We start from the raw sequence: 144,179 nt of genomic DNA, 5'->3' as shown, positions 1-144,179 counted from the left end.
GGTCTCGAACTCACAGAGATCGGCCTACCTCTGCCTCCCAAGTGCTGGGATTAAAGGCATGCGCCACGACTGCCCGGCTATGATTTCTGTCTTTAAGAGTACACTAAGAAGGAGGCTGGAGAGATGGCTCAGTGGTTAAGAGCACTGACTGCTCTTCCAGAGGTCCTGAGTTCAATTCCCAGCAACCACATGATGGCTCATAACCATCTGTAATGAGATCTGGTGCCCCCTTCTGGCCTGTAGTCATACATGCTGTATACATAATAAATAAATAAATTAAAAAAAAAAAAAAGAGTACACTAAGAAGACTCTGTGTGTGTGTGTGTGTGTGTGTGTGTGTGTGTGTGTGTGTGTTTCTGTATATGAATCATATATAGAGAGGGGAAAATATAATCAATGTTTGGTGGGAAGGAAACTATGGGAGGGTATATAAGTGATTAAAAAGGGGAACTTAAGAGACAGCGCACTGGGCAGTGGTGGCGCACACCTTTAATCCCCTTATATTCCTGGAAATATTTTCAGCCTACACCTTCCACGACCAACTTCAACAAGCATTTTCCTTTTCTGTGTTTGAAGGATGGAATTGGTGGAGTAGGTTCACATACAACATAAGCTTTAAACGTCTTTATGAGTTCATTTTCTAGCATCTCCTTTTCTGGCTATCTAATTTTATTTTTCAAAAAATTTTACATTTTTTTGTTTTGTTTTGTTTTTGTGTGTGTGTGGTTTTTTTTGTGTTTTTGTTTTTGTTTTATTCTGTTCTTCTCTGCCTTTTCTACAAGATTCTTAGGTTACTTTGTGTCGCTGAGATTTGAATGTGATCTTTACCTTAGCAATAGGGTCATTATTTTTCTAGTTTTGCTTACTTTCTGTTTTCTCCTTTCCCCCTGCTCTATGTTCCAAAGTCACAACAGAATAAAAATCCCCTCATCGACTGTAGCAGGTAATTAATGTTGTGCATAGCACCTCTTTTCTGTGTTCAGCTCAACATCCCTTTTGATATTTATAACCGTTGTATCTCTCTCTCTCTCTCACACACATACACACACACCACACACACCACACACACACACACACACATACACATACACACACACACACACAATTTGGTGGTCCCGGACCTACTTTAACCAATAGAAGGCAGAGGAAGTGACAGAGGTGGTTCCAGGCTTAATCCTCACGCAGACCCATTAGCGTCCTGGGGAAAGCCGCTGCCCTGTAGCATGTCTACCCCATGACTGCCATGCTGTGAACAGTTGTCTTCCACCTGGCCTCTCCACAAGCCCAACCCAGCCACATGCAGAGGCCGTGTGGGGAAGAACGAAATCCTTGGCCAACGGCCCCAGCTGATCTTCCAGCTGACACTAGCCCCGGCGTGTCCGGATGGGGTAAGGCCATTTTGGAAAGAGAACCCCAAGTCGGAGCCGCGTCATCGAGACTGCTGCCATGTGGAGCGGCGTCAAGCCTGTCTTGCCAAGCCCTGCCCAAATTACAGAGCTGTGAGCAAATCATTTATGTAAGCCGGGGCATTTTGGAGTAATTTGTTAAGTGGCGAGAGGCGTAATTGATGCGTCCTTTCTGGGAAGACCCACCCCGGTCCCCACTGTCTGTAAAGTATATTAGATAAAATAATTCCCACAAAGAATAAACTATGTTGTTAAGAGCCGGGGTCTCCTTCGTTCTGCTGCTGTTTCTGTAGCCTGAGGTTCGTCTGGTTAAGCTCATCTCTTGAGCGAGTTTGACTGGTTTTGCTGAAAGTGCCTCCATGTCAGTTTCATCCTCTTCCTCGTCCTTGGTTCTCTGACCGGGTGACTTCACCCTGAATCCTGAATCCTGTCCCCCTGTTTTTCTCAGACCGCTCCCAAGCTGGGTGATGTGGCTACTTTCTAGTGACTTCTACTTCATCACTTCCTTCAGCACCCTCACAGCTGCTTCCCCACAGCTGTCCTGGCTGAGTCACTGTCCTTTTGGCCTCCAGAAAAATCTTCCTGGCGTAGTTGCTAAGATTCAGAATGCTGAAACTTGACTTTCCCACCACGCTGCTGTCTCTGCTTTTCCTAAGACACAGCATGCCCATTCCTGTGATTTTTTTCTTGTGAACAACATGAGCTATTAGGAAGCTAATAAAATATTACTTTATTGGTGGAGTCTTGGCTCAGGGTGTTTCTGAGGTAATCATCATCAATTAATTATGCCTCAAGAGTTCTCTGATAGGGATACAGAACCACTAATTCTGTTTTCACATCCCTTTCAGATTCACGACAGCACATCTGTTCTCCTTGAGCTTAATTCATTCCAGAAGGAACGTGCTTCCTCATGTATATTGTCTAGTCATTTCTGAAGGACTTTTAAGTGTAGAGAATATTAAAGGAATTTATTCTCAGCATTTTTCCAACTACTTTCAATATTAGCTGCTCCAGCCATCTGTTGATTCGCTTCAGAAAGACTTCCAAACATAACCTAGGGTCATCATGAGTCATCCTAACAGGTTCACTGGAGCATGTGCTGTGACCCCGGCCTTCCCAGGATTTTCAACGTGCTTTAGAAAAAGCTTCCTGCCATATTAGGGACCGACTATCCTGTCCTACAGAAGACGTAGTCCAAATGCCTCGGAGCCAAGCATGCTATCTGAGGTAACAACAAAAATAGAAGAGTTGACTTAAGGGACAGGCAAGCTGTAAGACTCGCAAAACGCAAATTCCCATGATGCAAGGGCGCTGGTCCCAGGGCAGAATGCCACAGTCTCCCTCCCACCTCAGCCCTCTCCAACTGGAAAAGCACCAGTTGTCACAGGCTCCTTGGATGCGTGCTGAAACGGTTCTGAGGGTTCTCTGAATTACCTATTTATCTACTTTGCTGCCACAGGGGACTGGCTGTCTGTTGTCTTTGCCCACACCCCTTCTTTTAGGAAGAAGCCTTCCTATTCTTAACTCCCATGGCTTCAATTCCCAGGTCCCAACTTAGTCCATAACAGTAACAGTGTATGAACCAGGCGTGGACATGCATGGAACTCTGTTGTTTAGACACAAGATTGGTTCATGTGTGGGCCATCGGTACCAACAGGATCAACACCATCAAGGACTAAGGTGATAGGCCATGACTGTGTAGGATTTCGTCTGCAGAAGTTGCTACGTTCAGACACCACATGGGACACGTATGGAATTCTTCCCCAGCCACACAGTCCATCTTCTTTTTAAAGCTACTCTTTTAAATTTTGTTTTTATCAGATTTAGTCATTTTTTTCTTATGAGTGTTTTGCCTACATACATACATGTAATAAGGACAGATTGGATCCCCTGGAACTGATATTACAGATGGCTGTGAGCTGCCACATGGGTGTTGGTACTTGAACCCAGGTCCTCTGCAAGAACAGAAAATGCTCTTAACCACAGGGCCATCTCTCCAGACCCTCCCCCCCTTTCAAAAAATGTTTTATGGTGCATGTGAGTGCAGTGCCATAGGAGAGCAAAAGAGAGTCGGAGTTATAATCAATTGAGTCTCCTGATTTGGGTGCTAGGATAGGAACTTAAGTTTGCAAGTGTAGTGGGTGCTCTTAACCACTGAGCCATCTCCAGCCCCTGAGACCGTTTCATTTTAGGAGAAAACTAATGCACAGGATGGAGCTACAGAGAAAGCAAGAAGTTCTATTCTTGACTCGGCCCCTGAACTAGAGCTTCTCAGAGAGGCAAGAGATTTGCTCCTTTACTTACATTGTATTTGTATCATCCATGATCCAAGTCATAACTGAATCATAATCTATTCTTTTTTCCTTTTTTTTGAGAAAGAGTCTCATGTATCCCGACATCCCATCCTGGCTTCAGACTGGCCACGGATGACCTTTGACTTCTGATTCTCCTGCCTCTGCCTCCCAAATGCTGGGGTTAGCAGGCATTTAGGGTCGTGTGCATCCCACACCAGCACTCAACTGACTAAGCAACATCCGGCCCTACGGCAGTGGTTCTCAGCCTGTGGGCTGTGACTCCTTTGGGGTTGAATGACCCTTTCACAGGGGTCACATATCAGATATCTACATTACGATTCATAACAGTAGCAAAATCACAGTTATGAAGTAGCAACTAAGCAATTTTATGGTGTGTGTGTGTGGGGGGGGGGTCACCACAGCATGAGGAACTGTATTAAAGGGTCACAGGAATGTTGAGAACCGCTGACCTGAAGGAAGGACCTTGTCTCATAAGATTCTCCATCTAAATGTCCTAAACCAAACAAAACAAAGAACCCCAAAGGAACAAACAAAGACTCACTCCCTGGAGGTTTTAGTTCAGCACATCACTGTAACTTCGCTCTCTGAAGTACTGGGGAGATAGGTCATGGGGAAGTAACCAGAATTAAGGAACTCGGGCCAACGTGCCTCCTTAGGAATGCCTACTGGGAGAGGCACCTTTGACTTCAAGGCATACTGAGGATAACGTGATGGATGAGTCCACTGAGCAGAAGCTATTCTTATGGGTGTGTCGGAGTGGTGGGGAGAGCGAGTCCACGGGCAGATGAAGATTGGCGATTTGGCAGATGATCAGCAATTTTGTGTTTGGTTGTCTCTGATTCTCGGTGTTTTAGTCGTCATGAAGAGAACAGACATTGCCCACTATGTCTTCCCAGGCTTCCGAATGTCCCCACCTTCCTCTTCCCTTCTCACCTTTATGCTTCGGTTTTGTCTTTTCATCTGGATGAGTGATCTTCAGTTGAAATCGCATCTGTTCTCTGTATTCAATCACCTAAAACGTCATTTGAAAGTTTGGCAAATGTGTACACTCACTACGGAAAAACAGGGTGAACTTCGAGTGGAACTGTGCATTATGTTCTGACGCTCCCTTGTTCTCACGAACACCAACAAGTCGGTGCCGAGGCTAACAGCTGGGTGGCAGAGCGCATGTTTTGCATGTGGGAGCCCTGGCTTTGAGTCCCCAGCACTGGAAAACACCCCCCCCTCAAGAAAAAAACCAACAACAATACCCCCTAAAAACCAAACCAACACATTAGCGATCCTAGCTAAAATATGATTCTTTAGATCAATATTTAATATAATCAAATAAAATTAAACACCTGTGCATAAGGAGATACACCAAATATGGGGAGTGATTTTCTTGATTTTTTTTCTTCCATAAGGAATCAGGTAGAGGAAATAGACTTATTTTCCCAGACACGCGGGAGTCAGAGAGGGCATCGGATCCTCTGGAACTAGAGCTGCAGATGGTTGTGAGCTGTCACGCGGGTGCTGGGGATTGAAGTTGGGTCCTGTGCAAGAGCTACAAGTGTTTTTACACTGTTGGGCCATCTCAGTCTCACTGTGTAGCCGACGCGGCGGCCTGAACTTGCTAAGTGGACCAGGCTGGACCTGAGCTCACAGAAGTCTGCTTCCCTGTGGCTCCCGAGTGCTGGCATTAGAGGTGTGCGCCACCGCACAGCACACGCCGCGATTATTATTTTAGGATCCATATACTTTAGAATAAAGACCTCATGTTAAGCCAATTGTTTTTGTTTGTTTGTTTTTGTTTTTGTTTTTTTCCAAGACAGGGTTTCTCCATATAGTTTTGATGCCTGTCCTGGAACTCACTTGGTAGACCAGGCTGGCCTCGAACTCACAGAGATCCGCCTGGCTCTGCCTCCCGAGTGCTGGGATTAAAGGCGTGCGCCGCTATCATCCGGCATATTTTTCAGCCTTATATTCAGGGCCGAACATCGTCTCTGGCACCTTCGGTGCCAATAACAGTAAATCTTGAAGCAATTCGTGGAGCATACAATTCGAACCGACTTTAAGGAGGAGGAAGCGTGTGAGCTCACTTCAGGGTCCTTCGAAGGCGGCCAGTCAGGTCGGTAGTAACGTGGGATGAGCTTCATTAGAACACGCCCCTCCCCCCGTCAGTGACGTTTTCTTTTCCACGATAGGATCATATCAATAAAGCAACACACCCGTCCACCCTGGACAACACCCAAGACGTTTGCCCCGCAGCAGCCAATCACAAGCCAGGACTGAACTCCGTGGTGATCGCGGTGACCTTACCATCATCCAGTTTTCTTACCATCATCCAGTTTTCTGTCGGTGGAAACAAGGGTGTGATCACAGGGAGGAGCTGGTTCCTCAGCACCGAGGATCAAGATAAGCGGACTGCATCCTCTTTGATGTGAAACTGCTGTTCCACCCTGCAGGTAATGATCACACACATCACAAACAACGTACACGCACATCACATGCACACATGCACATCACATGCACACATGCACATCACATGCACACACACTCAGATCATACACGCGCACACACACACATCACACTTACCCACACATCACACACATGCACATCACACGCACCCACACGCACACCACACGCACACTCACATCACATGCACACACTCACATCACATGCACGCACTCACATCACATGCACGCACACATCATACGCATCACACACACATACACACGCACACTCACATCACATGCACACACACATATGCACACACATCACAGGCATGCACATCACACGCACTCATGCTCACATCGTACACACATCACACGCACCCACACTCAGATCACACGCACACACACAGCAGCTCAGTTTCACCAGAACACAAATCTTCTTTTAACACACGATAAAACCGTGAACGCGGAGAGCCGTCTTAGAACACATTCACAGCGATTCACGACCTGCTTCATGTCCAAAGTCTGCTTTGTATGGTTTTACATGGTTACACACTTGTGATTGTATGGAACTTCCCGAGGTCAAAGGTTACAGTGGGAGGGAGAGTTCAGCACACGCCTGCACAGAAACATCCCTCCTCCCGGCACACTGTCACGGCCGCGTGTCCCCAGGACACACAAGCTGCTTTAGATAACTCGGGGTTACCCCAGGAGCAGAGGATAGGTCGGCTTCATACAGGAAAAGGGATTCTCTGGAGATGTGTGTATGTGTGTATGATGTATGTATGTGTGGTGGAGTCCTAGAATTAAAGGCGTGCGCCACTGCCACCGGAGTCTTTGTGTGTGTGTGTGTATGTTTTGTCTGTGTGTGCACTTGCACACCGGAGAGAACGTTGAATCCTGTAGGACTACAGTTATTGCCAGTTGTGAGCCACCATGTAGGTGCTGAGAATCTAACTCAGGACCTCTGGAAGAGCAGCCAGTGCTCTTAACCACTGAGCCATCTCTCCAGCCCTAAAAACTCACATTTTTCATTGGGCTGTTAGGCATTATGTACTACTTTGCATTGTGTTTATTAGAAAAGTGTGTAGTGGGATTTCACAGAAACTGTAGAGTATGCTCTGACTTTTGCTTGCCACTGGGAATGCAGAAATATAATAGTCTATTTAGTGTACAGAGTAGTCATCTTTATTTCTACTTATAAAGTTTTGATTTATTTGAAATGCTGTCAATCAAACTAAAAGTAATCCTTAGTGAAACGTGTATCCTTTTTTTCAGACTTCTGTTAATAAAGTCCTATACATAGAAGAATCACTTTACACATTAAAAGTTTTTCTTATATTATTAAAATTAAATAAATGTCTTTATAGTAAACAGTATCATTATATATAGGTCGTGGCACACGGCTTTAATCCCAGCACTCAGGAGGCAGAGCCAGGCAGATCTCTGTGAGTTCGAGGCCAGCCTGGTCTACAGAGCGAGATCCAGGACAGGCACTAAAACTACACAAGAGAAACCCTGTCTCAAAAAAAAAAAAAAAAAAAAAAGACTTTAAAATGCTCCATCATTTTCTCTTTTTAGTGAAGGCACCCGCATACACTGTTTAATGGTCTTGTGTGTGTGTGTGTGTGTGTGTGTGTGTGTGTGTGTGTGTGTTTTGTATATGGATATTTGTTTGTTTATTCATTTACATAATTCCATCGTTTGTCCCGTATTTCTACAGTTGAAGAGTGATGCTACCCATTTGGAAACCTGCTGTAGTAGTTGCTGTCGCCTTTTAAAAGCCCCCTCGGCGCAGTGAATGCCATTTCCTTATTTGTGTGTTACTTTCTGAAGATATTCCAGGCAGCACCTCCTGAGACAGCTGTGACAATAAGACCCGCCAGGACCACAGCATAGGACCGGGCCAGCGCTCAGCAAAACAAAATTTACTTGGCAGGAGAACGATAATGGAGGCTTTTCACAGCCCTTTGGAGATGCTAATGAGGCCCCAGCCTTCAGTGTTTGCTTTTTACCCGGGAAACCCTCTCGGCTGAGAATACCCCGGCCACAAGTGGAGGAAGAGATTCTGTGCATGAAGCAGACTTGAAAAAGGCAAGCCTGAAATCCAGGTGCTTTCTCTTCACCTGGGAGAAAGTGCATTTGGGGCACTCGGAGCCCAAGGTCGGCTTTCTCGGGTTCATACATCACCGTGGGAGACACAATACATCACCACAGCGGAGAGCTTGCTCAGGGCATCTCGGTGTCAGGGTGGGAGGCATGGCCAGCATCCGGCGCTGTGTTAACGTTTGGGGGTCACAGGTGACTCTCCACTAAGCATCCTTGCCTCCTTGGTTCTGTGCTGCACAGCTGAACGGAGGAGATGTAATTATTCCGTGACGGCTCCATTTAACACGACACCAACTAAGCTTGACCCTAGCACCACGCCTGCCTTCTGGGAGCTGGCACTGAACTTTTAGAGAGCCCATCGGAAGAATCCAGCTCCGTGGGTGTGTTACAACAGGTCACGCTGGTATGTGCATCCACAGGCAGAAAGCACATGGAGGTTTAGAGCTGAGATGCCCTGAGCAAGCTCTCTGCTGTGGTGATGTATTGTGTCCCCCAATATCCTGTGTCCCCCCAATAAAGTTTATCTGAGGATCAGAGGAAAAAGCCAGCCATTATATATAAGTCAGGCAGTGGTAGCACACGCCTTTAATTCTAGCATTCAGGAGGCAGGGATCCACCGGATCTCTGTGAGTTCAAGGCCACGCTGGGAACAGAGCCAGGCATGATGGCACACGCCTTTAATCCCAGCACTAACCATGGAGGTCTGGAGGTCTGTACAGACAGACAGGAAGTGATTTAACTGGGAGGAGAGAGGAAGTGAGATGGCAGAACAGAAAGGCATATAGGCGTGGGTATACAGGAAGTAGGTCTCCTTGGAAGCTCACAACAGTTGAGGTTGGCTGTGGCTTGTCCTGTTCCTCTCAGGGTTTCACCCCTATATCTGGCTCCAGGTTTTTATTTAGTAAGACCGTCTAGCAATTCGTCTACACTCTGCCTTCCATCAGATGCCTCTTTCCCACTGGAATGATTGGATGGCACTTTCATTCTGTGGTTTATCTATTTTCAAATGCTCTAAGTCCCATGAACAGACAGGCTCCTAAAACTCCCATGGTCAGTACTTTATAGTCTAAAACTTTCTGGTTTTTTAATTGCTGCTTCTAAAATCTTAACTGAGAAATTATGTATAAAAAAAAAAGCTCCTTTTTTGATCATTTGTAGATTAGAAACATTTCCTTAAGACCTATACATAATGGGGCTGGAGAGATGGATCCTTGTCCAGAGGATCCAGAGGTTTGAGTCCCAGCACCCCCAGAGCAGCTCATAATGGTCTGTAACTCCAATCCCAGGAAATCGAACACCCTCTTCCGGCTTCTGTATGCACCAGGCACATATGAACTGCAGAGACAGATTTTACAGACAAAACACCCACACCCATAAAACAAATAAATTTAAAAAATTAATACAAGATCACAGGAAATATGAATTATGTCAAGTCTTAGTCAATGTTACCCATTGGTTATAAGCAATTGTCATAAAATTGATCTTTCTTAAATAAAAGAAAGTTAGTTTAATGATAAATTCCGATATAATTTTCACCAATCAGTGTAAAAGCAAATTCTATAAATCATGATATCTATGTTCAGGGAAGATGATTTAGAATTTTCTTAGTTATTGTGCTGGATAATTTTATGTCAACCTGACGGAGGCGAGAACCCTAATTGAGAAAATTACCCCATAAGATCAGGCTGTAGACAAGTCTGTAGAGCGTTTTCTTAGTGATTGATGGGGAGGGCCCAGACCATGGTGGGCAGAGCCATTCTGGGGCTGGTGGTCCTGAGTTCTATAAGAAAGCAGTAAGGCACAGAGAACAAGCCAGTGAGCAGCACCCCTCCAAGGCCTCTGCATCAGCTCCTGCCTCCAGGTTCCTGCCTGTTGGAGTTCCTGTCCTGACTTTCTTTGATGTTGAAGCATGAAGTGGAATCGTAAGCAAAATGAACCCTTTCCTCTCCAAGTTGCTTTTGGTCATGATATTTCATCAAGGCAATAGTAATCCTGGAGATCATGAAGGGGTTGCCAGGAATCTCAGAGTAGTAGCAATTAGAAGTTTAGGGACGAATGGGCAAAGATGTGGTTCTCTTCTTTTTACGATAATCTCTGATATTTTTTTTAAAAAAATAAATATTAGCAGGCCCCATAGGATGCTTATTATTTTAATATTGAATAGCAGATGGTGCTTTTCTTTTTATTATTTTAATTGTTCTGAAATAGTAAGAAAAATAGATGTGGAGTCATCAAGGTGACTCTTTGGGTAAAGGTGCTTGCTGCCAAGCCTGACAACCTGAGTTTGATCTCCTAGACTTCCATGGTAGAAGTAGATAATCAGTTCCTGCAAATTGACCTCTGACCCCCACACATGTGCTGACACACACACACACACACCACACACACACACACACACATACACACACACACACACACACACACACACACACTGTGTTGCTACTCTGTAGTACTCATAATGTAAAAAGAAAAAGGCAACTACAATATATAAATAAATATAGCAAGAACCTGACTTGTTAAAGTTAGTAGTGGGTCTCTATCCTTGCCATATTACTTTCTGTACTCTTTCTGTATACTTAAAACATTTTGCAGTTTTAAAAGCATTAAAAGAACAGTACAGGGAAGTTGGTTACTAGCACAGTCCCACTGAACTTGTGTGTGTTTTGTTTCCCACTGGAAAGGAGAGTTACTCCGATCGGATGAATTCCTTATGCCAAAAGCTTTCTGTGGCATGGGTCTCCCAAGCGGCACGAGAATTGAAGAGGTGTTTTATTGATCATTTCAGGTGGGCTGAGTGATGGGGAGGGGTTTTCTACTTCACAGTGCAGCTGCCCATGCTGGCCTGCACAGTGGCGGTCTATGTGCCCACCCTACATTCTTTTGTTGTATGCGCTGTGCAGCCCACACTAAATACTGGATTATTCGCTGGGATAGCAAGCTTTGTAGAAATGGCATACTGTGCCTATAGTCTGCAAATTATATTTCTTTATTTTTTTTTCGAAACTTCTTTTTCTTTTGGTGTTTTGAGACTAGTCCTAGGCTGACTTCGAACTCAGTACGCAGCCAAGACTGGGCCTAAACTCATGATCCTTTTCCCTCAGCCTCGCAAGTGCTGGGATTCCTGTAGCTTGTCACATGCTTAGCTCTTTTTCTTAATATATAAGGTTTATCTTTTAAAAATGTGTGTCGTATAAGTTCTTTCTCATTTTTCCTAATAAATCTGTGTTCTTTCTGAAAAAAAATTGTTTGTGCTGTTAGCTGGAGCTCTGGTGGACTTGTTTAAATGGCTACGTAGTATTCTCTTTAAATATACCACCATTTATTTATTCCTCTGTTGGTAATATTTGCATTTTTTTTATCAGATATGTTTTTTTTTTGTTTGTTTTTTTTTCAGAGCTGAGGACCGAACCCAGGGCCTTGTGCTTGCTAGGCAAGTGCTCTACCACTGAGCTAAATCCCCAACCCCAGAAATGTTTCTTTGAGAACTTTCCTATGGACTAAAACAAGGAATGGGATGTAGCTTTAGAATTTGTCAGACATTTCCAGATTGCTCTATCATACAAAATTCATTTTACTACAGTTCCTAATTCCTCAGTCTTCATTTCCAGTCGGTGATATCAGAGCTGTAAGTTTTTGTCAATGTGATTGCATATCATCATTGCCAGCCTGTCTTTATTTATTGGTCATTTTCTAAGTTATTTAAGTTCTTTTACTCCTTTTTACTATTTTTTTTGTTTGTTTTTTGAGACTGGGTTTCTCTTTTTTTGAGATAGGGCTTCTCTGTGTAGCCTGGCTGTCCTTAAACTCACTTTGTGTAGACCAGGCTGGCCTCGAACTCACAGAGATCCTCCTGCCTCCTGAGTGCTGGGATTAAAGACATGAGCCACCACTGCCTTGTTTATTAAAACTGTTTAAACCTTCTGGAATTGATTTTTGTGTGTATATATGGTATGAGGTTGTTTTGTTTTTTGCTTTTGTAGATCTGTAACAGCTTTACCCTAACCCAGTTTATTGAATATTATATTGTGTGGTTTTCTTTTTGTTTTGTTTGAGACAGGATCTCGCTATATAGCTTGCTCTGTAACACAGGCTGACTTTGAACTCAAGGCATTCTTCCCATCTTGGCTTCATGAGCCCTGGGATTACAGGTGTATTCCACCACACCTAGTCCTGTTTACCTTTTATTCACCTGCAGTATGGAATTCAGCTTTCTCTAAAGGTCCCTAACCTACCTTGTAAGTGAAGCAACAGGGAGTGCTTTGAAGGGATTTACCCAATGAAAAGATTTTTTAAGTCTCATAAGAAGTAAATAATGGAACAAGTCAGCCAAATTGATGAAGTGGAAGGTGGTGACATTGATTTTTGCTGTGACAGATGTGTGTCAGTGCGGCTCACACATTCCTCTTCATCCTTTTCATCACTTTGAAACTGTAAAATCACAGCAGAAATATCTGCAACGGAGCCGAAATCTTTAGAGACGCTTGTGGAGTAACATTTATGAACTTAGGTTCATCTTCAAGCCCTGCTTTCTCAGTGGTGCAAGGAAAGAATAACATGGTATTTCTTTTATGAAAAGCCTGATGTTTTAGGATAAAGCAGGAACCGATCCACATGGGCCTGGAAGTGAAGTTAAAATCCACGGGAGTGACCACGTTCAGGAGACAGGGATGTGACTAGTTCAGGAATCATGTAAAATCCAGTCACCGAAGTGTAGTCAAGAAGGCTCTCTGACTTCTGACCATGTACTTAGCTAAGAAAAAAAAAAAATTCCAAATACAGAAACCATCTTGGTCCATGCTTTACTCTCCCTGGAAACGGTCCTGTTCATCCTGAAAGTGGTAAAGACGCCCAGCAAACTTCGTACCCAGGCCCCATCACCATTGGATTCCCTGCATCACATGTCCCCAAAGAAGTGACTTAGAGGCCACTGAAGAATAGCAGCAAACTCTTAACTGCATAATGCAACGGAATAAAGCCATATATCCGCACGCCCACTTGCCATTATTTAAATATTCAGTGTATGTTTACTATGTTGCTCTTTTAAAAAAAAATCCACAGCAACCTTGCATTGTATCAATCCTCTGTCTGACAGCTGGTCATATTTTAAAGATTTCAAGGTAATTATTTTCCACGAATGGGTCAAGACTGTTCTGTTTTAGATTACCTTTTCTTTCTCCTCCTCCTCACTTGTTGGTTTGTTTGTTTGTTTGCTTACCCCCCCCCATTCATCGTTTCATCCATATTGATTTTGTCAGAATCTCCTGTAGTGAGGTCGGCCTTGAACTCCCAGCTCTCCAATTGCTGCCACCCCGCCCCCGCTGCCCGCCCAGGGCTAGGATTTGGGCTCCATGCCTGTTTTGTGCGGTTGTGCTGTTTCTGTGTACTCCAGGAAGGAGATGTAGCCATTATCTTGATTCTTCTTGGGTGGTTGATTACTAGCCCCCATCCCCAACCCCCAAATATCCCCCAACAGCTTAAGGCCCATAAACTCAGCATGGCCTCCAGAGGGCGCTTGAGTCTCTGTGAAAACCCCCAAGTGGCCTCACCGGCTGGGATTCCATTTACCTTCCAAGACTTAATTTTTAAAAGTTTCGCGCAGACAGGCAAGTTGGAGGATTCCTGACTGGTGGCCTGTGCTCTGTCTCCTTGAATGTCAACTCCAGGGTCAGGATTCCTATCTCGTCCTTGGCTCAGGAAATGAGCTTGAATTTTCTTCCTATGGTGGGATGCCCCTGTCCCATTGTCCCTCACCGGCAGGGTGATGGTTGGAGGAGCGGATTGTGTCCTTCTGAGCATTTTCCCCCAGGATCTTGTGTATGGAAGTAGTGCTCATCACCTCTGTTGCCCCAGGGAGGGTACAGGACCCCAAGGTGGTCTGGGCTCAGGTACTGTGGCAGGGATGGACCCCAGAACAACCTGAGGTAGATGTAGAAAAGCAAGCCTTGACGCCATCCTTGGGAACTACCATGACTTCAATTTCTAGGCAAGAATAAGGGAAAAGTTCTTTTAAGTGAAACCAAGAAACACAGTTTTGACCTTTGTGTCCTCAACTTTGTGAACTAAGAAACATTCATGTGGAATAGCTGCCATTAATAAGGGTGACCCAAAGGTTAATATAGCCCACAGAATGTTTTTTTCATTGTTCTGTATTGTTTGTTTCCCTTTTGTGACACTCTGTGGCTAAGGGAACCACATCATTCCAGTTATGTGGTCCAGTGGCACATTACTAATGGCATTCTTTCAAACACGGTCTTACATTGATTTGTTTGGCCATACTGGAGACAAACCCTTGTGGGGGGTTATAAAGCGTCAAGGTTATAAACTTCATGGGGCTTTCAGGCAAATGAGGAATTTTTATTAATTCTTTAAATGCAAATGCCCAGTAATGTCTCGTCCACCGTCACACCCCCTGCAGAGCTCCAGGTAGGAAAGCGTGGCAAACCTTCTCAGCTGGGGGCCTAGTGGGGAAAATCTGATGGCTCAGAAGTGCTCTGTTGTCAAATAGTTCAGCTGAATAGCAAAGGCCTTTTAATTCCCAGATCCGTTCCTAAAAGAGCCTGTACCAAATAGAGATGTAAAGCCGGGCAGTCCTGACTTGTCCTCCATGGTAGGACACGATTCATAATGAAACCCCGCAGGAACCCTGGCAGGCACCCAGGACAGCAGGTCAATTGTTAACCATTATTTTTTGACAACGGTAAATTGAGTGTGATTTAAAGTAAAACCTCCTCATTTTAAATCTTTGGCTCACAGCCTTACTTTAGGTATTCCTACACACTCACCTGGCCCCCCCCCCAAGAACTTTCGAGAGAGTACAACTGTCTTCCTTCATATCTGTTTGGATATAAGGAACAAATGTCCAACTCTAGAATGACAAACTGACACATGTCAATCATCTTCATATTCTGATTGGGAACATACTGAGTTGTTTTCAAGAAAGAAAAAAAAAATCCCCTCCATCTGCCTTCTTGTGATCAAGTCAGCATCAGGACAAATTTCACATTTTTTGCTTTGTTTTGTTTTTGAGACAGGGTTTCTCTGGGTAGTTTTGGTGCCTGTTCTGGATCTCACTCTGTAGCCCAGGCTGGCCTCGAACTCACAGAGATCCGCCTGGCTCTGCCTCCCGAGTGCTGGGATCAAAGGCATGCGCTACCACCGCCCGGCCAAATTTCACATTTTATCACATTCCTGTAAACAGCTTTCCCTGGCATGTGTGTTTTCATTCATCACACACATAGAGAGAGCTGCTGGCTCAGCCTATGGCAGTGGTTCTCAGCCTATGGGTCACCATCCCTGGGGTCGACCAGTTGGTCCTTTCACCCGGTCGCACATCAGATATCTTATATATCAGATATTTATGTTACAGTTCATACCAGCAGCAAAATTACAGTTATGAAGCAGCAATGAAATAAATTAATGGTTGGGGGGGGTCACCACAACATGAGGAACTGTATCAAAAGGTCGCAGCCTTAGGAATATTGAAAACCACTGGTCAGTGGCCTGAAGATTCTCCACCACCGTATGTGTGAGCATTGTGTATAAACAGTAAATAGCCGGGTGGTGGTGGTGGTGGCGGCGGCGGCGGCGGCGGCGGCGGCGGTGGCGGCGCAAGCCTTTGATCCCAGCACTCGGGAGGCAGAGCCAGGCGGATCTCTGTGAGTTCGAGGCCAGCCCGGGCTACCAAGTGAGTTCCAGGAAAGGCACAAAGCTACACAAAGAAACCCTGTCTCGAAAAACCAAACAAACAAAAAAAAACCAGTAAATAACAAGCCTCGCATAAACACACCCTTGGTGAGGTTTTGTCTTTGTTTTTTTTTTTTTGAAGCACTATGTAACCCTGGCTGGCCAGGAACTTGCTGAGGTCCTTCAGCTTGTGGCTCCCAAGTGCTGAGACTACAGTATGCGCCATAACACCCGACAACACCCCAGTTTTACCTACTGAAGTTTGCTCAGTGATTTACCTTGGCACCTGGTGTAGTATGTGTAATGCCCCAAATAGGCATTCCACGAGTAAGTCAGCAGAGCAGTGGATGTGATTTTCTTTTCGAAAGTATTATTACCTATTCATTCCTGTATGTGTGTCTGAAGACAACTTCGAGGATAAGAGTTGCTTCTCGCCTTCTACCCCGTCATCTGTCTTGTTACCAGGATGTGTATTCCATCCCACAAGCTTCTGAATGACTTTCCTTCCATCTCCCCCTAGAAGTGCTGGGATTACAGATGTGTGCCACCACATCCGGCTTTCTTTGTGGATTCGGATGAGTGGATTCTGACTTTCAGATCTGTACAGCCAACACTTTATTTACCAAGCCATCTCCCTGGCCACCTTTTCCTTTTCTGAGGACATTTCTAAGAATCCTACATGTATGATAATACCTGTATTTATATATATAGAATGTATAATGAGCAATGTTAAATGTTCCATTTTCTCATGGCATTATTATTTCTCTGTGGTGGGAATCTTGGAACTCCTCTCTTCTGGCTCTTTTTTTTTTTTTTAATTTTATTTTTAAGACATCATTTCTTCCTTCCTTTTCCTCCCTCCAATCTTCTGGTTCTTTATAAGATGTAAATTATAGAATGGGCTGATGTCACACTCTGGTAAGCTCAGCTGCTCAAGAAGTTGAGGCAGGAGGATCACAAGTTTGAGGCCAGCAACTTAGAGAGACCCTATCTCAAAAACAAAAAGAACCATTCAATTTCCAGTTCTGGGGAAAATATTAGTAGATATATTGTTATAAACAATAGTCACCTGCTGTACATTAGAATGTTGTCTCTCTGGGCAGTGGTGGTGCACACCTTTAATCACAGCACTCGGGAGGCAGAGGCAGGTGGATCTCTGAGTTTGAGGCCAGCCTGGTACATAGAGAGAGGGCTACACAGAGAAACCCTGTCTTGGAAAAAAAAAAAAAAAAAAAGAACATTTGTCTCCTTTCTCCTATGTAACTGTATCTAGATTTCTTCAATAAATGCAAGTGTTGGTACAAATATGAAACGCAAATGTGGTAGTTTGAATTTAATTGGCCCCCATAATCTCATAGGGAGTGGCACTACTAGGAGGTGTGGCCTTGTTGGAGGAAGTGCGTCACTGTGGGGGCAGGCTTTGAGGTTTCCTATGTTCAGAATACTGCCCAGTGTCTCAATTGACTTCCTGTTGCCAGAGAGAGAGAGAGAGAGAGAGAGAGAGAGAGAGAGAGAGAGATAGGACTCTCAGCTACTCCTCAGCACCCCATCTGTCTGCACGTTGCCGTGCTCCCCATTATGATGATAATGGACTGAACTTCTGAAACTGTAAGCCACCTCAGTCAAGTGTTTTCTTTATAAGAGTTGCTGTGGTCATGGTGTCTCTCCACAGTAATAAAAACCCTAAGACAATACATTTATTTAAAACATTGTTAAATTCATATTTTTGTCATCATTATTTCTTCCTTTTATGTACTAAGATAAAGATAACCTCCAGTCATGGTGGCGCACACCTTTAATCTCAGCACTGGAGAGGCAGAGGCAGGCAGATCTCTGTGAGTTGGAAGCCAGCCCTATCTACATAGTGAGTTCCAGAACAGCCAGGTTTATGTAGAGAGACCCTGTCCTGCCCCCACCCAAAAAAACTCACAAAAAACAAAAAACAAGAAAAAAAATAACAAAATTTACACTCTACTTGCTACTTTTATTTTATGTTATTTATTTATTTAATGTACATTGAGGTTTTTCCTGCATGTATGTCTGTGTGAGGGTGCCAGATCCCCTGGAACTGGAGTCACAGACAGTTGTGAGCTGCCGTGTGGGTGCTGGGAATTGAACCCGGGTCTTTTGGAAGAGCAGCCAGTGATCTTAACCTCCGAGGAATCTCTCCAGCCCTTACTATTGTTTTTTGATTTTGTTTTGTGAGATGCTCTCATGTAGCCTGGTCTGGCCTTGGACACATCATTATACAAAGAAGATGACCTTGAACTCCTGAACTTTCAATCGCAGGCATGAGCTGCCACGTTCAGTGCAAAACAAAACCAAAACGCTTTTGAGACAGAGTTTAGCTCTATAGCTCTAGCTGGCCCGAACTCACTGTGTGGATCAGGAGTTCTCAAATTTGCAAAGCTCCTCCTGGCCTAAGCCCGGAGTGCTGGATGGCAGGTATATGCTGCTGGACCCAGCAGCTGAAGTCGATTTCTATGAGTTCGAAGCCAGCCTGGTCTATATAGTAGTGAGTGCCAGGACAGCCATACCCAGTGAGATCTTGTCTCGCCCCACCTTCCCCCCCTCCAAAAAGTGCGTCTGGTCAATTTCCTCCTCTCTGCCCGTCCCCCAGTATGATATGTGCTGTCTACCACTCATGACCTCTTTGCTCTTCTCCATGTCATCATGTGTGGTCTAGTGTGCAAGAGACTTGAAGTTGCGTCTCTCAGTCCTGTGTGAGTCTTAGTCAGCTTTAAAGCCCATTCTTCCCCACCCACTCCCTCCCTCCCTCCCTTTCCCCCTCCCTTCCCCCTCCCACTCTCCCTCCCTTCCTCTTTTTCTTTCACGGTATTGAAGATTGAACCTAGAGCCTTGCATTTCCTAGGCAGATGCTCTACAAGACAGTTATACCCCCAGCTCCTTCATTTCTTCCCTTTTTTCTGGTTTTCCTTTTTCTCAGACATTTGTAGCCTATCATAAAAACAAAACAAAGCACACACACTTCGTCCTGTTTCCCTCTCCTCTTCCTCTCCCCTCTCCTGTTTCGCTGGATGGCTGATGGACTGTTGACGGCCTCCTGTGATTCCTCTTTCTGAGTTATCCATCTTAATTAGAGGTGAAGGCCTTTACACCAGACTCCTGGCTTTACATTTGGGTGAATAATTATTAGACTCCGAACACAGTGGGCTGGTGCGAGGTCACACTCTGATGAATGCCGAAGGAAGGCTGACTACTGGGTGAAACACAACACAACAAAACAAGCTGCCTGGCACTGCCAGGCCATAATTGGCTGCCTCTTATGTTTCCCTGATTACCAGAGCCAGAATTAGCCATGAGTGGGAGGCCATGCTTTTTTTTTTTTTTTCCCTTGCTCCCACCCCGTGTTGACTCACATGGGCATCTCAAAAAGGATCCACAAGCCCCACATTATTTGCAATGAATACAAATACTTCAGTTCTAATTTTGGTCTTTTATGAAGGTCCACAAAGGAATTTGTGTACTTGATAGTTAAATAAAGTATGATGGGAACCGGTATCTAAATTTGACTTTTTTGACTCGCTCCCAGAAGTCATTTCTTAGATACAGTATTGAAAGTTTAGCTCTTTGGGAGTTGTTTTCACAAGTGATGCTTTGGTTAAACCTCCTCCTACCATGGCACGGAATCAAAAGGGGCTACTTTGACCTTTTTTCTTTCCCCTCTCATCTCAAAAAACTGCTTCTGCGCATTCAAAATTTATCTGTGTTTTTATAAGTCCTTTGAATAAATGTAAGCCAACTAGCTCTACCTAGGAGTCCAGAGTTGAGTTTAGCTAGACCAATCGCATCAAGACACTGATGCTCAGGGAGGTGCAGACCTTCCCTACTGAAAACCACCTACTCCTTGTCCTTCCTTGTCAATAACACAGGAAGTGCCCATGTCATTTCTGACCAGCAGGAAACAAGGTTGATTTCTTTTTTCTTTTCTTTTCTTTTTTTCTTTCTTTCTTTCTTTCTTTCTTTCTTTCTTTCTTTCTTTCTTTTTTTTTTTTTTTACAGAAAACAGGAAACTCTATTGGCCATTATCTCATGGTAAATCATCTAAATTCATACTTCATGGTCGGCCTTAGAGAATTCTGGGATAGTAGAAAGGCCTTTGGTCCTATGGTCTATTTCCACAATGGCCCTTTATACTCAACGTTAAACAGTCTAAGTTTTCTCTTGAACATCTCTTTACAATGTGGCATTTTCTCTGCTGGAGTTGACGGTATTAGCCTCCCCTGTTGGAAATGGAAAACATTCCTTTCCTCTCTGAAAGTCCGTGGAAAGTGTTTGTAGTACACTGTGGGTACTTGATGTCCTGGGCATATGGAGGACATTACTGGCTGCCATTAATAGAGTACATCTTTTTTACTGTTTTCTTCTGCAACAAACGATGCTGGTGTGTGTGTTGGGGGGGGGGTGGGAGTTAGGGAGGGGAGAAAACTTTGAGATAAAAGCAGACTTTGGTTTATTGAACCAAAAGTCTACTTTGGTTCAGGGTTTTTTGTGTCATGTTCAGTTGGCATAGCTTTTGAACCTGTGGTTAAGAAGGAACAATGGTGGACCCATGGAATGGAGGAGAGGGTTTATCTCAAGGTAGCCAGCAAACAGAGAGAAGGAGCCCCAATACTTCCTTCAAGGGTGCACCCCTAGTGACCTCAGTCCCCTACATAAAGGTTTTATCGCCTTCCAATAAATAACACCACAGACTGCTACCAACACCTTTAATACAAGGCCTGCTTCAGATCTTTTTTTTTTAGAGACAGGGTTTCTCTGTGTAGTTTTGGTGCCTGTCCTGGATCTTGCTCTGCAGACCAGGCTGGTCTCGAACTCACAGAGATCCACCTGACTCTGCCTCCCGAATGCTGGGATTAAAGGCGTGCGCCACCACCACCCGGCCAAAAGATTCTTTTTTTTTTTTTAAACTTTATTTATTTTTACTTCATGTGCATTGATGTTTATGCTTCAGATCTTGATTTGACCCCCCCACCCCCCAAAAAAAACCTGTCAGAAGTACTTTTGAGACAAACAGGAAATTAAAACATTGGCTAGATGGTATTAAAATATGATTATCAGTTTTGTCAGATATGATCAGTGTATTGGAGTTATATTAACCAAAACTGTTTTCTACTAGAGATATAAACAACTGCTTATAGTTGAAATGATAATAAGTTTGATATTTGCTTTAAAATATTCCAAAAAGAATAAAATAAGATTGGATAAATGCTAATTATTAAAATTATTATTATTATTATTATTATTATTATTATTATTATTATTATTTGTTTTTTGAGACAGGGTTTCTCTGTGTAGCTTTGCGCCTTTCCTGGAACTTACTCTGTAGCCCAGGCTGGCCTCGAACTCACAGAGATCCGCCTGGCTCTGCCTCCCGAGTGCTGGGATTAAAGGTGTGCGCCACCGCTGCCCGGCTATTTTTATTTTTTATGTGAGTCAATGTTTTGCCTGTCTGTATGTCACTAGACGACATGCATGCCTGGTGCCCACACAGGCCAAAAGAGGGCATCAGATCCCCTAAACCTTGTGGGTGCCGGGAGTTGAACCTGGGTTCTCTGAAAGAGCAGCCAGTGTTCTTAAATGCTGAGCCATCTCTCCAGTCCCAAGGATAAATGCTACTTTTCAAAGCTGTAAATAGTGAGATTTGTTACATTATTTGCTCTAATTTTATGTGTATTTTAAATGTCACAACATTTTAAAAATTAGGGTCCCCCCCCCCCGGGGGGGTTGGGGAGGGAGGTGGGGTAGAATCCACTTAGGTAGCTTTGGCTGTCCTGTAATTCACTACATAGGTCAGGCTGGCTTTGAACTCACAGAGATCCTTGAACTAACAGAGATAAGCCTGTCTATACTTCCTGAGTGCTGGAATTAAAGGTGTGCGCCACCATGCCTGGCAGATATTTTATTTTTATTGTTTTAATTGTGTGTGCATGCATGCGCATATGTGGGTGTGAATCCCCACATAAGCCAGAGGGGTGGGATCCCCTGGAGCTGAAGTTACAGGTGGTTTTGAGCTGTCATGCAGGTGCTGGGAACCGAACTCCCAATCCTCTGCAAGAGCAGCAAGTCCTCTTAACCGCCGAGCCATCTCTCCAGACCAAGGTTTTTTTGTTTGCTTGTTTTTTTAGAAACAGAGCACATTCTTATTTTTTATTTTTTTATACTAGTTTATGACTGTCATTTTCCAGAAACAGAGAAGATATACTGTGCAATCCAGGTCTAACCTATGTTATTTTTAATAATGATAAAGCAATTTAATATAATCATTAAATTACAGTACTACAGCAGCGTCTTTCTGTATTTTATTGGTAACTATTAAATTTCAGGTGCCTTAGAAATAACGACTCTGTATGGCAGGTTCTATTATTCTCTTGTGTTTAAAGAAATTGAAGTTCCCAGGTCAAAATAACCAGCCCAGTTAATAGTGCCAGCGAAGCCCGCGATGTGGACACACTCTTGTCGAATTCCAAAACCCATGCTCTTCTCTGTATTTCCCAGCCGCTCATTCTGTCGTTTGCGGGGCCTTGTTCACCACTGGCAGCCAAGTCAACCGCCAATTAGAGTAATTCTCCGAAAATGTTAATCAGAGCATGTGCCCTTCCTGCATAAGAATTTCCACCTCACACAGCGTCAAATCCAGAGCGTCTACAGAGTCTGCAGTGCGTGTCTCGGATCCCATCCCTCTCTGCCACCCTGTTCTGGCTCCTTTCTTTCAGCTTCCTCTTGGATTCCTCCGCGGTGGCCCGGCCAGCATCTCAAGTGCCATCCTCGGATGTGCGAGCATCCCGCTTCCGCTCGCTACTTGGTATTCACTCCGCTTGCTCTCTTCTCCTTCCCTGATCCCTTCAGTCTTTGTCCCGGGGTCTTTTCCTTCCTTCCTTCCCACCACAGCTTTCTCTTTTGCCCCCTGCACAGCTGAAGGTTTTTTTTTTTTCTTGTCTGTCTGTCCGTCTCTCGACAGTATAACGTAGACCCAGTGAGGGTGGGGGCTTTGCCTATTACTCTGTATCTGCAGCACCTTGTCTAACACATTGTACCTGCTCGATAACATTCGTTGTATCATGGAATATTTCGACCCCAGCAGCATAATGACCTGGTTCCCTGGGTGCCCTACCTCATGCCAGGCAACCTGTGGGACTAGAATGGAACCATTAATATAGGTGGGCAGCACCCTCTGATGCTCTATGATATGGACAGTGTGGGGAGGTTTGTCTTCAACACACGTCTCCTTGCCTGATAGGAGCAAGTTTCAGAATTCTTTTTGGTCTTAATTTTATGATGAGCAAAATGGATAGAGCAACTGTTAGATAATTACGTAGGATATCAGGTTAGACCCGCTAATCTCTCTTTCATGGTAAGCAAAGAGCTCCCTCCTCAGTTCCATAAACATCCCAGACAGCTTGATTCTGAAGCGGAGAGCTCTGAAAGGCCTGTGGCTGGGAACTAAGGATTTATGAAGGCCCTGTTTCTCTCTCCCATCTGAGCCTGCAGATGACAGGGGGTAGCCTCTCTGATTTAGTGAATTAGTGTCTCCAGTGTGGTTTGTGGTGCCAGATGATCACTTCCCAATTTGATTATAATCACTTGATAATGAGGATTAGGGGGTATAAAAATGACAGTGGTCTTGGCTGGGTCGTTCACATTCTTCTTTATTAAACCAAAAGTCTCTACTAGGCCAAAAGTTTACACAAAGATTTAGTGTTGTTACACTTTCCTAGGACATAACAAATTCATTATTTTTATGATGTAACCTCTAAACGTCGAGATCTTGGCTAGGAGTTAAAATATTTTTTTTTAATGGAGCAAAAAATATGAATGCATTGGTTAAAAACAGTTTTTTAATCCCGTGTAGTTTTTATTTCAGGCTGAGCGGAGAGGAGAGCAACCACAGGAATGTACATTAACAAAAGTAATAAGCTAATTAAATAGCACACAAATGTTGTATTGTCTGGGGTATTAATGCTTGAAGGTCATGGTCTCCGTTTACAATGGCGAAGGGAATTTATTAAGGGAGGATTATTTGACAGGGATCTTTTTGTGTTACAAGTTATGTGCAAGTGAAGATAATCAACACTCTCTTCTTCCTTTTCTCTGCTGCGCTCATAAAGAGAACCCTGTGCTCTGCTCACTTCCCGAACACTGTATTACGCTCCTTGGCTCAGAGGACCCTGGGCAGAGGGATGAAGGAACAAGAGGCGATGTACACTTACTGGGGGTGAGATGGGGAGTGGATGATGGAGCCAGTTAGCGAGAATAAGGGAGCCAGGCTGGCCCGGGTTCCTGGGTTTTAAGACCTAACCAAAGAGGAAGCGCACGGGCACCGTGCCATGCCGTATTTTTTGCCGCCCTGCCATCTTTCAACAAACACAGCAAACAGTCCAAAAGCCCAAAGGTGGGTCTAGCGCGAGAAGTTGGGTTTCCTGGTGACGGTAGTCCGCAGCCAGGCATTTAGTCCGTGTTTATGGTCAGAACAGCAGACGTGAGGTAATGGAGCAAGAAGGGAGGGAGGAAATAATGACCATATCGTCCTGGCGCTGTGTGCTCTGCTTCTTCGGAGGCTGGAGGAGGCAGCTGGACCACACCTGCCCTGGGGTCTTCTGCAGCCCGGGCTTGCTCCATCCATCTGCCCACGATTGCTCAATGTTCACCAGAGCTACTGGAGGGCAGTGAGAGCCGTGGAAAGCAGATGATGTCATCAACCCGTCAGGACTGGTGATAGGAGCTGAGTGCCAAAAACTCCTTAGTACTGGACGTAGGAGCTCAGTACCTACTCAAGCGTCTCACTCTTACGGGGACTCAGGTCATGGGCTCTGTCCTTACTTTTCTCTGTAGACTAGGCTGGCCTCGAACTTGCAGAGATCTGCCTGCCTCTGCCTCCCTCTGCTGGGATTAAAGGTGTGCGCCACCACCGCCCAGCCTGGCACTAGTCTTTTGAACCCTAACATCCTACCCTCCCACCCCCCAGCAACACACTTCCTCCATCAAAGCTACACCTAAGACTTCCCAAACAGTTCCACTAGCTAGAGACTAAGTATTCAAACATAGGAGCTTAGGGGGACCGTTCTCCTTCAACAGAGACTCTGTTCCTTTATCAGCATAACCCAGTGAACTGTGGGCCTGTGCTGGGGAACTGAGAGACGCGTGTCTGTTTTTCTTCATGTGCTCTTGTTTCAGCTAGAGAGGAGAGTAGGAACAAGTGTCAGGGAGCAAAGGCTAGAACAATAACATACTCAAGGATATAAGACTGAGGGATCAGTGGGCCCATTTCCGGCCTCGGGGACTCAAAGGATTGTGTAAGTGACGGCATTGAGTATGACTGTATATGCTACTTTGTCTGGTTACCTTACTGTGATGTAAAAGATGCGTTTGTTTATTCTCTCTCTGTGTGCACGTGTGTGTGTGTGTGTGTGTGTGTGCGTGTCCACGTGCATGCGCGCACTCACAAGTGTGTAGATAACATGCCACAGTGCCGTGTGTGGCGCTCCCAGGGATAGGACTCAGGCCCTTAGACTTGATAGCAGGTATCTTACCCTCCGGCCCACCCCCTTTTCCCCAATTGTAGCTTTTGTAGAGCCTTCGCTGAGTTTAATTTGAAAGGATTCTCTTCATGGTTTGTGACTAAATCTCAGCACTTGGAGAGTAGAAGACATCAACATTCAAGATTCATAGTGAGTTTGAGGCCGGACTGGACTACATGAGACCTTGTTTTCAAAAATCAAAACATGCAAGTTAAAAAGACAATTCTCTAGAAAAGAGTTAGGAGACACTGTGATGAGCTACACTGTGACAGAGGTATTGCGGAGAACCCTAAGGAGGAATTCTGGGAAGTTAGTAATTAACCGTGAAGGCAGTAACGATATTAGTGTGTGTAAGCCTGGCAACTCGGCATAGCCATGGCTGAGGAGAAGAGCACATTAGACAAGAGACTCTGGTCCCTGCCAGGCAACAGCAATAAGATCTGGTTATCATACTCCAAAAGAAATCTGTAATGAGATGGTCAGAGGACGCCTAATGTCCCACAGAGGCAGCTTGGAGACGCTGCATTTGGGGGTGGCGGGGGGGGGGGGAGCATAGTTACTTTAGAGGGGAGGTTGTGACGAGATGCAGTGTGTTTATGGGGGAAAGGCTTCCAGCCTTGGAAAAGGAGAGCCTGTGGAGTTCAGGGAAACAAATATTTACCGAATGACCGTGACCCAGAAGGATCGGTAGCTTATCACTTTACCTAATCCAATCCTTTGTTAACAGCGCAAGCTGAAGTTCAAGCAGAATCCCGCATGTGCGTGCATGCCGTGTGTGTTTGGATGTGCGTGCACGCCATGTGTGTTTGGATGGGCGTGCACGCCGTGTGTGTTTGGATGTGCGTGCACGCCGTGTGTGTTTGGATGTGCGTGCACGCCATGTGTGTTTGGATGGGCGTGCACGCCGTGTGTGTTTGGATGTGCGTGCACGCCATGTGTGTTTGGATGGGCGTGCACGCCGTGTGTGTTTGGATGTGCGTGCACGCCGTGTGTGTTTGGATGTGCGTGCACGCCGTGTGTGTTTGGTTTGAATGCTGATGCTGTTTCTCCCCAGACTTTCTCCGTTTTTCCAGTCAGCTAGGGAATGCCAGCCTGTCAGACAACAGGAAAGTAGTAGCGCGCACAGCATCCAAAGACGTATGTGTTATGGGAAAAGCAGGGTTCTAGGACATCCAAGAAAAGCCTGGCACAGATCCAGTAGTGACTTTTCAACCTTAACTGTAGCTCACTTCAGGTAATTTTCAAGTTCTAGAAACACCACCTCTTCAACCTTCTGTAGCTCTATCCGAAGCCCAGGCGTGAGAACGTAGCGGGGAGAATTTCCAAACTAAGCTGCGATGTAATAGTTCTAGTTGATATTTCATTATATGAGACACATGTCGGCATATTTTCCTTTTAGATCTCTTGGAAATGATACAGAATGAGCCATATCGTGGACATCGTGACTGGTTGTCAGGGTTGTTGCTTGTTGACCACGCCTTGTCACCTCAATCCCGTGCTAGCGTCACTAAAGGGACCAAGAGAGAGAGAGGAAGCAGGAGCAGCATTTGAACTAAGTGGGAAGGCCCTCAGGTGTGCCTGAGGTTAGGAGGCCCGGGGAGGAAGGGAAGAGCCTATGCTAGCATGTGAGGGCTGTTGACATGTTCTGAATCCTTGGATACGTGCTGTGCTGTGACCAGTCTGGAGGAATGTACAGAGACGGGGTTGGGGAGAAGAGGTGTCACATGCTCCCCAGGGGACAAGACTGGGGAACCCGTGACACTGTGGAGCAGCTCGGAAAGGCTAGACCTTGGTTAGAATTTAATGGATGCCCGGGAGTGGAGATGTGTTCCTATGTGGCAATGGAAGGGAGATGGTACCTCTGCTCCCCCTAAATGAGCCAAGGCAGATCTGGCTTAGAGCATTATCATAAATTAACTGAGGCCAGCCGGGCAAGGGAGTGGGGAAGCAAGATGGCAGTATCCGCAGTATCTACAGGCACTAGAACTGGTATTTGTTTTGCCTGCATGCAGTACCTGTAGTGGCCAGAAGAGGGCTTTGCATCCCACGGATCTGCAGTTATAAAGGGTTGTGAGCCGCCATGTGGGTGCTGGGAATCGAACCCAGGTCCTCTGGAAGAGTAACCAGTGTGCTCTTAACCCCTGAGCTATCTCTCCAGCCCAACATCCCCCTTTTGAAATACTCCTCTCTCCTGTTTCTCTCATGTTCCCCTGATTATTCTCTAATTGTATTTGTTACTCTCTCTTTTTATTATTTGTTTTCCCCCTTGGCTTTTTGAGACAGAATTCTTGCTACGTATCCCACATTGGCCCAAGCTGTTGATTCTCCTGCCTCAGCCTCTGGAATGCTTGCATTACAGACATTGCTGAGTTGCTGGCTTTCTTGGCGCACTTTCTAAATTCTTGTTAGGGTTTTTTGCTGCTCCGGTTGATTGACAAATGCTGAAATGCCTTAGATATCTGTTTGAGGCCCAGTTCCTCTTTACGTACATTCTCATCCTGGGTGATCTTCTCTGTGCTGGACTACATTATTGACCCTGGTTTCATCATCTCTCCCGCTTCTCGTACCCAGGTTTGACACTGGCTAAGCATACTTCTCCTGCCCCGGACTTGGGACCGAGCATGTGTGATAACTTGCCTTAGGTAATGATACATTGGCAGAGTTAAAGATGCATCTTGAGCTTAGATAGGCCCTCCCATACTTCCTCTTGTTCTCTTGGTACAGTGCCAGGGCCGTGGCCTGGCAGGTCCGTGGGAAACCAGGAGGATGAGAGATGCTCGTCTGACCCACAGACCTGCAGACAGAAACAGAGATGTCTAGCTAGAATGTCAGTGTCAGATGCAGGCGCAAACAGATTCACGGTGTCTGACGCCGCTTAGTGTTGGGAATGGCTATGCAGCAACAGCAAACCGGCACACTCTGTGTGTGTGTGTGTGTGTGTGTGTGTGTGTGTGTGTGTGTGTGTGACTTCCAAACATAGGTCCCGAGCTTCGGCCTTGCTTCGTTCGTGTTTCAGACTTGTATATTCCGTCGAGCACTTGGCATCTCCACCCCCCACCCCCCAACCCTCCCTACCCCCACCTAAGAACCATTTCAAACCAAAGCATAGACAACAGGCGTACATAATTTTTAAAAACCAAGACGTAACTATTTTTATTCCTAGATCTGCCTTCTCCCACCTAAGTAAACGATATGACCACCCTTCTACTTGTTCAAACCAAAAATATTAGGAGACGTTCCTGACTCCCTTTTCTGCCTCCTGTTGTATTTAGTCTGCTGCCGAGCCCTGCGTCATTTCCCGTGAACTATTCAGAATACAGCCACTTTCCCCTGCCTTCACCATGCACCATCTCCTACTTGGAACACTCCAATACCCATGTGTCAGTCTTTTCTGCTCTTCCTTTCCTCCTGTTCTCCACATATCGGCCAGAGGAATCTTTTGAAAGAGTCAATCAGGTCACGGCCCCTCTTCCCCAGCTGCCACACTCGCTCCTCATCGTTACCTAGAATAAATTCCAGACTCCTCCAAGGCCCCCCATGTTTTGGCCCCGTGGGCCTCACTGGTTTTGTTGCACATAACCTCAGACCCTCGATTGGTTCTCACTTAGGGGACATTCCACTCACCATCCCTTCTAGTAAGTGTATTTTCCCCTGGCTATTTACGTGGCTGCCACTTTCTCACTGTGTAGCGAGCAGCTTCCACATGACCTTTTCAAAGAGGCCCTCTTCGCTTTACAAGGATGCCCACCTCCATTATCACGTTTATCGTTGCTATGGTGCCCGAATCCTCCTGGGAAAAGGCCCTGGTTGTTTCAGCTTCTTGGAGCGCTGTTGGCCGACAGTTTTCGGCTCTCAGCCTCTTCAGAAGCTGCTTTGCTAGGAGAGGGTTGATTACCCACGCCTGTACCCCTGCCTGGGCGACCTCCACTTGGCATAGATGGAGGCCCATCCATCTCCGTAGAAGGCTTGTACCTGGGAAGAGAGTGTTTCTTGTGAAGTCGGAGGCTCTTGTCGGGCATGCTTTCCAGGCCCCACGCCCCATTTTTAAAATTACATTTTTATTGATTGGTTGCATAGGGGTATGCACATACCATGGCATGTGAGTGGAGGTCAGAGGTCACTTGCCAGGGTCAGCTCTCTCCTTCTACCATGTAGATTCCAGAATCAAACTCAGGTAGCCAGGGTTGACAGCACATGTCTTTGCTGAAAGATCTCACTGGCCTGCCAGCAAATGTTTTCTCTCCTGAGATTGAAGGGGGACTCATTACTTCTGAGCCTTCCTCGTACAAAAGAATGGACTTAGGCAGGGGGATGGCTCAGGGGGTAAAGGTGCTTGCAGCCAAGACTAATGACCTGAGTGTGATTCCAGAGCCCATATGATGGAAGGAGAGAATCGGTTCCTGCACATTGCCCTCTGACTCACACAGACACGGTGGCACATCCATGCCCAACCCCCCCCCACTCATACACACACACACACACACACACACACACACACACACACACACACACACTCCAAAATAAATGTTTAAAAAAAGAGAGAGAAAAGAATGCCGCTTTTGTTAGTAATAATGACTCACTGTAGGAAGAAATACCCGGTTCATTATCCTGAGTCTTGGTCCCTGACTCACTCCAGGAAATGATCCTGAGGACCAGAAGGAATACAGAGGTTCAAAAGGAACTGGAGTTGGCTGTCCCTGCAGTCTGAGAACGTCCTCGATAGGGAGGGAATGCTTTGGATGGTGGACAAGAGCAAAGGCTGTAGGGTTCAGACCCAGCCTGTCCGTCTGCTTTGTGTAACTATCACACGGTGGCCTAGATGCTTAACCGAGCTCCCTTCATGTTTAAACCACGGGTGGCGGTTGCGTCTGTGTTCCCAGTGTGCATCACATTGTTCTGATCATGACACATATTAAAACTGAATTTCAGCGAGTCTGGGCCTCCGAGTTTTCATGGACGTCCTAAGCTACAACACAGCATTCTCTCCTCTCAGCCTGGTGAAATTCAAAAGCTGGGGAGCTGGTGACAGACCAGGTTCCAGTCACCTTGCCACTGGGGCTTTCTCTGCGGTATGTGTAGTTCGCTGTGAAATGCCGCTGCTCATCTGCTGCGCTCCCGGTCAGCTCTCTGCAGGCGAGGAGTGTCAGCCTTTGCCCATCTTTCTGCCTAGTCTCCCCTCTTTATTCGAATTACTGGAATGAGGACACACAGACTCGACCCAGAAGGCGATAGATGCTGAGCCCGTGGCACAGGGAGGAGATGATCTCTCTCCGTAGAGTGCAATTACTAATTCTGCTGTCATATTGAGGCCAATGTCTTCGACATTTAGACAGTAGTCTAAATCTGTACAAGGTGTAGCTGCTCAGGGCTTCTCTTCCTCCCTCTTTTCCTTTGCTGTAAGAAAAAAAAATGAAGCAACTTTTTTTTTTTTGTTTTCATTTTTTTTTTTTTTTATTCCTCTCCCTTCCTTTAGAGGAGGAAACAAGAAAAGAAAAACTAGGAGGTTAAAAAAAAAAAAGAGGTGAGTTTTCTTACATAGAACTAAAAGTGAGTTTGAGATTTTTGAGGGGAGATTAAAAAATAAAAAAGGTGGTTTGAAAAAAATACATTTGGACCTAGAAAAAGATGGGAGAACAGTGGGCTTTCTGAACCCCGACTTGAGCGAAGACGTCCCTGCACCACGGCCACATGAAGGCATGGATGCAGTTTTGAAGCCTGGTGGATGGGATATTCTGTGAAAAGTCTCCAGGTCACAAGTGTTGGCTCAAGCCTGAAAGAGGGAACACCACTGGTACCCTCTGTTTCTACCCAAAGCCTGAGGATAATTCACTTAATCCCAGGTTGACCTCCCTACAGAATCAGCTTTCAGGGCACGGTAAATAAGGCGGGGGAGGGTGCTGGAGTTAATTACTGCACTTTGGTCTAGTCAGTGGACAAAGCACATTCGGACACTACTGGAGTTTTGACATGAGTCAAGGGACTTGAATTCTTTCTCAGCTGGAATGTGCTGGAACTTCCCAATGGCTTGAAAGAATGCCTAGCATTTCGTTTCTATTACGGTCACTGTTACTTCTCACAGTGCTCACAAATGAGTCCTCCTGTGCCACCATGATTGGATGAGAAGAGCCCCTGCCTGGTCACGGGGAGCAGAGCTGGCCAGGATTTCCTAGGCTAGACTCGCGAGGGAAACCTTGGCTTCCTCACACAGGGGTTGTAAATATTTAAAGCCAACAGGAGTACTCAGGAGTATGGCGCAAAGCAGGACCTTATCAGTGGTGGGAGGAGGGATCCTGCTGCCTCCTCCTAGACAGAACTCAACAACTTCTGCGCTATGGCTGTTTCCCAGCTACAATAGCTTTCCGTTCTGGAAATCTATCCGTCATTTAGGGACTGTATTTAGTACAGTCATGATGATGTGGTCTCTTGCACTGAACTGGCTCTTTGACGATGGAAATTAATTTTGTTTTATGAGACAGGGTCTTCCTTTACAGACCAAGCTGACCTGGAACTCACTAGGCAGGACAGGCTGGTCTTGACCTAACAGAGATCTGCCTGCCTCTGCCTCCTGAGTGCACACCACCATGCCTGGCTGGAAATTTCTTTCAGATCATTGCAGATATCAAGTGCTGGATGAATGCACTTCTGACAGGAGAAACAGCAGACTAGAATAGCTATCTTCTGAAGGCCTCTCCACCCCCAGTATCTAAGCTCAGTCAGAGGAGGGCGTTTGCACGGTTCACTGATGTATTCTCAGAATTAGAACTATGCCAACCACATAGGTGGGTAATAGGGAGTATGTGTTAAATTAGTGCAGATTTGCAACCCAAAAATCAGACTGAGACGGGAGGATGAAGCTTTAAACCAGTGTTGTGTGATTGGAGGGTCTTATGATTTGATGATCTTCGACATGGAAAACTTGGCTTTGCTAGGTAATTATTGTGTGGCCTTGGACAAGTTACTCTATTTCCCCTAATTCCACATTTTTCATCTTTGAAATGAAGTAATAATCCCTCCTATGTCAAAGGTTGTTCTGAGAAGAATAAATTTAGATTTTTAATATGATGGTGTTTGGAACTCTGAAAATATCAATATCAAATTTCCTCCTTTTCCCGTCTTTATCCCCAATCCCATTGCTATGGGGTTTATTTAATGACTCCTTAGAGGGTTAGGAAAGGGAAAATATGGGGACATGAAAGTGTAGTATGGGGGGCAAGCATGAGCAAAGTACAGTGATACATATAATGTTACAATAACACCCATTATTCTGTCTGCTAACTAAAATAGTTAATAAAAAAAGAAAGGGCAAGCACATAGACTCCAAGCCATTCTTGATGTTGTAGGAGGACACTTACTGTTTTGTTCTTACCTGTGTTATTTTACTTTTTGTTTGAGAAAGAAAAATATATTTTAAAAAGACACTGAATACTGAAAAATCGGCTATAGACAGTGAAGCTTAATTGCTGCTTCTCAAGTAGGGTAATAGGGTAATACAGTTTTAATAAAATAATAGTGGGTTAAGGGAGAAGTTGGGGGAGGGACAAGGCCTTCTTAACTCACCGTACTTCCCTGAGACATTTGGTAAAAACCTGTAAAATTTGGAGGTGTGCAAATTAGGTGTCCTCATGGATGCTGTTTAAGAACACATTCACTGCATTGTTACTGCAAATGGTTTAGTATGATCTTTTTCAAAAGCACAGAGCATGCTAATGGACATGTCCTCTTCTGTATTCTCAGCTGTTATCAAAAACTCCGTAGGTCACTGAAGGTCACCGCCAGGCAAGTGTGTCTGGATACACTGTCGTGGGCCTGACAGGAGTCTTCTGTCGTGATGAGACTCTCCTCTACTTTTCCTTGATTTTTCTCTTCATGTCTAGCAAAGCACGGGCTGGCCGGTGTTTTATTTCTCACCCACAGGAAGGGGAACCAGAAGTGTAGAGTCTGTGTATACTGACTACTTGTATCTCGGATCCATGCTTTGGAGGCAGTCCCCAGGCTGCCTTTGTCCAATGTCATTTCTTGTTCACCTTCCTCCTCACTTGAGCCGACAGTGGGGTGCAGCTGAATGCGTGCGTGAGGCTGGCACTGCCTGAATGGAAATTAGGAGGCTGTCCAGGCAGCCTGATTTATGAGGCATTGAAAGGCATATCTGACCAAAAATATCTCCCGCACTGGCCTGCCACCAGTACCCAGATCCCTGATTAGAAGAGCCCATTAAAAGCTTTCCCGTAGACTCGCACTGTTTCCTTGCGCCCATAAAGCATTATCTGAGGGAGAACTCAGAAGGTTGGAAAATGGGAAAGTGTCTCAGTAGAACGATTTACTTTATCTTGGTCTGTCAATCTCATGGTCAAGAATAGCATCCTGACAGGTCAATGTCAAATTAGTTCAAGACCAGAAGGAAAGCCTAGCGCTTTTTTTTTCTGGCGTCTTAACAGGACTCTGAGCAAGACGAACCAGCAGGTCACCGTAGACAGCCGAAGTGAACTGAGGAGTTAGGATATCCAAGACAGCCATGCAGGCACTTCAGTCACATTCACCACAGGTTAGAAAGTAGGGTCATATTAAGTGTACTCGGAGGGATACCCTTTGAATGTCCTTTCTCACCGTGAACTTTGAATCTTAGTAACCCAGTTCACGGTGCCACGGCAGGGCTACTGACTCTGTTATTCATAAAGTGACATTTGTGACAAAGGCCAATGAGATTTATGGCCAGAGGAAGATATATTTGCTGAGACAAACTACTGACTCATTTTATGACATTGTAAATACTCTTCCAGAGAAGTGCCCAGTGGCGGTGTTTCTCGGTCTTGTCAAGATGTCACCGATGATGCTTATTGACATTTTCCTCCCTGGTTGGGCATGGTGGTCCACGCCTTCAGACCTAGCACTTGAGAGATGGAAGCAGGAAGATGAGAAGATCAAGGCCACCCTGAGTTACATGTCGTAAGTTTGAAGTCAGTCTAGGCTACGTGATACCCTATATCAAAACAAAACAACAACAACAACATTAATAAATAAATAAAGTGTTCATTCCCTTTCCCTACACAGACCCTTATAAAGGCCACAGAAGGATGGGTCTGGGACACTGTATTAAAAAGGCACGTCTGCTGAATTTTACGCCAACTACTAGTAGGGCATAGAGGCAAAGTGTGTAAATTCTGAAGGCACATACATGAGGGGTCAAAGCCTAGCCTTGCCACTGGTTCATTCTGCCCTTTGGACAAAGTAGTTATTGGACCTCTCTGGCCCTTGGTCTCAGCCTAATAATATTATTGACCTTACACAGCTATTATTATATGTGGCCAGAGGAGCCAATCCATGTAGAGTTTAGCGTAGCATCTGGCATATGATGATGGCAAAGGCGATAACCATTGTCATAGTTACCGTGTAAAAAGGCTTTTAGGCAATGGTTACTGGCGATAACTATTTTGTTGACTGGGTACTACTCTGTCAATGATGAATTTAGAATCCCATCTCAATATAGAGTAAAATCAAGTTGGCTTTCTAATTTCCCTTTTTAAAGATTTATTATTTTAGCGTGAGTGTTTGCCTACATGCATGTGTGTGCACCATACACAGGCCTGGTGTCCCAGGAGGCCAGAAGTGGGTGTCAGATCCCCTGAAGCTGGAGCTGCCAATGGTTGTGAGGCAACGAGTCGGGTCTGGTAGTCGAACTGGGGTCCTCTGAAAGAACAGTAAGTGATCTTTTTTTGTTGTTTATTTATTTATTTATTTTTAAAGTAAACTCAAAACTTATTATAAGCCACAGTTATCCTAGGGTCCCCCCTGCCATATAGCCTCCCTGATTCTGTGGGTTGCAGTCTGATTGTTCTTTGCTTTATATCTAGTATCCACTTATGAGTGAGTACACACCATGTTTGTCCTTCTGGGTTGGGGTTACCTCACTCAGGATGATATTTTCTAGTTCCATCCAGTTGCCTGCGAATTTCATGTTGTCATTGTTTTTCTCTGCTGAGTAGTACTCCATTGTGTATATGTATCAAATTTTCTTAATCCATTCTTTGGTTGATGGGCATCTAGGTTGTTTCCAGGTTTTGGCTATTACAAATAGTGCTGCTGTGAACATAGTTGAGCATGTATCTTTGTGGTATGATTGAGCATTCCTTGGGTATATGCCCAAGAGTGGTATGGCTGGGTCTTGAGGTAGATCGATTCCCAATTTTCTGAGAAACCGCCATACTGATTTCCACAGTGGTTGTACAAGGTTGCATTCCCACCAACAGTGGAGGAGTGTTCCCTTTGCTCCACATCCTCTCCAACATAGACTGTCATTAGTGTTTTTGATCTTAGCCATTCTGACAGGTGTAAGGTGGTATCTCAGAGTCGTTTTGATTTGCATTTCTCTGATGATTAAGGATGTTGAGCATTTCTTTAAATGTCTTTCAGCCATTTGTGATTCTTCTTAAGAACAGTAAGTGATCTTAACCCCTGAGCCATCTCTGCATCCCAGTCTTTATAATTTCTTTATTATCAGTTTCTAAGGTTTCTTTAGTATTTTGTCTCCACTAGTTGTGCTAAATACAACTAAGAAGAAAAGTAGTAGATGGAAATAGTGATAAATATCCAAGAACAGATAAGTTAGGGTGTGTAGCCGTAAAGAAGTAGTTGGCTGAATGTGCTCTCCTTTGAAATGCTTTGCGCGCGCTCCCTAGAGTGAGCCGTCCAGTTCTGTCTCTGGCTGCCTTCCTTCAGCCTTCTGCCTTTGCCCCCTGCCTCCTCCTGCCCATCCTCGGCTGACAGAGAGCCGACATGCTGTGTTTTTCCGGTTCCTTGTCTTGCTCGGGTGTAATGCCTTCTCACTCATCTTGCGAGCAGAATTCGCCTGCACAGCCCGAGTCATAGCCGAGAGAATTGGTTTGAAATGCTGTTGGGTCTCACAGTCGCCTGGTCAGGGTCGTTCCTAATGAACGGGAGAGCTGCTTTTCTGCCCAGGTGGACCTTACAAAGCAAGGCCAAGGGTGAAGGCCAAAGAGGGGTTCTCACCATTTTGTCTTAGGAGACACCGTGGCAGGCGGCGTTGTAGCTATGACAAAGACAGTAGGAAGTCACATGACTACAGAATATAATAGAAAACATTGGAGTTTGGAGAAGGAAAACAAGAGAAATGTAGAGTTGCAGTGCTCTTCTCTCAACCATGATCCAAGAGAGAGGACAGATAGGAGAACGTCACAGTTGGCATCAGTTCCCATGGATGCTCTTCTGATCCTGAATCCTTTGGAGACATGACCTTGGTGAATTAGACCGTGCAGGTTCAAATCCAGGCTTCACACATATGAGCAGAGCACCCTTGAACAATTCGGTTTCTCTCTGCCTCAGTGTCCTCATCTGGGAAATGGGCACAGTAACATGATGCATATCTGGAGCGTTTAGGAGGACGGAATGAGAGTGATATCCGAGAGGCACTTAGAAAGGTACCTCACTTGTAGAATTCTTCAAATAAAATAAAATAAAATAAAATTTTGGTATTGTGTATGTGGGCAGATGGGTGTGTGTACCGTGGCACACATCAGGAGGTCAGAGGGCAACTCTGTGGGATCGGTTCCCCCTTTCCACCTTTGTGTGGGTTCTGGGGATCCAACTCAGTTGTCAGGTTTACATCACCAGATGTGGAGTGCCTCTGCCTGTCCTCACTTGGAAATTCTTAATTGTTATTTGTTATTATTAGTTTTTCATTCACCAAATTTTTGTTGTTGTTGTTTGCTTTGTTTTTATTTTTGTTTTTGTTTTTTTAAGACAGGATCTCCTTTTGTAGCCCTGGCTGGCTTCAAACTCAGAGAGATCCTCCTGCCTCTGCCTCCCAAATGCCGGGATCAAAGGCGTGCGCCACCACACTGGGCACGGGTCCCCAAGTTTTATTTCCTACCCCGGTAGCACCCAGGAGTTCTGAGCACATCATTGTACTGAGGCTGCGGAAATTTGCTAGAAGAAGTTGCCTTTCTTTCCGACAGGCAAGATGGCTGTTCTGGCTTCTATTTCTTCCTGTTCAGAGGAACGTACTCTGACTTATCAAATCCAGGGCCACTCGGGCATTCTAAGCAAGCATTCTACTGTGGAGCTGTATCCCTACCCCTTCCTAGAATGAACAATCTCACATTTTAGAAATAAGTGTTTGGTCCAGCACATGTTTGCACATGTTTCTTTTTTCTCTGCATTTTTAGTTATTCAGCATATGTGAATACTAGAGAGCTAAGTATTTATCATTTAAAAAATTATAGATTTCAAGCATATTCATTAATGCTTGAATAGTGCAGAAACATTTATATGTCTTTGCTTCAATGCAGGGCCGGGAGCATCGTGCTTGAGAAAGTACATCCAGACACATCCTTCTCCGAGAGAGCGACTGAAAACAAGCTATCAGTCATGCGAGGCACACTCCTTTGCCTCCGTTCCATTCTTATCATACCGATCTCCCTTGCAAAATTGAAGCTGTTCATAAATATTTTCCTTCTAAACTGTGGGAAGTAAGTGGTGAGTAACGTGGAGTTTGATAAGGTTACATCAGGGGACTGCTTAGCATCTAAACAATGGATACAAAAGCAGTCCAGTCATGGGGCTTCTGACAAGAGGCCAATGGGGTGCTCACCCTTATTCTCAGGCATTCCAGGGGAGTGGCAGAGGGAGAGACATTTTCAAGGGCCTTTTTTCCCACCCTTCAGATCTCTGATCACTTAAAAAATGGATTTGTTTTGCAAGAACTTCGAGTGTCCCCAAGAACTGTTTACCCGTACTAGGACTTGCTGTTTGCTTAATCCGGCCAGATGCACATTGCTTCTTGACTCATGGTCACATCCCCACAGATCTGACCTCATTACATGGACACTATTAAAAGATTATCCTATTATTGAGACTTTCCATTGCATCAAATACTAAATATTAGCAGCATTCCTCTACAGGGAAAATGATGTAAGAGGAGAGCACAAGCCTGTGTTGACCTCAGGCACATCGGGATAGGTATGTAGGGATTGCTCAATGATTGACTGAATAAGCCCAGGGTACCCGGAAGAATGCTCTAGGGACATAGACTTTCCTAGGAGCTCCTGAGGGATGTGTTTGGGTTCCTATGCTGCCATACATGGAAGTTTGGTTTGATTCTGTTGACTCAATACCTGGGTGGTTATTTTGTAAAGTGCTCAGAAGAGAACATCCATACAGAGCCCTGGCAGGGATGGAGGGTGGGAGGTAGTGGGGAGCAAAATAAGAATTCTTCCCCTTTTCCTTCTCTAAGACTGACCTCATCCCCACTTTGGAAACCAAAGGGTGCTCCCAGGATGTTGAAGGCGGCAAAAAGACTACGCGTGATTTCAGAATCAAGATATTAAGGAATTATTATAATAAAGATTTCTTTTTAATGTTGCAAGAAATGTGCTTTAAAAAGCCACTCTAAGAAGGAAAATTCCAGTCACAGAGGACCTTGGTAATCAGCTTTCTGTTGTAGCAAAAACCCGAGGGGAACGTCTTAAATGGGGTAGGGGTGGGGTGGGGCGCTGGTTTTGGTTCACAGTAATGGAAGTTTCAGTCCATGGGCACTTGGCCGTGTTGTTCTGGGGCCTGTGCTGAGGCAGAACATCATGGTGGGAGTGTGGAAGAGCAAAGCACCTCCCCTCATGGTAGCCAGAAAGCAAAGAGGTCCAGGAAGGAAAGGGCTGTACCCCCAAGATCTCCTCCCAGGACACTTCCCTTCCTGTGTCCGGGGGCCACCTCCTAAGCATTCTGTCAGCGTGGAGGACCCAGTCTTTACCATGTGGCCTTAGGCCAGGGAACACTTAGAGCTGTTACAGAAATGGAAACTATTAAAGCCCAATGATTAGGCAAATTAGATAAAAATCAAACTTTTGGTTATGCCGTTACTTGATCATATTTGAAAAATCACTGAATTTTAATTGTTGGGAAAAGTAAATTGCGAAGCAGTGTAGGATGAGTGAAAACGTGTCAGGCAGTACAGATGTGTTTAAAGAGGAACCTATTTCCCCTAGCAGGACAGATATCGCTATGACCTGTCTTTTAGAAGTTTTAAGATACGATGTAATCCAATAAATGTATCTTTAGGTTGGGGGATAATTATGCATTGTTCTGAAGTTGTTCCCTTACTTAATGTTTCCCATTTCATGCTCTATTATTATTTTTTTAATACCCGCCATATTTTAAGTGAACTGAAACGGGAAATTCTAAATCTGATGCTTTCAAACTATTTTTCTGGGTATGGCATACTAACCAACATGTTTCGTAAGTTGCCTGTAAGTTGCAAAAGTAGATCCTTGTTCACCTTCTGGGATAGTTAGGAAGAAGTTATAAGCTGGGAGACATGCTACAGGCGAGAACAGATTTTGCAAGAGTTATGTATAATATAGTCCCAATCATATAAAAGGTACACACACACACACACACACACACACACACACACACACACACACACACACATGCACGCACACACGGTCTACACATAAACACTAAATACTATTGTTAGTAGAGGATGGTTGGAATAGAAATATTTTTTTCTCATACTACCTTTGCGTGTGTGTGTGTGTGTGTGTGTGTGTGTGTGTGTGTGTGTGTGTGCCTGCCCACATGTGCCACCGTGCATGTATGGAGATCAGAGGCCAACTTTTGGGAGCTAGCCTTCTCCCTCCACTTTGTGGGACCTCGGAGTTGAATTCAGGTTGTGAGGCTTGGTGACAGGCACGAGTACCCACTGAGTCATTCCACACACACCCTTCTGTATTTTCAGCACGAAACTCTTTTAATGTTTAAGGGCAGGTGATAGCGCTATGGGCAAAGGGGGCTTGCTGCCAAGCCTGAGGACCTAAGACACCTGGGGCCCCAGTAGTGAAGGGGAGAACGACCTTGCCAGCTGCCCTCTGACCTCGCCGTGAGTGCTGGGGCGTGAGCCCTCCCCACTAACTAGTGTTAAAAGTAAATGCGTTAAAAAATAAGTGTGTTGGGCTGGAGGGATGCCTAGGCACACAGCCAAAAACACAAAAAGTAAGTGTGTTATAAAAAAAAAAAACAGCAATGCCGTGTGCAGAGGCTGTAGAAAGAAAATCCGTTTGGATTGGCTTCTGCTTCGTTCAGAAATCTCAGAGTGACTGGATAGAGATGCAGTGTTTCTCCACAATTTATTTATTTTCTTTCAGGATTATCTGTTTAGGGTGTGTGTGCAGGGTAGAGGACAAGTCTTCGGGAGCCAGCCGGTTCTCTCCCTCCACCTTGTTGAGGCACGCTCTCTCTCTCATTCCTCCCTCCCCTCCTCCTCTCCCCTCCCCTCCATTCCTTTTTTTTTTTTTTTTTTGACATTAATTTAGTGTGTGTGTGGTGTGTTGGCATATGTAGAAGTCAGAGGACAACTTTCCTGAGTCAATTCATTTCTTTTTTTTCTATTTTCTTTTTGTTTTTTTTTTTTTTTTTTAAGACGGGTTTCTCTGTGTAGTTTTGGTACCTGCCCTGGAACTCGCTCTGTAGACCAGGCTGGCCTCGAACTCACAGAGATCTGCCTGCCTCTGCCTCCCCAGTGCTGGGATTAAAGGTGTGCGCCACCGCCACCCGGTGTCAGTTCATTTCTTAATTACTGTGTGGGTTCTGGGGTTCAAACTCAGGTCATAAGGCTTGCATGGCAAATGCTTTTACCCACTAAGCCATTTCCCCCATAATTAATTTTCTTAATTTAAGGAGTTAGATTTAAGTTCCTTTATTAAAAGAAGTTAATCTTTAGCACCATTGAAGAACTGGTCAGGAGACAAAGGTCAGGAGGTCATATTCCTTTATTACATACATGAAATATAAAAACAAATTCACAAAGCAATATATATATATTTTTGTGAGTCCACAGGACCTCAGGGAAAAATATGCTCCGGATATGAACCTAACGTTTCGGCACTGTGGTTCCTGGTTTGTAAATTCAAGTACAGTAGAAACTGTATGCAGCGTGGCTGTGTCTGGATAAAGAAAATGAAAGATAATGAAAAACAGTAATCTGGTGAACTATCACATATGTTGTGTTAGGAAACGGGTAAATGTCATGACCATGTACTGTTAATAAAAGAAGGAAGAAAAAACTGGTCCAATGTTCATGTTTAAATACTAAACATAAAAATAGAACAAATTCTGTGTTTACAATAATTTTCCAAGTGTGTACAAGTGCATCACAAATAAATGAGCCTTTTTTTTTTTTGACATAGAAGGTCTACTTCCCCTTTATGCAAACAGATTTCTCCATTTATGGTTTCTCTCTCTTGTTGTAAAGTCTCTCTAGCTCTCTCTCTTTCTAAGTTTCATTACGACCAGTCCCTTGTGATTTAGCCTCTTACCCCAAACAGAGACTTCACACAAACGTTCTCCTTTGAGGTTGTAGCATCTCTACAGACTTTCTCCCAGTGGCTGGAGCTGAGCAGCACGGTTCTCTTTATCCGTGGTGCCCGGGTCCGCCTACGGTGGCCAGACTCCTGGGTCAGCAGGTCCCCACACAGCCCTTCTCTTCTCTTCCTGTCCACAGCCGTCTCCAGACTTTCACAACACAGTGGTAGGTAAAGTGCTTTACACGAGGAAATACTATATATACACACACACGGAGAAGTTCCTCTCACGCCCCACGCACCCAAGTCCACACACAGCACACAAGACAAGGCTCTTTTTAAGAAACACCTTTCCTGATGGTAGAGTTGGGGGAGGGGGGTATCCCTAAAATCTCATTAATTCCTTAAATACCATCAAATACGAGGTCAATGACATATCTAAAGCTGGGAGGAGACCTTGTCGGGGACTCGGCCCTTTAAAGGGTGAGCGCTAAATATCACAGCGCTATTAAAATATTCTCCATAGCGCTATACCATTCGGAGCCAGTTCCACAGAAAAAGCAGCTCTAAGCTCAGGGGCTTCCATTTCTCTTTATGAAACACAACTGTATTTAAATACAAATCCAGAACAGATAGGTCAGACAAGGTCTAGGCATTTGGAACATTTTTTTTTCCTACATTTTGGCACTTAAAAAATATTCCAGTTTCGTTCCGAGGCGTCTTTTTTATCCCACGTGTGTATCGACCCAGAGAAGAGCCGTTGTGTGCTCACAGCTCCAGTGTTAGTTACTGGCACTCTTTTTTTAAGATATGCATGACTCTTCTCCCGAGAGCTGGTTTCCAGCGTTGGACAAAGCTTTTCATATTCACAACCAATTTGCCTGTTCTCACGTCCTCGTGTCCAGCTACAAGGTATTCCAGACCTGAAGAGGAGATGCATGCATTATACTCTGTTAAAGGAGGGGATGTGACTCCGGTGATGTCATACATTCCTGGTTCATAGTTTTATATAGGCATGGATAAAACAGAGGGTCATAAACAGTAAGAGCTGGCCTGTAGTGTTTATTATGTACCAAATACGGTACACATATTATCTTGTGTGACCTTGCTAGAGACTTACAAAATAAGGATCATGTCTCTCCTTTTCTACAAATGAGAAACTGAGACTCAGAAGTTAGGAAACTTCTTCAGTTCCTCCTACTGAGTGGCAGTACCGTGACTCAAACTCAGGGCTGTCTGATTCTTGACCCGTGTATCTTTCCACTCTGAGCGAGAGAGAAGTGAGAGATCCGTGGGCACTGGACACATGAATATTCCCTGGAGATCACTGGGTGTGGCAGCAGCAATTCAGAGGCACTTTACACCTGGCGGTGGTGGCGCACGCCTTTAATCCCAGCACTCGGGAGGCAGAAGGCAGGTGGATCTCTGTGAGTTCGAGGCCAGCCTGGTCTACAGAGCGAGATCCAGGAAAGGTGCAAAGCTACACAGAGAAACCCTGTCTCGGAAAAAAAAAAAAAAAAGAAAAGAAAGTTTAGGGGTTGGGGATTTAGCTCAGTGGTAGAGCGCTTGCCTAGCAAGCACAAGGCCCTGGGTTCGGTCCTCAGCTCTGACCAAATGTATTAGTTAAGGAAATGATAATGCCCCTCAGTACATATTTGTAATGGTGTCAATTTTGATATTTAGAAATGATTTTATAAAATAAAAGATTAGAAAAATAATTATGCTTATAACTTTCTAAGAGCTATATACACTTTAAATTTTGAAGTAAAACACTAGATGTTAAAAATCACATAAGTATCAGTTTAAATTTATGAGCCATGTGTAGAGATGCACGCCTGTAATTCTAGTTATTATAGCTAGTTGGGACACTAAGGCAAGGTTATCCCAAGTTTGAGGTCACCTGGGCAATTTAGCAAGACCTTGTCTCAAAATAACAAGGACTTTGGATGGAGCTCAGAGGTAGAATGCTTGCCTGGTAATGCACAGTAACCTAGGTTAAATCTGTAGCAAAACAGACTACAAGCTATGTGTAGTTTGTATGCGTGTTTTATGTATATGTGTGTGGGTGTGTGTATCTTGCTATTGTCTACTATTTATTTGTTTGTTTGTTTGTTTTTTGAGACAGGGTTTCTCTGTGTAGTTTTGGTGCCTGTCCTGGATCTTGCTCTGTAGACCAGGCTGGCCTCAAACTCACAGTGATCCTCCTGGCTCTGTCTCCTGAGTGCTGGGATTAAAGGCGTGCGCCATCCGGCTTTGTCTACTATTTAAATAATAAAGCTCTCTCTTTACAAATACAGTGAACATTTTAAAACTTGCATATGTATATATCTTGTTATTGCCTAATGTTTAAATAATAAAGTTCTCTTTTACAAAAACTTCAGGGCTGGTGGGATGCCTCAGTGCTTAAGGGCAGTGGCTGCTCTTACAGAGGACCCTGGTTCGATTCCCAGCACCCACATGGCAGCTCATACCCATCTGTAACTCCAGTCCCAGGAGACCTGACAGCTTCTTCTGGCCTCTATGCACTGCATGAACGTGGTGCACAGACATGCATGCAGGCAAAACACAAATACACAAGATAAAGGCTTAAAATAATAATAATAATAAAAACCTTGTAGTTCAAGACCAGTATTTAAAATTACTTTAAAGCTGTAAGTAGAAAAACTAGTACAGGAATTTACCATTTAAAGTATCAATATAAAACTAATATAAGTAATACTGAATAAACCCCTAATGTACGGAGTAGCATCAAACCATAACTTAACACACTGTCTTTTACATTCCTTAGTAGCATTCACATTTAATCTGTCTGTCTTTACAGTTGGATGTCTGCTTTGTTCTGTGTTTGTAGGCACAATGTTTTTTATCTATAGAATAAAGGAAGTGTACTTTGGTGCTAGCATTGGTATTCAAAGATGGATGAAACGTATGCATGAGTCACAGAGGACTGGGCTGGCATGGATGGCCAGTAGATTGCTCTTTTTCAAAGGCAGCCAGGAGGTAAGTTGAGGTGTAAGGTTTCAGAGTTTTGTTTTGTTTTGTTTTGTTTTATCAGCCTTCTATGGTTTTCGTCATTAAACTTGTAAAAATGGAAAAACAAAAGCAAAATGAAACAGTGTCTGGTTTTGCTTTGGCAGCTTCCAGATTTTTCTTCAAAGCAAGTAAACATGTTTTCAAGAATTCTTTGAATAATTGCGCTTATGTTTTCAATTGTGATGAGCTCAGTTGGTTCTGTGACTCTGGCAAAAAACCTGAGCAGGAAATATAGCTCACTTCCTGGAGGGTGGCTCAGATGGTCAAAGCTTTTGTTTTTAATGTCATTCTGCAAAACTGGATAGACTTTTTTTTTTTCCTTTTGCCAAGATAATAGAAAATTGCTCATAAGAGCCCTTAAGCACAGATCACTGGGAAACAGAATTTAAATGAATGAAGCTTGGTTTCCTGTATTCAGAAATCCAAGATTCTTACTTATTCTTCAGTTTTATGCTTTGGAACTATTTATCTAAAAAAAAAAACAAAACAAAACAAAAAAAAAACCTTTCCCTTCTATCTTATTGAAATTTAAATGAAATTAAGTAAAATATTAGAGGGATGAAAGAGGTTATAAGGAATTAGTTAACCTGAGAAACTTATTTTTATTTTAAATCATTGTTTGAGTGTTTAGATTAAGGGGATATTTTATTTGTAGTTGTCCTCTGTTATCTGTTTTTCTTAATTGGTTAATTAAAAACACAGAAGAGTTCTTTCTAACATAAGTGTGCTTTCCTGGCTTGTAAGGTGAATACATTAGATGCAGGATATAAATTATGCACCTTTCCACAGCACAAACAGGAAACCACAGAATGCACGAACAGGAAGCAGGCTTTTAGAATCTATCATCTCAGAGCTACATTACATTTGGGTGCTAATGCTGGACGGGCATTGAAGATATACTGTGATCAGAAACCTATATCCTGTCTTCAGGTTAGCATGAGGGCAGAGAGGTAGCGGAGGACACAGTATGTGAGGTGTATGTTTACGCGTAGGATACAGTTTGGGGTATCCTTAGCAGAGTTCTTACACACCCTGATGGCAGGTTGTCACGGGAGGACGCTATCTCAGCTGGTCCTCCATTCTCAAAGTCTCATTGCCAGAGGCCTATCTTTATAGAATCACGAAGGTCTGGACTTCTAAGGGGTCTTAAGAACTCATCAGCGACGGCTGTCACCCCCATCCCTGCGGTATGTTTTTAAGGTTCAAATCAAACCTTGCCCCCGTTCCAAGTTTCTCTGAGATTGGGTTTAAATGATTTTTCCCCTGCTGTTTCTCCTTTGAAACCAAAGTGATCATTTCGTGAAAAACAACATGATGAAAACTTGGGAGTTGTTTTCCGTCCAGGAGAAACAGCTGCTTCTCATGCAGCAGTCAAAAGGTTTCAGCGTCCTTTGCGCAGATGGGCTTGCTTTTGCACTCGCGCATCCTTTGGGAACAGGTTCTCATGCACGAGGACCCCAGCTTCCAAATAACGCCGCACACGCGGCAGATGCGCGCAGGAAAAGTCCTGCGGGCGCAGCGGGCACCTGGAACCAATCTGAGGCTTCTCTTTCGGGACAGAAAGTATTATACTGCTGGATCTGAAAACATTTTATGTTTCTAGAGCACATGGAGAAGATTGGGTTTCGTATTTTTTAAATGTCAGTTCAAAGAATTCCTTTTGGATCTCACCCAGGATTCAGAAGGTAAACGGAGAGATGATCTTACGGAGTTTTGGTTCAGACGATGAAGAGACAGCCAGGCAATATTAATCACAAGATTAATTAATTAATTAGTCTAATTAGTGCTCACCTGGGTTGAGGATTGGACACGTGCAGCCTCGGTTCGTCCAGGACTCGGGATAAAGCGTCCTCTTGCCTCTTAAGATCTTCAGTTTTGTAGACTGTAAGACTTTTTTTATCTTCACATTGACCTCAGCATGTGAGCCTTTATCATGAGCTGATAAAATCTTGATTTTTAACACTGGAACGACACAATTCCAAAAGTAAAAAACATACGGATTTCATGTTGTCTTTTGAAATTTGAACTATTTGAAGATTCATTTCCAAGCATGATGAAAAAGCGAAGTGATGAAAATCATAATATGGAAATCTGCTTTAAAAAAATCATGAGGCGAATTCATTTTCACAGTGATTTAACCTCGTTTATATTTTATTTTCTCTTTATTGGGCAATTTCAACTTTTGCCCCCTCCCGTATTATGACACTAGAAAGATATTATCCATTGCTTTCTGTAAATAAAATTTTAAGTATATTCAGCTGAGCCAGGCATGGTGGCACACACTTTTAATTTCTGTACTCAAGGCAGAGGCAGGTGGATCTCTGAGTTCAAGGCCAGCCTGGTCTACAAAGAGAGTTCCAGTACAGCCAGGGCTACACAGAGAAACCCTGTCTCAAAAACAAACAAAACAAAACAAAAAAGTATATTCATATATCAAAACTATAAAGAAAGGATAAATAGGAAGTTGAACTATTGTCCTGACTTTTATTTAGATTCTGATTATATTATACTTCTGTGGTTTGCTGTACATGATGTTATGACAGAGAACAAAATGCTGTGGTAGAGTATACGACACATCACTTTACAGATGTTATATAACATTATTACTATTTACTGTTCTTTGGAGTACAATGTAAGCTGACTAGGGGAGGTAGACTGCTCTCCTACATGATGACAGGACTGTTGTATTCCTTTTATTTGATTTATTTTTAAGATTTATTTATTTTTATCTTATGCGTATGAGTGTTTGCCTGAATATATGTATGTATGTGCACCATATGTGTGCCTGGTGCCCATGGAGGCCAGAAGAGGGCCAGAAGTGAGCTAGAGTCACAGACAATTGTGAGCTACTATATGCATGCTGGTCTGCTGCTAGTCCGGCAAATGCTCTTAACTGCTGAGTCATCTCTCCAGACCCTTCTTTTAATGTTTAATAATTGAAAAATGTTTCTAAATTGATACATAGAAATTACACATGCTTATGGAATTCTATGTGATATTTTAATATATACATTGTAAAGTGTAGAACAAGGTAAGTTGACCTGTTCAAACATTCACCATTCCTCTGTAGTGAGAACATCCGCAGTCCTTTCCCCCACTCTGTTGGGGAATATTATTTTAAGCTGTGTTACTTTTGTTTGTGTTGCATTTGTTTAACTCTGTGAAGCTGTGTTACTGTGCCTGTCTAAAACACCTGATGGTCTAATAAAGAACTGAACGGTCAATAGCAAGGCAGGAGAAAGGATAGGTGGGGCTGGCAGGCAGAGAGAGTATATAGAGGGAGAAATCTGGGAGGAGAAAAAAGATCAAAGAAGGAGCCAGAGAAGGAGGAGGATTCCAGGGATCAGCCACCCAGCTACACAGCAAGCCACGGAGTAAGATTCACAGAAGTAAGAGAACAGGAAAAGCCCAGAGGGAAAAGGTAGATGAGCTAATTGAAGGTTAAGAAAAGCTGGCAAGAAACAAGCCAAGCTAAGGGCGAGCATTCATAATTAAGAATAAGCCTCTATGTGTGATTTATTTTGGAGCTGGGTGGCAGGCCCCCCCAAAAAAGAGTAAAAAAACAACACAACCTCTCTCTGCAATATACAGTGTAATACTAATATGATCTGTAATTATATATGTAATATGTATGTACATATATACATTATGATTACAGACCTCCAATATTCTGCTTGACTTCTGATTCTATTATGGTCTTCTGTCTATGAAATACATGTGGCTAGACATTAAGTAATGAAATATGTTGGGGTAAGGAAGAGTGTAGACGTAACGAACACTAGAATATAATTTTCTGTATTATTAAGAGAATGCCTACAGATTTTGATAGACAAATGTGTGTAATGAGAGAACCCTCCTTAGCTGATTCCATATTTCAAGGACACCATGTTAGACAGCTGTCTTCATAGACTACTCATCAAGGATCAGAATGAATCTAGTCTTACAAGTTTTAAGATATTAAGTGAACTTAAGTTCACATGCCTGGGTGCTTTGCTCCTGATGAAATGAAGTTGTGTGTGTACACAGAGAGCACATAGCACAGTGCCTGGTAAGCATGATTACTCCAGTAGCCTGTAAGCTCCAAGACGGCAGGGACCTCGCTCCCTCACTACTGCCGTTCAACACATACTTGAAACAGGAAAAAACAAAAGAATAAATCAAGTCGATTTCCCCCATCGTGCTAGAGAATCAACTCCTTCTGCTTTATTAGACTTTCAAAATTTTGCTTCTATTGGCCAAATTGGAAAGTGACAAATTCAGACAGGGTTCTTCTGTGTAACAGACCTGGCGGTCTTGGAACTGGCTTTATAGACCAGACTGGCCTCCAAGCTAGAGATCTAACTTCTGAGTGCTGGAATTAAAGGCCTGTGTCACTATGCCTGACTGTATGCTTATAATTTTAGATAAGATTTAGATTTTTTTTAAAAACTATTTACAACTTAATTCTTGTAAGATTAAAAACAATGTTACCAAGAATGGAAGTATGGGCAGGCTTGGTGGCTCCCAGCACATGGGCGACAGAGGCAGGCAGATCTCTGTGACTTGGAGTCGCATGGTACTGTTTGCTACTAAGTTTGGTACTAAGCCAGCATGGTACTAAGTTCAGGCCAACTAAGAACAACAAACAATATCAAGAATGAAAATACTCTACTTGGTTTTGGGAGTCATGACTGAAAGACTTTCTCTTTATTCAAACGCATATTTTCATCCATATAAACTGTGCAGGCAATTAAAAAGTCTCGTCAAGGATGTGTTGGCAAAGTAAGGTACCCTAACATATTTCATAGTAAATACAGAGCCATTTAGAGTTTGATGACAGTAAGAGTCATTATTTAGAGAAACACCATTTTTGTTTCTCCATATGCTGTATTTTTTGGGGGGAGGCATTTGAATGGTAAAGAGTGTTTAGAGATATATTGGGGGACAGACCTAGGTAATCCTCAATCTTTTTGTTTTGTTTTGTTTTTCAAGACAGAGTTTCTCTGTGTAGCCCTGGCTGTCATGGAACTTGCTTTGTAGATCAGGCTAGCCTCGAACTCACAGAGATCCACTTGCCTCTGCCTCCTGAATGCTGGGATTAAAGGCGTGTGCCCTCATCACCTGGCTGAATCACCAATCTTAATGCCTCACAAACAGCCATCTTAGCATTTCCCAAGCATCTTATGTGCTACAGAATCTCATCAGCCTCTGGTTTCCTTCGGAAGCTCTGTGCTTAGTTTGAATAGGATGTATACAATCATTGAGGACTTTAAACTCACCATATGAATACTTCATTCCACAGAATGCCTTGGGGTTTCCTAACACTTGTTCCTTACATTCACATTTACCTACATAAAGTAAATGGAAAATTGTGTTACAGGCAGGGTGGGGGGTTTCAGTAGGCAAATCCAGATAACACAGTTTACTCCTTATTGATTCATAGAACATCTGTAAGTATTAAGCAGTCATGAAAATAATTTAAAAGAAGTAAAGTCTCTTTCCAAATTGAATTGACTATCATCTAATAAATATCGACCTAAGTAAAATATGGAAGATAAAGTCAATGTCAAAAATATAAACTGATGTTGTGATAAATACGGTCCATGTCATTACTCTGTGTTAATAAGAAGGAACAGCTAAAAGTGTAAATCTGTAGAAAAGTAACTAAGCATATTAATTATCCGATTTACAATTATGTCAACAAAAATCAAATACTTTGTAGTCCATTGAAAGTAACTGGATACCTTAAGACCTGCTAGGCACCATGATGTCATTCAGAGCACATAGTATGAGCAAGATAGAATTCTTGCCTAAGGTCTGCAATTTGGCAAGTAAAGTGAGGGTGTATAAAAAATGACTAAGTGGTTTAAGGTAGAAGTACAGCATGCTTAGGTAGGAGGGAGGATCCTACTTTTGGGAAGACGAGAAAAGCCTTCCTGGCTGGAGAAGCTAGAATGGCCTTTTACACAGAGGACAGAGTAGCTTCTTCCAACACCTGAAACCGTCTGTTAGAACGGTTGCATGTGAGAGAATTGCCAGGCCCCGTAGAAGACTTTCAAAACACCTTTGAACAAAAATGAACGTCATGAAAATCAAGTTTTCCATTAATGACAGAGGACTGAGAGATCACTAACAGAAACAGGGACATTGGGTCGGGGGAGCATTTCAGGGCTTTATAGTTTTAAAGGCTTTAGGGGCGTCATCTGTCTAGTTTGTTGCTTTAAAGGATGTAGAGCAGTACTAGCTCTCGGGAGGGAGAAGCAGCCGGAATCAGAACTCAGTAGAAGCAAGAATCGGAGGGGGGCGGGGCACCAGAGACCCAGGGAGTGGAGTGGTGGGGTAGTCTAGGACAAGGAGGATACGATGAGTCAAAGAATGAGGACAGAACATCTGGGCAGAAATGCCAGTCCGGTGAGAGTGGTGTGAAAACCTCTGGCGTATCAGCTATCGCGGCGACCCTTGCTACACAAAAGAGAATCAGGGTTACAAGAGAAAAATCCCAAGCAGAATTAAAGAGTGGGAAAGAGAAGTTAAAGGCGCTTAAAACCAGCAATTGTGATTTGCTTATCATCTAAACACAGCAGAGGCGCTCATTCAGAAACTGCACTAAGTGAATGGCCCATGGCCTTTGGCATCTGCATTGAAGCAGGGAGTGTGTTGTTTTAAAAATGATAAGACCCCCGCTGGGCGGTGGTGGCGCACGCCTTTAATCCCAGCACTTGGGAGGCAGAGCCAGGCGGATCTGTGTGAGTCGAGGCCAGCCTGGTCTACAGATCGAGATCCAGGACAGGCACCAAAACTACACAGAGAAACCCTGTCTCAAAAAAAAAAAAAAAAAAAAAAAGACCCCCCCCCTGAACTGCGCATGTGCAATCATGCAGCTGGAGTGGCGGCCGAGTCCTAACAGTGTGCTAGCTTACCACGCTACCATAAAACCTAAGGGAACTCCGAGTGAATGAGGGACGCCGTTCCTCACCACGGAGCTCCCCTGTCAGTCCTCTGGGCAGCGCACAGGTTTGTCATTGGAAGGTCTTGACACACTGAGTTCAAGCATTAACATGCACCGGTCAAGCTGGGGTTCGGTGGGGGAACCTAGGTTGTCTTAGCTACTCAGAAGGCTGAGCCTGAGGAATTGTTTGAGCCTAGGAGTTCACGCCCAGCCTGGGTATATCATGAGAGCCAGTTTCAGAGAATAATATTTCTCATTTGTCAGGACTTAAGAAATCTGGAAATGGAAAAGGGCCTGTTGGGTTACAGTAGGTCTCGAGAACATTTTGAAAAATGAACATTGCTCACGGGTCTCTGGTACTAGTTAAGGCCAGGTCTGCCATTTGGGAAGCCAGAGTTCACATCTGGTATTTTCTACCTCACAAGTGGTAGAAATGATAGATTAGAGGGTTGTGAATGAACTCAGCCGGAGAATGCTTTGCCTACCAAGTACAAGGCTCAGGGCTTCATCTCTGTCACTGAGAAGGATGGGGAGAAAGAGGGAGGGAGGGAAGAAAGGAGAAAAAGAGAGAAAGACAGAGGGAGGAAGAAAAAAGAGAAAGAAATTAGTATTTTGTGACAAATACCAGTATTTGTTGGCATATTGCCGTATAGTTGTAGCCAAAAGCTTTTAACGGTGTTTACCGTAGATCAGTAGACAGGTAGGCAGCTAGATTCAAGGATGAGCCAGGCTTTTGAAGTGCTTAAGAAACTGGATGTCACTTTTTGTTGAAGAAAGGTACCCAGGAGCACTGAGCTCCCCCCAAGGGTTGAAGCGAAGCTGTCTTTCTCCCTCAGGAACTCATCCAGATGGATCCCAGAGGCTCCCTGGGGACATCCCCAGCCTAACAGCTGTGGGGACACTTTATGTGCTCACTGGGCACGCTGCCATCTCTCTAATAACATGCACAATGGGCTTAGTGGCTGTCCTGTAGTCCAAATGACCTGATTATTACAGATTTGGTCCAGCAGGCAGTTACAGATTAGAAACGGCCACAGGAAAGTGGAAGAGAGCTTTGGGAGTGGTTACTAAAGAGATAAAATGTGGACTATATAACATGAATATCTGTCTTCTTTCTCAGATACTGTGAAAAAAGATACATCAGAGGGCCAAGCATGATGCACACCTGTAATTCTAGTACTTGGAAGGAAGAGACTGGGGCCAGTAGCCAGTTCCAGGCCATGCTGGCCTATATGATCAGACTTTGTCTCAAACATAAATAAATAGAAAAGAAAACCGGGCTGGAGAGATGGCTCAGAGGTTAAGAGCATCGACTGCTCTTCCAGCGGTCCTGAGTTCAATTCCCAGCACCCACATGGTGGCTCACAACCATCTGTAATGAAATCTGGTGCCCTCTTCTGTATACATAATAAATAAATCTTTAAAAAAGAAAAGAAAAGAAAACCTATTATATCACTTTATATTTCCTACCTTCTTTCTATTGTAAGTTAAAATGAGACCATTAGGAAAATTGTTATGACATTATATTTAGTGAGAAAAACAAAATTGCAAATACCAGTGCTTCTCAAATTTCGTTTCATGGATCTTTTTGTTGTTATTGTTGAGATAGTGTTGCTCTGTGTAGCCCTGGCTATCCTGGGACCTGCTATGTAGACCAGGTTGGCCTTGAACTCATAGAGATGCTCATGCCTCTGTCGCCCAAATGCTGGGGTTAAAGGCTTGTGTCACCATGTCTGGCTTGAATCTTTAAAAAAAAAAAATTTTAAAAATAAACTTGATTACAGAAAAAAAAACTTGAAAATCAAAACAAAACAAAACAAAACAAAACAAAAAATCATGAGGATGCGGATGCCAAGACTCTTAGGTAAGTGGAGCAGCTGCCAAGACAATGCCCAGAGGAGAAGAGCTGCAAAGAAGCCTGAGGGCAGGCCAGTGCCTGGAAGAGAGAAGAACCCGGGAAGGAACTCTCTAGCCTGCTAAGCGCCTGCAGGCTGTGCTGTGTGCTCAGGTTCCCGGGTTTGGGAGCTGTCACCCCTGCTGGGGTGGGCTTTGGTGGTGCAGCTGTCTGTGAGTCATTTCTGCTCCTGTAAGTGACCCCTCACCCCTACTCCTGTAAATAACCCCTCACCCCTACTCCTGTAAGTGACCCCATAAAACTCATTGGGTCACCAAGTGGGACTTGGGTGGTATCCGTACTCTGGTCTGTCCTGGCTTTCCTATCTGTGGTGAACAGACACGTATGCTGTGTCTCCCTTGGGAAAGTTTCGTCACACACTTTTTTGAAGTCCTCACGCTCGCTGTGCAAACATTTCACTGACGGAGCCCATCCCCTCAGCCCCATCTCAGCTTTCAGCGCACAGCCATGGTAGGGAAAGGAGACCAGAAGACAGATGCAGTTCACGTCAGAGAATAACCTCTGCGGGTTAGAAACAGTTGGGGACGGGGGGCAAAGAGTCGGGGGCCAGAAATCACCGCTCTTTCCGTTCTGATTTCAGAATCCGGCGGCAGAGGTCAATTCAGACCAGTGGGCAGAAAGGAGCTAAGGAGGGACCACCATGAGGCGCTTCTTAAAGATACAGAAAGGGTTAGGTTAGCCTCGATCATGAAAGGCGGTTGGAAACAAACCACGGCCTGTGTTTCCAGTTTGCAATTTGCACAACTAGTGGGCAGGCATTGGAGAGACATTTTCTACTGCGATGTTCTACATTTTTCCTGATATATATACAAAACCAGAAAAAAAAAAAAAGTCTATTAAAATACCTCTCAGCTGTATTTCACTTTCACATTTGTGGGGACAGGCGATGGCTTTATTAAACCTCAGACTGAAGAATGCCCCTCAGAGGATTCCCAAACTGTCCCCTGTTTTGACGCAATCCCTACAGCTCCAGACCAGACTTGGAAATATGGCAGCAGACGTATCAGTCTCACCTGAGTGTCGGAGTGCAGAGAACCCTTGCTCATCTCCCCATTCCCAGGTCGGCTCACTCTTATTGTGTGGAGAAGGATAGGCAGGGAGTTCGTGGTACCAGTCTGCATCAGCACTACTAACAGAACAGAAAACAATGGCAAACTGAGTAAAACTGAATCTTGTTACATAGATCCAAACCTCCCTATTTACCTTTCCAGACACCAGAGCTGTTTCAGGAAATCTGTGCAAACTAACTTATTTTGCGAAACGAACTAGGTAATTTCCTTAAAAAAAAAAAAAAAAAAAAAAATTGCAAGAACAAATGATTTGAGTCTGCAAACTGAAAAAAAAAATTTTTTTTTAAAGGAGATGTGAGCTATGTGTGCTCAGCTCACGGCAGTCGGTCACTGCCCGATCGATCTCCGAGAGTTTGAACTATCCGTAGACAAGACCAAGAGGCACGCACGCTCACCTGCTGATGCAGTCCCCCGTGAGCGGGTCACAGCTCCCTGCGCAGTCACAGGGTCTGCAGCCGTAGTCTCCGAAGCCCCAGTAGCCCACCATGCACCTGTCACAGTGTGGCCCTGCCACCCCAGGCTTGCATGGGCAGTCACCGTTGCTGGGGTCGCAGAAGGTCACTGAGCCGAAGGGAAGGAGAGCCGATCCGACCGGGTGGCAGGCACATGCTGCAACGGAAGAGACCGTGGACCGGTGAGCGGCTGAGGATCGTCCGGGTGGAGCGTATGCCCGGCAAATGGCTTCACCTCACCAAACAGCATGTTTCTGAGACTCCTCCTTCGGCCAGCTGGTGTGTGCTTGGGGAACGGAAGCTAAGCTACAGATACGCAAGATGTGCTAAGCGCGTCTGCCGCAAAAAGAGCCACGTCATGTATTCCAAAGTTGAGAGCATTGTACACGAACACCTTTTGGTTGAGGGTGACCAGGATAAACCAGTGAGGAAGACAGAGAAGGAACATTGAATGAGAAATGAATCAGAAGCAGATTATGCTCTAGAGCATTGAGTGGTTCTCAACCTTCCTAACACTGTGACCCTTAATACGGTTCCTCAGGTTGTGGTGACCCCCCCAACCATAACATTATTTTCGTGGCTGCTTCATAACTGTCGTTTTGCTACCGTTATGAATCGTAATGTAAATGTGTGGGTCACGACCCACAGGTTGAGAACCACTGCTCTCAAAGTCACGCGGGCTTTAAGGAAGAGGAACGGTATCAATCACCTGTACAGAGGAGATGGAGAGAGAGAATGGATTTAGCCACATGAAGGCCTTCATGGGGAAAGTTTCGATTCAGTGGTAAATGGGAATGTAATTAAGGAGAACTAGAGAGAGGATTCCACCATGAGACCAGAGTGCTGTTTTCAAAGTGAAAACTGGCTGGGGCTGGGGAACCAAATGAGGACTTGGGTTTTTGTTTGTTTTAAGGGGAAGAGGGGAGAAAATGTAGCACGTTGACGTTTCACGTTGATTGTGAAGATCTAATAGAAAGGAAAAATGGTGATTAGAGAGAGAAAGAGAGGGAGAGAGGGAGGAAAATTACTGGAGGGCTCTCTGAGTGTGTTTGAGACGAGGAAGGGGGCGGGACCTGATACAGTAGGGGGCGGGACCTGATACAGCGGGGGGCGGGACCTGATACCGCAGGGGGCGGGGCCTGATAGGGGCGGGACCTGATACAACGGGGGGCGGGGCCTGATACAGCGGGGGGCGGGACCTGATACAGTGGGGGCGGGGCCTGATACAGCGGGGGGCGGGACCTGATACAGCGGGGGGGGGGGGGGGCGGGACCTGATACAGCAGGGGCGGGACCTGATACAGCGGGGGGTGGGGCCTGATACAGCGGGGGGCGGGACCTGATACAGCGGGGGGCGGGACCTGATACAGCGGGGGCGGGGCCTGATACAGCGGGGGGCGGGGCCTGATACAGTGGGGGCGGGGCCTGATACAGCGGGGGGCGGGACCTGATACAGCGGGGGGCGGGGCCTGATAGGGGCGGGACCTGATACAGCGGGGGGCGGGACCTGATACAGCGGGGGGCGGGACCTGATACAGCGGGGGGCGGGGCATTGCCAGTTTACAGAGACTGGATGGAGCTATACCAGGTGGCCACCAAGGCAGGGAAGAGGTGGTTGCTGCTGGGTTTTTCTCCTGACTGAATGTACTTTGTGCCTGACACAGGAAGCGAGCTCATTAGATGAGAAAGGCAGCATAAGTCTGAGACGTGGGAGAATCTAGGAAGTCAGGTACGGTCATTGGCTAGGCAGCATGGGCCACACCTGAGGTTAGGGACTGTGAATGTGTAGTATCCTCAGATACATTAGCTGGGTTCCTCCAGTTTCATGCGGCAGAGCAGGTTCAGGATTGGTGTAGGAAGAGATGGATTTAATCTGGGTGGGGTCAGCCTGGTTTTCCTCAGACTGAAATCTATGACAGGCCATTTTTGTAAGTCTGTCTTCTCAGCCCTCCCTAAACTATCTACCTCTCACAAAGTCACAACATAAGTATTTTCCTTGCTTCTGGGATAGAGGGTGTGAATAAAGTGTGTGTGTGTGTGTGTGTGTGTGTGTGTGTGTGAATCTATAAGAAATGCACTTATTTGGTTCATTATATATATTATAAACTGTGATCTCAGTTGGGTCTGCTAACTGATGCTCAAATGGATTTCTTACAGATTTAATGACTGAAAAGAGTTTTCAAACCGACCCAGGGCACAGGTACAGTTCTGCTCTGGCAGACACATAGAATGTTAGGGAGACAGAGAAGCAAGAGTTGACAAGGACACATAAGGCAGAAGGTGTAGGAGTGAGAGAAAAGTTTGCACAGAAAAGTTTTGCTTGTGTGTGTGTTTTTAAAGAGAGACAGTATTTGAGGCTATGGCCCTGTGTAAGAAAACCACAAACAATAACAAAGAGATTTATAAAGACCATCTGGATGAGAAAGAACCTGTCAAGAGCAAGCATATGTTGAGGAAAGTTTAAGCTTTCTAGTTTGTGAAAAGGAATGACATTGTTTATGAAGATACACAAGAGAAGGTTGAAATAGACAGAATAGATAGATGATAGATGATAGATAGATAGATAGATAGATAGATAGATAGATAGATAGATAGATAGATAGATAGAAGGTTGGGATGGATAGATGGATGGATGATAGGTAGGTAAGTAGATAGACAGATAGAAGGTTGGGATAGATATATCTATGTTGGGGATGGGGGTTACAAAAGGGAGAAAACATGAACTCTGGGTCAAACATATTAACTTCCATGTGCTTGTGGGATATGCTAATAAGTTATAATGGACAACTGGAAGTAATCTGAGGCGTAGGAGAAGAGTTGGAGGATCACAAGGTCAGTTTAAAAAGTTTTCAGGTAGTTGAAGTGGAGAGACGGCGAAACCCCCAAAAGTGGGCAGACAACCACAGACCCAGCATGGAGGCCATCCTTACATCCAGACCAATGGAGGAGCACTCACTCACAGATGCGACCGTTAAGGGTTAGGCAGGCAGGAGAAAAAGAAAAGGAACCGTGGAAAACAAAGGTTGAGAAGGTGTCCAGTGGTTCACGGAGTCAAACATCACAGAATGCACAAGCCACCTAAGATTGACAGTAGGCCAGGCCAGGGACACTATCAGGAGGTCGACGATGACTTTTCTGAGCTGGAGAAATGAGAGCTGGCACAATCCTTTTATGTTTTAACTAGTAAGTGTTAGAGCATTGTCTCAAATGAGTCTAACTGGGTAAAGCCTGTGAGACTTGAGTGTATGTGACCCCCTCTCCCCACCCTTCCACACGCTGTCTTTGGTTGAGAACTATCACAATGGATAGAGTGTTGCTCTTTTCCTGCCAAAGGTATGCGTTATGTCTTAGAAGGAATCTTTGACTCACTCCGCTACTCATTTACTCAAGAAGACATGAGAGTTGATAATAACTCTAATATGTAGGAAGCATTTGCAGTCTAGAAGGTGTCGTTACTCTTTAGTCAGACACTGCATGTTGTGGCCCTAGCCTACGTCTCCAGTCTTTATTATTTTTATCTTTTGTTTATTATTTTCTTGCATCTGTCCCTTATCCTGATTAAATGCTACCTTCCATTTCTAGACACACTCCACCGTTTCCCCATTTCTGGGCTTTCACCGAGGGAAGGGATAGCCCACCCTGCATACAGAGTTTTCAGTACTCCATACATCACTCACGTCAATCTCAGACGTCATCCCCAATTCATCCATTGGAGGCGGCGCGTGCTCAGGGCAAGCGTGTAGAGAGAGAGGACTGAAGTCGGTTCTCTTGTTCTACAGTGAAGGGTCAAGTACCTCAAGTACTTTCCCCAACTGAGCCACCTCAGCCGTCCAAAGACGGACTGAAACAGAAGCTGATGACATTCAGAAGAGAGGAGCACCGTCCATCACCCTGCTCTCCACAGCCCTCTCCACTTCCCCCGGCGTGGCGCTCAAGGCAGCCATTCCTGGTGCCTATGGAAGGGTAAGTTTGTGGTCTTTAAGGCGTCGGCCCTAATCCCCATGATGGATATAATCCTTTGGCTGCTCCATGGATAACATTTCTTCCTAGAGCTTTGTGAGCATTTTATTTTAAATTATCAACAGTCAATTATCAATTTTCTCTGTCAGACTAGACTGTGAGGATCCTATCTACCTCCTTATTGCTTAGTTGTTGTTTTGTTTGTTTTTGAGACAAGATTTCTCTCGGCAACAGTCCTGGCTGTCCTGGGATTTACTTTGTTGTTGTTTTTTTTTTTAAACCTTTCTGAGTCTCGTGGTTCTGTTTGGTTGAGGGAGGATTGAGTGAGTGATAATCCATGTATCTATACATAACAAAGAATTATAAATTCTATATGCTAAAAAAAACCCACATTAAACCAAATTAAAATGCTATGATAAAAACTCTTAACAAATGGGCGAAAGGACCGTGGTCCTCTATCCGCTCATTTAGTCAGCGAACATTTACTGGACAGCCACTGTGTGCTGAGTAAAGGCTGAGAGGATTGCTAGGGATCTGAGTTCAACTGGATAATCGTTGCCCTTTGAAGAGACTCAGTTCACAAGAATAGTTATTCCGGAGCTGATGAGGTGGCCCAGAGGGCAGACGTCAGCATGCAAACCTCACGGGAGTTTGGTTCCTAGAACCACAGTGGAAGGAAAGAGCTGACTCTTGACAGTTGTCTTTTGACTTGTCTCGTGTGCACCATGGCACGCACACACACACACACACACACACACACACCTTACACACTGCAAACATACCACACACACCACACACACACCATACATACATACACACCACACATGCCATACACATACACACACCATACACCCACCACACACACCACACACATACACACACACACCACACACATACACACACACACACCACACACATGCGCGCACACACACCATACACACATACACAAACACACACCATACACACACACACAATAATAAAAATTAAAAATTGAAAGTAATAACAACTATCCCAATATAAAGAGACTTACCTAACACAAAAAGAGACAAAAGATTTTATCTTTAAAACACTGAGTTTCTTGTGGTAATAATGTCATTGAAGTTAATGCAGTTATGTGTTGTGTGTCTTCATTAAGCTTCCTAATTTTTTCAAGTGTTTGATTATGAGGATCTTCCAGAATTCTCTCTTAAGATATCAAATCATTATTGATTTATCATTTGTTCTTAAAAACCACTTCTCTTTATTATTGGGTTGTGTAATATGATGTGTATATTATGTATGTATGTATGTGTATGGTGTGTATATGTATGATGTAGGTATTATGTGTGGGTGTGTACCTGACCTGGCACATGTGTAGAGGTCGGAGGACAGTTTTGTACAGCCAGCTTTTTCTTTCCACCTGAGTGTGGGCTCCAGGAATGGAATGGAGGTCACGGGGGAGGTGCCTTTTCCTGGTGAACTACCTTCATGGCCTTGTCAATGGGTTTCATTACTTGTTTTTAATTAACCAGTGTGGAAAGTGTATATAATATGGAATATGAATATACCAAAATAGTTTGTACAAAACAGCATAGAGATGGTATTAAATGAAACCATACGAGAATTTTTAGATCTTTAAACCAACAGTTACTGCGTCACTCAGTTCAATCATTTTGGTTCCTGACAGCAGCCACGGGAGATTGAGACAGAAGGCAGGTGTCATAGGACCCCTGTTTGTGGGACCCCACTCATAGCTTTTCCAGTAATGGAAAAAGGGGGGAAAAAGTATGTCTAGGAGTTGACCTCTCGGCAGGAGCTTATGTTTTAAAACCGACACACATGTCAGGAATGGCCAGAGAAGAATGCAATTCCATCACGTGTGCTGGTGGATTTCTGTCAATGTGACTTTTTGCATAATAACAAGACAGAAATACCAGTGGGAAACTATGCAGAACTAGCTGCAGGCAGAGGCCCCGACATCCTCCACAGCTGCCTTCTCAGACTGCTCGGGGACGCTTGCCCTGCATGCTTGGCTCCCAAGGTTTCCTGGCTGTCAGTATCGGGTACACAGAGTATGCGTGTCTTTTTCTCTTCCAGAATGCACACATTTGTTATTGTTGTTTAGGAAGATTGGTGGGCTTGGGACTGATTGGTCTGCAGGTTATGGTTCAGGTCTGAGTCTCAAACACATATTTTATACTGATTATTCTTTTTCTTTTTTTTTTTTTTTTTTTTTTTTTTTTGCTTTTTCAGACAGAGTTTCTCTGTGTAGCTTTGGTGCCTGTCCTGGAACTCACTCTGTAGACCAGGCTGGCCTTGAACTCACAGAGATCAGCCTGCCTCTGCTTCCTGAGTGCTGGGATTAAAGACCTATGCCACCACCACCCAGGTGATTGTTCTTTTTAAATTCAACTCAAGCATTTTTCTTTTCTTTTCTTTCTTTCTTTTTTTTTTTTTAACATTTTTTTGTTTTCATTAGTGTCCATTCATTGTATGCTGCTGGGCCACATTAGACATTATCATACAACTATATAGTATACTTTGCGCGTGCTGTCCCTCCAGACCCCCTTCCTCTCCCTTTTTCTCATCCCCCCCAATGAATTCTTTGTTTCCAGAAAGTTTCACTTCAACTTTCACAGCATATGTACATATATGATCTCATGTGCCGAAGTAAAATCTAGAACCCACAACTGAGAGAAGACAAACAAGTGCCACCTTTATCTTCCCGAGGCTGTCGGAGTTTAGACACACAGAACGACGTAAGCCCTTCACCCTGGCTGGTCACTAGACATGAACCTCGATGGCGAATATTATACAATATTTTCTAATTATTATTATCACTGCGTGTTGCGGTGCGTGTACAGCTTCATGGAGTTGGTTGTCTCCTTCCACCTTGACATGGGCTCCGGGGATTGAAGTCAGCACCTTGAGCTTGGCAGCAGGGGCCTGAACAGTTCCCCGACCCGGGAGCATTCCCTTCTAATGCAATGACTTCTTTGCAGTGGCGCAGTATTTACTTCGGGTATGTCCTACTGGAGGAGAATCTCAAGGAACAGCACAGCATTTCTAAGCAGATGGAGTAGAGGGAGCTTGCTTTACAGAAGACGCCATAGCAGGTCCCCTGGAACAATGAACTTCCATCACTGCTAAGTGAGACACAAATTTTGTCTACAAAATTTCTGTAGGAATACATCTATGATGAGCACGGACTCTTTAGAACGTTTCTAGAAAAGGGGTACGCCATGCAGCTGCTCTGGAGAATTTCCTAACAGGAAGTGCAGCTATTAATGAAGTAATGGATTGACACATTTTCAAACAACTTTGTGCATTTATTCCAACTACAGGAGCTGATAATAAATACAGCTGTTTGGAAATCTGCCTACAATATCTCTTAGAAAAACAGAGAACAAGACAGAGACACTATAATAAAATGGTTAACGGGCAAACTCGGGAGTCAGATTGACGAGTTCAAATCCTGGTTTTAAGGCTTATTCTTTTTTTTTTTTTTTTGGAGACAGGGTTTCTCTGTGTAACAGCCCTGACTGTCCTGGAACTCGCTCTGTAGGCCAGGCTGGCCTCAGACTCACAGAGATCCGCCTGCCTCTGCCTCCTGGGTGCTAGAACTAAAGGCGTGTGCTACCACACCCTGCCTGAGGCTTATTCTTTATAAGGCTTTATAAAATTAATTTCCTTAAGTCTCAATAGTCTCATTAATCAAGCGAGACTAATAATACCGATAGCACAGGGCAGCTTGTGAGAGAATAAGTATGTATGCATTTAGCAATGTATCAGAAATTCGTGGTGCCGTATAATCAATAACTGATATTATTTTCTGGCTGACATATGTTTTTAAGATGTTCACCATCCACTGTTTATCCATCTGTCTGTCCATCCGCCTGTCCATCCATCCATCCATCCATTTCTCCACTCACCCGTCTATCTAGCCACACTTTGACCCAGATACCCTTACACTTTAGCATGAATATGAACTGCTAGGAACTGAGATATGAGGGGAAATACTAAGAATTATGTCTCTTGAGCAAGGGAAGACATGACAAGAGGCACTGGCTGTCAGGACCGAGTTAGTCTACAGTGTATGAGAACACAGAGCAAGCCGGTAATGACCTCACGGCTTGCTTTGGAAGGGACTGAACAGTCCAACTGCTTTTCCGGTTAGCCACTCTCTCTACCTTGCCCTTGGGAGGAATGTGGGGGCAAACAGCAGCATACCTTTCTTGATTGCCCTGCGGCTTTAGAATGAAGTTCCTCTTCGGTCCTTTCCTTGGATAAAAACATCAACCTATCACTCATGTACTAAATCAGAGTATGAGGAAAAAGTAGGGTGTGATTTATGGCCCCAGGGCTTACAGAGAGTGAGCCTGTAATGTAATGTAGGACAGGAGTCAAAGCCGCTCGGCTGCATGAACGTGGAAGAATACAAATACCGGTGACAATGGCCACGAGCCCCACAGCCCCGTTTTGTGTGATGGAGAGCTAAGGCCTTGGGAGGGGAATCCAGGGGAACCACGGTTGCTCTTTCCCCCTCATTCTGACCTTCAGCAGGACGGAAACCCATTACGGTGTTCCCACTCCGAGACTGGTCCATGGCACCAAGCTCGCCACAGAACCATCAGTCAGGGCTCTCTAGCGTCACCTGGTAGTTCCCTAACTTGGGCTGTTCTGCGGGCCAAAGATACCCGGAGAGCAAAATACCCTGAAAGTATTTGTTCCTGATTTAGCGTTTCTAAAAACAGCACTCAAGAGTTCAAGGCCCTCAGCTGGGAAAGATGTGGCTGCTCGGGACCTTTCACCCCTGCCCCGTGGCCACTCCCTGGGCACGGCCTCCCAGGCTCCCAGCATTGTTTTCTCCTGGAAAAGGCCAAGGCCCTACCCAACTTCTGATCGGGGATTTCAGAAGCTGGCAGCAGCTGCTGCTGAAGTTCATAGAGGGAATGGGAACTTGGGATGCTTTGGAGATGCCGCTTGGAGCAGAGAGGGGATAGCATAAGCTGTTACAAATGTATTAAGTGTGAAACTAAATAAATAGTAGCTAAAAGGGGCCCTTCTATCTTTCTGAGGGTCACTGTTTACTCCTTCCATTCTACTGTTATCTCTCTTTGGTAATAGATGAAAAGCTACAGAAACAACCCGTTCTGCAAGGGACTGAATAGCTATGAAACGAAAAATAAGGCGCATGAATCTCACCTGGTGAAAGGCAGGATAACACCTTCGGAACATTTTCCTGTTGACCCTTGAAAGGATAAATACATTCTATTCGGTGACAGCTACTCCATCATAGCCAATATGCACTTCAGACATGCCATTTTCAAAGCAAATCATGCTTGGATAAATTCGATAAGTAATCCAAATTAACAATTGCCTTTAATTTACTGAAATCGATTCTCTCACTAGTTAGATGTGCCACATGGCGTAGGAAAATCCATCACACATAAGATAGGCTTTTATTCCATGTCTTCAACAGTAAATGGAAGGCAATTTAGTATGTCTCCTATCTGCCTTTGGTGAAATTTTCAGTGTACAATAAATAAATAAATACTAACGTCATGGCCTTTATTTTTAATCTATGACTGAAGCCGATGGTCAGAACTTTTTTTTTTTTTTTTGTATCGTTCTTTTCCTGTTTACCAATTGTAACCATGCCAGTTTCTATTTATTCCTGGACATATCTAAGAGATCTCACGTGGTTTAAAAAAACATTATAATCTCGGTTTGTGACTTTTTAAACTCAAGAAAGCGCTTCTGAGTACACAGATGAATTTAATTTACTAGAAAACTTCTAGATAAGATTATAGGTACTCTTCTTGACTTTGAAGAATTTGGTCCTGCCATACACCACAAAAATATTATTATTGTCCGTATCATACTTTTAAGAGAAATACCACCCGTCCAGCCTCCTGTATTCCTGTTCTACTCAGTCACTATCTTGCCTGGCACCCTTCTAGGAATGGGGTCATCTCTAACACACCTTTTTTCTTTAGAGAAAGAAGCTCTCTTCTCTACTGACTGCACGTGTCTGGGAGCTCTTCTCTGAGCAGACATGATGATTCTGGTGGTCTATAATCTCTCATGGTATTTGTTTCTCTTCCTAATGCTTTTACAGCCTTATTTATTTATTTATTCATTAAAGATTTATTTATTTATTTACTTATTTATTTCTTACATTCAATGCTTCATCGAGACCAGTTCTATTATTTATTACCTGTAATAAAATTATAACTCTGCAGGAGACATTCTCCACCCAAAATAATGCCTTTCACTGAAAGCAATTGTTCCCACATGAATCAGTCTGAAATGCCTTTTCTTGCTTTCTTTTCTTTTCTTTTTTTTTTGCATGCAATTATCTCTAATTATCCCTCTTTGTTCTAGGGCAATAACTTGTTTTAAAATCACCACTCTGCATTCCCCTATACTTTTTGGGTAGCTATAGAAACTTTCGGTTTAGTGCTTATTTAATGTTTATTATCTTTATCAAATGTAAAATGGTATATCTGATTTATTTATTCAATGAACTTTACTTTCTGTTTGAGAGAAACTGCAGAGAATTTATTAGTATTTATTGCTTCCCAAGTTGTGCGTGCGTGCGTGCGTGCGTGCGTGTGAGAGAGAGAGAGAGAGAGAGAGAGAGAGAGAGAGAGAGAGAGAGGGAGAGCGCATGTGCTACTATTGATCTGTATTGATCTGTATCTCCAACTCTTTTTCTTTCTTTCTTTTTTTTTAGACAGGCTTTCCCATGCAGCCCAGGCTGGTCTTGAACTTAAGATCTTCCTGCCTCTGCCTCCCAGTGCTGGAATTAAGGTATGTGCCACCATATCCAGCCTTACTGACTTTTATTTATCAGTTTATAATGGTTCTTACAGGGAGAATGTAAATGTTAATATATGTTAGTTAATCTTTTTAAATAATTATCTTAGTGTGGGCATCATATTATATTATATTGATTTTTTTTCTATTTCTTTCATTTTCTTACCCCTCTGGTTTTGCTTTTTGGATTAAAACTAAGCTGCCACGCTGCTGGTTCTATTTAAACTTTGCTTTTCAAAAACAGTTACTTCATTTTGATTCTCCGTTGGAATCATCCACACTTGCTTTCAGAATAAAACAGAGACGCCTGTGTTGTTCATGTGCCATAAAATGAACTTATGTGGCTTGGCCAAATTGTACTTGGACAGGAAGGGTCCACCAGTGGGCTACGGGTGAAGGGACTTTACTGGCACCCGAGAAGCAGTGCCCTGGGCACAGGCACAAGACTGAAGATGTCTCTGGTTCCTGACTGTGTTTCATGGTAAAGCATTCTGGATTTCGTTAATGTAAAATTTTTACCTGTAAGACAAATGGAAAGGAGAGACTCAGTATACTGGGGTTGGGGGAGGTGGGGATAAAATAACGGAGAGCTATCTAAGTGAGGAGAAATGTGTAGGCTTCGCCTTGTGAACTGCCTGTGCGGGTAGACTGTGGAAGACTGAGAACAGCCACCACCCGAGGCATTTTTATTCCTCCTGTGCATTGAGTTCTTTTTACCTCAGCTAGGACGAAGACGGTGGGAAGATTCAAGGGAGGAAAAGCAGTTTGGATGACAGACTCACTAGTGTACGTAACTGTAACTGAGGAGACAGATAGGATCTTCGGGAACATTTGATTTGGGGTTCAGAGCAGGGAGAGCAAGTTTATTTTTATCCATGTGCTCCTAAAAGGCAATTGGCTGGACTTATTCCGGCCACTCAGGATGAAGACGGATGACGACCTTTCAGGAGGTGGCTGCTTCCATATTTTAATCTGTTCCCAGCTGCTGCTTTTCTTAAATATTGAGGAAGACTACGCAGTGGTTAAAAGTGTGTTTCTTGATGTTAAATTTTTTTTTCATTATACAGGAACTAACTGGGTGAGTCCTAAGAAGAGCCTAACTCTGTTCTGCAAACATCTGTTTTAAACATGCTCTGTGAAAGTGAGGAAAATTTGTACAGAAGCATCATAGACTAGCTGTCAGTAGTCCATGCCCACTCAATTTCCCACCCACACAACACTTAATAAATCCTTTAGTGTTGAAAAGAAGGGGATGTGGAAGGAGAACATTTCAGAGGAATTGGATTCAAGGATTATTCCAATGCCAAAGCCATAACACACAGTAGTTCAATGCTGTACTGTTCTGAAATAGGTCATTATAGAACAAACCTAAATGTCGGTGTGGTGGTGAGCTAGGTTTATTGTAACTTCTAGACTCATTACAACAATCTGCTTTAAAGACTCACACACACACACACACACACACACACACACACACACACAATCTATATACTATGAATAAGAAGTTCTGTGATTGGAGTTTCCAGGTAACTATTGTGAAATGGTTACATAGAAAACAGACGTCTTAGAATTTTTTCACACACACACACACACACACAATCTATATACTATGAATAAGAAGTTCTGTGATTGGAGTTTCCAGGTAACTATTGTGAAATGGTTACATAGAAAACAAACGTCTTAGAATTTTTTCACAGATTATCTTGGAGAAAAACAGGTTCCATGCTAAACTTCTTACATGGGAGAAGACAGCCAACACAGATGCTTCCCAGCATAGGTGAGTCAGAAAAAGCATGCCTAGCCCGAGTTGTAGCAATGCTTTAGGGTTTCCTGCCAGAGGTTTGGTTCACTCAGTGAGGAGATTACATCATAGGTGATCGTTAGCTCGGGGTGGAAGCGAAGACGGCTCACCCCACAAATAGGACTGGTGAAGAGGGGTCCTTGGAGGCCAGCAGGGAGACAGAAAGGCTGAGTCAAAGTCACCAAGGATGCTTGTAAAGAACTGTGGGTTTGCGGATCACCTCCCTGTTCGGGTGTCTCAGTCAGGAGATTCACTCTTCATGTGCAGCAAGAGCTCCCGAGTAACTCTGATCCACAGCCAGTGAGCACAGAGAACAATGCTTGCCCTTGGAAACATGGGCTGGGAAGGTGGTCAGACTGCGTGCCGAGGGGAGAAACACCCCACTTAGGTTTATCATCTGTTTGGTTTCCTAGTGAAAACATCAGGGGCTTTGGATGTAAGTGCTCGCCTAGCCTGGGAGTCCCTAGTCAGTCTTCGGCATCCCTCACCCTCCAAATCTGGTAATTAGGACTCTTGTCTCCACCCCACTGAAAGACAGTACACCACTGGGTGCCACGTGGTGTATTCTCCCATTTTTAATACCCCTGCCGTAGCCAAACCAACACAGGTTATAGTTACGTAAGAGAGCAGAGGTTTCAACTGAGTCTCTTTGAAAGAAACTGTGCTCCTTCCGAAGTACATTGTCATTCAGAGTAACTCAGTCCACAGAGAGAGGGAACACTCCCCCTTCCTCTCGGCCCTTAGCAACCACTTAGTTTGAACCTGTTTCTGTTCTTAGCCCTAAATTCAGCTGGGAGACTCACATTTTCCCTTGTGTTTATAGACCTTAAATGCACTGTCCTTTAAAACACTTCTTTTCCTTACTTGTGTAAATAAATTCAGTTTCAATGATCTCCACTTGTCTTAAGCAAACAAACAACATCCTAGGAATTCTCAGAAGTGATCCCTTGGCCTGGAAATGTGTGGTGGATAGTCCCACAGTCGACTCTGTAAGGCTGGAATAAAGAGGAAGTGAAAACAGATGACTTAATTGCTCACAGGAATTAGTATATTGACAGCAGATTTGGTGCAGGGCCATGTTTATTTAAGTTTGATGGATCTGTGACAGTAACTAAAGTGTGCACATAAGGAGCATTCCACTTCGCACATCAGGAGAGCGAGAGGCACAAAAACAGCCAGAAGGCTAGTGTGGCCACAAGTCCTTGGCTGTTGTGTAGGAAGCTAGCATGCGCCCTGAGAACGGATTCCCAGTGCTGATGTCACTGTGCTGATGTCACTGTTTGCCACCGAGCTAAGGTGACCAGGTGGCATCCTACCAAACGTATGGGAGCTGTCATGAGGACGGATGTCATCAGTCCGCTTCATTCCTTAGATCACTCATTCACGGCCACCAAGACACTCATTGAAATTGGAAAGGAGGATGATAACTTCAGAGGAAAAGAAAAGTCCATGAAGGAATACTGCAGGGGATTTCCTGAGAAAGTCACCCTCAAAATGTCCTCATTTGATTCCCAGCCTCTCCCCAGGGCATGCAGTGTGTCTTCCCTCCCGTGACACAGAGATCCCAATAGTACTTATACCAAAGCACTTTTGAAAACGTTCAATGAGTCGGTTCACATCCAGCCCGTTGGAGAGTGAACAGAGAGTACTGTGCACTGGGGGGAGGAGGGGGAAGGGAGGAGTGTCAGACACCATGTCCGTGTATTGATGTGATCTGTTCCTGTAAGTTTCTTCCCATCAAGCACTGTGAGGCCTTTTCAGGAAGACTCTGACATCTTACAGACCTGGTGCTTGACATGGTGCCCGGCAGAGGGGACCATAAATGTCTTTAAGTGAAGTCTTCACATAGATATGGCCACTCTACAAAAGATTTATAGTGAACAGCAGCAAATTGGGCCTCGGGGAGTCTCAGAGTAAAGAAAACTTAAGTCGATTCACTTCCTAAATTGACGGGCCTAGGAAAACATCCCTTCTTGGAATGTCTACTAACATTTCATGGAATCAGAGTTCTACTGGGGATCACACACATCTAATCTAGATTTCTGTTTTTCTCTCTCAGTAAACTTCTTAAAATGTATTTTAAAATTCTAAGTTTCTATGCACACAAATAGAGATAAAAATCTTTGGTTGATTTGCATGTTGGTTTAAGTAGATATTCTGGCTAACTTATGCAATTTAACTCTAGAAAGTGCTCAAATACTTTTAATCTTCGTTGGAAAGTGTTTTGCAGTCCTCTCCACCCCTAAGAAAATACAGCCACATGAGGATTTGTTAAAGTGAGGTTTTGACTTCATCTGGGTTGGGATCAGAGGCTCTGCATTTCTGAGCAACAACCAGATGATGCCAATGAGATTAGTCTCTGGACCACACACAGAGGGCAGGTTACTCCTCTGCCTTGGCAAACTCAGTAGAACAAGAACAATAACACGGTTAATCTGAGTGAAATCGTACAAAATCATACACACTGTTGATGGAGTCACACAAGGAAATAGTCTGGATTTTTTTTTTTTAAATCAACCTGTTTCCTTGAAATTCCCCAAAGTAGAAACTGATGGAGAGAAGATCCTAACTGTAGTGATTCTCTATAAGGGCACTTCATATGAGTCTGTACATCACACGCACAACGGATCTTGTGTGTCATCAGAGTTAATAGCTGGAGAGGACACCCAGGGAAACAGTTGATAGGTGTACCCTGGTATGGAAATAAAGAGAATGGCATGGAACATAAATGCCAGCTGGACACATGATTTGGAGAGGATTTAGACAGAAGAACTGGATTGCTATGTTCTGAGACGTATTGCCAGCTCAGAAAGGGGGAATGAACTAGACATGTATTCTGGGAGAAAGTGGACATGGATGTGACCACATGTACCCTGGAGTATTCATGAGGTAAATGGAACCATCTACTCTGTAGTGCAGAGGCTATGTAGAGAACAGAAGAAATAAGCCTTCCCTGTTACCTCACCCACCTCCTGAAAACCATCCTAAAATGCCAGACTAGTATCAACTGTTTCCACAATTCCCCTCTGTGGAACACTGAGCACCGTGCACATATTTGCTGACTAGGCTTATTAGAGTACTTTCATACTTTGACCCTTTCGGGAGCCCAGAAGGGAAGTGAATCTCAGGATAGCTGAAGAGATTGAAGAACTCGATCGGACAAGTGTGATTTGTGGTTTTGTTTAGTTTTGTTCCGAGAATGTCTTGATGTGTGCTGTTATAGAGTTTTCATTCAGACACCATTGGTCTCCTGACAAGGGATCCTTTTTTGTTTTATATTTCTTCTTTTATACCCTTCTTATAAAACTCTGGATCTGTGAGTATTTTAGGTCTTAAAAAGCTAGAGTTTTTTTGTTTTTAAATAGCCTTTTTACATTTGACAAGCACAGGAATCATAGCTTGTCACAGAACAGTAGCAAAATCCCCAAATAAAACAAAAACCAAAATTGGAGATAACTCATTTTGGCTCCGATTCTGCCAGTAAACCTATTCACTTTTTCTTTTTCTATTGGTCGGACTCATTCAAAAATGAGTTTCACATGTTTTAATTCTTCATGTGGCTTTTTTTGTCTTTTATTTTATAAAAGCCAAACAAAATAAAGAAAAAAAAAAAAACACGGTAAGAGCCATAGAGATGGTTTATAGGGCAAACGTGCTCGCCATGCAAGCCTGAGTATTTGAGTTTGATCCCTGGAACCCGCAATTAAAAAAACAAAAGACAGGATCAGGCGCAGGCAGAGGCTGGAGAAATTAGCTCCGCACTAAGAGCTCTTGTTGCTCAAGCAGAGGACTTGAACTCAGCACCCGTCTGGGGTGGCTCACAACCACCCCAACTCCAGCTCAGAGGGATCCGAGGTCCTCATCTCCGAGGGCACTTGCCTTTGTGTGCACGTAGCCACACACAGACGTACACACACACACACACACACACACACACACACGCAGAATTCAAAATAAGATAAAGTTGAAAATGATGTGCATGCAGTGGAGCACATTTGTAGTCCCAGAATTCCTATGGTGAGGAGAGAGGTCGATTCCGGAACAGTGAGATCTGTTGGAAGCTTGTGAACCAACTAGCCTGAGGTCTAGAGCAGAACAGCAGAAGCAAAAGAGACCCTGCCTGGACAGGGTAACAAACAAGAACCGACTCCTGAAAGTTGTCCTCTGACCCCCATACATGCACATGTGCCCACACTCATACACACGTACAAATACACAGAGATATATTTTTTAAATAAAAGTCAGTTAATAATATATAATGCTTTTAAATGAATTGGAATTATGCATCATTAAAGTATATTGCAAACATATAATACTTTACTAATGAAAATTTGGCTTTCTGTGTCCTAGAAACTGTTTTTTTGACATAGGTCTCACTATATATAGCTCTGACTGTCCTGGAACTCACTATGTAGACCAGGATGGCCTCAAACTCACAGAGATCCTCCGGCCTCTGCCTCTGCCTCCCAGGTGCTGGGATTAAAGGTGTGCACCGCTACGCCCTGCTCAGTGAACATGAACATTGTTTAAGATGGTGGGCAAGGCTCTCTAAAATCTGCGCAACACCAAGAACCTTTCTGTGTTTCTTTCACTGTTCTGTTTGCCCTTCTACTCTTCAATGGAAATGACTGTTTGCTATCCCGTAATGATGCTCAAATGTTGGTGAAATGTCAGAAATTGAGATCGCTGTTAACCAATATAAAATTATGGGGGGAGCACATTTACATCAGTATCTGCCAAACTTTCCTGTGCATCAGTGTGGCCGATGACCTGGAGGGTTTGTTAAAACTCTGATTCGTGACTCGCATCAACAGACTTTCTGAATTTGTTGGTCTTTGTTGGTGCCTAAGCCCTGTGCCCATCTAACATTTCCCTGTTGACACTGCTGGTCCGCCCCCGGGGGTGACATTTTGGAAATCACTAGTTAACTTTCACTGAAGTCGAACGAGAAAAGTACAAGTATGATGGACGCTGCCCGTGTATAAGACGAGAACCACGCTTTGAAAACGAAGCCACCTTCTCTGCTCAGACCCTGGTCAAAGCCGAAGAGCTGACACAGTTGTCCATAGCTACACAGACATCACCTCCTGCCCGGGTCACTTCTCTAGTCTCCTCACCCACAACTTCCCAACTCCTGTGCTAATGTGGACACCTTGACCTCCGTGATTCTGGACATAGTAGGCGCCTTCCTGTCTTGGAATACTTGCTCTAGGCATTCCCTCTGCCTAGGACATTTCTCACTGTCTTCAATCTCAGCTCATCTTGCCCACCTAATCATGAGACCCCCCCCCCCGTCCCTTCTTATTCTCTTCAGTATAGCACTTGGTCACCCCTCTTCCTGCTATACTGTGTGGCACTTTCCATCCTACTAACCATGATTTAATTTTCCTACATTGGTAATGCCAACACTTGCCACCTTCTTGCATATTACATATTTATCAATCATCCTTACCGCTTCTCTCTTCTACTAGAATATATGCTCCTCAATGGCCAGGATTTCTGTTCTGTTCCCTGATGCACCCTACACTCTCAGCACATAATAGGCCCTCACTTGATAGTCACCAAATAAACAGATGGAGGGACAAGTAAGTGAACACATTAGGTACACTGAACAATGCCATATTTGAAGAAATTGTTACACACGTTAGAAAAGGTTGCCTATTTTCCTATGAGAGGTATCTAGGTTACTCAATGACAAATTCTTTTTCCTTTCCTCTTGTATTTGATTTTTAGACATTTGTACTAGTGATCTGAGGCTATGGGATATGCACATACACACTCCTACCTCTTTAAACACACCTGATACAAATGGGGTTGAACAGTCTCCAAATTTAAGCAATTTTGTAGGCAGTTCTTTTAATCAGAACATATAGATAAGAATTTTTTGTTTTAGTCCCAATAGTACAGTGGACTTGGAAGATGTAACTAGTTTTTTCTTAAAGATTTATTTATTTTATCTTATGTGTATGGGTGTTTTGCCTGCGCGTGTGTGTGTGTGTGTGTGTGTGTGTGTGTGTGTGTGTGTATATACACCACATGTGTGCAGTACCCACAGAAGACAGAAGAGGGCATCAGGTCCTCTGGAATTGGAGTTACAGACAGTTGTGAGCCACCATGTCAGTGCTGAGAACCAAGCCCAGGTCCTCTGGGAGAGGAGCCAGTGCTCTTAACTACTGAGCCATCTCTCCAGCCCCAGGCACAACTATTTTTGATGTATTATGTGTGTATCTATAGCGTGGGTGATGTGTTAAACACTTTGACGAGTTTATTGTCCTCATTTCAACAGTACACGGAATAATTTTGTATTTAAGAAACTGAAGAGCAAAGAGCTTTTAGTAACTGGCATAGGATTGGAAACAGCCAGTAAGTGGCATCAAAGTCACCTGTTAAAATGAGAGTCTGGATACAAGCAAGGATCTGGGGGAGATGAGTATTCTTAGTGAAGTACTCCGAGGCGAGTGTAGATGTGGAGTCTGATGGAAAATGTGAGCTCCATTGCTCTCTACCCTCTGCTGCTTAAGAGACAAAGTTTGCAACAAGGAGCCCGCTAAACTGCTCGTGGAGATTTCACCCTTTCCTTGAAATTCAAAATATGTATTTTTAAAGAGCCGTTTGTTTTTTTCCTTTAAAAAAGAGGGGTTGGGGGTGGGATGGGATGGGGTGGTGTCCCAGAATGCTCCTTCCCTGTTGTATTGCCCCTATCCAATGATTGATTTCAAGCCAGAACCCGGAGTTCTCAATATAAAGGACATGATCATGGACGGCCATCGAGAGGCAGGTGGTTTCTCTTGTCTAATAACTTCTGGTTGAGAGGTTTGCGGATCCCAACGTGGGTATTTAAGCTTTGCATCCCACGGGACAAGGCTTTGGCTCTGCGTGCATGCTTCATACTCCCAAGTGGCAATGCCACCCACAGGAGGCAGACCTTTTAAAATTCTATTCTCCCCTCAAATAAACTTCTGGGAGCTATGCCAACAGAGAAGCAGAACCGAGCCTGTGAATTCAGTGTTGGAAGAGAGAGCATACAATTATTATGTCCTGAATTAGCCATGATAACAGGATACATTGGATACAGTGTCAACTGAAGTACATTCATCATGGCATGAAAATCCTTGTTTTTTTTTCAGATGTTCAAGGTCATTGTTCAGGTGAATGGTAGCACACCCACAGTGTAAGTGACCGCTCTATCCCATCAGTATATTTTTGCTTATTGTGTACTCACATTTCCCCCTTCATCACCAGGTCTCATGTGGCACCAAGGAAACTTCTTTATCAGGGGCAAGAAAGGGAGATTCCCTTCGTGAATCTTGGACTGTTTTGACTGAACAGGTTGAAAATTCTTGGCTCCTATTGATAAGAAATGAGCTGGTATCTCCGAGTGTACTGTCAGAGGATTTCATAAACTTTCTCCTTTGGGCCAGCAAAGGGGAGGGCAGTAAGATATGTCTCGTTTGCAGAGATCGCCGCGGGCACCACGGACGTGCTTACCTTTACAAGCATCTGGGGCAGAGAAGGGTCTCCTGAGGTCACGGTAGAAACCCGGCTTACAGCGTTGGCAGTTCTGGCCTTCAGTGTTATGCTGGCAGTTGCTGCAGACACCACCGCTGCGGTTCCCTGATGCCTCCCACACACCGATGTCGAAGTGACAGGTGTCCGCGTGCCCATTGCACTTGCAGGCTGGCAATAAAATAGACGAAGAGGGACATAAAAAACCTTGCGACGGCTTCTCCAATGGTCAACATGTCACAATGGGATAACGTCATTGCTACATTTAAATTGTATTTATTTATTGAAGAGTATATAGCACAGGAATAAAAACAATACAGGAATCTATTAAGAGCTATCTTGCTTTCCTTTGATCCGAGTACTACTTTTATTTTATTTTCTTATCTAGACTTCCTTTTTTCATTGTATATTGGTATTTTATTTTATTTTTATTTATTATTATTATTTTTTTTTGAAACAGGCTTTCTCTGTGTAGCTTTGGTGCCTGTCCTGGATCTCGCTCTGTAGACCAGGCTGGCCTGGAACTCACAGAGATCCGCCTGGCTCTGCCTCCTGAGTGGTGAGATTAAAGGCGTGCACCACCACTGCCCACCGTATATTGGTATTTTAAAGCTTTAGTGTATGCCTGAAGGTCACCGTGATGGTTAGTGTTAATTGTTAACTGGACAGAATCTAGATTACTTGGGAAATTGGCCTCAGCATGCCTGGAAATTATCTTCATCATATTAATCGATGTGGGAGGAACCATCATAATTGTGGACCAAGGCCAATCCTTGGGCAGGGAGTTTGGATTGCAGGAAATGGAGAAAAGAGCTGAGCATCAGCATGCATTCCCTGTTGCCTGTTTCCTGATTGTGGATGTCCGATGACCACCGGCCTCAAGTTCCCGTACTTGACGTCCCTGCCATGATGGACTGTCCCCTTTAGCTATAAGCCAGAATAAACCCTTTACATGACTTTTTTGTCAGAGTATTTTGTCATAGCAACTGGGAAGGAAATTAAAACATTTATCAAAGTGAAGATATGTCCATTCAAGCAAAGCTGTTCTGGTTACCCTGTAGACTGAGGTTGGCATCTGTTTTGGAAAGAGGTTTGAGAAGTCACCAGTTTTCCTCTTTGATGGTGACACTTGACCATTATTTCTATTCCTGCTACTTTCTGAGGCTCAGTGGGTCTCTTGCCTCTGTGGGAGAAAACCTAAGACTCATGGCATTATTTGAAAATAACAATGTATATTGCAGATACAAACTATAATTCATGCTCACCCATGAGGCTGGGAAGAAATGTCTGATGGACAGTGGACAGAGCCTAGGTATCTTTCTTTTGGGGTACTAAGATCAAACCTAGGGCTTCACATGTTAGGTGCTGTGTGTGTGTGTGTGTGTGTGTGTGTGTGTGTGCACAGATGTGCATGCATATGTACACACCACTGCACACATGTGGATATCAGAGGACAACTTGCAGGAACCAGTTCTCTCCTTCCACCATATGCATTCCAGCTGGAACTCAGGTTCTACTCTTTCCTCTGTGTGGAGCCTGGGGATCGAACTCAGGTCATCAGGCTTGGTGGCAAGCACCTTTACAAGTTGAGTCTTACTGTTGGCCCACTTTTTTACTTTTTATTTTGAGACAGTCTCACTTGGTTGCCCAGGTTATCCTTGAACTCACTTTGTAGCCCTGGCAGCCTTTGACCTTGGGAGTCTCCTGCCTCAGCCTTCCAGGTAACTGAGATCACAGGGCTGAGCCATCAGGCCTAGTTTGAGATATCTCCTATGGAGTAACATTCTCAGCTGTTGTCACTTGGCGAATATAAGGAAGTCTGCTATTGAAGCCTCAGTTTACAGAGGAGGCCTCAGTGTTCCTTATGTAATAATTTCTCAATGGCATCTCTAAGCTTATCAGTCTTTAGCTCCACGTGACATGTCTCTGTGTCCATGTGTATTTAGATATGCAGTGAGTTTCCATGGGAAGGACCACAATGGCACTCTAGGAATTTAGGAGACATTCTTTAGATTCACTTGATAAGTGATTTAGGATAAGAATCCAGATATCCCTCTACCCCCCACCCCGGAAGTCAACTGTATTTGAAAATGCTAGTGCATTTTTTTTTCATTGTTTCCTTGATGTGTCATGATATTTTTCCCAGACTCATATCTTTAAAAGGCATAAGGTAATTTGATATTTATGCTAAGAGGAAATCCTTCACATTTCTTAGAAACAAATCCATTCTGATTCCGGATTGTGTATGGGGAGAGCCTTCTCGGAAATTTATTCTCGGTACGGACAGTTTCAAAGTGGCCAATGGGACTGAGCGGGCAAGAATGTGCTATGACACTTTGGGGGACCCAAATGCTGTCCCCGAGAACCTGGGGTGGTACAAACATGAGCAGACACAAGAGTTACAAATCCTCCTAAAACAGGCTTGGGACTGGAAACATTTCTGTGAGCATGTTTCTCAGAGCATCTGACCGCTTGCATGATTACCCGCTACCACTGGACGAGACTCTGAACATTTAAACTGAGAATAGAAAAATGGTTCATTTTCCCACGTTCGGTCTTCCCTTATCTAATTTCCAAATGCAAACCCAAAATTAGTCCCAGTAAAACAGTCCCATTCTTGACTTCCTGGTTTAATTGCAGGTCTGATCCATCAGTGGGGACAGTATCTAATAGGACCCTGAAGACTTGGGATCGAGTCCTCATCCCTTCATTCTCTAACTCTGGCAAGACATTTAATCTTACTGATTGATCCGCTCCACTGGGTTGTCTTGTGGACTGAATTTAAAAGAGCCGTTTTCATGGTTATCATTTACTATCCCAGCTGGGAGAGCAGACGGACAGACAGACACTGTCGTCCTTGGTCGCTCCTGTGTCTACACATGTTTGTACCATGTCAAGTTCTCAGGGACAGCATTTAGGTCCTGCAAGGATCCAAGCAAACAGCACATTCTTGGCCTCTCGGTCCTATTGGCCGCTGTACAACCCAACTTGTTTCCAAGGGTTGGAGTCGTGCCGGGCAGCGATATGGGTATGTTTGTGCCTCGCTTCTGTCACCTACCACTCTGTATTGTGTGTCAGGAGATAACGAGGCCTTCACAGATAAGGGGAGTCTACAAAGAAGGCTTTTGAGTCGTGGAGGTGGATACTTACTTCTGCACTCGTTAGGAGCCCCGGTTCTGCCGTCAGCTGCCTCCCAGGGCCGGTCGTTGTACAGCGGAGCACAGTGCTGGCAGTGGCTGCCGGCTGTGTTGTGTTTACACATACACTTCCCGTGCACCTACAAACAACAGTGAGATCTGTGAGCACGGGCCACGTCACTAGGGAAGAAATTCTCCCTTCCGTCCGTCTCCTCGCACCAGCCGCTTTTAGTCGGAAGGCATTAATTCACTCTCTTGAAGAAGTTAGCTAGCATGAGGAAGAATTCTTTTAGTCCATCTTGTGATTAACTCAAAAGAAAAGAAAGAAAGAAAGAAAGAAAGAAAGAAAGAAAGAAAGAAAAAGAAAATAAGAAACAATACTTTTTCTTGACTCTAGAATCTATGAACCTAATGAGAAATTCTGTGGTACTGGGTAAGTATTTAGATATATCCTTAGTTTTTAAAAAAAATTCTTAGCACAAAATAATGCATATTTACTGCAGAAAATTTAGAAATTTGTAATATTTTCAAAAAACATTAATATCAAGATTTGAATATGTATATATATATATGTATATATACATATTTCTAGTGTCTTAAAATGCAATTAAGGACTTTTTCTACAAACATGTCAGGAACATGTAGCTTTGTGGTAGAGTGTGTGCCTCGCTAACCACTGAACCATTTCTCCACCCTTGTATGACTTTTTACTTCTCCTAAATGTATTTCCTAGAAGTAAAATTAATCGAGGGGCCTAATAAATATTGCTAAGACGTTGAATACATTTTTTGTCATAATTACTGGGCTTCTCTTTTGACCCCACAACTGAATTCTTGGGGGTCATCTAAAACAGTGTGTTTCTCAGAGAAGAATGCTTTAGTAGAATTCTTAAGCAAATATCTTTGGTCCTTGTTTCACTGATGACATCTTCTTGTGTCACCTAGTAAGAATTACCACGGAGTCCATTATCAAAGTGCATCTCTGGATACTGATACAGTGACCGCAGATATGAAACTTTGTGAAGCAGCTCTGAATGGGGTCCATCAATACGAATCTGCAAGTTTCTCTTGAGAAACAGTATTTAAAATAATTCAGCATAAAGGTGACAAATCATGTCAATCAGCCAATGAATACTTACTGATGATCTGGAAGGGGCCATCACTATGGCATGCTGAGTTTGGTACACAAAGCGTCTCCTTCCTGTTTATTTTTATACTTATGTGTGTATGCGAATGTAAGTCACATGTATTCAGTGCCCTCAGAGGCCAGAAGAGGGCGCTGGAGTCCTAGAGCGGAAGTTACAGGCTGTTGTGAGCTTCCCGTCCTGGGTACTGGGAACTGAAGCCGGGTCCTCTGGAAAAGCCAAAAGCACTTTTAACTGCAGGACCATTTCTGGAGCCACAGCATTTCTTTTCTTTAAGAAAGGAATTGGTGGTGGCTGGAGGGATGGCTCCGTGGTTCAGAGCATTGGCTGCTCTTTTAGAGATTTGATTCCCAGCACCTGCATGGTGGCTTGCAACCATCTCTAACTCCAATCCCAGAGATCTAACACCTTGTGGCCTCTGTGGGCAACAAGCAATGTAGTGCACATACAGGCAACACATTAATAATAATAATAATAATAATAATAATAATAATAATAATAATAATAAAGGATTTGGGTGGTTGAAGAGATAGGGGTTAGGAGCATAGACTGCTTTTCAAGAGACCCTACCCAAGTTCAATTCCCAGCATCTGTATCAGGAAGCCCACAGCCGCCTGGAACTCCAGCTCCAGAAGGGATCCAACACCTCTCGCTTCTGCAGGCGGGGGCACTCTTGTGTGTGCACGTGCCCATGTATGTGTGCATACACACATCACACTTATACATGTAATTAAAAATAAAAATAAATTTTTATAAAGGGAAGGATATAGTACAGTTGGAACAAAGAGATTTATGCAGAAATAAACAAGACAATAAATACATGCAAAAGAATGAAAGTGATGTTGGAATTCAAAAGATTTAGAATTGGTTAGAGGTTGACAGATGTGGAGGGCATGATGAAAGGCATGGGGTTTGATCTGGCTTTGATGGATGGGCTGCATTTCTAACAAGCTGAGAGGAAGACACGTCCCAGGACAGGTAAACATTGTAAACTAAAGTGTAAGGGAGATCTTTGAGGCTGGGTCATGAAGGCTGCACAGGATTTTCATCCTGGATGGAAAAGAAGATGATGAGAATTGCAAAGGGATGTCCAAAGAACAGTCCGTAAAGGAGCCAGAGTATGTATTAGAGACCTAGGCTTGGTCTAGATCATGGCATTCATCAAACATCAGCTCCAAGAGTCTGGAATTTACCCTGGAGACAACGCAGACACAGTGAAGATTTTTAAGTACAGAAAAAACTGGGAAGTGTATTCGTTATACTTCTCTTCACCTTCAAGAAAAATTCTTTCTACTTTCTTCTTCTTGCCTAATGATACACTTTTTCTTTCCCTTCCTCTTGTATTGTTTTTTTTGCCCCTGCTCCCTGCTTATGTCTCCCACCAGCCAGTGACACCACCTGTATTTTCTGATAACATTTGTGGTTTTATTTTTTTATTTATTTGAGACAAGGTTTTCTCTGTGTAGCTTTGGAGCCTTTCCTGGATCTCACTCTGAAGCCCAAGCTGGCCTCACAGAGATCCGCTGGCTCTGCCTCCCGAGTCCTGGGATTAAAGGTGTGCGCCACCACTGCCTGGTGCACATTTGGGTTTTTAAAGGTAATTAAGGTAATTATTTTTATTCCTTGTTTGCGTCCTTTTGAACTGTTTTAGCATCCACTTATCAAGGGTTATATAAAGATGATATTGAAAGGTACTGTTAATTTTCCTTACAAGAACTCAACTGTTGCTAAGAGCCAGTTTATCAGGTTTAGTCTTGGGATGTCCAAACCCTATATATAATTTCACCTAACTCACAGGTTATTCTGTCCCACAAATTCTAGGCCTCAGGAGGTCGCAGACACTTAGGGGTAACCTCATCAAACATTCACGTGTATCACAGGATAACATTGACAGTTCTGTTCTATCCAGAACATTCCTTTGTTCCCATCGGCCAAGGACTGAAATGGACCTCCCAGGGTCTGAGGATGCTGGGACAGCAAATTTTTCTGCACATAGAAAAATTCAAGGAGCTGTCATTTTGAGAATTACCAAAAATAGCTGTAAATCATTACCCAGACAGTTTGAGACAAGAAATCCTTCCTCAGCGATATGACTATTGCTGTTCAAGCTTGAAAGATCACCCACTATTTGATCCTCGTGAAAAATTCGCAAGTAAAACTGGGTGTTCCTTGGAGAACAAACAGAAAAAGGAAACTTCAGTAACAAGTTAAACATAACTCCTATTTGGTACATAAACACGAACTAGGTAAAGAGTGAGAAAATGGAGTTATGTACTCAAAAGGTCATCTAACACTGCTGTCTGGTTGTCTAATTAGAAAATGAGGAATGAATCTTGACCACAAAACCACAACTTCTAATTACCCGAGGTATCTGAATATTGTAGGAGTTTCAGAGATGCCTCTGTTAATGTTAAGAATACATTTCTCTGTCAATATCCAAAGAATTCCCCCTGTTCCTGGAGACAGGGTTTCTCTGTGTAGCCTTGGCTGTCCTGGAACTCATTGCAGACCAGGCTGGTCTTGAACTCACAGAGATCCACCTGCCTGCCCCTGCCTCCTGAGTGCTGGGATTGAAGGTGTGTGCTACTTCCTCCCAGCCGAAGTTTTTATAATTGCATACAATTCTATTTACCACTAAAATGAACCTGTTTTCTACTCATTTTTAGCACATTCCTCATAGGAAGGTACTTGTGTAACTTGTGAAACAAGCCATTGGAGGAATTACTGGACCAGTGTGTTCATTATGAGCTGTGCCGTTTTGTTACAATAATTGTGTATTAAAACCAGATAGATAGGACAAGGAAAATATTATCTTCTCCCACTTGAGGCCGTACCCATAAGAATTTAGGTGGGGTTAAAAATCAGGCACAATTGCCTTTCAGATTCATTGTCAGAAGATTGGCCTGGGAGAGCAACGTTCTTTTTCTCTTTTTTATTGGTTCATTTTGACTTCCAGTGGTCAACTGTCATGTGATTGACATTGTCATTGGTCATAACAAGAGATGGTAGGATGTCAGGAATCTGGTTACCGGTATTAAGTATTAAGCACTTGTGATTGAACAATCATTTATTAAGATGTAGATTTTTAAAAAGATTGATTTTATTATATATATATAAATATATAAATTAATCTGTGTGTCTGTACATGGGTATGTACACATATGAGTGCTGGTACCTGCAGACTCCAGAAGAGGGTGTCAGATCCCCTGAAGCTGGAGTTAACAGGCACTTATGAACCTCTAAATAAGGAGCTGGGAACCAAATTTGGGTCTTCTGCAAGAGCAGTACATGCTCTTACCCACTGAGCCATCTCTCCAGCCCAGAGATGTTATAGAATATTTAAATATTAGATGGAAGATTGGCTTAGATGACCTTTAAAAAACTTTTGGGGTCCTTAAGAAAACTGAAGCAATATCAAGGCCTGTGTCTTTGTACTTTGGACACTGTTCAACTGCAGGCAGCTAGTCACAATTCACAGTTCTTTCTGGACTGTCAGACGGTTCTGTCCCCTCTCACCAATGTCAGAAACTTCTGACATGAAACACAGAAGAGCCAAGAGCATATTTCTTATTTCTTGCCCTAATGTACATAGCACAGATAAATGAATGAGCATGAACAGTCTGGAGATGGAGCTTCACTTGGCTTAGGGACCGCTAAAGCCATCTTAAAGATTGTTGTAATGATTTCTCCCTAATAGCCATGCACTTGGTTACCTAGTGATGATGTTCCCCATGGACTTTCACCATTTCAAAAGAGCTAGTGTTTCACGGGACTCAACATATGCTAAGTTCTTTAGGGAGTATGCGACAAAAATCAGCTTCCTACCGTTTCTGAGAAAGGTACAACCACCGTTTGAGTCTTTTATTCGGATCCTACAGAAAACAATCGTGTAAGTTAATGGGAGACATGTTTTATAACTTCATATGAAGACATTGTTGAATTTCAAAAATGGAGTAATTTTCTTGTCTGTGGTAACAACTTCTTCTTCTTCTTCTTCTTCTTCTTCTTCTTCTTCTTCTTCTTCTTCTTCTTCTTCTTCTTCTTCTTCTCCCTCCTTCTCCTTTTCCTTCTCCTCCTCCTCTGTTTGTTTGTTTTGGTTTTTTGAGACAAGGTTTCTCCATGTAGTTTTGGTGCCTGTTCTGGATCTCGCTCTGTAGTCCAGGCTGGCCTCGAACTCACAGAGATTCTCCTGGCTCTGCCTCCCGAGTGCTGGGATTAAAGGCGTGGGCCACCACTGCCTGGCCCTGTGATAACTTACATACACATGGTTTTATTGTCATTACTGTGCCACTTTGAATTCTAGTAGAAAATGAACATTGTGTCATACTGTCGTAAAACCTTAAAAAAGCGGGTGTGGAAAGAAGAGAACATGTGAGCCAAGAATGCACACTTGACGCCCGTGACGCCCGTGGCAGTCTATGAACCTCTGTTTAGCTCTAACAAATCACCTAGACAGTGGGAAGAAGCCGTGTGGCCTCTTAAGACCAAACGGGAAGAAAAACTGATTAATTTCTGAGGAGAAAGTATGTCCTCCTTATAGAAAAGGACTAACGTCTGAAGGAACGAACTTCTGCATGAAAAGAGAGGAATTCTAACAACAGGCTAGCGTGTTGGAGTCTGCTCTTCTCACGTGGGACAAGACCACGCACAGCAGTGCTCCACTACAGCCCATGAATAGGAAGCTCTGGGAGGAAAACATCAAAACACAAAACACGCCCTTTCCCGTCAGAGGCCTGCATGTTTTAATTTAACAGGAGTAAGAGTTCTGTGGGGAAGAGACCTTCATAACGAGTTTGGTGGAAAAGGAGCTTGAAGCATTCTGTCAGGGATGGACAAAATAGGTTGAGGGGAGTCCCAATCCTCATCTAATAATACAGACAGGGAGAAGGCAAGGAAGCAGACCGCTGTGTAGTTTAATCTTCAGGCTGTACCAGAACACTAACTAAAACAGCTGGTCTCAGACAGCGTGGGCTGTGTGGATTGGCAGAGAGGGAAAAGCCATTACAGATACAGAAGGAAAGTTGGTTCGAATCTGAGACTGTTCTTTTCGTCCAGCTTCAACCCTGAAATGCTTCTCGTAGAGATCTGTTCTTCAGCTCTAGTGATGTACCAGGGTTCCAGAGCTCCTGACAAAAATACACCTTACGTGATTAGTGGAAACCCTAACAGTGGAGATTATGCATATCGGTGCTGGAGACGGAGTAGCTTGGAGGAAGAATGGACTTCCTGGAAGAACTGAAAGGAATGTGTTAGGCAGAGAGGAAAGGGGCCAGAGACAGACTTTGCCTCCTTCATTAATTTGCCAAGACCAGCCCTTGATTGACACTTGGGAGAAAGCATGAATGGAGCCAATGCAAATTTCTGAAGGAAATGCTAAGCTTCTGCACTCTGCGTGAGAACCAAAATGCGTATCTCTCTCCACTAGATTATAAACTCTTGCAGGAAACAGTGGCTGCCGTTTCTTTGAATTTCCCCAACTACAATATAATAAGTTATCAGTAAATACACGCTTTTTTCCCTTCCGTCGATATATGTTTAGCAGGACGTTGAGGACCTTAGCGATTTATTTAAAACGGCCGAGAAGGCTGGGAGTTAGCTCTGCGTGTGAAGTGGGCATGAGCTCCCTACAGCTGTTTAGTGAATGCCTCACGACCAAGATGCTTTCCGTAAGGCTGTATTAGTGTCTCTGAGAGAACTGCTGCAACATGGATCTGGCATGGATGATGGTGAATAATAATAACAATAGTAGTGATTATAATGCCCAGCTTCTACAATGTGCCATGTGCTGTTCTAGGCACCATATAAATATTAATTAACTTGGTTCACACAGAAACCTTATTAGAAGGCAGGAATAATTAGCATTGCCCACTTTCAGAATGGATTAAGCCAAGGCCCGGAGAGCTTCAATAATCTGTCCAAATGTCCAGACTTCAAGGACTGAGAGAACGACTTCAACTCCAGTAGTCTGACTCCTGAGTTCCCAACCTAACCCCTGTTTGTAAGACCTGGAGGGCAGATTTTGAGGGATCCACTTGGCCCGAACCAGTTCAGAGTGATCTCTAAATGCTGCTGCTGTGTCCCCGGCCAGTGCGCCCTTCGATAACTTTTTGGAAGCTGGCGGGATGGTTCAGTGGGTGGGGATGCTGCCCGCCCAGGCTATGGCCTGAATCTGATCTCTGAAACCCGCAGGGCGGAAGGAGAGAACCAACTCCTACACGCTGTCGTCCTCTGACCTCCACACTTGCGGCATGCATGTGCCTGTGTGTAGGTATGCATATGTACATATGTGCGCACACACACACACACACACACACAGTTCTTCAGGATAGAGTTGGCCTGGATTTGTGGTAACGCCAGGCCGTTTTGAGGATAAGGGAGTACAGGAAGACTGGCCACAGTTTTCCACACCTGCCACAAGTAAGTACCCAGCCAGGAGGGGTGGAGAAGAACGTAAGAAACTCATGGGCTGCGCGCAAACCCTTTCTATCTGTACACTTAAAACACCGGTTCCAACCAGTGGTGGTGGTGGCGGCGGCGGCGGCGGCGGCGGCGGCGGCGGCGGCGGCGGCGCACGCCTTTAATCCCATCCCAGCACTCGGGAGGCAGAGGCAGGCGGATCTCTGTGAGTTCGAGGCCAGCCTGGTCTACAGAGCGAGTTCTAGGACAGCCAGGGCTACACAGAGAAACCCTGTCTCAACCCCCTCCCCCGACCAAAAAAAAAAAAAAAAAAAAAAGAGTTGGCGTACAGGAAGGAACAGTGTAAAATGCTGTGTTCTGGACGTGACATGGCAGACGCATGGCCTCACAGCAGCAATGGCTGTCTGTAAAGGACCTGCACAAGACTGGGCCAGTAACATTCCAGCATGGATAGGGAAGGGGCTAGTAAAGCCCCCCTCCCCCGTCCTGAAGGAACCTGTGGGCAGATAAAGGCTGCAAGGGCAAGGGGAATCATATTCCTCAATGGTGTAACCACTGGACATTGCCCTCATCCACATAAATGACCCCCACCCAAGTTCACCCAAGGTCATCCATCCAACTTAATATAAAGCAGTGAACAAAACAAATGAAAAAAAAAACAAAACCAAAACCAAAAAACTGTAAGTGAAAAACTATAACTCCCCTTCCACTCAATCTGTAAAATTCTATCTATCTGTCTGTCTACCTACCTACCTATTTATTTACATGTGTATGAGTGTTTTACCTGCATGTATGTCTGTGTACCACGTACACACAGAGGCCAGAAGGAGGCGTTGGATCCCCTGAGACTGGAGTTACAGATGGTTATGAGCCTTTCCTATGGGCGCTGGGAATGGAACCCGGGTCCTCTGGAAAAGCAGCTAGAGCTCTTAACACCTGAGTTGCTGCTCCAACCCAAACACATTCAGTCTTTTTTTAAAGCCAAATTGAAAGGAGTTAATTATTCTCATGGCATAGTATTCTCATTCTCAATACCATGGGTTTTTGTTTTTTTGTGAGTTGGAGCAATTTAAATGTTGGGCTCTTAAGGAACTGTGAGATGCTCTTCTACTTCGTAGAGAATTAAACAGAACAAAGCAGGTCTCTCCTTTCTGAGGCCAGGGATCAGGAATACTTCTGTCTGTAGCTGTGGACTGGAGAGTCCCAGATAGTGTCCAACTGGGAAACCTCATTCCCAGAAGGATTTTTTTTTCCTCATCCTCTGTTTAATTAGCCAGATTTTCTCTGCTGGAAAAAATTTGTGAAGAAAAACTCTTAAATGGAGGAGGGGAACCCCACTTGCTAAGTATCCTAGCTAGTGAAGCTTTCTGGGTTGATAGTGAGTTTGATTATCACTGAGCTGTTTTACCTCTCTCTAAGTTGTAGAAAACCAATATCCGTAAAAGCCCAAATCAGTTGTACTAGAAAACGAGTTGTGTTGAAAGAATGCAAATTATTATTTCCACTTGCTATGTAGCCCAGGCTGGCCTCTAACTCAAAGCAACCCTCCTGCCTCAGCCTTCCAAGTGCTGAGATCATAGGTCTGAGCCGCCATGCCTGGCTCACTTCAGAATTCTGTACTTTTGTATTTGCTTACGTCTGTCTGTATTTTTAAATTTTTAATTTGAATTGTTATAACGTCTTACTGGTTCTGACACATTTAACATTTGTGTCTGTGAAGTGTTTTTTTTAAATTTTTATTATTTTATGTGCATTGGTGTCTTGCCTGCATGTATGTCTGTGTGAGGGTATCAGATCTTGAAAGTTACTGACAGTTGTAAGTAGATGTGGGTGCTGGGATTTGAACCCGGGTCCTCTGGAAGAGCAGTCAGTGCTCTTTAACCAGTGAGCCATCTTGTTTTGTGGTACTAGGGATTGAAGACAGGGTCTGGCCATTGCCACAGTGTTCGACCAGCTGAGGTATATTCCAGTCAGTCTGTCACTGTCTCTCACGCTCACTCTCTCTTCCTCCATCTCTCTTTCCCCCCTCTCCTTTCCCCCTTCCTCTCTTCCTTCTTTCTTTTCTTTTTTTCTTTCCATTGTTTTTTCAAAGCTACTTGAAGCCAGACATGGTGGCTTGTGCTGTGGTCTCGGCTTCTTGGAGCGCTGAGGCAGGAGGACCGAATGAATAATGCTATTCAGGAGCAGCCTGGGGTACATCGTGAGCCTCTATCTCTAAAGAACAAGAGTAATAAAGAGGTTGAGTGTGTTGTGTACAATCTGACACCCCATCATTCTGGGAGGCGGAGGTGGGGGACCACAAGTTAAGGTCAGTCGAGGCCTAGCAAGCTTTGGGCCTGCCAGAGCTACATGCTGTGGACCCAGTCCAAAAAAACAAACAGAAGGAAAAAAAAAACTTAAGAATTTACTTCTAAAGATAGAACTTCAACATGTTTTATAAAGATAAATGCCGTTTTGAATGTCTTATATTTTTACAAAAATAATTCCCAAAACTTCCTCATTTTAGTATCACGGGGCGCTTGATTTTCCCTCTTCTGTAAAAATACAAATAACACCATTGAACTAAAAAATGCAATGCCCTTTGAAGAGGCGTTTAGATAAGACCATATTACTTCTGATTTAGGAGGGTGTCCCGCATTACTCCCTTCATCACAGAGAACTGATTATTATTATTATTATTATTATTATTATTATTATTATTACTGATAATAATAATAATACTATGATTCCAATGGATTTAAAAATTATTTCTGATTACTAAGGTAAAAATGATTCTGTCTACAGATAAGTTGTTTGACTAACTCATACGGGTGAATTGGGCAAGTGTGTACACACCGTCTGGCTTGAGATCCACATGCAGGCAGTGGCCATAGAGTTAGATGCTCTTGACTGTATGACACCTGTTCCAGTGTATCTGAGACCTCGTGGCTTCGGGATGTGACCCTGGCTCTATCCCTTTCAGTTTCTCCAGCCGCAAATATAAAGCACAAGCCGGGTTTTAAAAAGTGGATAAATATTGCTACATTTTCCCACTGTCATTTCCTGTAGCGCTCTGTCTAAGAAAGCTCCTCAGCAGACAGCTAATTGGAAATGTCTTTCAAGCCAAACTAGTGCCTGGCCACCGAGCTCACTCGGTTCTGGGGACAGCGGCTAGTGGCCACTCAGCTCCCTCGTGTGCCCGACGGCCCTGCTAAGTGTGGTTTTCGTCCTCTGATGTCACACGTGCCGGGCTATCCTTTTCACAGCACACTAGATAAGACTCCCTGAGCCGGGCGGTGGTGGCGCATGCCTTTAATCCCAGCACTCGGGAGGCAGAGCCAGGTGGATCTCTCTGAGTTCGAGGCCAGCCTGGGCTACCAAGTGAGTTCCAGGAAAGGCGCAAAGCTACACAGACAAACCCTGTCTCGGAAAAAAAAAAAAAAAAAGACTCCCCGAGAGGCCCCCAAATACCAGAAGTTCCACCTCAGAACAGTGATGCCATCAAGGCGATTTTGTTGTTGTTTTTTTTATCCTTCCCATGAATACTTAAAATAGCTGCTTATGATGCAATCTCTTTGAGGGAAGAAAAGGAAGATCTCAATTTCAGTTTCTTAACAGCCATTTAATTTTCACAGTCTCAGGAGGTAATAGTGGAATTAATGACATGCATCTATCTTTCCACATGCTGCTAAGTCTTCCTATGTTACACAAGAATGAGAGAGAGAGAGAGAGAGAGAGAGAGAGAGAGAATGAATGAATGAGAATTCATTTTGTTCACGATTCCTGTGTGAAGCAGTTTGACGTGAGGCTGAAGGCAGACTTTGTAGGGTCTTACCCAACGTCTTTTAGGATTTAGATGAGTTTTCATAATGAGTGGGGGACCAGGTAAATTCTCTGAGAACATGGTGCTTTGCTAAGTACTTTTCACCTCAATGGCGCTCGCTCAATGCGCTCACATAGCCTTTGCTTGTTTTAAAGGAAAATTCCCTGCGACTGACTACTTTGCATTCTCTTACGACCCCTCCCCCTTCCTAATTCAGTCTGGCTCTCATTTCCCACCCCGTTCCCTCTTCCTTCACGGCGCTGGGTGACTGTCACTCAGTGTTCTATACAGTGCAGAGGGCGTTACAGAAGTTGACTTGTTTAAGATAAATGAGCCTCGGATTGGAGCACAAGAAGCTAGTTGCCAGGGCGTATTTCTTCCGCGGTTTCTTGTTGTTGAATTACTTTATTCAGAGGCTGCTCCTCATCCTAGAAAATTACCTGTTTCATCGTGCGTTCTGTAAAATGTGATCTGCGTTTTTTTTAAAGCATGCTCATATGAAAGGTTAAGGTCACTTACTTAAAAGCTGCATTCGCTTGGCGGTTCTGACAGAGCCGTTAAGAAATCTGTGATCCTCTGAATGTGGCCAGAAAACAGCAGCCACGAGTAGCTAAAGTACCAGTTTCCGTCAAAGATACTGTTTTTAAAAATAGTCAGTTTCAAGACTGAAACTAGAAGAGAAATACAGCCAGTGTGCAAAGTTCTTCTGTAAACATCCACATTTGCCTTTTGGGTTTGTTCCTGAGTGACTGTTCTAACAGCTCTGTTCTCTTTTTGAGGTAATATTCCCAGATAATTTGTCATTTTCATCTTGGTAGGGCATAACACAGTGGTTTTCAGCACAGTCAATACGTTGTACAAGCACTAACACGAATGTAGAGCTTTTCGTCACTCTTAAACAGAACATATGAATGGGGCACTCCCCCCCCCACTCTCCCAAGACTTAGCACTCAGCAACTGCCAACTTACTTTGCCTTTATTGATTTTTTTCACTTTGTACATTTCATACAAAAGGAAAAAAAATAGGGCTTCTGTGTCCGTCTTCTTTTGCGTAGTTCAATGTTTACAAGATCTAGCCACGTTGAAGTGTGTACGGGAACTTCATTCCTTATTAAGGCTGGAGAATACGGGATTATGGGTATGCTGTGTTTTGTTCATGTGTTCATCAACTGAGGAGCATTGTGCGGTATCAACTCTTTTGCTACTATGAATAATGCTGCTGTGAACGTTCATGTTCAAGATTTCATGTAAACATCGTTTCAATTCACTTGCGTGCAGAGGGAAGAGTAAAACTTCTGGATCATACCACCACTCTGTCTTGACCTCTGAGGAAATGGCACACTGTTCTCCACAGTAGCCACTGTCACTTGGAATTCCTCAGCCCTGCATCATCTCCCCGTCCTCACCGGCACTTGGGACTGTTTATCCTTTCGGTGACAGCTGTGTAGTGGATGTGAAGTGGTGTCTCGTGGTTGCTTTGGTGTGCATCCATCTAAATGACTAAAGATACGGAGAATCTTCCCACGTACGGGCTGACCCTTCGCGTACTTCTTTAAAGGAATGTCTGCTCGAGTGTTTTCCCTCTAAAAACCAGACTGATTTTCTGTTGTCGAGCTGTGAGAATTCTTTACATACACCGTGGGTACTAGAACCTTACAGAGAGGTGATCTGGAAGGATTCTTCTGCCGTCCTGTATAGACCATCTATTCACTTTCTTGATGGTGTCCTTTGTGTAGCAGTTTTTGATTTTGATGAAGTCAAACATGTATTTAATTATGTATTCATTTATTTTCTGAGATAGCAGCTCTCTGGGTAGCCCTGGCTGTCCTGGATCTCACTCTGTAGACCAGGCTGGCCTTGAACTTAGAGGTCTGCCTGCCTCTGCCTCCCGAGTGCTGGGATAAAAGGTGGGCGCCACCATGTCCAGCTTATTTTTGTTGTTGTTTCTTGTGCTTTTGGGTGTCACGTCTAAACCACCCCTAAGACAAAGTCACAGTTAACCCGTGTTTCCTTCTGAGAGCTTACAATGTTAGCCCTGGGTTTAGGTCTGTTGGTCCATCTTGACTTGTCTTTTGCGTGGTGTGTGGTAGAGGTCCATATATATTTTTGTGATTGGCTCGACATTTGTTGAAGAGACTGTTCATTGCCTCTGAGTAGTCTTTTTCATTGTATTGTTTTGTTTTTTGTTTTCTGAGACAGGGTCTCAGACTCTCTGCAACTGGAATTCTCTGTGCCACTGAGGATGGCCTTGAATCCAGATCTACCAATCTAGTTGTCTTTTATGTCTTATTTTGTACTACTAATTGCCTAGGCTGGTGTTTCCAGTACAAAGTTAAACAGGCAGTGAGAACAGGAATACTTGTCTTGTTCCTGATAGTGGAGGGAAAACACTGTTTTTTGTCACCATTATGTATGTATGCTGTCCAGTGTGGCCATCCTTCACCATTATGTATGTATGCTGTCCAGTGTGGCTATCCTTTACCATTATGTATGTATGCTGTCCAGTGTGGCTATCCTTCACCATTATGTATGTATGCTGTCCAGTGTGGCTATCCTTCACCATTATGTAAGCTGTCCAGTGTGGCTATCCTTCACCATTATGTAAGCTGTCCAGTGTGGCCATCCTTCACCATTGTGTATGTATGCTGTCCAGTGTGGCTATCCTTCACCATTATGTAAGCTGTCCAGTGTGGCCATCCTTCACCATTGTGTATGCTGTTTAATGTAGCTATCCTTTACTGTGAGGAGGATGGCTTCTCTGTTCCTAGTTTACTGAGTGCTTTTCTTCATTATTTTTGAGAGGATGTTGGTCTACTGAGAAGATCAGGTAGGTTTTGCCTTTGGTTTATGATTATAGCAGATTACATTGGTTGATTTTCTGATGATAGTAAACCCAGTCGATAAACCGAGTTTCAAATTGTATAGTCCTCTAGATGTGCGTTAGAATAAACTTGTGTAAACAAGGACATACCATTCTCTTTTCTCCTTAATAAAAAGTATAAAAGTGTAACTTCTTTTTCTAGTAGGAAAAACAGTGCAAAGCCTAGACAAAAATATTTGAAGGTTTATTGTAATTAAAAACACAAATTTCTATAGTATGATGCTGTTAAGGAATATGAAAAAAATTTAAAATATCTATTATAATAAATTAAGTACAAAGCCAGTATTATATATTACAGTGAGGGATAAATGATGTATTTAAGATAATACATGTCTTCATATTTATAAGTTATTCTGTTTTTTTTTTTTTTAAGTTCTACGACTTACGGAACAGGAAGAACGACTCTTTAGTGTTGGAGGTTGGGGGCTCTTTGCAGGAGATGAGAACTGGGTTCCCAGCACCCACACTGGGCAGCCCTGGAACTCGAGCTTAAGAGGATCCAGTGTCCTCTTCTGGCCTCTGTGGAACACCTCCTTTCACTGTGTTCGCACACACACACTTTTTATGGGGAGAAAAAGTGACTTCCATGAAGGTCAGACTGGAATTTTATTATTAAGATCCATTAGAGAGTAAATAGAAATGAATGTCTATTATGTGTTTGGATAAACCGAGAGAAATCACATTAAAGGTGTTCCAAGAGTTTTTATTCCACCTCTACCCTGAGAAATTGAGAAATAGTTTAAGAAAAACAATGGCACGTGATCGAAGTGCCATACCTTGGCATATGAAAACGTCACAGTGACCACTGTTTTGTTCAGTCAGTATGTTCTAACAGCAGAAAGTGAGAAAAGAAAAAGTAATGACAGGATCAGAAATTAACTATGTATTTTTCCTTTACATAATTTTGTTTTTCGAGACAGGGTTTCTCTGTGTAGTTTTGGTGCCTGTCCCAGATCTCGCTCTGTTGACCAGGCTGGCCTCGAACTCACAGAGATCCGCCTGGCTCTGCCTCCCGAGTGCTGGGATTAAAGGCGTGCGCCGCCACCACTGCCCGGCTCCTTTACATAGTTTTAAGGAAATCTAATAATTAGGAACACTGAAGATAGTTTAATATTCTCTGAAGAAGTGTGCCTCTGAATCACTGTTAATATCTGCATGATTACAAATGTTTACAATGCTTGCCTGCGAGGATTTAGGAAAATAAATAAAAGGAAACTTGAGATGATCCTAAAATATATTTTGGTCTTTATGTATTGCTTTCATAAGACCACAATAACAATCAACTGAAAGCAATAAGCAATCTATATGAAACTCTAGGGGCAGTGGTTCTCACTCTTCCTAACGCTGCGACCCTTTAACACAGTTCTTCATGGGGTGGTGACCCCAACCATGAAATTGTTTTCATTGCTACTTCACAACTGTGATTTTGTTACTGTTATGAATTATAATGTAGATATCAGATATGCAGGGTATCTGGTTTGCGACCCTCAAATTGAGAACTGATGTTCTAGGGCTCTGGGGCTCTCTTCTTGCCTCTATGTGACATAAAGAAAATAAAAATTTGCAATTAGATACAAGCAATTCCTAATTCCTCTTCTCAATAATCCTAGGCAAGGTCTCTTGTAACAAATACAGCTTCCTATTTATAAAGATGCATAAATATTGGCCTTATTTATTTGTTAGAGGATTAAAAGAGAAATATATATATATGTGTGTGTGTGTATATGTATGACATCAAGGCTAGTCATTATTGTTAATTTTAACATTATCTTTTTTTTTTTAATTTTTTTTTCTTCCGGAGCTGAGGACCTAACCCAGGGCCTTGCACTCTACCACTGAGTTAAGTCTCCAACCCTTTAACATTATCTTAACATACTTCTCTTATTAATTCAGTCATATATTGATCCAGAATTTTTGTTGTTGTTGTTTTGATTTTGTTTTTAAGACAGCATCCCACTCTGTAGCTCTGGCTGTCCTAAAACTCACTATGTAGACTAGGCTGGATTTGAACCCACAGAGATTCACGTGCCTGAAACTCACTGTGTAGATCAGGCTGGCCTTGAACTTACAGAGAGGCATGCACCACCACACCTGACTTGATCCAGAATTTTTTCGGTTTTTTTTTTTGTTTTTTTTTTGTTTTTTGTTTTTGTTTTTTTGAGACAGGGTTTCTCTGTGTAGCTTTGTGCCTTTCCTGGAACTCGCTTTGGAGACCACACGCCTTTAATCCCAGCACTCAGGAGGCAGAGGCAGGCAGATCTCTGTGAGTTCGAGGCCAGCCTGGTCTCCAGAGCAAGATCCAGAATTTTTTAACATACCATATAATAGTTACTGTGAATTGCCAACCTGCAGGAATTTTAGCAGATAGGGAGAGTTGAGTATGAGAGCAATTAACTACAATACAGTGAGGTAAACAATATAATGATAAAATGATGATGGTAACAGTAAATGTGTTCAGCTCAAAAGGACTGTGGGCAACTTGAAGAATGATTGGGATTTTGTGTAAGGGCTCTAATAACTCAATTATTTGACAAAGGGTGGAATTCTTCATTTTTGCACAGTATTGAAAGTAGGTGGCGAAGCCTGGTTGTAGTTATTCCCAGATCACTACTCTGTGTGACTGAAGTTCTCTTTTTATTACATGTGGGAAAGTAATGAAATTACAAATGAGTTACAGCGCAGCCGCACTATAACTGTGAGTGTTACCTTCTGCTCAGCGTGAACATAAAACTCTCCATGGTCCCTTTAATTTCCATGCCCCTGCTAAAACCTTGTCTGGCACACAGTGACACCCCTGCCCCGTGGAAATTCTGTGAGCTCCCAGTCAGTTTTCATTCCACTCCTGACTGTGGGGTCTTTAGAGATGCAACTATTTCTTATGAACGTGATAGGTGTTAGTATCACATCTGAAACATTTAATAGTGAAACAAATAGTCTCTTCTCCCATCTAACCAGAGCCAACCCTGCTTAACTTCTGGGATAGGCACAGTCAGGCACATTCAGATGGTATGGCCATATATAATCACTCCCATTGCCGGCACATGAGTTCTTCTAAAGCTAGTCATTTCTTTTGTTTTGAAGCACGATTTCCAGTGAGGCACTGTGGCTCACGCCTGCAGCCCCAGCTCTTTGGGAAGCCGAAGCAGGAGGGACACTTAGCCCAAAGTTCGGGGGTAGACCTTGTCACTCCCCAAATTATATAATCACAGATTTTTTTTGGGGGGGTGCTGTATCTAAAGAACTAGAGAGAGAGGCTAAAATGATATCAGAATTCTCTATGACTAACATCAGTATTATTTGGCTTTCACAAATATTATAGCCTTTCTATAGCCCCACCCACACTTCATTTTATTGCATTAGATATTTATATTGCTAAGATGTAATGTAACTGCAGTCTCAGTTATATGATAGAAGAAGTGAATGTCTAACACACTTTGTTTCCCTGTAATTTAAAATGGCTGTGTACTCAGGAGGCGGAGGTGGTAGGATTATTAGGTTGAGGTCACCTGTATAGTGAGTTCCAGGCCAGCCTGGGCTACCTAGCAGGACCCTAGTTTTAAAGTGAAATAAAATAAGGCTTTGAATTTTCTCTACCTTCTATAGTATAAAATAAGTATGTGCACTTGTGTGTGTGTGTGTGTGTGTGTGTGTGTGTGTGTGTGTGTGTGGTTAACAAAACATAAAAATGAGGACTGACTTTGCATTTTATCTTCTGAATGAAATTATTTAGGACAAGTTGAAGTACATTTTCAGCTCTTACAAAATTGGCGTGATAGAAATGAAATACCACAGAGACGTGGCTCATGAACCACAAATGACGCATCTACCATCCCTCTACCCCTCCTCATCCCCCTAATTTCTCGCTTACCACTCCCTCCCATTACATTAGCAGCGAGACCAGGCAGCCTGGCCGTTCAGCACAGGCGCTCCTCCAAGCTCTCCACTATCTACAGTGTGGACTGCAGAGTGCCATGCTGGAAGCGTTCATGAGAAAATTCCCAAGACGAGATGTGCTTTCCCTACCAGCGGGCACTTTCAAGAAAGAAAATGCCAAATTTGTGCTGTTTCTTCCCCACCTGTAGCAGCTCAAACTGTGGAAGAGACTCATTTCTGCTTCTCTACATTCCCAATTTTTTTGTTTGTTTGTTTTTCGAGACAGGGTTTCTCTGTGTAGCTTTGCATCTTTCCTGGAAATCACTTTGTAGCCCAGGCTGGCCTCGAACTCCCAAAGATCCGCCTGCCTCTGCCTCCCGAGTGCTGGGATTAAAGGCATGCACCACCACCACCCGGCTACATTCCCAATTTTTGACCCAAATATATGGCACTGCTTTCTTCAAATCACACCCGTGAAAAGGCGAACGAGCATTTTGGAGACTCCACCTCGCTTCCCCCGCTGGCTTTACATGGCACCTGTCGAGGCAGCGGCTGTGACCTCAGCATTTTAGCTTTGGGACATTTTTACCCTCTTACCTTACCTCACTGAGAAATAACTAGAGGTCTGTAAAGAAGCATCTACGTATTCTGTGAGAGCTCTTGAAAGAAAACCCACATGGAATTCTTTCACGAGCGCAGGTGACTTTTTAATGCTTCTGGGTTTGAAGACTTCGTAATTACTCATCACTCTGAGTGGCTGCTCACTGTTTAGGGACTCCTGGCAGAGCTACCTAACAACACAAGGCTGTTGAAACAAGAGGGTAAGACCTTGCCATGAAGTAAGAAAGGTCCCACACTAACTGGGCAAAATGGGAAGGCTTTATGTCTCGTTAATGTAGGAATACATCGCCGTCATGCTGGGGACAGGGTCGCCTATCCTTCCAGATGTTTGTGGGACAAATGAAACAAGCTGCTGCTCTTTGTCAACAGCACAAATGCTTTAGGGCCACAGGTGGAATTAACAGCTATTGGATGCAGAAAATCCTCTTCCCAAAGAACTGGGGTATAGCTGTTACCATAACTCCTAAAAGACAGCCACATGTAAATTATTTACTTAGTAGATATCCAAATCCAATATCCAGAGTTGTTGCTTGCTGTCTGTCTGTCTGTCTTTTTAAATTTCCTTTTCTTTGAGCTATTACTCTGGTTGATGAATGGAAGCAAAAGAGATGGATGCTAATTTGGGGTTCCATATTTAAAGGTAGACAACCTGGATAGATTTCCTATCTCTATAAGAGTCCTTCCAATAAGATTTTCTTTCCCCCAGGGCTGGTGTGGTGTTATAAACCTTTAATCCCAGCACTTGGGAGGCAGAGGCAGGTGGATCTCTGTGAGTTCAAGGCCAGCCTGGTCTACTGAGTTGAGTTCCAGGACAGCCAGGGCTACACAGAGAAACCCTGTCTCGAAAAAACAATCAAAAAAAGTGCCAAGCATCACCTGAAATGCTGCAGAGCGAGAGCTTTATAGACTATTTAACCTCTTCACTCCATTGTGTCCTGGCTTCCGTCCTTACTAGGTTAAGATTCCACAGTGTATTGTCAGAACCCATCCTCCTGCTCTGTTCTTAGCCAGTTAACCCTAGTTGGATTAGTGTCTTTCACAGTATAACAATAAGAGAATGAGTTTTTGGGTCTGACAGGTGAATTTAGTGTGGCCGTCCCCTAATAGCTTTTGGGAAGCCAGTACACATCTCTATGCTTTAGTTCCTCTGCTGTGAAAAAAAACGATGACCATACATTATATAGCTGTTGTGAAGATTAAATTCAGTGGCTTTTGTAGCATGATAGCCCAAGATTCGTTATACCACACTCAATAAGTGGTAATGTTGGCATTTCTAGTCTATGAGAGCTTGTTTTTTTTTCTACGCCAAGATCTGAAACTAACTTACAGATGTTCACTTCCAAATATAAATATGTATCCTACTGCAGAAAAAGATTTTAAAAATCTCCATTCGATCATGTCATTTTATAACATTGTTTTAAACTGTTCTTTTCCACAAGACCTGAAAGATTAGTTTTCTGATGATATGTAACATATATTTCACAGACAGCATTTTCTTTTTATTGACTTTTAATTTTATGTGCACGAGTGTCTTGCCTACATATATGTATGTACACCTTGTGTGTGTCTGGTGCCTGCAGAGGCCTGATGAGGGTCTTGGATCCCCTGGGACTGGAGTCATAGACTGTTTTAAGCAGCCATGTAGGTGCTCGGCTAGAAGCCAGGTTCCTAGATGACAGCCAGTGAGTGCACTTAACCCCTGAGCCATTTCTCCATCTCCCTGGTGATATTTCTGACTTATTTATAATACAGGAAATTTTTGAAGGAAGATGGAACTATGGACTTCACTCTATTCTGTATTTATGATACTTGAGTTGTACAAACATGGATAAGTGTATTCATATTCAGTTGCAAAACACACAAAAAACTATTGCTGGGCCGTGTTGGTGTACGCCTTCGATCCTGGCACTCAGCAGGCAGATCTCTGAGTTAGAGGCCAGCCTGGTCTACAGAGTGTGTTCCAGGACAGCCAGAGCTACACAGAGGAAAACCCTGCCTCAAAAACCAAACCAAACCAAACCAAACCAAAAAACTATTGAAATAAGACCATATGGATGATTCTCAAATATGCCTCACCTAGTTAGGTGACTAGGTGACATTATCCTCAAACCCAGCTGCTACGGTTCCCCAAATCTCAATATTGATTCTTCCATTTAGAATACAGCAGACAAAATACCGACCCTCTTTTTAAATGAGTTTCTCATTATGGAGTATAAATCCATTAACAAGCATAGCTCAAGGCATTTAAATAATTCTCCACAGTACTCAGAGGTCTCTGGTGTAATCCAGCGGGTTGGATATTTCAGTTTTAAAAAAAAAAATCCTCCATGTTCCTGTTCATTGTCATCCATCATCCAACAGATGTAAAATCACCAGCTGCTAGAAAACAAAACAAAACAAAACAAAAAAAACCAACAACAACCAGGAACTCAGTCAGGCCTCCACAGCTGCGAAGAGAAGAAACTGTAGCTTCTTTCCCTCGCGTAATTTCTGGGCTCTCAGCAGGCTGGAGGCAAAGTACAGTTTCTGGAGCCACAGAACCCTTAACCTCGTAAACACGTCAAGTAGCACATAAGCTGTGATTTATTTTTGTCGTAACTGGGAAGACGTGTATGTGGGAGACGCAGCAGAGGTGGCTGAGATCAGGCCACACGATAAGAACAGCGGAGAAAGTAGTGTTTACCCTAAGGTAGACATCGGGCATCACTCTTCACTTTCCTGAGGCAGCATTTCAGGACATAGTTCAGCCTGGCCTCAAACTCGGAATCCTCCTGCCTCAGCCTCCTGAGGGCTGGGACCACAGGCATGCACCACCAAGCCTGAAACCATCACACTTTGAATCCTCACAGTAACTATGAAAGCAGATGTTATCCTTATTGCATATGGAGGCTGAAGTTCAGGGAGACGGAGTGACTTAGCAAATTCCGTGATGAGTCATAGTCGTGTCTGGTTGGCGCCCAGCATGGCTCCCGGCCAGTCACTGCAATGCTCTGCCTTCCAGAAAAAGGACCCATTGGGGGAAAATGCAGCTGGGAACAGCTGGACGGAGTGGATCTGGGAAGAGGGAGGAGGTGGTATTCTTTTTGAAGGAAATATAGAACTGTCTATGGGAATCTCCCTTCTAAAGGCAAGGAATGACTCTACCATCTTAGATAGCTTAAGAAAATAGGACAGATGTCATTTCCATGAACGTCTCTAATTCACTACCATCATCCATTAAGAATTCTAGCCTGGGGCTGGAGAGATGGCTCAGTTGTGGTGAGCATCTGTCACACTTGCAGGAAGACTGGGGGTTGAGTCCTAGCATCTACATGGTGGCTTACAACCATCCAGAACACCAGTCAGGGCATCCATCAGGCATCCGTGCGGTGCACATACATGTATGCAGGCCAAACATTCATACATATAAAATGAAAAATATCTAAATTTTTTAATCTTAATAAAAACAATTCTAGTCTAGAAAAATCAGACTTTGTTATAGTGACTCCTAGGAACACGTTCACGATATATGAATCGTAGTCTTCAAACCAGTTACCTCAGACGGAAGCACCCTAATCACCTGGCAGACTTGCTCCACAGACTCCAGGGCCCTGTCTCCAGAGTTCCTGTCACTCTGGGATAGTCTAATGGTCTGCATTTCTCACAGGCTGCTGGGAAATGTGGACGGCACTGTTTCAGGGACAACACTTCAAGAGCTACTCCTATAGAGAAAAAAAGTGTGCTGTAAAGAGTCAACACTTACGTGAACATACCTAGGATAAAGTGACCTACAAAAGAACAGCGTTTCTTAAGAGGCCAGACATCACTCTGAAGTCATAAGTTATTAATCCAGCTGTTTTGGTTTTTGGTTTTTGGTTGTTTTTTTTTTTTTTTTGTTTTGTTTTGTTTTTGTTTTGTTTTTGTTTTTTCAAGACAGAGTTTCTCTGTATAACAATTCTGGAACTCACTCTGTAGACCAGGCTGGCCTCAAACTTACTGAGATTCGCTTGATTCTGCCTCCCAAAGTGCTGGGATTAAAGGTGTGTGCCACCACCGCCTGGCTAATCCAGCTGTTTTAAGTTCATATAATAAATAGTGTCGACAAATATGCACACATGGAATGACAGTTGACCGTAGTATGTGTCCCTGAGGTCAAGGGTCAGTCTTCTGATGTGCGCTTTGCTCAACTAAGCAATCTAAGAACCAGAACTCAGCGAGTCAAAAGAGGCAACCATTTCCAGATTTAGGATATATATGTGTGCGGTGTACGAGTTCGTGTGCGTGTGCGTGTGCGTGTGCGTGTGTGTGTGTGTGTGTGTGTGCAAGCATGTGGAGGCCAGAGACCAACATTGGATGTTTTCCTCATTCTACCTTATTTTTGAGATGGTCTCTCACTGAACCTGGAGCTCAGCAATGCAGCTGGGTCGCCTGGCCAGTGAGGTTCAGGGATCCACCCACCTCAACTCCTCCCAGTGACAGGGTTACAGACGTGTGCTGCCATGCCTGGCTTTTTGGTGGACTCTGGGGATCAAAACTCAGGTTTTCATGCTTACTCAGCTAACATCGTGGCAACTGAGCCATTTCCACAGCCCTCAGCCCCAAATTTAAAACAAGTTAAACATCCCTAATCCAAAATTCTGAAATCCCAAATGCAAGACTTTCTTTCTGGGCATCATTAAAATAGTATAAGTGTATAATTCCACACTTGACCTATGTGATGGGTCAGAGCCAAAACATAGATGCAGTGTGACTATTGTATACGGTTATCTTCACACTCTGTGTATAAGGTCCACATTAAACATAAAAGAATTCACGTTTGGATTCAGACTCCACTCCCAGGATAATCTTATTATGTATCCGTGAACTTTCCAAAAATCTCAACAATTTCTAATCTCAAGTATTTCAGAAAAGCGACACTCAACCTATATAACCAACTCTTCACAGAAAAATAAAATAAAGTTGCATTTCAGCGTGTGTCCAACGATTTCAGAGTCAGGTAGCCAGGGATTTTTCTGTTTTAGAGACAGGGTAGGGATCCTCGTGAAACCACATCCCTGAAGGCTGACTGTCTTGGCCACTTGTCTTGGGTTCTACCCTTTTCCTGGTGCTAGCTCCAGGTTTGGCTTGACCTGCCCTGGTTCAGTCAGGTACACACTCATGTCAGTCAGGCTACCCCACTATGGCCGAAGTTCAGTCTGTCTGAAAACAGGCAGAGACGCCAGAAACTAGGGCTGTTTTAAAATGAAATTGATTCCCACTTCAAAGTCGCCTGAGACTAGCCAGGAAATGAGGTTCCCATTCCACAGATCTTCCTAGAGAAGGGGGCCCTTCATGCTACTACCCTTTTGACATGGACAGACACTCACTACATGAGGATCACTCATTCAGCTCCCTTTTACTGTTTGATAATTCTCTGGGTGACAGAACATTGTCTAGAATAATTTAACTTTAAGGTTTCTACATTTTTTTTTAAAAAAATGTGTTAAGTTTGAGTAATTTTCATTTATGGATTCCAGCAGGATGAAGAAAAACTTGTAGCAGTTTCTTTGAGGAAGGATTGATTACTAATTCTTTGAAAGTTTGCAGCCGGATGACCTATTTAAAAACAGAAAAAGAAAGAAAGAGCTGCTTCCAAGTGCATGCTACTCTGGCCGTTTAGTCTGGTTGGTAAGGGGTCCTCAGGTGTTTAAAAGGTCCTTCATTCTACAAACACTCATGTTTTGTACCCCTTCTGCGTCATGTACTGGGGGCCTCAAGGCTTACACCTGTCCTTTTGCCCAGAACTGCTCTGAAGTAGAGGACAAGCCAGCTGAGGGAGCAAAAGGCCCGTTCCATAATTCACCAAGACTTATGAGCACTCTTCCTCACGTGAGCTTTCTGGTTGATGGGTGTCCCCCATGCACCCCATGGGCAGCCTGCATTCCGCTATACCTATAAATATGGCCCAGCACAAAAGTCAAAAAAAGTACTTCACACACTATGAGCTGTTCTTTTCCTGTCACGTGACTCGATTGTGCGGGTCTCAAGTATGAACTTTGTAGATGACAATGTTTGTTGAGAGAAGCCAAAGTGTCGGGCATCCCTGCTGGGGTAGGTTACTTGCGTCTAGAGTGGCATTTATATTTGAATCATACCGGAACAAAATTAACTGAGATAGATAAAGTTATTCCACTCTTTCTTTGCAGCAGTATTATTTCAAAGGTCTTTCACTGCCTAGAAATGAGTGGGTCACATGAAAGCTGTGCTTCTTTCTTCCAATTTGGGGAACACTCAATGACTAGAGGTAATCATTTCTATTATTCTCTGGCCACTCTCCTATTCATCCGACTTACCCTAGAAACTCATCCCTATTAGCATACAGTGTCCTGCTGGGTAATCAGTCCATAGTCTGTCCTACATCAGGACCAGGATAAAGAGGAACCTGCAGAATCCACCCTTTATCTGATGTCCTATGAGTACTCTGAGTTGTTTTGTTTTGTTTTGAGACAAGGTCTCCTTAGGTAGCCCAGGCTGACTTTGAACTTGCAGTTTTCCCAGCTCAGCCTCCTGAGTGCTGGGATTTACAAGTGGTCACCACTCCTGCCCAAGTGACTCAAGCCTTCTTAACGTAAACGTCTTCCGTTTTGTTTGTCACGGCCGTTGTTACGTCTTTTGGTGTGCTTGGGGGATGTGTAAAGTTAAAGAATTGAGTGCACGCAGGATGCGAATAGCCAGGAGACCAGACTGGAAGACCACCACCAGCAGCTTGCCGGGTAAAGAAAATGAGATGCACAGACACTGTAGACTTACACCGGGCTGTAAGGAAGAGATCGCGACAAAGAGGATGGAAGCAGAGATCATTAAGTTAAATGAAATAAGCCACACTCATGAAGATAGCACACGTCTTCTCTCATGGGCAGAATCTAGGCTTAGATTTATATTTGCTTATGTAGGACAGGGTTGCAGACCGGGTACTACTTAGGAAGAAAAAGTTCCAAAGAGAGGGTAAATAGAAAAAAATGGGATGTGAAGGGGACTTCTAGGGAGGAGAGAGGTGGGGAGGGGTAGAATGGAGGGCGGGGGCTGAATAAGCACCAAATATAATGGCATGCAGGTGTGAAAAATATCACAGTGAAATCCGTTACTTTGGGTGCTAGCTAAAAATTAATTTCAAAAAGGTAAAGAAAAATGTTAAGTTTAAAAAAAAAGAATTAAGAGTGTTTTCCTACCTAGTTTTAGGTGGATGTTTTTGTTGGTTTGTTTGTTTTTTGTTTTTTTTCTAATACCCACCCATAGTTCTGAAGTGCTCTATGTCTGAGACCTTTTCTGTTTTGGAAGATATCGAATACAACCATTGCTGATTTTTTAAAAAAATCTTCTTCTACCTGTGTTTACTTACTAAGCACCTGCTTCTAGCTCAGGTAACCTGCCGGGTCCTGAGGCTATGGATATCCTGAAAACATCCCCTGGTCTCAAGAAGTTCCAGTCTCAAAGGGAGATGGGCGTTGTTGAGGGAGGGCACAGGACATGTGCCGGGAAATGGATGGAAGACATCGGTCTGGGTTCTGAGAACACAGCGGTAGGAGAGGTTCGCTCTGCCTTTGGTTGAAGGGAGTTTAGGTTGCTTCCATTCATCCTACTGATGACCAGCAAAGCCACCAGACACTGGATTGAGGATTTTGTTTTCCTCACTCTATAGTCTCAACAGTGGTCCCTATTTACCATAGCCAAAGGTGACTTGTGTGTGACAGTGTTGTAAATATGATAACACCAACTTCTCAATACTGTTCACATTACCCTTGAGATCCAAAGGTCATGGCGCAAAAACTGCCGTGGATATTTCCTAAGGAATCTAGTTATCCTACTTGACCATAATTCCAAAATGGATGTTTCAAAAACAAATTAATAGTACTTCACGGGTCGAGTAGGGAGTCGGAGGGGTGGAGAGCAGGGAGGAAATGCAAAACACTGTTAGGCAGACCTCAACTCAGGGGACTGTGGTCCCCAAAGCGGAAGGTAACTTCTAGTTCGTTTTACCTACCACGTGGAACGCTCCTGGGGCCTTGACGGGTCTGAAGCCATCCACAGGTACGCACTGGTCGGCATGGCCGTTGCAGAAGCAGCTGCCCTTGACGATGAAGTCATAGACTGCGTAGTGCGTGAAATGCTGAGGCTTTGCGTTCAAGTCATTTCCCTGACAAGGGCAGGGCTGCCGCTTCAGCAATTGCACGCGGAGGTTGGTGATCTTCAGCTGCTCCTGGACTTTGGCACTGTAAGGATTTTCTATGTCGTATGGCGGGGACAGAGCTCGGAAAATAACCTGTAAAGAGAAGAAAACACCATGTGTGTACAGGCCGTGTGCAAGCCCCGGGTTGCTTACCCACTGTAGTCCCAATGTGATTTATACCTTCGCTTATCTGTAAGTGATAAGATAGCCAGAGGCTTTTAGACCTTGGTCACACCTGGAGAGGAGCCACCCTGTTATTCTAAGGGAACAGGTGTACCTCCTGTTGGGATACAGACGTATGTATACAGTGAGTAACCAACGGAGGCTTGGCTCCTGCGAGGAAGGTGGCCCGTGCGAAGGTCACGGGGAAGAGCATTCTGAGCAGAAGGAACAGCAAGCTTCAAGGCCTCGTAGTAGTGCCAAGCCTGACTTATTTCTGGAAGAACAATGGGCCAGCTATGGCGGCAAGAGGATCACACGAGCCAAGAGTTCAAGACCAGCCAGGGCAACGTAGAGAGACCCTGGGTCAAAACCAAACCAGCATTGATCAGTGTGACTGGAGACCAGCGAACCAGGGAAGAGGGACTGGACAGAAGAGGGGTGGTTTGCGCTGCAGGGAGCCAATGGGAGGGTGTGGTGGCCAAATACCCCATCCGAGTCGTTACATGTTCTGAAAAGAAAACGTCATTTCCCAGAGCACAGCTTGTACAGGTCAAGAGTAAGAGCGTGTGCTTAGCACAAGAGAGGCCCTGGGTTTGATGCCTCCCACTTCAGTGACTAAATGTCTAAGTAGTCAAAAATCAAACAACAGGAGGACCAGCCTGAGAAGCAACTGTAAAGCCAAGATCCAGGAGCTTGTGTTTCTGAGTGAAACTTAAAACCCTTTCAAAGACTAATTGATTAACAATTGGGGCCATTATTGCTATGGAACAAATATTTTTGGTTTTCCTTCCTGGAACTGAATTCCACATTGGTGGCATATATATACATATATCTCCCTAAGGATGGTAAATGCACTGCCCTTGAGGGCAGACTGATTTCTGAGATGAGTCAGAAGTCATTTAAATCCAAGTGTGAGGGGGAAAGGACCTGACCAAGCTGCCGACAGCGTTCTTGGTTAAACGCCCCGTGTGATTAACGAGACTGCTTCTCTCATGTAGGCTACAGATGGACGTTGAAGGTGTGTGAAGGAAGCAAGAGGGAGGAAGGCTGGGAGGGGCAGCCTCTGGCTACTGGGAAACCTTTGGCCATGTGTGAGTCTCTGCAGGACGGGGGTCATAACGTGGTTCTGGCCTGGGTGGCACACAATCCTCAGCTTGCCTGTTACCTGGAAGACTAAGGTTGGTAGGACATCACAGATGATGGAAACCAAGGGATATAAGAGATTCTGAAGCCTTGTAACGTCAAATAGTATTTTAAAAGCATGCTTATTACACAGGCTTTATAAAGACAGAATAAAACTTAGGCAGTCTCGAGCATTACGCATGTTGAGATTCTTGAGTATCTTTTGGGCTGTGAGGACTTAAAAACTCTTAACAATAATAAATAAAAACCAGGGATATTTTGATAACTAAGCAGTGCGAAATAATTGTCAAATGTAGGCTTTGGAAAAACTACCACTTAGGGAAAATGTACCCAAGTGACTGTACAGAAAAATATTTTTTTTTAATTTGTTTCAAGGATCAAACCAATGGTCTTTGCACATGCTCACATGCTAGGGAAGCCCTCTGTATCCTTAACACTGTTTGTACTTTTCTTTTTTTTTTAATCAGTTTTTCTTAAGGATGCTTTAGACATAAAACTTTCATTTTAGAAATGGATTTTAGGGGGCTGGAGAGATGGCCCCTCAGTTAAGAGTACTTGTTGCTCTTTGTAGAGGATCTAGGTTTAGTCCTCAGCACCCATATGGTGGCTTACAAACATCCACAGCTCCAGTTCCAAGGGGGTCCAATGCGTTTGTCAGAACTCCACAAGCACCAGACACGTGTGTGGAACACATGTATACATGGAAGCAAATCACTGACACACATGAAAGAAATAAACATTGTAAAAATTTAAAAAAAAGAAAAGAAAAGAAATGGTCAGCATAGTGTCACATGCCTTTAATCCCAGCACTCGGGAGACAGAGGCAGGTGGAGTTCAAGGCCAGTCTGGTCTACAGAGTGAGTTCCAGGACAGCCTGGGCTACACAGAGAAGCCCTGTATCACTCGCTATCCCACTCCCTAAAAGAAATGTATTTTTTAGGCAAAGCATGAAAAGGCAGGAATCAGTTGTGGAGGACCTCATCACCATGTCTCTGAGGATAAAACTGCTCTTGACCAAACGTAACACTGCTTGGGAGGGACTCAGTGCACACTTGGCCTTTATACAGGAGCCAGAACAACTCTCCAGTGTAAAAGAGAAGGCTGAATTACCTCACACTCTTGCTTAACCATCCTCCTCTCTACCCTGCCAAAGACCCATTTCCTTCAGAATAAAATACAGTCTTTCAGTGGCCCTGCCTGATTTGAGTCTTTAGTACTTAGAGTACCTGTGCTTAGTACCTGATAGTCTACTTATCTACTAACAGTAAACAGTACTTACAGTTCCTGTGCTTAGTACCTGACAGTCTTATAGTACTAACCATAACAGTTCTTTAGTACCTGTACTTAGTACCTGACAGTCTACATACAGCTTTTTTTTTTTTTTTTTTGATCTGTTGTCTTCCAGGGTAGAAGGAAAACTTCCTGGGGGTATTTCCAGCGTCACAGGAACCATCCTGGCACTTTGTGTTTAATGCATTTTTGGTAAGTGACTAATTCCAAAATTCCCCTTTGCACCTGAGTGATGGTGAGATTGTAAGCGTCCTCTCTCTGCACAGAGCCCCTGTAGAGAGCCTGTGCTGAGTTTCACAGCATCAGAGGGAGAGGCAAGAACTTGGCATAGATGTGATAAAAAGCTGCATTATTAACTAACCAGCGCATGCATCTCTGAACACCTCAAACCTGGACAAACGTTACCTTAAAAGTATTCTGGCCATTTCTATCCACATGTAAAGTTGGTGGGAAATGACATGGGGGGGGGAATTAAATTTTCCAACCAATACTACGCCACAGAGTTGAGAACGTCATCGCAGAAGTAATGAGTTTTGCTTTTGAAGGACAAAAATCGGCACATCCTTTGTATTTTTGAAACACCTAATAAACACAACTCCCCAAAGCTGGCGCCATCATGGGCTGGAGATGAGACACAGGCATTTCTGTGAACTCTTCACACAGGCATTGAGAGGCATGGTCCAGTGCCAGCCACGCAGTGCCCACTGAGAAGCCTCTATGCTTCTCTCTGCGGTCTGCCCACCCTTCCTGTTCCTGGACACTGGTGGCGGCCGCTTGCTCTCGGGTTCCGGTCACGTGTTTACCCTTGACATTCTTGACATTTACCCTGACTCCCTCTCCCTCCCCGCCCCTCTTACCCTGTGAGTTGTCCGGCACCAGCACAAGGGGAGGAAGATCTGTCAAGGTTTGGGGAAACTTTGAGGCCCTTCTGCTTCCTGAACCCAGCCCAGGGAAGCTGAATGGTGGCTCTGTGCTGGGTGTGCATGACACCGGGGGTTGGCACGGTGGTATCAGCAGGGAAGGGACATCATGACCCCTGAGGCTGCGTGCTGGGATGGAGACAGCAGAGTACCACAGACACAAAAGGGAACGGGAATTTAAACCATGAAATCTTTTTTTCCAGAGAGGAGACGCCTTAATCTGATACTCTGGGAAGGGGATCTAGCCTACATCAGGAAACAAAGAGTCGGCCAATCCAGATGCTGCAAAGTTCTGGCAGGTGGCCCTTGAGTCCCACCCAGAAGAAGCCTGTGTGTCACCACCAAAGAGAAGTCAGGCACTGTGGAAGCCCTCCATTTCCCAGAAGCCTCTTTTTGTTTTTGTCCGCATGAAGAGCAGGAGGTGCCTGGGGGTGGATTCGTCATTGGTCTTTTTCTACCCCCAATTGCTCCTGAACACACTCCCAACAAGTACACTTGAGTCAGGAGCAAGCTGTCCTGAACAAGACTAAGTAAGCATTACTTCCTGTTAGGGCCGATGCCCAGTGCCTCAGGATTCTTTTTCCTTAAAATAAGTGATTTTATTGTATTTTAGTTACTGACATTCTGCTCATTACAGAGAAGTTCCATTCATACTTTAAAAGACAATTCCGTACCCACCTATGTTTTTACCACAGACAGCCAGAAATATGAACTTGATAATATCATTCCCCCTGAACTCTTGTATAGACTGCCAACAATTCTGTACAACTGGTGAGTATTCTTCTAAGTCAAGAAATATGCCCCTACGTCAGTAGTTCTGAAAGTGTAGTCCGTGGACCTACAGCAACACCCTTGGGGAATTGTTTAGAAAGCAAAATTCTTGAGCCCTATCTCAGGTCAACTAAATCAGAAACTCTACAAGCTTGGCTGAGCAATCTGAGTTTCAGTGGGCCCTCTAGGTAATTCTGATGCAGGAGAGAGAGTAAGAAACATTGCCACACAGTTAAAAAAAAACAAAAAACAAAAAACCTGCTTAGAATGCCATTGTATGGATGACATAATTTATTTGGCCAGGCAGCTATTGTTAGGCAATGGGGCTGTTTCCTTCTCCATGTAATCAAATACAATGAACAAACAACACTGAGAGTGACATGTCAACTTACATGGCATTTTCCTAACTTCCAAAAGTAAGATCAATGGGGCAGAGAAAATGCATAATTTAAAAATATCTGCCCTTCTGAATGAATCTTGGATCCTTTCCTATCCAATCCCTGGTCTTGCCTGACGTCCCCCCCTTTTTCCCTCCCCCCACCCTTCTTTCTCAGTTTAAGGTTTCTCTGTGTAGCCCTGACTGTCCTGGATCTCTGTAGACCAGGCTGGACTCGAACTCAGAGACCTGCCTGCCTCTGCCTCCTGAGTGCTGGGATTAAAGGCATGCACCTTTGGTTTCTTCTTTGACCTATGAGTTATTAAAACATATGTTAATTTCCAAATATTTTGGGACTTCCCAGGCATCTTCTTGTTGATTTTTTAATTTAACTCTCTCGGAGTCAGAGAACATACTGTAGGGTGCCGCTTCACACTTACTGACACTTGTGTTATGGACCAGTGGACTCCTACTCTCCACCCCCGATTTCTGTGCTGCTGTTGTGTGTTTTGGTTCTCCATATAGTATAACCTCCAAGACACCTTGTTGAGACCTTTGCTTTAAAAGACAGTTCTCCTTAAGGAAAACTTAAAAGTAAGAGAAAAAAATTTACACGTGTTTACATTTTCCATTTTTGTTTTGTTTTGTTTTTTGAGACAGGGTTTCTCTGTGTAGTTTTGGTGTCTGTCCTGGATCTCACTCTGTAGACCAGGCTGGCCTCGAACTCACAGAGATTCCCCCGGCTCTGCCTCCTAAGTGCTGAAATTAAAGGCGTGTGCCACCACCGCCCGGCCTACATTTTCCATTTTTGATGATATTTTCTCCTTTTTGTAGCCCCAGATACCTATCTGATATCAGTTTTCTTATCTGAAAACACTTAAACATTTCCTGGAAGTACAAATTGCCTGGTGATGGACATTTTGTCGGGCAAAAGAGACCTTTCTTGGCCTGAAAAAAGCCTCCATTCTGTCTTCATTTTGGAAGAAAGTTTTGCTGGGTATAGAATTCTAAGCAGCCATTGTTTGCTTCCCATTCTTTTAGAGTCCATCTCCATTGTCTTCTTGCCGGCATCAATGAAGATGGAAGCCTTGTCATGCCCACACTTTTTCCTTCCCACACACTGGGTTGTGTTTTTGCTCTGGCTGATTTCAGGTTTTCCTTTTTACCATTGGTCTTCAAGCAGTTTGGTGATGATATGCCTTTTGGGTATTTTGTACTTCTTTGATCTGTGAGTAAATGCTTGTAACCTAACAAAACTGTCAGCCATCATTTCTCCCTACACCCCTCCCCCATTCCTCTTCCTTCTGTGAGTTTCAACTATATGCACATGTTAAATTGCTTCAAGTTTTCTCACAGCTCACTGGTCCTTTTCTCTCTTTGCTGTTTATTGGGTTATAATCACCAGTCTTGTCGTTTGTGGAGTCTTCTAATACCAGCCAGAATGCCCTTCACCTCAGCCATCAACATTTTCAGCAAGAGACACTCGATTTTCATCATCTTTTCTGTGTTTCCATGGATGCATTTTTCTTCCCAACGTGTGTTGACTTTTTGTTTCTTTGCAAGTCTTGATTGGCAGCAAGACACTGTGAGGCTTACTTTGTTAGTGCTGGATAGTTTGTTGACATGAGCTGGATCCTTTCCAGGCTTCTTTTTACGTTTTATTAGTCAAGCCCCATACACTTGTTGGTATATGTTGTGATTGGAATGAGAATGGGCCCAGAGGCTCATATAATTTGAGTTCCAAGTTTAGTTCCAAGCTGGTGGAGTGTTTAGGAAGGATTAAGAGGTGTGGCTTTGTTAGAGGAAGTGTGTCACTAGAGGGTAGGTTTTGAAGTTTCAAAAGCCCAGACCAGGCCCAGTTCATCTCTCTCTTTCTCCCCGCTCCCTCTACCTCCCACCCCCCTCTCTGCCTCCTGCCTGTGGTCAGGATGTAGCTCTCAGCTACTGCTCCAGTACCATGCCTGCCTGCCTGATGCCATGCTCCCCGCCATGATGGTGGTCATGGACTCACTCTCTGAAACTGTAAGCAAGCTCCCAATAAAATGCTTTCTTTTATATGTTGCATTGGTCACAGTGGGTGTCTCTTCACAGCAATAGAACACTAAGACAGTATAGGACACATTCTGCTCCTCTGCAGAGGTGATGACACCCTCTCATTACTTTCATAATGTATTACAAGATCCATGCTGGTTCTGTGTAGTCTGGGTGACCTATGGGAACTATTCCCTCTACCCTTTATGGGGAGGGTGCCTTCTGTGGTGTAGATAGTGGTTTTTGTTTTTGAATTTAATTTTATTTCGGTTATGATTGCGATTAGGAGTAGAATTGAAGCAAGGTCTTACTCAACAGTACAAGCCAGACTGAAACTCACTCTATAACCCAAGCTGTCCTTGAACTCAGGTTAATCCTCCTGCCTCAGTCTCTGTGTCCCAAGTTCGAGCCACCACACCCAGTGATAGCTTTATTCTGTTCCTGTTGATCAGTACTCAGCTGGACGTTTGACAGCAACCTTTGGGAAGCCAATTGCCTTTCTGGAACTCCAGACTTATAAGGTCTAATTGCTTTGACCTCCTCAGAGTCTCACAGTTCTTTTTTATTCCTCATGAGTTCTTAACTCAGAGAATCCATCAGGCTCCATCCATGGTCTTCTTTCTTGCACTGGTACCCAGTCACTTTCTCTAGACAGTAAGAGAAGGATTCTCAGGACCCGCCCCAAGCATCACTGTCCACCCAGTGTCCAGGTGCCCTGAAACTGTTGCTTCACCAATCTTTTCTGGCATTTAGGTGTTTCAAGTGTGGGTGAACCTTATCTTTGCCATCCATCTTGGTTGAAAAATGAAGGGTGAAACCCAAGGCGACTTAACTTTCATAAAATACAATTATAAAACTGCGTGTGGACTGACGCTTGATTTTCCTATATGAGCTGATAGACATAACGTATTGAAAAGTGTTTGGCTGTTGTTCTCTGTGTGGCTGTTGTTCTGGGAGTGAAGGTGAGTTTTTGCCTTTTCAAGATAACGTTTTACTCTGTAGCCCAGACTGGCTTTGAGCTCACAGTCATCTTCCTGCCTCAGCCTCCCAAGAGGTGGGATTCCAGGCACATGACATCACACACAGTTGAAAGTTTGATAAGGAAGCCAAGAGCATGGCTGCAGTTAGTAAATAAAAAAAGACATGAAAAACAAATGTTTTCTTCCTTTAAAAAAAAAGATTTACCTTACTTTTTTTTTTTTTTTTTTTGGTTTTTCAAGACAGGGTTTCTCTGTGTAGCTTTGCGCCTTTCCTGGGACTCACTTGGTAGTCCAGGCTGGCCTCGAACTCACAGAGATCCACCTGGCTCTGCCTCCCGAGTGCTGGGATTAAAGGCGTGCACCACCACCGCCCGGCTAGATTTACCTTACTTTTAATCATGTGTATGTGCGTAGGTATATATGGGCACATGAGTACGGACACCTGTAAAGGTCAGGAACTGTCAGCTTCCTCTGGAGAAGCCTGATATAGTGTGTGCTTGGAGCTGAACTTGGGATAGCCACACTGCTATCCCATGAGCCATTTCTCCATCCACACACACGGATCTTTATATATTCTTTAAGGTCAACAAGGAAGGCTACATGACCTTGACATCTGAAGCCAGTAGCTGCCACCATTGAAGTTGAAGGTTTTGGCATCCGATTGAAAAATAAATACAAACAGCCCACGCTCTGTGAGGGGAGATGTGTTTTCATACGCTCCATCATGGGATTCTGCCTTCATGACTCAGGTTGCTCTCGGAAAGTCTGTGAAGCTCCAGGCTTGTCCAAAGCCTTGCAGAGAGTAGGAATTCGTTAAGGCTAGATAAGGAAGAGACAGTGTAATTGACATGTGGGCGTCTGCGGTGGAACAGCTGGTTGGTTTAATTTTAGAACATTTGTCCTTGACTGTAACACTTTAAGCGGAGCACCTACTTGTCTTGGAGAAGTATGTCTGACTTCTGGGCAGCGCCAGAATCCTTGTGCTTACACCCCTGGAGCCTTAGGCACCCTGCTTCATCAGATAGCCCATAAAGTGGGAGGAGAGTCTTATCTGCTGAGAGGGAGCCACACAACCCAATAAAGCTCTCTCAGTGGGGCAGGCACAGGAATGCCGTGCACTCAAGTGACTTACTTGTCCGATAATAACCTCCAGTTGTAAGTACACAAAAGCCTCTTTGCATGTTTCAAGGGCATATTTACGGTTTCTGAGTGATGAAAGGACCCTTCTTAAATATCTTCAAAGGGAAGGAGACGGACAGGACCGAAAAGAGGGACGAGGAAACAACAGAGGAGCAAAGTAAAAACAGAGACGGGGCTGAAAAGCCAATGCCCCAAATTCCCCAATATGGACGGAATCCCGGCATTTCCTTTACTCAGCACTTAGAATCAAAGGACTCGAACCGCAGAAGAATCCTTAGGATCAATGCTCCCATCCTGCCAGGCTCAGAATGATTTACAAAGATCGGTCGGCAGGATGGTGACAGTTAGGACCAGGACCCAGTATTTCAGCCTCCCCCTTAAGAATTTTCCCCACTAATCCAGCTTACCCTTTGTGGCTAGCCATTCCTGGTCTAAGTTGAATTTAAACTATGGAGTTAGAAAATGATGCGTTATGCTCTGTCTGGCCTCTCCTTCTTATCCTGATAGTGGCTGGGATTGACTGTGCTCTTGGGGAAAGTGTCATACCTGTTCCTGTGGCACACAAGGAAGCTGTGAAGCATTTTTTTTCCCCACAAAAGTAGCAGATGTAGAGATACCTTGAAAAAAATCACTACTCTTACCAAATAAAACTGACTGGCCTACTGTGTTTCCCTGAGACACAGACCCATTGGTGAATGCCAGTCACTGTCTAGGACTTACTGACAAGCCTCTCAGATTCTGTTTATCTAGCTGTGTAACAGTGTAATACTGGTGACCCGTTTCCTTTAGAGCACGCTGAGCTCACATCCTAGATCAATAGGGTCTTCTAGTTGCCTGCCCTGGGACGGGCATGCATGTATGATCTCCTTTTCACCTGCCCTTCTCTGCCATGTTGACCCTCATTGTTCCTGGAAGGCTCCTTTCCAAGGCCGTTCCTTACCTAGAGTACACTCCTCTGCTCACCTTGTGACTTAGCCAACTCATACTGTCTTACAGAGATCGTCTCCCATGTCATTTTATTCAGGAAGTTAACTTCACCGTTTCTTTTCATGACAAGTCCAAGTTAGGTACCACTCCCCCCTCCCCCCCACCCCATGTGCCAGTTCAAGTATCTATTATTCCTTCCAGACTTGGACGTTACCATGCTTAGTTTTTTAATGTGTCCGTCTCTGTTCCTTTCTAGACCATGAGCCCCGTGAACAGAGGGGACTTTATCTGCTTGTACGAGCAAAGCTTAGCACATATTACAAACAACGTATTCGTGAAAACTCAGTCAGGCTTGACAAGGGTTTCTAGTTTATAAACAGCTTTCACTCTTCTTTATCTCATTTCACCCTTAAAGGACACCTACGGTATTGGCAATGGTGTAATTCAGTCTCATCTTTCAGATCAAGGAATTCTGAAAAGAGATGCTAACTTGTTCAAGGTCCTGTCGCCGCTATGTGGCACAGCTAACATTTGAACCCTGGTTGTTGGCGTCCAGATTCAGCCAACTTTGGCTACAGAAGAGTGAATAGGTGAACAGGGGAGAGAAAAGACTGGACTCTCCCTTCTGGAGAATTAACATGACAAAGAGCAGAACCGGGACAGGGCAGCTGAGGGGGAGAGAGGTCAGGAGAAGAGGAGCCAAGTGTGAGCAGCCAGTAAATGGATGCCAGTACCCAAAGGAGAAGCCAAAGGCCAAGCTTTGGGGGTCACCGTGGCTGGGGATCAGAAGGCAGAAAAGAGCCAGGAAAAAAAAAAGATAAGAAAAGGTCAGGGATGGGTGTAATATAATAGAAAAAAAAAATGTATGCCCACGGAAGCCCAAAGAAGTGAAAAAATAAAGAAAAAACAATGGTAGATGCAAATCTAAAAACAGGAGAGATGGGGGGTGGGGAGGGAGGAGAGAGGAAACCTGGCCCAGTCTGGCTGGTTACAGAAGCGTTAGTTGTTGTTGTTTGTTTTGAGACAGAGTCTCACTGTGTAGCCTTGGCTGGCCTGGAGCTATGTAGAAAGGCTGGCCTCAGCCCTAGAACTAAAGGTGTGAGTGGCCACACCCTGCTCAATGCAGAAAACTTTTGACAGCTCCCAGGGAATAAGGGTCAGTGAGTCTGTAAAGGTTTCAAGACAGACTGCGGGCCAGGAAACAGAAACAAGAAAGAGATAGAAGATTATTGGCAGTTATCTATCCACTCGTTAGTTGAGAGGCATTTGGGATGTTTACACAGTCAAGTGTCACCTAGAGGTCATAATGAGAACAGGAGTCACTGCTTCTCACGGGAGCAGAATCGCTAGGTGATGTGGTGAATGACGCGCCTGGGTAGAAGGAACCGCCAGGCTTCTGCTGAAGTGGTTGGGCAGTTTGCCTTTCTGCTCTGGGTGCAGGATGAGAAGCTTCAGCTGCCTCATAACCTTGTCAATACTTGTTCTTATCAGTCATCTTCATCTTTGGCTTTGTGGTGAATATGCACACTATCTCCTGGTGATTTTAAGGTGGGGTTTTCCATTGGCTTACAGGATTTATGCATTGTTTCAGGTTTGGGCTCATTTCTTTGATTTGGTGTCTCTCCAAACCGTTTGCCCATTTTTGTTACTTTTCTTGAGTTACGACTTTCATGAAGTATTACCTGTAAACACATATTCACACGTAAGGTTTTCAAATCTTTCTCACAGGCTGACGCTTAGGTCTCAAGTGTTTCCAAAGCAGTCTTTTCATTTCAACAAGTTTCTTTTATATATATTGTAATTGGTGCTTCTCGTATCCCGTCTCTGAAGTATTTTGCTCAGCCTTAGCTCATATATAACTTATAGGTTTTATGGATTTAAGCCCTGATATTTGGGCCTACAGTCTGTTTCAGGTCAGTTTTTGTGTGGTGTGAACCATCTATTGAGGCCCTTGAGGCTTGTTTGATTCTGGATTTAAGTTTCAGGGGTCTAATCATAACGGTGCCATTTTCTAAAATGTTCACCTTTTCTTTCTTGAGTCGTGTTGGCAGCCTTGGTACTTTTCTCATTCGGTCTTTTTTGCCTGAGATTCATTGAGCTTCTGAGGTCTGTAGATTGACAGCTGCCATCCAGTTTGGAAGAGTCTCCCCATCTTCCTTCATTCTTTGCCTTCTGCATCTAAAAGACTCTAACCGCACGAATATTCAAACAACTGATGCTCTCCCACGGTCCAATGTCACTTTATTATTTTGTGCAATCTCCTTTTGCCTCTGCTCAGCATCCTCTTATAGTTTCTACTGGTGACACACTTTTTTCCGTATCATATATTCTACCTTTAATGCCTTGCAACCTATGTGATTTTTTTTTCATTTTGGATATTGTGTGTTTCATTTCTAGGCCTCCCATTTGAATCTTTTTCATGTATCCCATGGTTCTCTTCAACACTTTTGTGTTTTCTTGAACATGTGGAGTACACTTACAATAGTTGCTTGAATGTCCTTGCCTGCTGATTCTACTGGCTGGGATTGTTTGGCTGGGTATGTTTCTATTAACTTTTCTTCTGACTAGGAGTCACTTTTTCTTACTTAATAATTTTTGTTTAGAGACATTGTGAATCTTAGGTTGTTACTTGGTAGATTTTGATGTACTTCTCTAAGATACGTTAGACTTAAATGTGGTATAAAATTAGTTTAATTGGGATAAATTAATCCTTTTTGAATGTGTGCCAGAGCAGGGCATTGGGTATTTTCCTCTATTGTTCTCTGCGTTATCGCCTTGGAACTCTCTCACTGAAGGAAAAGCTCCCCATTTTTACTAGGTTGGGTGGCCAGTGAGATCCCAGGTTCCATGCGTCTCTTCTGTCAATGCTGGGTTTATGCAGCCCTGCCTGGATTTTTGGTTGGGTGCTGGGGATTCAAACTCAGCTCCCCACACCTGCAAAGCAAGCTTGCCCATTGAGCCCTCTTCTTTGGTAGAAAGAATCTTCTAGGGCTAACTTAGCTCCATGGCTAAAGCTTTCCTGAGAATCCTGGTAAGAAGTCTGCCCGATGCCTGTGAATTATGAAGTCTTTCATTCTGTAGCGGGGGAAGACCAACTCTTTCCCACTTTTTTTTTTTTTTTTTTTTTTTTTTGATTTTCGAGACAGGGTTTCTCTGTGTAGCTTTGTGCCTTTCCTGGAACTCCCTCTGTAGACCAGGCTGGCCTCGAACTCACAGAGATCCGCCTGGCTCTGCCTCCTGAATGCTGGAATCCGGGTCTTTCCCACCTTTTAAGAATGCTCGGAATTGGTCAACTACAGCTTTCTGGAGGGGCTCCCTGCACGCTTGCAGAGGTTTAGGATGTACATATTCAGCTTGGATTTCAGCCAGAAGTCCGAGTCAACCTTTGAACTGACCTCCAGTTCGTCTCTCAGCCAACTCCCCCCACACCCCGCACCACCCTCTAGTAACCCACCCTCAAGAACTGTAGCCGACTTGACTGTGACTCTTCAACTCAACCATTGGAATCTAGGTTTCCTTTTTCATGCTGAGGCTTGGAAATGTCTTCTTAGTGACCACTAGTAAGCAGAAGTAACCCTAAGGCCTCCATGTCTGTTTCTCCTTTCTCAGACCTCAGTCTTGGGTTGTCTATATCTAGGACCTGAAAGCAATTGTATTATGTAGTTTACTTGGGTTTTTGTTGTTGTTGTTTGTTTGTTTTTAGTTTTAAACTGCAAGAAGGTAAAGCTTGTAGGCGATAACCCTTCGGGAGCCAAAGCTGAAATCCCATATCAGAGCTACAACGTTTAGGAAATTGTAACCTGTGGAATGTTAGGAACTAGTCAAAAGGACAAACCTACCTGATTTAGTGGTATCAGTTCGCATGTGTTAAATGCATTTCATTTTGTCTTTCCTTGCTAGCCCTTCCAGGCTCCACCTCCCCTCCTCTCTGAAGGGTTGAGGAGTAGTCTACTTGAGATTTTTTTCCTTTGAACGAGAGCTTGTTCTTTATACTGTGTTGTGTTAAGAGACGTACTCGGTGTCTGAATAGCAGAAGCCATCCTCCTCCCTGAGGTGGAGGGAAACTCCAACGCCTTTGGCAGATGCTTTGCTTCCTAAGCTTTAGATTGGCCTTAAATTCATCATTGAACATAATCAGAATAAAGCTCTTAGAGTCTTCTTTGCCTTGGCCACTTAATTATGACTGGAAGGTATTCTAATGCAGAAGTGTAGGGAAAGTGAAAACGGGATTTTTTTTCTGAGGTGGGACAGTAGAGATTTTTTTTTTTAATGAAGTGATTAAAAGAGGTATCTATCATCTATCTACCTATCTATCTACTTATCTATCTATCTATCATCTATCTATCTATCTATCTATCTATCTATCATCTATCTATCTATTGTGATACAGAAAACCACAGTTACATGAGCTTTCTTGTTGAACATGAGTGTGCCTATTGAGAGATTTCTATAACACAAACTTAACACTAGAATGTTCTTTCCTCTTTTCAGACTTTATCAAGAGCAACCAAAGGTCCCGATTAAGGTTTGAAAACAAGTTTCAAACACTGTTTCCCTGGTGGGGAGATCCTGACTACCAAACAAATAGACTTCAAAAGGACCACGCAACTTGCCATAGGCCACAGACAAATATTTGCTGTTACCGGAGTAGTAGGCAGGACAGGGCCACTTTGCCCTTCACTGGTAGGAGACCTTGAGGACCAGTATCAATTACCACCATGAAAAGTTTTCCCAGGAGATATTAGGCTCACATATCTTTCCCCATTAAGTTCCAGTCTGAAGTATGAGGATTCATTTCAAGGGTTGAATTAAGGAAAAGAACAGAAAGCTAGCTAGGAGGAAGGACTCGCAAAGAGAAAGCCCAGCAGCTAACTAGGAAAGCATAGACCTTCTCCCATTTGTACTGCACATCCTGAAGTATGCTCTGTTAACTGGGACACGGCTAAATCTAATTCGTATGACTCCTGAAGAGAGAGAAAACAACACCATACAAGCAGGTGTTTTCCTCTGTCCACAGAGTAGCGATTTCTATGGGACAGTTTGAGACACAGAATTTTTAAGGATGTTTATAAGCCATTGGGTTTCTAAGCAAAAATGTTCACAGAAGAAATTCTGGGCTAACAAATGGAACCTCATTTCAGCTTCCATAAATGGGCTGGGGGATGTAGCTCAGTGGTAGAATATGCTTAGTATATGTAAGGCCCTAGTTTTGACTCCCCAGAAACACACGCTTATACATAAATAAATAGGGTTTTTTTTGTTTGTTTGTTTGTTTGTTTTGGTTTTTCAAGACAGGGTTTCTCTGTGCAGCTTTGGAGCCTTTCCTGGAACTCACTCTATAACCCAGGCTGGCCTCGAACTCACAGAGATCCACCTGCCTCTGCCTCCCAAGTGCCGGGATTAAAGGCGTGCGCCACCACCACCCGACAATTTTTTAAAATTTCTTATAATTTATTTGTATTTTATGTTCACTGTTGTTTTTTGCCTGCACGTGTGTCTGTGTGAGGGTGTCAGAAACCCTGGGACTGGAGTTACAGACACGTGTGAGCTGCCACACGGGTTGGGAATTGAACCCAGGCTTCTCTCTAGCCCTCTAAACAAATAGATTTCTATCCTGTTTAATTTGAAAAATAAAACAAAACAAAACAAAAACCATTCCTCACCTGGCCAAGTTGCAAGCTTAGTATAAATTCTCACTATAGCCTGCCTATGTCTTTAAACTGTAATGCAAATTTTATTTTTAAATGATGGCAAACTCATGATGAAATGAGATGAAAGTCTCAGGTCTGTGTTACTAGGCTTTTTAAGAGAGGAACCATTTGCTTATTAACTCAACTACTATTTGCTTATTAATTCAGTTTGCTACTGTACTTCATACTATACTCAGGTTATAACCCCAAAAAAGAAAATCAACCACACATACTGTTTCAAGTGCCTCTTAGTTTTGATTGTTTTTTAGTTCTTTCATGAGACAATATCTCGGTGACGATTAAGCTTGATTCTCAACTCAACAGGAGTTAGAATCATCACGGTCTTGTCTCAGAGATTTCTCTAGATTACATTCATAAGTGGGAAGACCTCTGCAGGTGTGGGTGGTGCCACCTGATGAGCTGGGGTGTTGGACTGAATGAAGAAGAAAGGGAGCTAAGCAGAATCGACTTCCTGACGGCAGATGCGAGGTGACCAGCTGCTCCGAGTCCCCGTCACTCTGCCTCTCCATCATGATGGACAGGAAACACACTTCTTCCTTGAGTTGCTTTTGGTGGGTATTTTGTTGCAAAAACAAAACAATACAGTCTCCCTATGTAATCCAGACTGTCCTTGGACTCACTATGTAGCTCAGGCTAGTCTCCAGTTTAGTCCAGATTGTCCTCAGACTCACTATGTAGCTCAGGCTAGCCTCCACTTATTCCTCCTCAGCCTCCAAATTCTGGGCGTTACAGGCATGTGCTATCATGCCTGGTTTGCAGATGTCTCTAATTTTTGAAAAATGAACGCAAGATTTCAATTGCCCTTTAATTCTTGAGAACTGAGCTCTATCAAAAATGCTATGAAACAATTCTATTTATTATTATTATTTTTTTAAGGAATTAGAAGGGAACAAAAGACTACTTAACCCTAATTTCTCAATGAAGAAAGTTTCCTCTATTATAACTGATACCTACTCATTATATGAGGCAAACCCACTAGCTGTGAAATCCACCCACTCACTATGAGACACACCCACTTGATATGAGACCCACCTACTTGCTGTGAGACCCACCCACTTGCTATGATACTATGTTGGAGATAAACAAAGTAAATTCATTTTATCTTCAATATGGAAAAGTCCTTCAAATGGTTAAATGTGGTCATCAACAGCTTTCTTTCTCTGGGTAAACTATCTACAGTCCTTCATTGCCACATAGTTTCTGAACCATTTACCCCTCTGGCTGAGTAGCAAATGGCCTCTCTTTTATTTCTATGCCTAAGCCACCAATGAAAATATTTTCATTTTTTTTCCTTCTATGATACCAAGCATCTAACCTCTATTTCTGAACATTTCTTTGTCTGACTGTATGCTTTTACATCTAGATGGATGTCAAAGGTCTTCTGTAACTTAAGCAATATTCAGTTTGAAAAGACCAACAGCACTTTTGGTGGGCGCAGTTCTTCGGGAAGAAATCCAGTTGACTCGGCGGAGACTGTGGCGTGAGAGGGACTCAGGACTGTTTTTGAGACGTAGGCTTATGTAGGCTTTTACACAGTTACCTCCCATCAGGGTAAACAGTGATGCGAGACTGACCCCGAAGGTTATTATATTGGAAAGCAGGGGAAGGAAGAGTCCGTTCTACATCTGAATTATAATATAAAATACATCATCTACACGAAGATGATATTTCTGATCACATGCTAACTAAATTCACTGGGAGAAGGGCAGATAAGGCTGAGGTCACAAAGGAGTGGAGGTCTGGGGAAGCTAAGTGAGTCTAAGTATTCAGTGTTACATGTGAAATAGAATTGTTCCCCCTGTCCTCTGTAATGCCTACTACTTATCTTGGGGCCACACAAAGTAAGCCTATTTACTCTTTAGTATGGAAATCCTTAGAATAGTTAGATTAACTAACTTCACTTTCTGGGTAAAATGTCTGCAGTGTCTTCACAGAATTCCCCAGCAGCTCAAGAGATGCAGATGACAGCTAGAAACTGACCGAAAGATTAAAGTGTCCTTTGAAGAGTGCAGCACCAGGGGCCGGCTGCGGAAGTAACGTAGCGCCTGGAATCCCAGCCAGCCGCATGGGCTTTGCTCACAGAATCTGGAGACAAGAGCATGCAGAAGCGGCTAAGACATTATTAGCTTGACTTTTAAAGAGGAGTAGCTAAAGAGAAACAGCACCCCTAAGCCTGGAACATATTTCATAAAGTTTTTTTTTTGTTTGTTTTTTGGTTTTGGTTTTGGTTTTTGGTTTTTTGAGACAGGGTTTATCCACGTAGTTTTGGTGCATTTCCTGGATTTTGCTCTGTAGACCAGGCTGGCCTCGAATTCACAGAGATCCACCTGCCTCTGCTTCCCCAGTGCTGGGCTTAAAGGTGTGCGCCACCACTGCCCAGCTTTTGTGTGTGTGTGTGTGTGTGTGTGTGTGTGTGTGTGTGTGTGTGTGTGTGTGTGTGTTCTGGTTACTATATTTTAAACTGATAGTCTTTTAAACATGTTCTAACTCCCTGACTAACTTGAAAAACACCTTAAGAGAAATTTGAAAAGCGTGTTATTTGAAAAGCCCATTCATCTTAACAGCAAACCTTTTGTATGAAGTCATAAAGACTATTTACCCTTAGCTGAAGAATAAAAAGTTCAGAGGGAGTCCAGAGGAAGGCTGAGAGCATAACTGTTGCTCACTACAGAGCAACCTCCAGAGAGACTCACTTAGAAATTACTTCAGGAGTCTGGAATACCAAAAAGGTGTAGGTGGGTACATTTCTTTCCGTCCTGCTCAGGCATTTCACTTTCAGCTCATACTTTCCTCTGGCTGCATTGCTACCTAAAAATATCTCTTACAATTTAGCTCTTCATCTCGTACTTGACATTCATGATGCAATTTTAAAATAATTTGTAAAGTCACAGTAGATAGGCAGAACTAAATATGGACTGAAGAGACATGAATGGTCCTTTCACCCAGATTTGGTCATTTCCCTCTAAAGCTAACATTATTAGTAACTTTGCTACTGTCCAACGAGACGGCTGGTCTACAGCTTAAAAAAAAAAAAGCATAAAATTCTTTATGTTCATCTACCTACTATTAAATAACCAAGACGGATGTCTGTTCTCAACTAAATGTCTGTCTAAAGGCAGTAAGAAAAATGACAGATCCTGGATGACCTAGAGAACATTGGCAAATGCTCAAAGTTACTAAAAGACGTCTCTAACTTATTACTGATTATTGTTTTCAAGGAGTCTGTTTAGGGGTCAAGAGAGATGTCTCAGTGGTTAGGAGCACTGGCTGCTCTTCCAGAGGTCCTAGATTCAATTTCCAACACCCACATGACGTACAAACCTGTGGAGACGTATATTCAGGCAAACACTCATTCACATGAAATAAAAAAAAAAAATCCACTTATGTGAATTGTTTGGACTTTAGAAGTGGACTTTATTCTGTCTGTTGCTGTATCCCTAGAACCAAACATCTGCTTGGTGACCAAATGAAGTGGCCCAAAGTGTCGTCTTTACTAGTAATGGGATAGAGACGGCTTAGTAGTAGGAAGACAGTACTCAGCACTTTATAAACCCAGTTATGTATGCGGTATCTGAGTCTTCCTTACATTGACCCAGATTATAAATGAAGAACTGAAGGGCCCTTGAATAAGGAGACAGCTGTTTAGGCTACACTGTAGTGTGAGATGACCGAGCTTCATCTGGAGGAACAGCCGTGGAATTGGCTGACTCATGTCAAAGCTGGAGCTGTCAGCCCCTGAGCACAGGCCAGATGGGGGCCTCTGACTCCTCTCTCAAATGGCCACATGGTATCTGACCTATTACAAAATATAGATGAAATGTCCCCCATCGGCACAAAGCAAAAACGCAGATGGTAGGGACACATTATCTTTTTTCTCTTCCCCTGGCTGTTAAATGACTTCCTAGTGGTTAATGGTTAAGAAGCAGGGCTGCTCTTTCCACGGCAGCAAAGCTCTCCCCTCAGAGAGTACAGTGCAGCAGAGGGCGGCTGCTTGGCTGGCCACAGACCCGTCAGCCTAGCTCTCTCTGCTCTTGACCGGGAAGGATGTAAAGAATGTCTTCAGTCCAAGTGAGTGTGTGCAGAGTTGGAGGGGATAGAGGCAGAGAGCCTGAGACTCTCTGCCAGCTCCACACATGAGCGTCCCTCCGTGGACCCTTGGATTTTTCTGAAACGTTCCCTGGCACGAGACATTGACCGGTTCAGTCTGACTCTGGATACATTTAGGTTTTCAGAAAGTCTCTCTTTGGTCATACTCTTGCCTTTGGAACGCATCAGAGTCCATTTAATTCCTCTTCAAATATCTGAAGAATGCTGGCAATCCCTGAGCATCCATAAATCCTCTCCTAGGCGAAATACCCCAAGTTAATTGTTCATTATATAACAAGGGCTCTAATTGCTCTCACTAGTCCTGCTCAGCGTTCTCTAAATAGGAAAATCTTGACCTGAGCATAATATTCTAGCTGTGCTCTGACAAAGGCGGCGAGGACGGAGGACAGAGGACTATTCTCTCCTCTGCTTGGAACGCAGCTCTTCTGCTAATGTGGCCTGAGATTGCATTCAGGTTTTTTGGCAGTCATGATACGTTGATGATTCACACTGAAATCACAGTCAACTAAACCCCTCGGGTGTTTTTTCTTTTTTCCTTTCTCACATGAATGGCTGATAAGTCAGTCACACCTCCCTGGTGGTGGTAGGTCAGCCGAGCTTTGAACAGAGGAATTCACATGTATCACTACTGAGATTAATCTCCTAAATTTTGCTTAAGGTTTTTTTTTTCCCCATGCTGGTCCCTGTATTTTCTTCCGTAGCAGCTCTGATTATGTTACCCCTGCCCAGAGCTGCTGATGGACCTCCAGTTCTCACAGGATTGAGTCCTGACCTATCAGACGGAGCCTCCAAGGCCAGCTTCACCTTCCCATTCCCCTTCTTGTCAACCAGTGCTCCCAACTCTCCAACTAGTGTGCAAGGTGACTTTCTGGATGTACTTTCCCAGGGGATTCCTCTCCACCTTTCAGTTATTATCTATCCTTAAGAGACATGAGTTAAAACTCTCAATCAGATTACCAAGTCCTTGAACACACAGTGTATGGTTAGCTGGAGGAGACAAGACCCGGTTTAGACTTCTTTTGCTCCCAAAAAAGTATTGTTGGTTTTGATGAGAAAAAAAATGATATTCAAATGGTCTCTCCGATCTCTTGCACTCTCCCTTGCTCTCTTTTTGGTTTTCCAAGACAGGGTTTCCCTGCGCAGCCCTGGCTGTTCTGGAACTCACTCTGTAGACGGGACTGGCCTTAAACCCAGAGATCTGACTGCTTCTGCCTCCTGAGTGCTGGGATTAAAGGTGTGCGCCACCACGCCTGGTTAACATTTAAACTCTTTCTCCAAAAATGGCTTCTCTCTTGATTGTTTTTTTCCTCTGAGCTCTAGATAAGTAGCTGAGGTGGATGTTGGCTTTGGCTTACTTGAAAGAGTAGGTCTTTGGGAGAGAGAGGGACAAGCCCGGCTTTACCCAAGCAAGCCCACAGCCACAAAAGCTTGTCTAGAGATAGCATCACGAGGCTTGTTCTCCAGAATTCCCCAACAACCACTCATGCCGTCAACACAGCAGTGTGTCGAGAGCCCAGCTGGCAGGACCGCAGGAGCACATGCACCAGGCACTCTTCCCAATCACTTGCAGGGACACCGATGAAAAAGTGGAACACGATCCTGGAGTAAAACCTTTCCATGTACCTTACACTTACACCCAGTTTCCAAGAGTCGGGAATAGATGTGAGTCTTTCCTTCATACCAGGCCTCAGGCAACTAGGGACAGAGCCTGCGGCTTGGGTTTGCAAAAGGATGGAACCCATGACATCATCTTTGTAAAAAGGTATGCTTGTCAACTGTCTGCCTGAGGATCTGTCATCCCAAATGGTGAATTTAAGAGGCACTTGGCAAGTTACTTCTCAAGCATACTATTTATGTACCCTCTACCTGATTCTATGCCATAAAAGTACTTTGAATCACACACACACACACACACACACACACACACACACACACACAAATGAAGAGTTGTTATCAATAATATCAGCAGTGATAATATCAGAGTTTGTTTATTTGATGAATATTTCCCTAATGGCAGGCAGCGTCTTAGACACTCAGGTAGCATTTCTTAATCATTTCTGTAGATGTGGTCTGCGCTTCCTTAAGGAGTTCACAAAAGAATGTGATTATTACTACAACAGAGTGAGTATAGGGTGCTGGGATGCACACACATGATGCACACGTACAGTATAGCTACCCCTGAGTTTAGGTAAAAGACAGAGCTTAAGCAAAGTCCTTAAGGATGAACAAGAATTATTTAGTCATCCATCCATCCACCCACCCATTCATCCATCCATCCATCCATCCATCCATCCACCCACACACTCATCCATCCACCCATCCATCCATCCATCCACCCACCCACCCATCCATCCACCCACCCACCCACCCATCCATCCACCCATCCATCCACCCACCCATCCATCCACCCATCCATCCACCCATCCATCCACCCACCCACCCATCCATCCACCCATCCATCCACCCATCCACTCACCCACCCACCCATCCACCCATCCACCCATTCATCCACCCACCCACCCATCCATCCATCTAAAATGTGCTTGAGTTAGAACTTATGAATGAGAAGTAGCACTTGATGGAGAGGCTCCGTAGACAGTAGACCCACAAGGATCTACTGTCACTCGGTCCCAGTCACTTCATCCTTCTCTTTGATTGTCTTGGTGCCTCTTGTGGAAACCCAAAGTGCTGCTTCTAATTTCCCTCTCCTTTGTCATTTTACACACCCATCCTTCTGGCTGTGACAACCCAGTGGAACTCAGAATGCAATCACCACTGGTCCCATAAGTGAGTGAGACTGGTTTTTGTGAATGCCTTAAGGTTTCTGAGTATTTCAAAAGCGGCAGCATCCATGGACAAAGTTGTCCCTGCCCAGGCTTAGTTCCCAGGCTGTCTTCTATCCATACCGACATCCTTGATTATCTCAGGCAAGTTTCAAAGCTTCAAATAGATTCTGTAAACTGTCAACTTCTCTGAACTCTAATCCTCCTCGGTGTCTGCACTTGGGTGTCTAATAAAGAGCCTACACTTAGCATGTCAAAATAAGATGTCCTCCCTCTCCCTGCTCCCCCAGAGTCTTCTGCTTCTCAGCAAAGGGTTGTTTTATTCTTTCAGGCGTACAAGTTATAAGCACCCTTATATTTTCCCTTCCTTCCTCTCCCTCCTCCTCCCCCTCCCCCTGTGTCTCTGTCTGTCAGTCTGTCTGTCTGTCTGTCTGTCTCTCTCTCTCTCTCTCACACACACACACACACACACACACACTGTTTACCCAGCCTGTAGCAAATGTGTTAGCTCTTTCTAAAGAGACCCAGAATCCAACCATTTTCGCCCCCTCTGCCCATTCAGCCTCTATGAGATCTAGCCTGATTTTCTGCAATGCATTCCCTGCTGGTCCCCAATTCCTTCTTCACCCTGCCTCCCTGTTTAGCCTTTTATTAACATGTATCTTTAAAAAATGCATTATATCAATCATTTGTCTAAAATCTCCAATAACTTAATACCACTCAGGATGAAAACTAATGGCATTATAAGCAAGTCAAATCAATTGGTGCAAATTGGGATTTTTTTTTAAGTATAAGAAGATACTGGAAATAATGATTTGACTTTAAATGATGTGGGAGTGAATCTGGACCTCCCTGTGGTACCTGCTTTCCAGATGCCGCCTGTTTTCCCACTGCTCTCCATCATCTGTCTGATCTCACCTATCTTGACCACTCTGGTTCAGCATCAGCTGCCTCACGCTCCTGAGAGCACCAGGCCCTTGCCTTTTCCTGCACAGGCCTGTGGCTCACAACTTTCTATAGTCTTCATGAGGCTTTTCCTGGGGGGCTCCGCCTAAGCATCCATCCTCTTTCTGCACATCTCTTCACTTTCCCTGCCCAGCAATTCTCCTTACCACTCACCCAAGTCTACAGGGATAAACAAACAAAACCCCCAAACTTTCTGAAAATTGGAGTTTTTTCAACTATTTATGGGGAGAAAGAATGAACTATGAATATTTTGAAAGGATCACTACTTAGTACATGTGTAACATCCAGCACAGGCAATAAACATTTCATAGTTACTTTCATATAATTCAGTTCCAGTTCAACAAATGTATCTTAGACATTAACTTCTTATAGGAATCTGTGCTGGCTAGGACTTTGGGGGCTGGTATCCACAGACTGAATACAATGATACAAAGAACAATGGCCCTCAATGAACAAACACTATGTGAGTGGAAGAGATCGGAGGTATGTTCCAAAAGGGAGAGAGTCCCCAAGCTCCCACACACCTCTCACCTCAGGTCAGAAGCAATCACTCCCACATCATTAATATGAGTCACTTTCACAGGTTTATGGAGCTCCCAACACTTAATACCCTTAATCCCTGTTCTGGTTTTAAGGGTTCTCTATTTCTTGAAGCTGCCTCATAGGCTTGAATACACCTGACTCTCACGTATCTACGTCTCATGTGTTCTTCATCATTAAACCTCAATATTTCAATGACTCACTACAAAAAATTTGACATTTTGTAATCTGATTTCTCAAAGTTTCCAGAATATTTTGACTAAATGTTGGCCAAGTTAAAGCGTCAGACAGAATAAGTACAAAACAAACAAATGCAAAACAGACTTTTTAAAAAAGCCAACCAGGGTGTTATTTTGTTGGGGGAAAAGTTTTCTCAGGTGGCTGAGAGATGGCTCAGAGGTTAAGAGCACTGGCTGCTCTTCCAGAGGTCCTCAGTTCAATTCCCAGCACCCACCTGGTGGCTCACAACCATCTCTAGTGGGATCTGGCGCCCTCTTCTGGCATGCAGGCATGCATGCAGACAGAACACTATACATAATAAATAAATCTTAAAAAAAAAAAAAAAAGTGCTTGCACAAGCATGAAGACTTGTGTGTGGGTCCCCAGCTCCTGCACACAAGCTGCATGTGGTGCCGAGCTAGTGCACTGGTGAGTGTGTGTAGAGTCAGGTGGGTCCCTGGAGCTGGCCAGCCAGTCGAGCTAAATTGGTGAGCTCTAGGTTAAGGGAGAGACTCTGCCTCACAAAAAGATGGAGCGTGATGGGGGGAAGATGCCTGACATTAACCTCCGGCCTGCACACTTGTGTGTGTATATCTGTACACACACAACACACATGCATACTCTCTCTCCCCATCTCTCTATCTCTCTGTCTATGTCTGTCTGTCTCTCTCTCTCTGTGTCTGTCTGTCTCTCTCTCTCTGTGTCTGTCTGTCTGTCTCTCTGTCTCTGTCTGTCTGTCTGTCTCTCTCTCTCTCTCTCTCCTCAATCAACCAGACATCTGGACATCTATGTTTGGCCCTCCTCCTTTTCTGTAGCTTCTTTAAATCATTTTAACCAACAACCCCTGTGTGAGTTTTGTTTAAACTAGAGGAACTTTTCTCTTTGAATAGGTGCCATTATACATTTTTCGCTATAATCCTTAAGGAAAGGAATACCTTAGGCTGTACATAATCACATTGCTGTATGTAGCTCTACACAGCATTATACAATTATAGCTGAGGGTGAACTTCAAGGAGACAAACACACTAATACATTAGATAACTGACTGAGGAAAACTTCTCTGTTACTAGTTAGGTGAAAGGGACTCCCCTCCGCTCAGAAATCAAACCAAAAGGCACGCTCCATGACACTAGATTGCACACTCCTTCCTATAGGACTTTTTTTTTTAAATCAGTGGTTCTCAACCTGTGGGTCACGATCCCCTTGGGCTTTTCCACAGGGGTCGCCTAAGACCATCAGGAAACACAGATATTTACATTAAGATTCACAACAGTAGTAAAATTAGTTATGAAGTAGCAACAAAAATAATGTTATGGTTGGGGGTCACCACAGCATGAGGAGCTGTATTGAAGGGTCGCAGCATTAGGAAGGTTGAGAACCACTGTTTTAAATCATCTGAGGTAATGTTAAATCTTCACTTGTGATAAGTATTTTTAGAGCATAAGAAAACAGTCAGTTCTTAACCCAGAGTATATAATGCAACTCATTTCAAATCACCCATCAGTCCGGATGTTTTCTACAACCTCTAACAATCGCAGAGTCAGTCTGGTTTTACTTTTATCTTCTACTTGATGAATTCTTCTTTAATAGTTTGCTCCATGTATTTACTGGGGGGCGGGTTATAGGCCACAGCACATGTGTGGGGGTCAGCACAATTTGCATCAGCCACTTTTCCCCCTTCCACTCATGTGTCCTGAGGATCAGGCTTAGGTCATCAGGCTTGGTGCAAGTCTCCTTAGCTGCTGAGTCGTCCTGACAGCCTTCTTCTCTACTCTGAAGTTATATGAGAACTTAATCATACCAATAATTTCAAGGTAAGCTCAGTATCCCATCTCTCATATTGGCCAGCTCATCGCTTCCTTGGCTCTGAGTTACTCCGACTCACCATTGTTATGTCTACGAAATGACCAATAGGGTTCTTCTCGATACAGACTCTTTCTACATAGCCCCCCCCCCCCCCCCCCCGCCATCTTGGAACTCACTATGTGGATTCAGCTGACCTCAAACTCACAGAGGTTCCTCCGCCTCTGCCTCCCTGGTGCTGAGATTAAAGGTGTGCGCCACCACCACGCTCAGTTTCAGTGGGGTTCTTGAAATAAAATAGGTTGCAGTATGCTTACAGAGTCCTTCCCATCAGAAGGCTACATGGATATTAGCTCACCATTCCGACTTATCACTGCTACTATTGATGAGCTCACCATTCCAACTTATCACTGCTATTGTTGATGAGACAGGCATGAGCAGATGTCAGGCACTGAGGAAAACCACAGTTAACTAAAAGAGCATTGTTCAGAAAGCATTCCCACCCCTGTATTAGTTTGTTTTATCCTTTAAGTTAAAAAAAAAATCCCAAGCATAGTTTAACCCAGAAATGTAGATACATGAAAAAATTCAATCAGCTGACCGTTTTCTCCACTACAGACTTTGATCACCAGCTATTAGAATCCGAACTTTTCAATATCCTGAGGAGACAACTAAATGCTTGGACCTTGAAGGGCATGCCATCTACACAACGTATTTGGGGATTAATCATATACTGCCCCGGGTTACTAAACAATTCAGTCCATAAATGACCGCTCACCTGCAAAGAAGAGGAATCTGCATGGTCCCCGTGTCTTTCACACAACTTGTCACAGGCACATTTCAGCTTCGTGTGTGTATTGGGAACAGAAGTCAGGAAGACAGGGTCCAGTGGGGTAGTTGTAGGAAAGCCATTTAAACTCTCCAGCCATCAAATTACACACAAGTGGTATTCTCATCCCCTGTCGTCATCATCCCCCCCACCCCCCGCCCCCCGCCCCCCGGGTGGCAGTAAAGTCCTTTTCAAATACTGTCATCGTAGTGAAGTGGTTTTTTATTGATCAGCAAAAAATTGGATTTGATCACTCTGTGTCATAATAATTAACATCCAATTTCATTTTACTTTTTTTAGAAGTTGAAGGACACGTGACTCTGGGGGTTGGAGAGAGAGTCAGTGAACTGTTTGCTGTACAAGTGTGATAATCTGGATTCCGTCCCCAGAGCCCACGTAAAAGCTAGGAATCCCAGTGCTGGGGTGGGCGGAGGAGACAGGGGGATCCCTGGGGCTTTCACCTAACCCGTGAGCTACTGGTTCCATGAGAGAATCTTTCTCAAAACACAAGGTGGGAGTGATGGTGTAAGACAGACAATGTCTCCCTCTGGCCTTTGCACACGTGTGCACACATGTGCATACACACAAAAGTGCATATACATGCATAGTACAGACACACACACACACACACACACACACACAGGACCCTAAGTTACAGATGTTGTTCACTCATGAGAACTTTCCAGAAACTCAGCCATTGTCCAGTCTATCAAACATAAATCGCTTCATAGTTTTTAAAAGTAGCACCCTCTTGTTGACATTCTCCATGTCCTGTGTTGTTTTATTTTCTCCTTAGTGTTTATCATACTCTGGTACCTGATACATTTTATTTATTCTCAATTCCCCAACCCCAACCCACCTACCCCTGCGTTAGCATCTAAGTTTTCATTAGGACAGGGAAATTCTGTCCAGTTCACTGATCCACCACTAGCATCTAGAGTGGGTCCTGACACACAGCAGCTTCAAAGTTACTTAGATGACTGGGCAGGTGGACATTGGCATCCTTATTAATTGTCCCTCCCTGTCTTTGTCTTCTATTACCCCCAACTTGGTTTCTCTGTGCCAACCAGAACTTCTGCCTCTCACCGACTCTCACTCCCTCTTACCCCCTTTTACCCCCTCTCACTTTCAATTTAAGAACATTTTTCTGCTCTTTCCCAGCTTATCACCCTCCCCTCCATTCATCCGAACTACGTATTTATTGACTGCCGAGATGAGCCAAGCAATGTCCTACGTGCCGAGGAAACAGTCGTGAATGAGGTTGATAAAATCCCTATCCTGTGAGCAGACATTGTCTATTCCAGGACCGCTTGGAGACCTCTCTCCTTTTGTGCTCTTGGCTTCCCTTACTGCTGCCTATGACTCTACTTTCTTCTCTTTGAGTGTGATATATTCACTATACTCTGGAGGGGGGAAAAAAACCTATGTGATCCAGTTGGTTGTGATCCAAATTTTGTGCAGAATGCTTTTTTAATAACCAGTTAATGGAGTAAGCAGAGAGAGAGAGAGAGAGAGAGAGAGAGAGAGAGAGAGAGAGAGAGAGAGAGAGAGTGTCTGTCTCATCCACCGTTGCTGGAAGCCTGGAAGACTGGGGGATCCTGAATGATTCACTTTCCTACATTTTCTCTGCCCAGGGGTGATATGGGGGGAGGGGGGCTCTTTTCATCCTGCCAGAGCCTAATAGACTCACCATCTTCAGCTCCAAGCTGGTTGACAGAGAGTCTTGAAATCAACCCACCTGAGCCCCAGGCCTGTCTGTACCTTTCACGGGAGGCTTTGGCAGTGCTTTACTCCATCCCAGAATTTCCCACCTAGGGTGCTATGGAGCTCTGGAGTCCTGGCCGACCATCATTGGAATGCTGTTGAAAAGAGAGCCCATGGCCAAACAAATTGAACTGAATGCCGTGTTCCTTGTTCTCTCCTTGGTGCGCAAGGCAGTCAATAACGTCTGTGTTTCCAGTTGTTTAACTTTGTTGAACCCAGCTGTGGTTGTTCAACTTCGCTCACCAAAATTTCAGGGATGGGAAACTTAAACTCGACATTCGTATGTGGATAGTATTGGAGGTTGGGACTTTGAGCAGTCACTGGGATTACGTTAGAGGGTGACGGGGCTAGCAGTTTTATAAGAATAGAGAGACCCTCAGCTAGCAAGTTGTTTTGTGGACACAGGTGATGACCTTGACTTTGTTAGAATGCTGAGCAGAGGCTGGTACCATGACGTTGAACTTGGCAACCTCCAGAATTATAAACCAGATGCACATCTATTCCTGCAAATTCCCTGGACTGAGGCATTCTGTTATAGCGACAGAAAATCGATCATGACCCCAGTCCGTGTCTCCTGGTCTAGCTTGACCATTGGCTCTGTCCATGTTGAGATGCCAATGACATCTCAGAAGACATTGTTTCTTTGGAGAAAGCCGTTTGGAAAATTCTTCTTCCTCTTTATATCATCCAAATGAATAGCAGCAAATAAATGGCTTTGAGACAGTGAGGAAGAGGGGTGCCCAGCAGCTCTGGGGGCGTCAATATTAGAGGAAGAACATAATCTAGGGGGCAAACACTGAACTTCAGGTCAGAAGACCTGTGGCTTTGTTCCTAACTGTCCCACAGCTTACAAGTTGTCAGGCAGACCAAGCCACTTCTGGGTAATAGAGTCGTCCTCTGGGTAGGGGGTGTGCTTTAAAAAATAACCATCCTTTTAAACTACTGGCCACCTTCAGAAGTCTGTGTGGCAGGTTTAACTCCATGGTTTAAAAAGTAATCTTTTGGGGCTGAGTATGTGGCTCAATGTAGAGAGCTTGCCTAGCATGCTCAAGGCCCCGGGTTCAACCACCAGCATCTGTCTCCCACAAAGCAGCCTGGGTGGATTAATGCACCTATGTTTTTAAAGCCCTCTTTCAGAATGTGGTCCCTCCAGCTTTGTGGATGGAGACTCTTTAGATGTGCAGCTGTAAGGTCTCAAAGTTCAGATCCAGATTTCTGAATGAACCCTGGAAGCCAGCTTATGTCACGGGCACAGCTACACCTTCCTACTGAAGTTGTGGGCAAGTCGTATAAAATTCAGGAAGATAACAGATCTCTGCGCTTATTGGCAAGCAAGAAATGGAACTTGAGATGTCCTACTTGAAATCCGAGTTGCTCGCTTGTTTTTCTGAACACTGTGTTTCCAAAGATACAACCCGGTGATTTGCAGTGTTAGCTGCAAAATTCATGGGAGCTCAGCACAATTCATTCCGTCCAGCTTCTGTTCTGGAGGAGGGGTCAGTTCTCGATAGGCCCTAGGGGGCTTCCTTTGCCTCTGATCTTGAAGCAAGGCTCTCTTTTGCTCGCCAACTCAGCAGAGAAAGTTCAGGAGAGATATTCAGCTCACTGTTGTAAATACTGCTCTAGAGGATGCTAAGGTGAACTCATGTTCTCCTCACCATTCAAACAGAAGTCTGCTCAAACAGCAGGGTTAACCGAAAACGTTTACAGTGTGGATTTATCATCATTATTATTATTATTATTATTATTATTATTATTATTATTATTATTTTGGTTTTTCGAGACAGGGTTTCTCTGTGTAGCTTTGCGCCTTTCCTGGAACTCGCTTTGGAGACCTAGCTGGCCTTGAACTCACAGAGATCCACCTGGCTCTGCCTCCCGAGTGCTGGGATCAAAGGCGTGCACCACCACCGCCGGCCACAACGTGGATTTAAAAAGGTATCTGTCCCTTGAAATAACTGATAAAAATTGTAGTCCCTGCTTGGAATGTGATGTAAGCATTGGTGACAATAACTACTTGATATTGTGCATGACTGTGTGCGCGTGCACACTTGTGTTTATGTGTGGACGCCAGCGGACAAGCTTAGGTGTCGCGCCTCAGGGGCCGTCTACCTTTTCCTTTTTTTAAAGACAGGGTCTCACTGACCTGAAGCTTACCAAGTAGGCTGGGCTGCCTGGCCAGCAAGCCCTCAGAATCTGCCTATCTCTCTCTACCTTCCCCGGGCAGGGATTATAAGTGTGTGGCACCATGGCCAGCTTTTTTATGTGGGTTCTGGGATGGAAAACAGGTCGCTGTCCTTTCTAGGCTAACCCTCGGTAGACTGAGCTCTCCAGCAGTTTAGTTTGTGCTTACAGTACAGCCCAGGTAAGTATTGCATTAGTCATCTCTGAGTAACTGTGGAACCACTGTGGCACCTGCTAGTAAGCAGGTCCCCATCACCTGGTTGCTCAGTTTTCGCTGCTTTACAAATACATGCGGCCCAGGTAGCACTGAGGTGTAGAGAGCCGATATGAGCCTGTGGGCCAGTTCCGAAGCAGTTTGAGAGTTCAAACCATTCACTTGTTTTTAACACAAAGTGTTCTGCACGTAAGAAAACAAGGAGCCTATCTTATCTTTCTCTTTCCTGTCCTCGTATCTTTAAAAATGTCCATCATAACAGCGTATAAAGAAAGGACTTACAATATTAAGCGAGCTTTAAGGATTATTAAGAAGAATGGGAAACAGTGGCAGACCATGACCTTCCTGGTTCTGGTTTCAATATAGCACTGTTCTTGTGGGCTTTGGGCGTGAACCCCTAGAAACAGGCACTCTGTGTCAGAGACTCAAGGGAAGAAGAAATTCCCCTCCTCAACTTTGCATCAGGCGCCTGCAAGCAGATCCTCTACCCACCCAAAGCAGAACTGGTAGAGCTGAGAACAGTGCTTGACACACACCAGGGACTCAGTAAACGTTTGTGAAGTGCCACCATCTGGGAACCTTGTGAGTAGTTGTATGAACGATTGCTTCCAGCTGCTTATCTCGGTGCCTTTAGCCTTCGGGTCAGGTGCATTGGATGGATGCCCAACACCAAGCTCCCACTTTCTCAACCGGGGTGGTGTTGACATCTTGGGCTAGATAACTCTGTTGGAGAAGGAGTAGGAAATGCCGCCTGTGCATTGTCCAGGACTTAGCTTTCTCCCTGGCCTTCCACCCAGTAGATCCCAATGGTGTTCACCACTCCTCCCTCATAGGGCAAAAGTGTCTCCAGACATCAATAAACGTCCTGGTGCCAGGGGATTCTGTAAAACAAACCCTGGCCACCCGTCACATATCTAGTCTTTACGTTCATGGTAGCTATTCAGCATCAGAAAGATGATACTCTCACCACCCACCCCTTTCTCAATATTTTCCTGTTTTATTTTTTAATTATTTTATTTTATGTGTATGAGTGTTTTGCCTGCATGTGTGTCTGTGTACCATGTGTGTGCCTGGTGCCCATGAAAGCCAGAAGAGGGCATTGTATCCCCTAGTACCTGAGTGACAGACAGTTGTGAGCTGCCATGTGGGTGCTGGGACTTGAACCCGGGTCCTCTGGAAGAGCAGCCATCTTTGTGTGTACTCTCATATACCTAGGAAGAATTTCCCTGGGAGCCTCTATGACAGCTAAAAAGACATATTCCCCCCACAGGGAAAGGAATATGAAATTGGGGAAAATACATAGAAAGTGGACCTGTAACTGGCAAGACTGATTTACAGAATGAACATGGCCTGACTTTGGGCCCAGGAAAGAGGACAGACCTGAGTCCCTAAGTGGAATTCATGTATCTGTGAGCCTCAAATCGTCCTTTGTGTTAAAAGGAACTGTCCTTCTTTGCTTGCTACACATCCTTGGTGTCTTAACACCAAACCTCCAACGTGTGTGTGTGTGTGTGTGTGTGTGTGTGTGTGTGTACATGTGTGTACATGTGTGAATTCATGTGCATGTATGTGGAGACAAACATTGAAAGCAAGCATCTCCCCTAGCATGACTTTTCTACCTTATTTGTACGTGTGTAGTGCGTGTGTGTGCATGTGTAGTATGCATGTACATGTTTGTATACCTGCTCACAGAGAGCAGGGGCTGATGGTGGGCATCTTCCTCGATCACTTCCCTACCCAGTTTGTGTGCGTGTGTGAGGCATGCACAGTGTGTGTGTGTGTGTGTGTGTCTGTGCATCCAGAGCTAGAGGATGACATCAAGTATCTTTCACTAAGATTCTCAGCCTTATCTTTTGAGATAGCACCTCTCCTTGAACCCAGAGCTTGCCAATTGGCTAGATTCGCCAGTGGGCCCGCAGGCCTTAGAGATCCATCATGCTTTTTACAGAGGTGTGGAGGCTCCGAACTCGGATCCTCATGCCTGTGTCTCAGGCGCTTTACCAACTGTGCCCCCCCCACCACCACCACCAGGCTCTCCACCTCTCTTTTTGAGACAGGGTTTCTAACTGAACCTATGACTCACTGATTTGGCCACAGTGACTGGCCAACAAGCCCCGTGCATCCTCCTGTCTCCACCTCCCCAGCGCTGAGTGGCAAGCCTGCATCCTGAACCCAGCTCTTCCGTGGGGGTTCTGAACTAAGGACATCATGCTTGCAAGAGGAGCTCTTCGCCAGCTGATTTCTTCATGGTCTTTTGATGGACATATCCCCCCGCCCCCACCCCGGGCTTTGTTTTTATTTACTACCCATTTACGTTTCGAATACCAGGAAAATGCCACCATGTGCTTGCCAAGCAGGCTTTCTCCGCAATACAGTAAACATCTCTGCTAGCCAGAGGGACCAGCAGCCTTTAAACATCCTGAGCAGAGGGATGGCGCAAATGAAGAGAACCAGAATCTTAGAATCCTGACTGAAATCCAGCCAGTGGGCAATCTGCTGGAGAACAGCTACACATCCATGTCCAAGGGTGAGAAATAATTTATGACAAAGCTCCCCAAAAATTCTAATTTCATTCGTGTTGCTACAAGTATAGCTTCATGCTTTTAAAAAATGTGGGCTGGTAGCATTTTTCTACCTCTCTCCCCTTACGCTGTAGAATTAAACAGGTGCCCTTACCTCTCCTCCGGTGCATGGAAAAGCATTTGAGTATCTAGACGTGCAAATAGCTCCCTTCTTCACAACATCATCCTCCAGACCGAAAGTAGCTGAGCAGTTTGTGGCAAAGTACTTGTAAGGCTTCCACGTCTTGCCAAAGTCCTGGGACCGGTCCAGCACCATGGCCGCGGGCCTGGGGGACTTGAACACCATAATTAGGTGAGTAAAGTAGAATTCTGCTTCCAGGTCTAACTGGATCTTTTCTCTGTGCACGTCCTCCGCAGACTGCCACCAGGTCCGGGGAAACCGGAAGGACGAGTCTGCCATGGCAGAGGGCAGGTGGGCCAGGTGAGAGTGGGCCGCGTTACACTTGTCGCATTTGGGCTGCCGGCACGTGAGATCGGCGTTCTCGCTGTAGAAGCAGAACAGTTCCGTGGCGTTCTGACCGCAGGTGCTGTCTGCCCGGAGTTTTCGTCCCAAAGCCAAGTTTCCCATGCGAGGGTTGCAGGCCTTCTCACAGCGGGAGTTAGCTCCGGCTACGCCACTCAGTCCTGAGGAGGGGAGAGCGTATGTCATTCAAGACAAACCCATTGGAAACAGGAAGGAGCTGCTGATTTATCTACAACAGTCAAGATATCCTCCGAAGACCTTGGGCCTTTCTGTGTGAGGAGAAGCTACCAAACTGGACCATGAGCACTATCGGATACTCACAGTGATTCGTGTATACAAGTATGTGTGTGCTTGAGAGATAGATGATAGTGTGTTCTTGCGTGCAATTGGATGTGTGTACAAGTGAATGTGCACATGTGGAGGCCAGAATACCTTGGGTATTGTTCCTAAGGTATCTTGTTGCTTTTAGATTTATCATGTCGTGTGTGTGTGTGTGTGTGTGTGTGTGTGTGTGTGTGTGTGTATGTATGTATGTACCCAGAAGAGGGTACTGGATCCCCTGGAACTGGAGTTGCAGATAGTTGTGAGTCCTAGTGTTCGGTGCTAGGAACAGAACCCAGGTCCTCTGCAAAAGCAGCAAGTGCTCTTAATCACTAGGCCGTCTCTCCAGCCCTTCACTTTGTGTTTTTGAGACAGTGTTTCCCACTGGCCTGGAACTTGCCAAGTAGGCTCAGACTAGCTAGGGCGTGAGACCTGCAGATCTACCGGTCTCGGGCTCTCCAGTGTTGGGCTGTAAGTGTACTATCACACCTCACTTTTGATGGGCTTGCTAAGGATCGAACTCTGCATCTCATGCTTGTCTGACAAGCATTTTAGCAACTGAGCTTAGTCACCCCCCATCTCCTTCATTTTCTTTATATTGTTTTTTAACCAGTAAAGGAGTAATTCTCTAGGAAAATCAACACAAGATATTTCATAAATACACAACGGGAATGGGACCTCATTTCAGGTGGCAAAGCTAGAAACCACTGGATCTCAAATGTGTGATATCCATGTCTAATATTAACTAAATATAACTATTTAAAAAAAAAACACCTCCAAACAACCACATGACAGGAAAGGATACTGTCCCTGCTCTCTGCTTCTTAAATATTTCTACCTATGGCAGGTTTGTGTAGTACTTCCCTGTTAGCTTAGCTGGAGTATGGTGACAGTCTATCACACCAAACCTCTAACAACTGTCATGAACTAAACCTCGTCTTAAAGAGACTGACTCTCCCCCCGAAAAGTTCCCACCCACCTTAATGTTTCAGGAGTACTTAGAATGGTGAACAGTACCCACTGATTCACATTCTGGCTACGTGTCCTAAGCCTTTAATTTGGGTTTGTCGTTTTAATTACGAATACCATAAGCAAAAAAATTGTCCATTTAAGAAAAATTAAAACGCAGAGGAGAAGAAGGAAAAGGTAACCATACCCCAAATTCTGGCTAATTGGATGTTTCTGGTTAAGAGACAGACCTCTGAGTTGTTATCACAGGGGCATTGGATCGAGCCAAATGACAGCTTTGGCTGGAGAGGAGAGATTTCACACCGTGGCAATCACCACCTCACACAGGCTTGCAACCAAAATAAGGGGTTTTCTCGGGCATTATTTTTTAAGTGTCAAATGAAAATGTGCACCATGCCCGGACTCTGTTTGCCATTGTTCTGATTAGCGGGCGCAACAACAGCTGCCTGTGGCCAGAAACACACAAAACGCAGTGTGCTATGACTCACCTGTGAAGCATTCCAGGGGAAAAGCGCATACTGCCTGTACAAGTACCTTTGACTTGCAACACTCACCTTATGATGTTTATTTACAACCTCCCGATGCCTCCCATGATTTTTTTTTTGTTTTTGTTTTTGTCATAACATGGTTTGAAAAGGGGGAAAGTTTACGAAAAGTTCACTTCGGGGTTGTGGGAGCGTGGGTGTGTAATGCACAATCAAAGAGTGTGAGCAGGAAGAATTCAAGAGAGATCTTTAACAGTGAGACGTTTGACACAGTCTTGGGGGAAATAATGAAGGAAAGTTTCCACACCCTAATAATTTGACAATAAGCAGTTATCAGTGAGCAAAAACAGCGGCGACCCCTGAAGAACTGACTGTGGGAGGTACACCTGATGGAGGATGCAGACTCTCAAGCCAGCAGCTCTGAGGAGAGACTGGAAGCCGCCCAACCAAAGAGATGCCTGCCACAATGCTCTGAATCTTCCAGTCGGTTCCTCTAACCCACGCTCCGGTTTCTGGAGCAAGTCACGTCCATCTCAGGGAGGCTGAAGTCAGGGTGCCTCGCAATCTTTACCCTGTACCCCACTGTGCTGTACTTAGCCCAACTGAGAGAGCAAGGTGGCCTGTGAGAAGGGAGGCAGAGAAGCCGAGAGGGGCGCGGGGACTCAAAAACAGCGAGCCTGGAGCCGGTTGGCCTTAGAGCAGCAGTCCAAGAGAGCCAGGACCGGAGTAGGAGGGAGGGGGCATCTGACGGTTGCCAGTAGTCCAGTTACTGAGCCAAGGAGCAGACCCGCCTCCGACCTCCTGCAGAGCCTCGGCCAGGGTACCGATTCCCCAGGGGCGGTCAGCCAGCTCCGGGCAATCACCACCTGAGTGATCACCCCCCATGGTCCCCAGCTCCGAGTTCTACTGCGTTGCAGCCACCGGCCCGGGAAGAGGGCGCTCACCCTCACCCCAGGTGGCCCTACCTGCTTCCCAAGTACACAGAATGAGATCCGGGAAGGTGGTGGCGATCGCTCTAAAGGAGAGAGCGGTCTCGGCCCACGCACGCCCAGGGTCTCTGGGCCACCCCTCCTCGTCACTCCTCAGGCCATGGAGAGCCCGGGGATGGCGAGCTGGGTCCTTTGTTCCCCTCACCAAGTGCAAAGGCAGGGTTTTTTTTTTTTTTTTCCTTTTCCCCAAGCCAAACCCAGAAAGAAACACTGATCTCTCTATCTCCTGCAGGGCGTACCCAGGATATCTGGTTATTCAAGGACATGTGTTGCAGTTGCAGGGGGGAAAAAAAAAAATCAAGTGTTTGAAAGTGCGGAATCGCGGGCAAAGGAGACGGAACATGGCCACTCGCTTCATCCTCCGAGCTCAGGGCTCCCTGTCCGGGGTCCCCTACATCCCCCAGTCCCCGAGCTTGGGGGGTGGGGTGGGGTGGGGAGCAGGAGCAAGGGAAGAGGGGTGGGGGCCCGGCCGCGTCACCACCCACCTGCGGCCACCGCCGAGCAGCCCCAGAGCAGCAGCAGCCGTGCGCAGCTCCCCATGGCCGGGCAGCGGCGGGAGCGGGTGGGATGAAGCGGCAGCGGTCCTCGGGAGCACCGGGGGCTCTGTGGTTCTTCCTCCTCCCGGGGCGCCAGGCTCGCTTCAGTGGGCACCGTGGGTGCGGAGCCGCGGGCCGGGGCCGCGCCGGGCGGCGGGGTGACCGTCGCGCACCGGCCTGGCGGGGCCCGGGCAGCTCAGGAGCGGCGGGAGCCCCGGGACCATAGCCGGCCTGGCCGCTGCCCGCAGAGCGGCCCTGAGGGCGGGTGAGCCGCTCGCCCGGGGCTGGGCGCCCGCAGCCGACGCTGAACTTTGCGAGACCTTTCACTTCCCGGCCGCCGCCGCCGCCTCCCGGCCGTCCTCCTCCGCTTTTCCCACCTCCTGTGGCCGCCGCGGCTCGGTCCCGTCCTTCTCCATGGGCAGTTCCATGGGATGCATTTTTATTGCACCGACACCGCGGCGCTCCGGTGCCAGCCCTCCTCCTCCCCTCGCACCTCCACCCCTTCCTCCCGCCCGCCCCCCGCGCTTGACAGCCCGGGCGGTGCAGGCGAGCGGTCCGGTCGTCGTCGTCGTCGTCGTCACCGCCGCCCGGGGAGGGGGTCCCTGCCGCCCCCGCTGCGCGCATCTCCCCGCCTGACCTCGCGGGTGCCCTCCAGCACCCACGGGCCTCTCCTGGGAAGCAGTCTCCCACCTTCTCCAGGAACATTCCTGAGAGCAGTTGACTCCCTCCCGGATCAGGTCAGGGCATGCCAAGGGGCTTAAAAACCCGCGAAACAGGCGAGCTACTGCTTTCCAAAATCATCCAGAAAAAAACAAAAAACAAAAAAGAAAAACAAGCCTTCACCCCCTCCACTCCACGGCACCCTTTCTCTGGGAGCCCCCATGGTCTGGGTTCGGAACCCCCCAATTCAGCCTGGGGTACCGGCACTGAGCGTGCACCAAGTGCCAAGTGCCGCCTTTTTTTTTGGGGGGGGGGGGAGGTGCAGCCCAGCCAACAGCCGCTGCCTACAGGAGCCGAGGGTGTACCCGTTTTGGTGTAAAGGGTGATCTTTCTCACCAAACTCAAGGGTCTGAAAGACCAGAATCCCTGATCAGGGAATGGGCTGTTTAAGGACATCCCGGTCTAGGGCAGGGATGTAACAAAGAGGACGCCTGGGTCCTCCTCGGTGTACTCACGCATTTTCCAGAGTATGGTGTGCAGGGGAACAATAATGTTATGAAATATCTGACGCGGAGCAATTTAGCAGCAACCACAAAGCAGCTAATTGTAGCTCAGGGCTGGTGTTTATGGAAGAAGATTAAATAGCACTTCAGCCTGGGACTTCTGTAACTTCTCTGAAAATATAATTCTGCTTACACATCCCAGGAAACTGGCAAAAGTTAAGTCGAATGCAATTTTGTATTGCAGCATTCAGTGTGTGCCTTTGAATATTTTCCAGAAAATTAACTGCTTTACAGATAACATTCAGTTTATAAATCATCAGCATTATAGATGGGGTAGTTAGAGCTTGGGGGGGGGGGAGGGGGCAGGCACATGTAGATGCTATTTGTAATGGCCCAGCTGGGGACATACAAGTTTCTATCTCCCAGAAGGAACTGAGTTGAGGTTAGCATAAGCCACTCGGGAGGCGTTAACATTATTCTTTTGGCCAATAACTG

The 144,179-nt window shown here is 44.3% G+C and overlaps 1 protein-coding gene across 2 annotated transcripts; it reads right to left on the bottom strand.

Moving 5' to 3' along the window:
* Positions 1-41,242: 41,242 nt before the first annotated feature.
* Ntn4 (netrin 4) lies at positions 41,243-142,697 on the bottom strand. Of its 2 annotated transcripts, XM_059252996.1 has the most exons (10): positions 142,471-142,697; positions 138,853-139,382; positions 105,131-105,409; positions 78,407-78,533; positions 75,239-75,427; positions 55,133-55,346; positions 54,681-54,796; positions 50,083-50,151; positions 46,616-46,786; positions 41,243-42,714 (listed from the first exon to the last, which is right to left on the bottom strand). In XM_059252996.1, the coding sequence occupies exons 1-10, from the start codon at positions 142,523-142,525 to the stop codon at positions 42,578-42,580; spliced, it is 1,887 nt and encodes a 628-aa protein (XP_059108979.1). In that variant the 5' UTR covers positions 142,526-142,697; the 3' UTR covers positions 41,243-42,577. The 2 variants fall into 2 exon arrangements, with proteins under 2 accessions (XP_059108979.1, XP_059108978.1); XM_059252995.1 differs by lacking the exon at positions 142,471-142,697 and having other exon boundaries at positions 54,681-54,793; positions 138,853-139,379.
* Positions 142,698-144,179: the final 1,482 nt, after the last annotated feature.

Source organism: Peromyscus eremicus, unplaced genomic scaffold (assembly GCF_949786415.1).
Source record: "Peromyscus eremicus unplaced genomic scaffold, PerEre_H2_v1 PerEre#2#unplaced_816, whole genome shotgun sequence".
NCBI lineage: Eukaryota > Metazoa > Chordata > Mammalia > Rodentia > Cricetidae > Peromyscus > Peromyscus eremicus.
The sequence above is the reverse complement of the archived record's forward strand: the minus strand, read 5'-3'. Positions and strand labels throughout refer to the sequence as shown.

Bases quoted from the DNA above. Each gene is read 5' to 3' on its own strand.
- Ntn4 (XM_059252996.1), bottom strand. From the start codon at position 142,525: ATGGGGAGCTGCGCACGGCTGCTGCTGCTCTGGGGCTGCTCGGCGGTG. The intron at 55,347-75,238 runs GTAAGCACGTCC...CTTCCGTTGCAG, and splicing joins TGCCCCAGATGCTTGTAAAG to CATGTGCCTGCCACCCGGTC. The intron at 42,715-46,615 runs GTGAGCACTAAT...TCTCCTCTTCAG, and splicing joins GTGTCCAATCCTCAACCCAG to GTCTGGAATACCTTGTAGCT.